Source organism: Puntigrus tetrazona, chromosome 9, assembly GCF_018831695.1.
Source record: "Puntigrus tetrazona isolate hp1 chromosome 9, ASM1883169v1, whole genome shotgun sequence".
Taxonomy (NCBI): domain Eukaryota; kingdom Metazoa; phylum Chordata; class Actinopteri; order Cypriniformes; family Cyprinidae; genus Puntigrus; species Puntigrus tetrazona.
In genome coordinates, this window is record NC_056707.1 from 9,936,093 (window position 1) to 10,057,988 (window position 121,896).

At 38.6% G+C, this 121,896-nt stretch overlaps 7 protein-coding genes across 10 annotated transcripts; 5 read left to right on the forward strand and 2 right to left on the reverse strand.

Annotated features, from left to right (window-relative positions):
• Nucleotides 1-54,097: 54,097 nt before the first annotated feature.
• On the reverse strand, nucleotides 54,098-57,380 carry LOC122351281. Its single transcript, XM_043248247.1, has 2 exons — nucleotides 56,722-57,380; nucleotides 54,098-55,804 (listed from the first exon to the last, which is right to left on the reverse strand). The coding sequence occupies exons 1-2, from the start codon at nucleotides 57,265-57,267 to the stop codon at nucleotides 55,478-55,480; spliced, it is 873 nt and encodes a 290-aa protein (XP_043104182.1). The 5' UTR covers nucleotides 57,268-57,380; the 3' UTR covers nucleotides 54,098-55,477.
• Nucleotides 57,381-57,784: 404 nt separating this feature from the next.
• Nucleotides 57,785-70,420, forward strand: LOC122351484 (protein mono-ADP-ribosyltransferase PARP4-like). The gene is given in 38 exon segments (XM_043248563.1): nucleotides 57,785-57,925; nucleotides 58,195-58,334; nucleotides 59,373-59,568; nucleotides 60,001-60,103; nucleotides 60,221-60,299; nucleotides 60,465-60,563; nucleotides 60,657-60,815; nucleotides 60,890-61,027; nucleotides 61,122-61,280; nucleotides 61,621-61,772; nucleotides 61,870-62,001; nucleotides 62,285-62,383; nucleotides 62,492-62,675; nucleotides 62,925-63,060; nucleotides 63,198-63,340; nucleotides 63,577-63,708; nucleotides 63,791-63,877; nucleotides 63,971-64,135; nucleotides 64,223-64,266; nucleotides 64,551-64,629; nucleotides 64,730-64,867; nucleotides 64,982-65,189; nucleotides 65,267-65,337; nucleotides 65,411-65,598; nucleotides 65,685-65,726; nucleotides 65,728-65,782; nucleotides 65,887-66,057; nucleotides 66,321-66,401; nucleotides 66,501-66,581; nucleotides 66,675-66,770; nucleotides 67,628-67,765; nucleotides 67,871-68,030; nucleotides 68,374-68,631; nucleotides 68,740-68,961; nucleotides 69,053-69,156; nucleotides 69,246-69,348; nucleotides 69,613-69,745; nucleotides 69,827-70,420. Coding segments are annotated over 37 exon segments (4,863 nt in total). The 5' UTR covers nucleotides 57,785-57,925; nucleotides 58,195-58,208; the 3' UTR covers nucleotides 70,029-70,420.
• A 1,429-nt stretch (nucleotides 70,421-71,849) lies between these two features.
• On the forward strand, nucleotides 71,850-86,138 carry LOC122351208 (protein mono-ADP-ribosyltransferase PARP4-like). 3 transcript variants are annotated; one of them, XM_043248128.1, is made up of 36 exons: nucleotides 71,850-71,967; nucleotides 72,253-72,391; nucleotides 74,098-74,293; nucleotides 74,557-74,644; nucleotides 74,833-74,911; nucleotides 76,377-76,475; nucleotides 76,565-76,723; nucleotides 76,798-76,935; nucleotides 77,030-77,188; nucleotides 77,562-77,713; nucleotides 77,807-77,938; nucleotides 78,121-78,219; nucleotides 78,328-78,511; nucleotides 78,761-78,896; nucleotides 79,034-79,176; nucleotides 79,410-79,541; nucleotides 79,630-79,716; nucleotides 79,808-79,972; nucleotides 80,060-80,103; nucleotides 80,376-80,454; nucleotides 80,555-80,692; nucleotides 80,806-81,013; nucleotides 81,095-81,165; nucleotides 81,239-81,426; nucleotides 81,514-81,613; nucleotides 81,731-81,901; nucleotides 82,165-82,245; nucleotides 82,353-82,433; nucleotides 82,527-82,622; nucleotides 83,477-83,614; nucleotides 83,720-84,482; nucleotides 84,596-84,793; nucleotides 84,897-85,000; nucleotides 85,090-85,192; nucleotides 85,457-85,589; nucleotides 85,671-86,138. In XM_043248128.1, exons 2-36 carry the CDS (start codon nucleotides 72,266-72,268, stop codon nucleotides 85,870-85,872), a joined length of 5,172 nt encoding a protein of 1,723 aa, XP_043104063.1. In that variant the 5' UTR covers nucleotides 71,850-71,967; nucleotides 72,253-72,265; the 3' UTR covers nucleotides 85,873-86,138. The 3 variants fall into 3 exon arrangements, with proteins under 3 accessions (XP_043104063.1, XP_043104062.1, XP_043104064.1); XM_043248127.1 differs by having other exon boundaries at nucleotides 71,861-72,091; XM_043248129.1 differs by having other exon boundaries at nucleotides 71,862-72,091; nucleotides 84,644-84,793.
• A 462-nt stretch (nucleotides 86,139-86,600) lies between these two features.
• Nucleotides 86,601-94,460, forward strand: LOC122351209 (MORC family CW-type zinc finger protein 3-like). The gene is given in 12 exon segments (XM_043248131.1): nucleotides 86,601-86,888; nucleotides 88,646-88,728; nucleotides 88,813-88,947; nucleotides 89,289-89,454; nucleotides 89,832-90,117; nucleotides 90,529-90,577; nucleotides 91,728-91,800; nucleotides 91,884-91,947; nucleotides 92,035-92,974; nucleotides 93,586-93,824; nucleotides 93,931-94,057; nucleotides 94,059-94,460. Coding segments are annotated over 12 exon segments (2,328 nt in total). The 5' UTR covers nucleotides 86,601-86,758; the 3' UTR covers nucleotides 94,095-94,460.
• Nucleotides 94,461-94,708: 248 nt separating this feature from the next.
• On the forward strand, nucleotides 94,709-102,270 carry chaf1b (chromatin assembly factor 1, subunit B). Of its 2 annotated transcripts, none has more exons than XM_043248133.1 (14): nucleotides 94,709-94,849; nucleotides 95,319-95,452; nucleotides 95,550-95,682; nucleotides 95,763-95,883; nucleotides 96,492-96,595; nucleotides 96,751-96,847; nucleotides 96,963-97,047; nucleotides 97,170-97,263; nucleotides 97,891-97,960; nucleotides 98,709-98,800; nucleotides 98,889-99,048; nucleotides 100,256-100,780; nucleotides 101,297-101,352; nucleotides 101,721-102,270. In XM_043248133.1, exons 2-14 carry the CDS (start codon nucleotides 95,327-95,329, stop codon nucleotides 101,858-101,860), a joined length of 1,803 nt encoding a protein of 600 aa, XP_043104068.1. In that variant the 5' UTR covers nucleotides 94,709-94,849; nucleotides 95,319-95,326; the 3' UTR covers nucleotides 101,861-102,270. The 2 variants fall into 2 exon arrangements, with proteins under 2 accessions (XP_043104068.1, XP_043104067.1); XM_043248132.1 differs by having other exon boundaries at nucleotides 94,713-94,856.
• Nucleotides 102,271-106,072: 3,802 nt separating this feature from the next.
• si:dkey-229b18.3 lies at nucleotides 106,073-115,442 on the forward strand. Its single transcript, XM_043248467.1, has 7 exons — nucleotides 106,073-106,549; nucleotides 109,639-109,712; nucleotides 109,811-110,045; nucleotides 111,430-113,642; nucleotides 113,865-114,074; nucleotides 114,314-114,416; nucleotides 114,507-115,442. Exons 1-6 carry the CDS (start codon nucleotides 106,249-106,251, stop codon nucleotides 114,413-114,415), a joined length of 3,135 nt encoding a protein of 1,044 aa, XP_043104402.1. The 5' UTR covers nucleotides 106,073-106,248; the 3' UTR covers nucleotide 114,416; nucleotides 114,507-115,442.
• Nucleotides 115,443-115,532: 90 nt separating this feature from the next.
• Nucleotides 115,533-121,668, reverse strand: acp6 (acid phosphatase 6, lysophosphatidic). The gene is made up of 11 exons (XM_043248468.1): nucleotides 121,518-121,668; nucleotides 120,674-120,842; nucleotides 120,282-120,410; nucleotides 119,032-119,162; nucleotides 118,742-118,821; nucleotides 118,558-118,645; nucleotides 118,082-118,214; nucleotides 117,895-117,995; nucleotides 117,706-117,798; nucleotides 117,107-117,272; nucleotides 115,533-116,189 (listed from the first exon to the last, which is right to left on the reverse strand). The coding sequence occupies exons 2-11, from the start codon at nucleotides 120,833-120,835 to the stop codon at nucleotides 116,055-116,057; spliced, it is 1,218 nt and encodes a 405-aa protein (XP_043104403.1). The 5' UTR covers nucleotides 120,836-120,842; nucleotides 121,518-121,668; the 3' UTR covers nucleotides 115,533-116,054.
• Between the last annotated feature and the right edge of the window lie 228 nt (nucleotides 121,669-121,896).

Consider the following 121,896-nt stretch of genomic DNA (forward strand, 5'->3'; position numbering starts at 1 on the left):
AATTTTTGCATTCCCATTTGCTTAAATAGCAAAAGGACAACTAGTGTCTTTATGACTTTCAATAAAAGGAAACTGAGAGACTGATAACGGCATCGAACAATGTCAAATTGTCCCATGGACGCTGCATTAGAAACACCCTCACACTAGCGTAAACGATTTTTTTCATAATTTAATGCAAAGGTAACATAATACAAATTTCTGCGGATTTACAATGCTGATGACCATTAAACAAGTCATCGGTCTTGTGAAAAGGGCCATAATGCCCTTTCCGCGCTATACTATTAATAACACAAAGTTCTGAGAAAAAAACTAAATCACTAAATAAATCATGGTCGATTAATACTTGTAGTTCATGGTAATACATAAAAGTTTGAAAACAAGAAGCTTTGTCATATTTATAGTAATAAATAAATTAGACTGTCTGAGGCCAGCTTTTCAGTATTGGTTTGGACAACAGAGAGCCTTGGAGTAAAAACACTGAGAAACACTGATCTTGCCTGAATTAACTCACTCGCTTACTAAACTGCAAGATAACATTATCAACAAAAGGTAGACTATGTGATTCGTAATTAGAAATAGGAAAAAGTCTGGTTAATCTTCTATGAATTTTCACTGATGTAACTTCGAATGTAAGTTTCTTTTAAGTGTTTATCTGTGACATTTTAATAAACACAGCTTAAAAATGTACCATTTGCTTAGCAAGTTATCCAGGGGTGCAGATGGCACTGGGGATGAGGGAGACACGATGCCCCCAGATTCATAGTAAGGTCGCCTTTGATTGAGTGAGAGGGACTGATCATTAATCAGATTTTACACTATGTACACTAGCAGCTCACCGCTTCTTAAACGCTTCTAAACGATTTTAGAAAAAGTACTACACTTGCAGCCAATCAGCAGTAAGAAGGCATGTCTTGTACTGAAAGAGTGAAGAGAGCACTCAATTTGAGTGCACAGGACAGACATCAGCAGATCAATAGAGAGAGATGGCAGATAAAAAAAAAAAAGAGGAAAATTTTATTTATAAACTTTATTTATATTTAAAAAAACTTTTTTCTGTGAAATTCAATAATTAAGTAAATTAGACTATTATAATCTGGATTCTCTTCCAAAGCACAACAGAAAATGTAATGGATTTAAGGGTTATAATGGGAATTGTATTGGTTTTAACGTCTACTGGTATTTGATGGGCTCTTTTGGTGTGACGTAATATGGCAGATGGCAACCAATAGAACAAAAGTCATTTCTACTGGAATAATGCCCAAAACAAACGGTTGTAATGGTTTAATGGAAGCTTTAAGAATTTCTGTGATGGTTTCTATTGTTTTTTTTCCAGCAGCATAACAATACCCATACTGTGCTGCACATTATTTACAATATTGAGCTGAAGCAAATCAAATCGCAATCACAAGAAAAAATCACAAGTAGATGTAGATATTTTCCCCCAAATTGTACAGCTCTACTAAAGTGTTTTTTCAAGTGTACTATTTCTGTAAAGGCTAAAGAGAGAAAAACAGACATTTCCATAAAATGACCCTCGTGCCTGTAGTTTTAACCACTGTGATTGTATACAATTGTCTATGACAGAGCTGGTGATTTTTCTGGACTGAAAAAATTGGACTGCTGACAGCTTGGTCTCCACTCAGTTTAAAAAAAAAATCTCATCTGCGTTCCTGAAGCATATTCATCAGCACAGCATAATTATTGAGCTAAAATAACGTGCTATGGTTTAAGGTAACAGACCTAGCAAAAGTCGGATAGGAGGCTGCAAGGGGGGTCTTGCATGACAGGGGCATGTTAGAAAAACAAAGTTAGAATAATGTCTAAAATTGCTTACAGCGCCTTTAATTTCCTCTGTATTTCTAATAAAACCAAAATCCACTCAGTGAGGCTTTATTAAGCCCAGCCTGAGTGTCAGGAAATGAGAGCATTGTTTTTTGTGAACTCCATGCAGGGAAGCTAAGCTCAGCTAATGGGCCTGAGTCAGTGGGAGGCTAATAAAGGCTTCAGACAAACACCTTGAATAATCTCTCTCTAGCACTCACTTTTTCCATTCTGTCGTTCTCTTTATGACAGCTTCCTCTACGGTGTTCAAACAGCAGCATTAAAATGGATGAAAAGTAGTTAAAATTAGCATACCATGAGGCTAGTGTGTTTCTAAAAAAGGGATAACGTTGCTTATGGGGACACTTTTTGCATAAACAAACACTGCGATCAGACAAACAAGCTAAAACATTATCTAGCACAGACACACTAGCCTTATCTCCAGACCACAATACCACAAGTGTAACGTCTTGATAAGCATGAACATTACATTAGGCTGGGCGATAAACTATATCATATAGAGATTGTGATAAAACTGGTTTATCGATGATAAGCTATTAACATTTTCACTCGAAATGGGTTCATCTAAAGAGAATTAAACAACACGAAATAAGCAAGACAACTGCAAAAGCTGTCTGTCTGTCTGTCTGTCTGTGTGTTTGACTGGTGTGGTGTCATTCTTACACAAATTGTGAAATAACTCATATTTTAATTTGATTGTGTTTTAAAAGGTTGATTAAACTGTTGGATTTATAGATAAGTTTGTATTAAACCATAAAATATAAAATCCGGAAAAAACAACAACACAGAATTGAGAGAAAAATAAAACCCTAATATATGGAGTTTAATTGTGGTCAGACAGTTCATTTTTGCCTTCATTCTCCAGGTCTAACAAACATTTTCTTCCACAATAATGGTAAATTAATATTACGATAAATCACAGCGAGACAATATTTTTGGCCATATTGCCTATATAGCCCTACACCACGCGGTCTTCTAAAATAAGTTTTTCCCAAGAGTGAGGAAAGCTAATTATGAATACAACAGTGACACTACTATAAAATAAAAAAAGCTTTTTATGGTTGTGTTTACCGGTTTGTGGGCCTATTAACTTTGTGTGAACGAAGAATGTTTTTATGGTCTCTCCTGCTGTTTTGTGAGCGGTTTTAGAGAATAACACAAAAACGGGGGATAGGGAGATGTTCACTTAGAACGAGAAACGAAATATTTTCTGTTCCATTCGTGAAAGGTTTGCTTCACTCACTCAAATACAGTTCACCTGCTTGTGTGAATATCAAAATGCTCATGCGTTTCCTCAAAAACCCTTGAGTTCCCCTGCGTTCAAACCCACAGTGTTCTGAAGATCTTCTTTATTGAAATCTGATCATTTGCATGTAATTTAATAAAACCTCAATGCTAACGGAGCAGTAGGATTCTCTATCAAAGATAACCTAGGGAACTGGTTTGATATAACACAAAAGGCCCAAAATGGTGCAAATTAGCTGTACTTCTCACACTCATTTGATCAAATCATCCTGCTGAGAGCAAACGCAAAAGCATGCAACTTTACTGACACCGTTCCTTTTTTATATCAAAAGTTATAAGCAAGACTCCGTTCTCACCCAGACCCCTCCCTGCAGAACTAACATGCCTCTTGTCCAGGATGGTACAGCCATCTGTTGTTTGTTAGGAGGTAGAGAGTTTGTGTGAATGAGTATGACGGTATTTGCTTATGAGATGAGGAAGAGAAAAGGGACAAAAGCGAACGGGGGAGGGAGGTATGAGTAGAATATGTAAATGTGCACATTAATGGTTTTTCTCGGTGACTGGCACTAGGGGAAAACTGCGAGTGAGCACTGACAGCAGCTTGAAAAGTGTTTTGCATGAGGAAAAGAGTGTCGATTAATGAAATAACAGCCTGTTCTATCCTGACTCCACTTATCTACATGGATATGGGGATACAATCTGTGGGGGGTTGGGATAATCCAACGGGAGTCCAAGCTCAATGTCATATTAACCTAGTTTATTGGCAAAACATGCTTTCTCACAACACAAACACAGCACCAGCTGTCCAGCGGTTTTTGAGTGTATAAACTAGACAACAGTTTCATCATCAACGCGAACCCTGTTGCTTGTTAACCCAATGACACACTACAGCCTCACACAGGTGAGTCTGAATCCAGGTGTGTGTGTGTGTGTGTGTGTGATGTCTGGCGTGTAAAAGAGCAAGGTGTGTTTTTCACTGTCATAAACTTGTAATGACACAGACTTGTCTTTGCCCTCAAGCAGTAGGTCAAGATTTAAAACTGTTGTTAGAAGACAAAGCTGCACTCAATACGTTTTTTTGCGTAAGCATACATTTAGCGGTTGTTCATCACGCTTTTTTTGTTATATATATTGACATTATTAGCAGCAGTAGCAGCCACAGTAAATGCACTTTTTAAATTGTCTTGAGAAGTTCATATTTATAAGCTGGGAAGTCATAATTTTACAAGGTCTTATGAGTTCAAATCACCTTGGACAGAGAAAGACTGCAGCGCAGGCTACCTTTTCTACAGACAAATACAGCAAGGGTTTTAAACTGCTGCAAAATGATAAATACAGAATGTGCACCAGGTGTGTTTTTGCTGTTTTTGTTTATATTTAATTTATAAAGGTGCTATAAACTGAATTTATATATATATATATATATATATTGTGACGAGTCGGCTGCCCCTCCTCTTTATTGTCACCATCACCCCGTCCTTTGTTCGCCGCCTTCACCAGGCTCCCGGGACGGAGTGGGTGTGTTCGAGAGGAGGGGCGTGGTATTGGCCAGGTCTGGCGGCGTGTGACGAGGCACACCTGAAGGGATTTAGCCTTGTCACCGCCGCCGTTAAATGCCCTGCGCGCCTCTCCTCGGAGACCGGTCTCTTCCCCGTGCATGCACGCTGGTGTCCTCGTGGGTCCAGGAAGGGTGCGTGAAGGAGCTCGTCCCGCCGCTAGACAAGCGCGTCGTGGGACCCCGTACAGTCCAGGCGACGACTGCACCCGGATACGGCTGACGGGCCAGGATGCCGAGCCGTTAAATCCCCTAAATCTCTGACGACCGGAGGAAAGAAGCGACGGAGATGCCGCGGAAGAAGCCGCCGCCTCGCGCCCCGAACAGGAGAGGGGCGCGCGTCGACCGCCGGACTCCGCCCCTTACCTGGACCCTGCCCCCCTGGAACACTACCTGACCTTCCACAATCCCAGAAGCACAACGAGGGCACCAGTTTCCCCTTTTATTTGGACACTTTTCCCATGGACACTTTATTTTGTATTATTATTTTGTCAATAAAAGCCTCTCCGAGGCCTGACGCCACGCCCACTGTGTCTGTCGTTGGCTCCTCCCGTCACAGTGGTGGAGAATGCGGCAAGGCGGAGCTTAGACGGCACAGTGGGGCGACATCTGATGACGTCATCGTCCGGCAGCGGCCCTACCGGATCCCTGAGGCTCGTCGGCGAGCTATTGAGGAGGAGGTAAACCAAATGCTGAAGTTGGGGGTGATTGAACCATCGACGAGCCCGTGGTCCAGCCCCATCGTCCTGGTTCCAAAACCGGACGGCACCCTCCGCTTCTGCAATGACTACCGGCGACTCAACCAGGTCTCCGAGTTCGACGGATATCCCATGCCCCGTGTAGACGAACTGCTGGAACGTCTTGGAAGGGCCGGTATATCTCCACCCTCGATCTCACCAAAGGATACTGGCAGGTTCCGCTGTCAGAGGAAGCCAAGCCAAAAACGGCTTTCTCCACCCCCGGCGGCCACTGGCAATACCGGTCCCTTCCCTTCGGTCTACACGGGGCACCAGCCACCTTCCAGAGACTAATGGACATCTTACTCCGACCCCACCAACAGTACGCCGCAGCCTATCTCGACGACCTTGTGATTCACTCGGAGACCTGGGAAGACCATCTGAGCGCCTGCGGAGGGTGCCGGGATCTTCGACGGGCTGGACTCACCGCCAACCCCAAGAAATGTCACCTGGCGCTCTTCGGAGCGAAGTACCTGGGTTACCGAGTTGGGCGAGGACTGATCCGGCCACAGGAGAGTAAAGTCACCGCGGTCCAGGAGACCCCGAGGCCCACCAACAAAACCCAGGTACGCCTTCTTGGGGTTGGCAGGGTACTATCGTTGTTTCATCCCGACTTCTCCTCCATAGCCGCCCCTCTGACAGACCTGACCAGGAAGGGGCAGCCTGAACGGGTTCTGTGGAACCCCGACGCGGAGGAAGCTGCCCAGAGGATTAAGGCCGCACTCACCTCAGACCCTGTCCTGAGAGCCCCGGACTTCGGCTGCCCCTTCCTGCTACAGACGGATGCTTCTGATGTGGGTCTGGGAGCCGTGCTGTCCCAGATCCAGGAGGGTGAGGAGCATCCGGTCTTATATATCAGTAGGAAGCTGACCCCCGCCGAGAAGAACTACGCGCGGTGTGGAGAAGGAGGCCCTAGCCGTCAAGTGGGCAGTCCTGGAACTGCGGTACTACCTCCTGGGCCGGCGGTTCACCCTACTTACCGACCACGCACCCCTCCAGTGGATGGCCAGGGCCAAGGACACGAACGCCAGGGTGACCCGCTGGTTCCTCGCGCTCCAGGACTTCCACTTTGACGCAACACCGCGCCGGGACAGCCAACGCCAACGCCGACGGCCTATCGCGGATGTGGTCGGCTTTTGCAGGTCTGTCAGGGGTCACCCCACCCACCCCAAATTTCCCGTTATTACGCTCTGCTTTATCCACCAGGACCAGGACAGCGCTTGGGGGGGGGAGTGTGACGAGCGTCCCGAGGATCGATCAGCGTTGCCCTGGGAACAAACACGGAACACCTACACCAGCCACTCAACGACGGATTCGCCACACCTGGAGCTCATCAGCCGCGGGCCAGATAAGCCCGGCCAGGCGACGGCTTCAGTGAGCCACGAGACTCCGGAAACGCAAGCTAACCTGTTGTCTCTTTCTTTGTCTCCCAGAAGCTACAACGTGACGGGCCTGCCTGAGCTACTTCCCCTACTACCTCACAGTGGACTCCCTCACGTTACTAAGCACGGGAAACACCGAGACGACTCACCGCTGCACTCACCGGATTCACCGCTACACCACCCCCCGGACTCACCGCCGCACTCCTCGCACGGACTCACCGCTCACCTTCTGTGTATTGTCTAATAAATACACCCTCCGGGGGTTTTCACTGCACCTGTTTCTCTTGTGCTTCCTCTGCCTCGCCACAAGTGGTGGAGAATGCGGGCAAGGCGGAGCTTAGACGGCACAGTGGGGCGACATCTGATGACGTCATCCCCTCTCGCTGGTACCCATGCCGGGACGGAGGAACAACGGAGACTCGCTCCCAGCCACCAGGAAGGGTAAGTGACGCTTGCTTATTGTCATTTACCCGGTGGCTGGTTGAGCATTCCGACTAATTCCCGGTTTCTCTGTCCCGGTGCGAGAGGGGAGTTGCCCGGAGAGGAATCCCTGCCCCGCCCACTCCGACTGCTGGAGCCTGGTTGAGGAAGGTAGCACTCCTGCGTGGGCGGCGACCGCCTGACGGGGTTGACGCTTGGGGAGGGGAATGTGACGAGTCGGCTGCCCCTCCTCTTTATTGTCACCATCACCCCGTCCTTTGTTCGCCGCCCTTCACCAGGCTCCCGACGGGAGTGGGTGTGTTCGAGAGGAGGGGCGTGGTATTGGCCAGGTCTGGCGGCGTGTGACGAGGCACACCTGAAGGGGATTTAGCCTTGTCACCGCCGCCGTTAAATGCCCTGCGCGCCTCTCCTCGGGAGACCGGTCCTTCCCCCGTGCATGCACGCTGGTGTCCTCGTGGGTCCAGGAAGGGTGCGTGAAGGAGCTCGTCCCGCCGCTAGACAAGCGCGTCGTGGGACCCGCACAGTCCAGGCGGCGACTGCACCCGGATACGGCTGACGGGCCAGGATGCCGAGCCGTTAAATCCCTAAATCTCTGACGACCGGAGAAAGAAGCGACGGAGATGCCGCGGAAGAAGCCGCCGCCCTCGCGCCCCGAACAGGAGAGGGGAGCGCGGCGACCGCCGGACTCCGCCCCTTACCTGGACCCTGCCCCTGGAACACTACCTGACCTTCCACAATCCCAGAAGCACAACGAGGGCACCAGTTTCCCCTTTATTTGGACACTTTTCCCTTGGACACTTTATTTTGTACTATTTTTGTTAATAAAAAGCCTCTCCGAGGCCTGACGCCACGCCCACTGTGTCTGTCGTTGGCTCCTCCCGTCACAATATATATATATATATATATATATATATATATATATATATATAACAATTTTTGCTGTTCATCTCATAAATGCAATCTTTCCAAACTATATCAAAAGAAATTTCACAACACAGCTGCTCATATGATGTCAACATAATGGCACCCATAAGAGGGCAACCCGCTCCAAAAAAAAAACAAAAAACGGATTTTTCCAGAAGACGGAGAAGCCTCAGGTCTTCACATCATGAGAGTAAACATCACCAATGGCATTTCCTGGAAGTATTGTTAGTATCTTTGCATTTAAACACTAAAAAAAGAGAAACAAGAATACTGGGTGCATCTTTAAGAGTGAAATTGTTCTCAAATCAATCAATGTGCTGCAGTGTTTACTTGATTTAATGTCCCCCTTAAAGGAACATTAATCTCCTGCTGGGCTTTCCAAACCAACATTAACCCCAAACCAAACCCCACTCATTTGACCAGAGCTGTTGAGACCCAGCTGCCTCCTGTTTGTCAAAGTGTGAAGAAAAACCAAAGATAACAACTCAGAGCACGCCGCTGGGTCAATCAACTCAGCCACCATTACATTCATGTTAAACAAGCAAACAGATTTCTAAGCAATTGACATCTCACATTCAATCCGTGTTCACACAGAGTCTACATCTTTTCATTGCAACAGGGTGTAAACGCACCCCATCATCCACACAAGTGTACACAGCAATCGTGAACATTTGGCTACGCGGTATGTAGCCAAAATGACACTTTAAAAGGATTTAAGGGACACACGGAATCGTTCTCTACGTCTAGCATAACACACAATGAGATAACTTAAAATATCAATTTACTATCACTGTCAAGTGTTTAAGTGCTGACAACTTAGTCGCTGGACCGCATCAAAGACTACTTAATATTCCAGTATGCACTACGCATACTTCCATAGAATTATGACTTGGGTCAAATTCGTCCACAAGTCGTGGAAACATCTCGACGTGGACGAGAAGAAAAACGAGCATCGCCAGATTATTAATGTGCAGCCTACGCGTCAATGTATCTCAAATAACAGGACCATTAATCAAAAACGACACAAAACTGCAACAAGTTCATGTAATGAATTAAAAGGGCGTCTTATCAATCAGCTCTGGGGGTAATTAAACGGGGAGGTCGCAAAATGATGAAATGTGTAGTAAAAACATAACTTACCCAAAACAGCAAAGGCTATAATAAGCCATTTGATATCCATAGTTCTCCTCTTTCAGCACTGCCGATTAAGTCCAGAAATTGCAGGGGAAATGCAAATGTGGTTATAAATTCCTAATCGCCACTCAGACCTTCAGAAATGAGTCGGGATGGAGTTATGAACGCGTGCACCTGTTCGGACCGCGCGAAAGTGCGTATACCGACTCCACGGCGATTCAATCTCTCCCGAGTCAAACGCGTCTTGCGCGGCTAAAACACGGATATCCAGCCCCGAGCAACGGCCGCGTTCGCCGAGAGACGCTTGTGCGATTGATTAAAGCCTTTTCGGGGTTTCCTTCGATAAATTACATCCGCCGTTCGCGAATGAATCCGGTACAGCGAGTTGAACGCTGGGATGGATCTGAGCTCTCTCGTGCCGCTCTCCAGTTCCCAGCGCGAGCAGCCCACGCGCGGAGGAGGAGGAGGAGGGAGGAGAAGGAGGAGGAGGAGGAGTGAGACCAGCTCGTCCAATTCGCGTCAAATAACCAGCTTACTGGGGTCGTTGGTAAACTTGCGGTAGCTTTTTCAGACGGATTTGAGCAGACGTGGTGCCCTGTCCCTTCTCCGTGAAGAGCAATACGGTGGTGATGCTGCCGCTCCCGCGATCACCTTCAGCTCTTCTCTATTGTCACAAAGAGGCGGCCCAGCCCATCTCTTACTTTCAATCATGGGTGCGCGAGGATAACAGATGGGGAATCCTACCAGAGACCACTATAGTTGTGTCCGGTCCAAAAAAATGCTTTACTCAGTTTCGGAAGGCTAAATCGCTTTTGTCACGAGTAGTATGTTGCCTAGATTCAGTTGTCACTAGCGACGGCGCAGTTTATCCGCGCAAACGCCGTTTACTTTGATAGAATTCGAGACAGCGCTCATCTTTAAGCGCGCGGTTTCGTTTTAACTATAACCTAATCAAGTTCATTTACAGTCTGTTTGACAACACCCCAGAATAACCTTTTAAACAGCGCACGCTAAACACGTGCTAAGTAGCGTGTTGTACGAAACGACACGCTTCATTAATCGCCTCTGGTTTTAAAGTCAGAGAGCGCCAGCGCTGTTGCTGTTATTACGATGTTTACGTACGCCGCCGCAGGTGGAAGGTTTAAATATGGGAATTAGATTTTTTTGTTTCCTGCTGTCCTGCGTTTGCACTTTCAAACTATAACTCCTCCCACCTACCGGTACGTAACCCCGCCCTCTTGGCGTAATGCCACACTAAACCACCAGGTAACATCTGCCCCTAGTTTTGAAATCAGTCCCTAAAGAATAGAAAGTGTTATGGGGACGTGTACGTTCTGTTTCAGATTTCTATTACAAATAAATGCTGTTCTTATTAATTAAAATTCACAAAATTAAAAGGGTGGGAGGGGGGCATATGACCAAATATATTAAAATGAATTATTTTAGCTTCCAATAATGTCGCAATTATACTGTATTTCGATTAAAGAAACATAACCTTGGTGAGCAAAATGCACTTATTTAAAAAAACAATAGCATTTTCAAAACATTCTCACCCCTAACTTTTTAACCATAGCGTGTATCTGCTACAAATTCATTTGAAAAACCTAATATGACTAAAGTGTGTAAAATACTTACAATATATCAATATTTATGTAAAAACATTTAACTACCCTAACACCAGACTGAACTGTAAACATGATCAAACAGCTGAAAACATGGGCATATTCAGATTTGTGCATAATTTTAGTGTATAACCCAGCCTCCTCCATTTCATTTTAAGTAAAATTGTAAAAGCAAGTTAAATTGAAAACGGCATTACTATGGATGCACATTGAAAAATCATAACCCTCTTCGTATGATAAACCATAATATAATGAATGAATGAGTTTTATATTAAATGACCTCAGATGATATCAGCTGTGTCGTTTAACGGTCACAAATCAAATCAGAAGCCAGATGTGAAATGAAATTAAATGTACAATTTCACCCCTGCTCATGTATGAATTGTTAAACTGATGGTTTTACAACTCACACCAGTGTCTCGTGTAAAAAATATTTTCTTGATATGTAGGCTAAGTCAGAGAACAGCCAGAGACGGATCTTGTGTATGATAAAGTTTGGGGTCTGATCATCAGTCAGGGATAGTGGATGTGGAGGGATAGTGTTCTCTGGCCCATGAGGACAATCACTCTATTGATATCGCTGCATGTACAGTACGAGACTGGCCTGTTTTTAATTGGGAATTGTTATACCGTCACAGCGCATGGAGCAGAAAACATATTGGAGTTAATCTAAAGGAAGACGATCTAATGAGGAAACAAGTCACGTGCAATATCATCACACTGTTCACTGTAATGAAGCACTCAGTTATTCTGCGTGGGTTTTGTTAGTGAAAACTGTGGGTATAACATCTTTGCTCTGACATTTAGACCCATTATTAAAAATAGTTTTAGTCGCACTTTATTATTTTTCCACTTTTTGGAACAGAACATTGGTTCAGAAGCGCAAAAAACCAGGACGTTTGAGCATCTTAATTCCATCACTGTGAGTGAAGCGGTTCCCAGCGGATTTCACTAGTCCTGCTCCAGGCGCCACCATCATGCCCCCAAGGAAGGCACTTAACGTCTACATCCGCAAAGATGAGGCTTTACAAAATCAATTCAAACCCAATCCTACTTAAAGGTCAGAGATAAGATTCCTGTCAGTCATTTGTTATACAAAGAGAAGGCTAAGTGTTTTATAATAGAGTAAGTGATAAAAAAATGATAAACTTGCCAATGTTTCATTACAATTATCTGACAGATTCATTATGAACAGCTTGTCCAGAACTTTTTTAATATACGTAGAAGTCTTTGTGTGTAAATGTTAATGTTGTTTATATGGCAGTGCAGCTTAAAGAAAATAAAAGAAGCAATAAGCATTGTGTCTCTGAAAAGGTGATTGGTGCCTTTTAACTGCAAGGTGGAGAGATTATATTAAAAATAAAGGTTCTTTTTTTGGCATTGATGGTTGTCCATAAACAAAAATATTAGACCAAAAAAAATCTGTTTCTTTGAGGAACCAAAAATTATTCATAAAATGGCATCCTTACAATAAAACTCTTTTAGTACCAGCCAAAATTCCCGTTAATACATCCTATTTACGTACAGCAGGGCCATTTCCATTTATACGGTAGTATTTGGCAGGTCATGTGATCTCGACCCACATGCGGCAGTTCTCGCATGGAAACTAAAACTGCTTTTCGCTGGAGTTGTAATGATATTTTTTATATTTTGATATTCATTCATGTGTAAAACTGAGCGTGCCCTTAAGTAGTATCTGAAATTTTTGGGTGGTTTTCTGAATGTTCAACAGCTGTTTATATATTTGTTAAATTCTGTTTTTGGTTGTATCCGTTACACAAAGCCTCACCATTGACAGGCCTGTTAAACCAGAAACATACAGAACATTTTCAATGACAGATTGCAACTTGAGGCACTTTCAGATACCTTATATTACCTTACTTATGAAAGCAGTTCATCTACTTAAATCCATTTCCAAACCTCATATGTAAAATGCACAAGTGAGGCATCTGTTTAATAGTTTCGAGTCCCATAATGAGGAAAGGAAAAATGGTTTCATGGTCAGTTTTTAAAGCTTTATGACGACTTCAAGGAGCAACTTAACACTGTGTTGTTGCCTCGGGGAGATAGATTTGCTTAGGCTTTTCATCTGACGTTTGCATATTTTGCAGCGCATTCAAAAAGTAAATAAATCATTCATTTCCTCCATTTGCCGTGTCTCTGGGGCTCTTTTGGGAGCTCATAAGGGATACTGAGCTAAAATGTGAGAGCAGTTTTTCTCTTTCCCTTCATCTCTTCCAGTGTGAACAATCACAAACACAAACACACACACACATATGCAAAGAAAAACACGCACACGCATAACAAGTGTTAAACAAAACACACACACATACACATATGAATATAAAATTGCTTATATCTGTAGTCACTACAACCGGGTAAAATAAGTTCACGAATTATAAAAGATGTCTGCAAAGTTTAATCCACTTCTCAACTAGGGCGCACTTTTACGTTAGACATCAACTACTAAAATAACCAGTAGATCAAACATTGGAATGCATTAAAGGAAAATTTCACACTCATAATAAAAACAATATGCTAAAAAAATGACATGCCGTTCGAGATGAAGATGAAATGTTTCTTCATCACATTTAGAGAAATTTTGCATTACATCACTTACTCACCAATGTATCCTCTGCAGTGAATGGGTGCCGTCAGCCAGTAAAAACATCATAATAATGATTCCAGTTCATCTATCAATATCTTTGTAAAAAATAAATGCATAAATAAAAATCCATAATTTGTGTGTATTATTGTATATATTGTGTCAGTACAAACCACCCTGATCCTTGCTGCAAATGAATTTTGTTTTTACGTTTAATATAGTTTACCCTTAATTTGGCATGCATATTTGTTTTTATGTTTATTGTTTTTTTATTGTAATCATACTATTAGATTAATTATCTACCTTTCTACAAATATGGATTTGATAGTGTGGAAAAAAAGGTAAAAAATTCATGAAAATTGTGCAAATTCAATATTCCTTTGAGCTGATGTTCAGCACAGGCTCCTCTTGCAAATAGAAAGGCTTGTATTTTGAAGCATCCGTAATGAAGTGCCTGATGCATACCCAAAATAACACTGGGGAGTAGCATTGAGAGCCCAACTGAAACACTAAACCATCATCATCATCACAGTAATTAAAGTGCAAGGGGATGTAATGTGCCGCATTGGTTGAATGCTCTCTTTAGCAGATTGTATCAAAACAAATTTGGGACAATAATTACGCCTCTGAAGCAATTTTGTTTTCACAGTTCACAGTTGGGGTTGATAAATACCCCAAGTCACCCAAAGTGGCTTTGCTTTATTATTGCTGCTAATGACAGTAATTATTTTGCTATTTTAAATAGGAAACAATCAAATATGTTCACACTTTTGCATGCAATACCAACCACCGTGTGTCGTTTTCATTCTCTCGTACAGTATATACCTTATATGACAAAAAGCTATGAGCAGCAAAACATGCGGTCTGGCTGAAAGTACTAATTCCAGACCAACTGAGAGACGTTAAGAAGCCAGACATGTAGAGTCTATCGGAAAGAGGAAGCGATGGAAAACAAAAGAATTATTGAATATTTCATTATATTGTGTTAACTTTACTCATGTCTTATGCGGAGCCTATTTGAATAAAACATGACATCCAGTGCAAAAAGGGCTTTGGTGAGGGAATAACTCTTCAGAGATGAAAAGCTCGTATTAATGAGCTGTAAGAATGAGAAAACGTGCTTTTTGTTATTTTTTCCCTCTCCTCTGCCTTCTTTTTTCTAATATGAGCAGCTCCGACAACAGAACGGCAAGGTCAATAGGACCTGACAGTGTAATATCTCTTATAACCAAAATCAGAGTTTAATGAAACAGGATATGAGAACATTCTGACATGACAATGTGATTGTCATTGGAGAGCCAATTCTTCCTCATCTTCCACAGACTGTCCAGGCTGTGTGATGGGTGAATATACGACCTGGAGAGCGAGAAATCCCTCTTTGTTACAACTCCTGAAGGAGCTGATGTGTAAATGGATGTAACAAAGAGGAGTATGACAGCTTGTGAGGACCCAGGGAGATTCTGACAGGATAAACCAGACACACCGCCTCAGATGTCCAACAAAACTGTCTTCATTTCGATAATGTTGCCAGGACCTGTAGTGAATTATTATAGGAACCAAAGAGAGATAAATGAGAAAAACTAGATGTCATTTTTCACAGAGACTTGGTTTTCGTCACAAACACGATTATGACAAATGGTAGATATTCCTGTCAGACTAAAAATGATGTACTTTCCATGAACAAGTGTACACTAGAATGGGTTTGCCTGCAAACTTGTGTACTCACGTGCCCTGTAAATGTCAGAGATGTTTGATTATGTTAGAAACTCGTGACTTCATTTGTTGTTTAAAAATACTTGACTAAATGTATGAACGCGCATTCAAAGTCACAAGCAGTAAAGGTGCTCCTTTGAAATGTTTAAAGGTAGGGGTTTGTTAAAAAAGATGCACTCTTGAAGAGTAACAGGTCACATGTCGTGCGCGGGACCGTTGCATTATGGGTTGAACCAACATGAAGGCAGAGAAAAGCAGATGGTATACAGCCTGACGAGAGTTACTTTATATGCATGGCCTTAATTCGTGTTAAAGTCTGTTGCGTTTTATGTATAATGTTGTCTTATATCAGTTTATGTGAAGGATGTTTATGTGTGAATGATTTGACGCATCTTTACTTGCATATCAGCGTACATGTGAAGGAGAGACTGTGAAAATGGACTCATATTTGAATATGCTTATATGAGTTTTCACGGTGTCTGCTGAAAAAAGAGATGCGGAGACAAAAATAAACAGCAAAAAGACAACTGTATGAAGCGTGGCTATCATAAAAGAGTGCAGCTACATACTCTGACTAAAGGGTATAACAAGACAAAGATAATACACCGATTCATTAGTACACAGGAATGTCAAACTGCTACATTTTTCTTTGAATCAATTATTCATTAGAGAGACTTTTAATGTAAAGTATTAATATAAAATGAGTCTTTTCTACTCTTCTTTTCTCTCATAAAAGACGTTCACACGAGCTACAGATTTTACCATCCTGAACACAGCTATTTTATGAGGTGGCTATTTAGTATTAATTTGTATGATGTGAATTTGAAAATATCATTATGTTATGGTCCACCCATAAAAAAAGTAAACAGGTTGCATACCGGTTGTATAAAGTACTATTTAGAGTATACATATGAATTAGAATCATCCCCCATAAATATGACATGTGATAACTTGATGCTTATTTCTGAATGATGATTTCTGAGTGAAAACAATCAAACAAAAAGGAAAATGTTCTGTGCTTTAAAGTGCTTTGTGAATGGTGAATGTAAATTGGTCCAGGGTAAGTGCAATCCATGAAGATTCATTCCCAGTAAGTCTTTTCTAATGCAGGCTTTTATTCTCATGACAGCAGGGTCATCAGACACGGTCTTTGTTCTTTCCATTTATTAAATCTTGGTAATCTGTGACTCGCTCTATAATAAAGGTGATCATTGTGATGAGCTGCTTTGCAACTTCATAATCATTACATTAATGGTAAAGGTTGGCAGATTTGTGCATGCTTTTCTGTGCAAAAAAGAACTGTACAGATCCAATTCGATCAAAGTGAGGATAGCACGAATTTCTTTTTTGGTAACACTTTCTATGAAGTCCATATTTATAACACAAGTGTATCCTTAAGACTTTATATTGAACGCATAATGCATCATACAAAACCTTATGTGTTATAACATCTCATGAATAAAAATAAAAACAATTATGATACATTATAACATTTACATATTTGGGATTATAACTTTATTATTTAAACACACAATGGACACCATAGAAAATCTACTTCGTTTATAACGGACTATATCATATTTTCACATTATTTAAGTGCTGCACAGTGCATATATATAAAAAGTGTTTAAAACAAATGTGCCATATTACATATTCTGTAACGGAAGGAACAGAGGAAGCGTTTGGATCCATTTGCAGGCTTTTCTTGCAAAACATGGTCAAAATCATGGCAAACACGTATTTAAGAGGAAACCAGTGAGAAGTCAGAGAAACAAGCGAGTCAGTCAGGCGTGTGTGTCGTCAGTGCAATGGATGATGGGAATTGCAGTCCAGTGCAACAGTTATTGTGCTCAGTTACTTCATCCGATCTGATATGAGATCTTATGACTGATTAAAAAAGATAGTATTGTAATCGTTATTACTTATAAGAGGTATACAAGTCATGTTTGTCCACTTTAAGTAAAATGGCAAGATATGGGACTTATAATGCATTATAACCATGCAAAATATAATCCATTGTAACTTAAGTGGATGAATCGTGTTATAAATGATCATAATCTTAAAGGCTGTAATCACAAATAAGTAAATGTTATAAATGTTCTTATTAATATTCATGAGATGATACAACGTATTATAAAGTTTTTTAAAGCTATTTGTAACGCATAGACCTTTACCTCAATTCCTAGCGCAGTGAAAACAAATAGGAGAATCATCTCTAAATGAAATGTACTGAAATGAGAGGGAAAATTCGAACCACTGTCTATACTCTCCACCACTACAGTTTGGTGTAATGTGTTATTTAATCTGTCTCGAGCAGAAAATGGTGGGCGGAGTTAGTGTAATAGCCAATAAGATGTCTATTTTCACTGTAAATAGATACTCTGCAAAAAATGGGCGTTTAATTCTTTAAAGTATTCCACCCGACAGCATTTTTATACTTAAACAGTATAATTTTATACTTATACTCAACAGTATCTGCTACACAGGATTGTGTGATGTAATAGACAGGAAAGGAAACGTCAGTGTTTTGGATTTGGATGTGCCTTAATGCCTCCCTACCTCTATGTTTCCTGTGAAGGCAGGTTTCAGAAACAGCCTCCGACTTCTAAAGAGGATGCTCATCACCACACAAGTGGGCTGTAGAAAGAGAGCGGAGAGATAACTCACTCTACATTTCTAAACTATCCTTCAGCAAACAAAACACACTGCAGCTCAAAGCTTAAATGAATTTGTGACTCATTGTAGTTGACACATTCAGCGTTTTTGTCCACATCCCAGCTGTAGCCACATGCATTTTCAACATTGTCATTATCATCATCATCATTAACAGTTCAGCTGCTACCATCTCTTTTTTTTTTTCCTGCTGGGTTCGCGTTGTCCTCCAGAAGTCGCTGCCATGAATTGTTTGCTCTCATCAAGCGGGGTTTGATGACGAGGGGTCCAGCTGCACACCGAGCCCACCTGTTCTGAGCACAACGCCAATCACTCGTCACCCGACGATCCCGGGCAGCTGCCGGAGCGGCCACAGGCTGGCACAGACACAGCCTCGGAGCTGATGAACACGCTGAAGTTTAATCACTCCCGCTGCATGCCCGGTGCTGTACGTTTCACAGCAGTGGCATCAGCTCTATTGAGCAACAGTGAGTTATGTAATTGTTTTTTCGAGCTTGAGAGGGTGTGAAAACAGTGGGCTGGTTTGGGACACGCAGTGGAGGTGAAGTGGTGGAGGAGGAAACAGAGAAGGATGAAAAGCAGAGTGCTGAGCGGGGAGAAAGGAAGGGTTGAGTGCTGATGATTAATGTGTTAAAGTGAGCAAAATTCACTTGAAAGAATAATTCCTTTATTTTTTACTCACCCTCATTTTGTTACAAACCCGTGTGCAGTTAGTTTTTTTTTCAATGGAACTTGAAAGGATATATTTAGATATTTTTGGGATCCACAAAAAAGGTGAAAAGATTTCTAATGGACATGAGGCATTTACACAGCGCAGTTGTCAACTAAACCTGAGCCCGAAAATGCAAACTTTAAAAACAGTTTTGAAAACCAAAACATTATTGTCTTTATGTACACTACAAAAATGCAAATTTGTGATGTCATAGGTATGTGCATTGTGCATTAAGGCAAGCGAGTTTATTTATAGAGCACATGTCATACATAATGGTAATTCAAAGTGCTTTACATAAAAGGAAATTAAATAAAAAAATAAAACAAAAAGAATTATTATTTTTTTAATTAAATAAATGAAATTAAAAATACATGTTTATACATGAACATCATATACTGCACATACTTCTTCTGAGGTAAACTCTCTTCCAAGCTTTGTAATGGCAGTGAATGGGGTTTAAGATGAAGATGAATAAAAAAATGTGTTTAAATCCAGAATAAAAACTGTTCCACATTGCTCTAGGGGTAATAGTGAATCAATGTGGTTTTGTTTGTTTGTGTTTCGTAAGAAGAATGTCTATATTGAAAACTTAAATTAAACTAAATTTCTATCTTCCACTAACTGTCAACAGGGATCAACAACCATATTTCTTTTTACAGTCTCGAAATGTCTCGTTCACACAGCTCACAGTTGAGTTTAGAATACTGTCTGTATGAATGTGTAGACATATATATATATATACATATATATATATATATATATATATATATATATATATATATATATATATATATATATACAACTCATTAGTGGCTGTTTTCATGGGCTGCTTTACGCAAATCGTCCGCCATATTGTAGCGGTCTGAGTTGACGTCATTCGCCATATCAATGAATATTCGAAAGATGCCACAATCCTGCAGACAACTGGTTAACGACTCTGTGTGAATCTATAGTATGATAAATGACATCAAGTTCACCGTTTCAACATGGCGGCCTTATCTACATGCCTGGGTAGAGTTGCACCAACCATTCGTGAGTTCTGCCCCACTTTATTTAAATACTGAAATACTGAATTGCTTCATTATATTATCCTGCAATGACAGGATAAAATTGTGAAGAGAGACGCACATACACGCAACCTCTCTCTCTCTCCCTCGGAATATTTCAGAAAAGGGAATGTGAATGTCTATGGATGTAATCGTCCCCTGAAAAAAACATGAAGATATGTTGTTCCACTATATCATGCAGTCAGTAATGTTAATGGTTTAATGTTGGCAAACCTTAGAAATTTTTTGCAGATATTTATTTGAATAACACGACCGCAGTTTGAACACAATAGAATAAAACATAACAAATGATTACTTTTCATTCAAATCTTTATTAATGTCAATAATGCTTACATTTATGCATTTATGCAGCCATGTTGCTGCTGTAGCCGGGTTATGCTAAGGAAAAATCATACCCTTTCGTTTGTAGTGTGCTCCTGAAAAATCTTTATTTGAAGGGGTTTCTGGCACTTCCCCTTACCCCTACATCTTTTCCAACGAAAAGAAAATCTAAACATCCTTACCCCTTCACGTGAACACACAAAACAGAGGGCTAGGGAAAAGGGGAAAGGCTAATGGGTTGAAATGGGGTTTGTTTTTAGGAAAAAACATTATAAATTCTCTGCCATTTTTCTTTACAAAGCCTTGTTTAGTGACCAGTGTTTTGTTTTTGCTCTGTCCAGTTTTTTATGTATTACTTTTGGATTTGCCCCAGCATCCTACGTCTTCCCCTGGAACACCACTCTCTCATGAATGCATATGCGACAGTTAGCGAGACAGTTTATAAAGTTTTTAAAGAAGGACATTTTTCTTGCAAAAATGCATGGATTCACTTCAGAAGGGCTTTATTAACACCCCGGAGCTGTGTGGAGCAATTTTTATGATACATTTCTGCACTTTTATTAGACTTTATCTGAAACCCCATTCACTGCCAATATAAAGCTGGGAAGAGGCAAGACATTTTTTTTTATACAACGCCCAATGTATTTATCTGAATGAAGAGTTATATACACCTAGGATGGCTTGAGGGTGGGTAATTCGTGGGATAATTAATATTTTTGGATGAACTATCCTTTTAATGGGGTAAAATGTCAAAATGTAATCGTCCTCATATCATTCCGAAACCTGCATGAACTTTATTTGAACGTTTAGTTACACAAGGTTTGTACAAAGTCACAAAAGACTGTAATGACACGAGGGTGAGTAAATGATGTCAAAATGACTGAACGGAAACTAAATTGTAAATCATCAGCAAACACACAGAGCAAAACCAAGTGGAAATTTAACAGCAAATGGCTGTAAAAATGCTAAGTTAAAAACATGGTTAGATGGTACGTCCCTTACTATATCGATGAAAAACTTAAATAAATAATGGGACATTTAATTGATTGTTACAGTAAAAAAAGACTTTTTTTAAAATTTTTTAAAGTGAAAAAGAAGAAAGTGTTTAAAGTTGTAAAATGTATACTTATATCCAGTTTAAAGTGCCACTGCATGTGGTTTTAAGATGTGCTACATCTGTTCTTAAGATGTTTATCATGTGTTTGTACTTTTTAATTAAAGTGTTAAGACGCTCTTCAATTCGCTGTCTTCCGTATGCATGTGGGCTTACTGGGTACTAAAATAAAGTTCTACAAAGGCAAGCACAAACAACATGCTGTAATCAAACACTCAAGCGTTTGGGTTTTAGAAAGAGACATAATTTCAAACTAAAGATCTCATCAAAGCGCACCAGAAAAAAAAAGTATACTGATTTTCTATAAACAGAAATACTTCTGACGTCTCTTGCCACCGAATCAATGTGTTCCGGCTAGCACGTATCATAAGCTATATGATATAAGAAACTACACAGAGGACAAAAAAAGGCATAATAACTCAGGGAGACAGACTGTGTTCTGGCCAGGTGGACTAGTAATGACTTTCATTGACTTTCTCAGGTGCTTGGCAATTTCACAGGCCGGATTTATTTGGTAGAGATTTCGGTTCACACTGAGCTAGTGTTCTCACTAGCGGTGTGTTTGTGCATGTGTGTGAGAGCTCGTCACAAGGGATGACACAGTGTGCCCCTCTCTCCTTCTTTCTTTTCTCTCTCTCTCTCTCTCTTTCTCTCTTTTCAAAGTTCTGGCTCTCTCCCACTCACTGCAGTCACATTCCCATCTTCTTTCTGTTCCTCACTCTCGACAATTGTATAATGCACTTAGCAACTCACAGAGGAAAGAGAGGAAGAAGAACGAGAGACAGACAGGAAGAGGTTGCTCAGGGAGAAATAAGTGGCTGTTTCTCATCCATAATGCAGTGTCCTGGTCAACAATCATGTCACTTTGGGCAGAACTGTCCAAAATTCCATCCGCACGCCAAATGCAAAACTCCAAAATCCTTTTAGACAAACAACATGGTGATACACAAAGCAAAACTGTTGTTGAAGATGAAACAGGTAAATAAATAAATCATAATCTTGTCTAATGCAGGTACAATACATATGCTGTTTTGTGTCGTCTAATACATATTACATCACAAACATTCATGAGAGCCACATGCCAGCTGGGGTCTGTCTTTCATTTTTTTCAATCGTTGATTATGAAATAGATGTCATTCAAAATCATTCCCATATTACATGTCCGGGTCTCAGGAGATACATCAAAGTCAAAGATAAATGAGCCAATTTGAGTCAAAGATGTGCGTAGCGCATACACGTGGGGAGGTGAACAGCTTTATAGAAAAATAAATAACTTCTTAATGTCACGTATAAGCTACTGTGTTGAATGAACATGCACAAAGATGAAGTCTTTAATTAATCCACGTAAGTAATCCACACAGGGAAGGCTGGAAAAACACATACGTTGAAGAAACCTGACAAACCAAGACTGAATAATGGTTCGAAATGGCATACTTGCTTACTGCCCAGAATACAGTGTATACTGCCAACTATGTTTTAAGGAATAGTAGTGTGAAACAGTATACAATATGCAACTAATGTTTCAGAGAAATATGCTTAATTGTCAAATGAGAACACAAACATTTATTCAGCACAGCTGTTGAGGCTGTTTCCCCTACCAACGAATGTGCTCATTGAGTGTAAATTATCATGTACATTTTATTAGATGAATGCCAAATTGTTGGGGCCAAAACCTACATCTAAGCATTATTAATCACTGTATTATAAAGGAGGCTTTTTATTTCCTCTTTTCAAATATTGACAATTTTTTGATCTTGTATGTGATGGGGAAAAGAAATAGCATGATTTTGACAAAAGGCAGATTGAACACTGGTCGATCACTTCATTAATATTAACAGTATTATTGTAATTTCTATATTTTATTTCTTTGTTATAATACTGCAATCTTAGGATTATCATTAATTAATATGTTTGAAATAATCAATACTGTATAAAGCGTTGTACAGATAAAGGTGACATCATTTGACTTGATCGAAACGTGCTAAAGTACAATTTTATGTAGAATTATGTGCAATTTATTGTAGTTGAATGGCAGTATGGCATTTCGAACACAGCTTCTGTACTGATTTCAGTGGACTTGAGTTACATTTAGCAGATTCTGGGAAATAAATTAGGCCATCCAGGTATTTCATGCATACAGAAGATTTGCATGCTATGCACAGCTTACATACTGGATACTGCAGAAATAGTAAGCTTAGACGAAAAAGGCCAATGAAAATTAGCAAATGGAATTTCCATGCCAAGCCACTCCCTTATAAATATGGATATATAAGATGGCTGTGTTCAACCACTCATTCTGGTTTAAGCTGAGGAGTCACACCCAACAATTCAGTGCAGTTCAAGTGTCAAAAGGGACGTAATGTCTCCGTTCCCTCCTTCAGGGAAAGAGGGTAACACAACTGAGATGTTCCCTTTCAGTCAGTCACTATGATGTTACATCAGCCTGCAGCTCTACATATATCTGCTAGCGAAACACCATGTTTCTGTGCCCAGGAGGAGGCAACAATCCAAGTGGAATGAGCCCTCACTCCTAGGGGGCACAACTCACCTTGGGACTGGTACGCCAATGTAATGGCATCCACCACCCATGAGCCAACCTCTGTTTGGAGACAACATTCCCCTTCTGCTGTCCCCCAAAGAAGACAAAGAGCTGCTCTGAGTTCCTGTAACTCTGGGTGCGATCCACGTAAAAGCGCAATGTGCGAATGGGACACAACGATGCAAGGGCCGCAATGCTGCTTTCTCCAGGGGCAGCGCTTGCAAGTTCACCACCTGATCCTGAAAAGGAGTGGTGGAAACCTTGGACACATAACCAGGTTGGGGTCTCAAGTTAGCTGGACCTGGAATGATCGGGAGAATGCAGGGAATGTACCTCCAGCCCGATGCTCTTGGCGGCCTGAAGCTGCGTTGTTATCAACTCTCTGACTCCAACTGAGCAGCTGCCGCTGGGTGGAGCTGTGCAGCATCCTCGTCAGCTGAAGAAGATGACAGCCTCTACTCTGAGGCAGCAATATACATCTTATCCTCTTCTGGAGCCCCACAAAAAAACACTTGGTCTGCATGGACGGTCTGGCATCAGCTCTCAGGGGAGTTCCACAGGGCAATGTTTGGAGAAGTTGGAAGTCCGTGGGGGATGACCCAGCAAAATATTCCTGATTTTGATTCTCAGGTCTCACTTGCTGCTAGACTACACAGCCATGGAGTCTCTATGACCCAGATTAAATCAGATTGAATTTATGCTTTCACATATAAACATATATAAGTACACACATCAGATATGGTAAACAAAATAATTTAAAAAATAAGATTTATTTTTGTGTTATACATTGAGTTTGAGCTTCCACAAAAACACTGAAGTTTGTTCTCATGTGTCAAGCAAGTATGATTGATATTCAATTGTTCAATGTTTATATGTGAATAAAAGACTAAGTTCAGTTTTTTCATCATATAAAGTGATTGAGTCTCTTCAGAAAAGTTGAAGAGTAAGCTGCTCTGTTCAAATGGATTAGTTGTACTATTTTTATGAATTTTAAAGCATCAAAGTGGCAGCTGTGAGGACAGTGAGTGGAGGAACGGAAATCTGACAGATTTCATTCAAAAGATCTTTATGTGTTTTGGAAAGAAAGTAAAGTCTTATGGATTTGGCAGGACATGAAGGTGAGTAAACAATGACATTCAATGACTTTTCGTCTTTTTTTTACTGAACATCTTACATTTTACCTTACAATAGCCCTAGCTCTATATTGGACATATAGCTCCATAGTGCACGAGAGAAGCCTGTTCATCATGGGCATGCTCGAATAACTATGGTCGTGTAAAATACTTAAATACTGTGGAAATTGTTATTTTATACAATCACAAACAAGAATTACCAATAATTATAATGAACTCTTCTTTTCTTCAGTTATTCCAGTTAACTGGCCCAATGCATGCTTTAACTAACTGATTCAAGGTGTTTCTAGGATTCCTTAAGGGAAAGTTCACCGGTCTGTACCCTTAAAAAGTACTGCCCCAGGTTTGTACCTCCTTTGGTTCAAATTTGTACCTTTTTTTCTGAGTTCATGCATGCAATCGGCTCTGAAGCAGAAAATCTGAATAAGTGACCCGTATGTACGGGGGAGTGGCTTGGCATGCTAATTCCGTCACCAATTTTTATTCAGTTCAGAGGTGATTGGGTTTCCAGATGGGACCCCTTGATGTCAGTCAAATGACGTAACGCCATAGTGACTGACTGAGAGGAACCAACTCTATAGCGGATTCTAAGTGATAAGGGTTTAGGATGTTCCAGTTCAGCCTATGCAAAGGATTCTGCCAGTAGCGTTCACTCATGCAATGTAATCGATGATGTACATCTGAATAGGCCTAAATGAGACGGAGAAGTTAGTAAGTGAAGGGCATGAAAAATGGACAGGAACACAGCCAGGGAAACACACACACACAAAAAAACACACACAATGTTCACCTTGTGACACTTAATATCAAAAAGAAAAAAGGTTTGTAGGCTAGGATCTGAATGTGCATTTACAAATACAAAAACTTTATATATCTAAATACATTTTATAAAATAAATAAATCAAATCAACCATTTTAAATGTGATTTTATCCATCAATATCATTGTCATTAATATTATAATATCAAAATATTATTAATTACCGTATGGTAATATTCAATTCGATAGGCTGAAGTTATTAAACTGCTGTGCTTTTAAAGATTAACAAAGTGAGCATTAGATGATGGGAGATGGGAGATGATGTGTAATCGAAGTATAAAAAAAAAGAGTTTTACAATTATATGGTGCATTCTTAAAAGGAAAAGAAAGAAAAACAAAGTATCATTAGCTCAGTTTAAATTTAATAGAAGTCAATGCAAATCAGAAAACCATGGAAAAACAATTGTCTTTGTGGACATTCTTAGTTATAAACTGACATACTGTACATAGAAAATCTGAGTCAGATCCTCAGAATGTGAATATTGTATTATGCGCAACATGTCTGCTGGCATCTGTATCATTTGGCTGCTTTTACCAAGTGACAGAAAAGCTTGTGCCAAAAAACAGTGGAATTTGATGTCAATGACAAACGATATGGGAAATATTTTCTCCTATGTTGAAAAAGTGTTGTGTAATAAAAGTTAGTGAAAATAAGTGTTAATATGAGGCAATTTTCTTTACTGATTTATTTTTACAGGTGTTTTACCTGTATTTTGAATTATTCATAACATAGCGTTGTGTTAACTTGTGTAAACAAGCAGGTACTGGCAATATTCTGCCAAGACGTTACTCATTTCTCTACTAAATTATTTCTCACAGTTATTTATATATTGGCTACATAATGGGCCATACAGCATGTGGTCAGATTATATAACACACATAATATAACCTATTTTATATAAACTCAGAACTCTTAGAATTTATTCCTGATGAACACAATGAGCTTTATATTGAAGATGACATACACCTCTGACATTTAGGTAAGTGTATAAATGTGTGTAATTAGCAAAGATATTCATATGTATTTTTGGTAACGCACGTCATGCAAATGAAGTAAGGCAAAATGAATGTGTTTGGTGATAATTAGTTAGACAAGTGACAGTTATGACAGAGGCTTATGCTTAAAGCATATTTATGATGCTCAGAGATGAGAGGGAGGGCCGGTGTCAGTCACCTCTGAGCATTAATACACACAGCATACATCTCTTCAGAGCTGCTCAAGAGCTGGAGCATTAATAGCTTACAGTATATTGTGTGTGTGTGTGTGTGTGTGTGTGTGTGTGGCAGGTCAGCCCTCCCTCATTCTCTCTCTCTCTCTCTCTCTCTCTCTCTCTCTCTCTCTCTCTCTCTCTCTCTCTCTCTCTCTCTCTCTCTCTCTCTCTCTCTTCTCAATGCTTAAGTCGTCTCAGGTGTAGAGCACACAGAGGAGTCAGTCACCATGACAGCAGCTCAGCCTGAAAGAGGCATCGGGAGGAGAGCTGTCACTCCTTCCTTCCCCAACGTTAACCACACACTCCAGCCTTGAAAGTTCACAACCTGGTTACAATAGATCATATATCTCCTGCTCAAACATTCATCTGTGGTGGTTTTTTTTTTCACATGTTGTCTTTTTGCATACAACCTTGTAGAAAATGCAATATGTGAATACCACGCTTATACACTCTAAAGAAAAGGTTTTATATACCACCAAATGAGGTTTTTTGGTCCGTAATCACCTTTGTCAAATATTGATATGTAGAACCTTAATTATAGGTACATCTTGTTATTATAGGAAACCTCTTTTGGTACGGTACAGCACATATTTTTAAAATAGGAAAGAATATTAACATATTTGTCAATGTGTGTTACACAGAACCATTAGTTGTGTAATAATTTAATACCATCGATAAACCAGCTGGAAGGAAAAGGAGGAAAGATGTGTTAAAATACAGTCATAACTCTAATAATCAATAAAATGAAATAAGAAGGCAATTAACATACTGCTGTATGCATTTTGGACAGTAATAATAAACAGAAATTCATATAAAGTCTGCTCATTGCTATATTTAGACATTTACTATAGCATTTTATGCCATCCTTCCGTTGAGGCTTTCCAGGTTTGGACTAATGTTCCTTCTTCCTTCATTACACAGATGTTCCCTGATGCTTTTGTTATTCTCTCTAGCATTAACCTATTGGAGTAGTTAAATGTAAAAAATGTGGGCCAATAAAATGTAAAAAAATAAATAAATGAATATAGTCGAGGGCAGCCCTACTAGAAAGAGTACACAGACTTCTAAATTATTATTAGGCAAATAACAAATATTAACATTCAAAAAGTTACGCATGACAATCAGTAATCTTAAATATGGAAATGTCTGTTATGTGTCATAAAATGTTAACAAGAGCTCTTTTCATCGGTCTTGACAATGCGCTGATTGTTTAATACTCAAACACGTTTCCTTTTGATTTTTCAGTGATTCCAGAAGCATCTGTAACAACAATAGGAATAATTTACTCAAAAATGTAATTACAAACTCCCAAAACATATTCCTTAAAAAAGCACCCACATAAACTTAAAAGTAGCCTTACACGTGTCATATCTTGTGAGGTGACAAAAATGCACTCTCTCAGTATAGAAAGTTTGAATATACTGTAAAGAGTTTCAAATGAATATTAAATAGCATTCAAACCCAGTAAATCGAAGCATCAAAATAACTTAATGTACAAGCTTCATTATAGAAAATGATGACTGCGAGAAAAGTTACGGCCCATTTAGGCGTGCAAAGTATTGAAGTATACTTGAAGGTTCCGGGTATAACTTCTTCTTCTTGTTTATTTTGTGTTCATTAAATAAAAAAAGATTGCATATTGTTCTGCAATAATGAAATTTGAAGTATAATGAAGTGAGGTATAACCAAGTACACTAACCCATATTTGGGATTTGTGTTTTGCATTAATCCCATCCAAGTGCAAACATAGTTAAAAATGTAATGGCTGGCTTTATGGCTTCTTTATATGGCAAGTGGTGCTGTATAGCACATTTACCACCCCCAAAGAACCGCTGAAGAACCATGCAGGCGCTCTACCGGTTCTTTATACTGTAACAATGCTACATAGCACCTTAACCTCTCCAAAGAGCCACTGAAAAACCAATGAAAAACCGTTTTGAGTATACTCTCCGAACATTGAGGCACAAAACCATAGAAGCTAACAATTTATCAATGATTAATTTATACTTTATATTTTAATTTATCAGTAATTTACATGTACACTGAAAACAATATTTCAGTGTGTTTCGTAAGATGCAAATTACAACTGAATTAACCTTTAGTGTGTTATGAATTCAGAATAAATGTATTCAAGTAAATCATTGCTTTTAATCAGTTTAATTAAACACTGCCATGAATTAAAGTTGTACAATGTTTATCTAAATGTTTCACTACGTTCCATTTTAACTGTCATTTTATTGTGCTTTGACATTTTTATTTCCTTAAAATAATTTGCTACTATATCTATGCAATCGTTTCTAATATAACATTTTTAACTATGCAGTTTTTATCAATTACAGTTTGAGTACATCAATTTAAGCTAAATAAAATCTGAAATGTTGCTTTGCAACTAATTTAGTACATGCATCTTTGGCCCTGGTCTCTCATTATGTAAAATGCACAAGTTTATGATCTCATACATCAATAATGATTACTATGCACCGCAGTGTACGTAAACACACCAATTCAATCCTATGCACAAAGTATTTTAGGAAGGTTAAAAAGGCAAAGCACTCTTGTAACAGGTCCCTGCTCCGTCCTGTTCCTAAAAAAAAGCTTAAAAACGTCATTATATAAATGCAGGCATATATAACTCACGCTTAATATATTTGTTTAACTTGCCTGTCTCTTCCAAACCTATGCTATATCACAGAACATTAGAATAAACAGATGATTCACTCCACAGGAAAAGTGTGTGTTTAGAGATGTGGGAAGAAGGAGGCAGAGCGGTGTATTGTGCCCCCATGCAGGTCCTGCAGAGCGCTTGATGGGTGAGGTGTGTAGATCACAGTGTGGGGAGAAAGACATGTCGGTGTACTCAAAGGCCAGTGAGGGAGGACTGAGTTGTGACTCAGTTGTGACTCAGACTTTGGCACACACTATTTTAGATCCACAGCAGAGCTCTCACAGTGGCCGCCAGTTAAGCTCGGCAAGCTCAATGCTAACAGTTACCATGGAGATCTCCACAGGGGCACATACTAACATCTATCAGATTTTACTAAGTGTGAAAAGAACTGCCTTTATCCCCTGTAGTCTGTGTCTGCTGGCTGCCACTGTATACACACCCTTAGAGCAGCGACGCTAGCTCAGGTCATGTGGATGTTAGCTTTAATATCTGCAACAAAAGGATGACAATAACCTGGTAACCACACGGACACTCTCAGGCTGATTACAGAGGTTACGACCTTTTTCTCTTTGTCCCACATTCCTTGCTTGTTATTTGTAAAAATATGATTGTTATAAATAGGTTTTATTGGAGGCACACACGAGAACAGTTCATCCCAGCTTAAAATGTGCATCGTTGGTTGAGCCAAAGTTGCTGTTTTGGCACAGGGGAGTCAGGTTTAGCTAATTAGCATGTTTGGACTTGCTAAAAACACATTTCACAACAATAATACGCATTCAAAATTAGCAGTGTTTTCTTATTAATGTCAGTGTTCAAAACAGAAGTTCAAAAGAATAACTTTTCTTTTAAAATAGAAATGGTAACGTTATTAACCACGTAAAACAAAATAAAATGATAAAAGAGAGAAACATAATATAAATGAAGCTAAACTTCAACTGTTTAACTTAACTCTACATGTCCCATTTTAATCATAACCTTGCCATTTTTAGTCAGTTTGTAGTTTTTCATTTAATTCTATTTTTTTAATTAATATTGTTTAAACTAGTATTATTTCTTAACATAATTGTTGCATCTATACAATTTTATTTATTATAATATTTTCATTGTAATTTCATTAATTGCACCTAGCTAATTATTGTACTTTATTTTACATTTGTTTTTGGTTTTAGTTTAAGGTTAATAAAACTGGTCCCTCATTATGTAAAATGCACAAGTTTATTACAGTAACATGTCTTTACTGATACATTTATCGTGCCCTAGAATATGTTTAAATAGAAATCTGTTTTTTTTCTTTAATTGCAATAACATTTAACAAAAATATTTTTTACTGTATTTTGATCACATAAATGTAGCCTAAATAGGCATAAGATACATATTTTAGACAAATGTTAATCATAAAAACACTCTCAAAATAACTTTTTTATAATAGTGTAAAGTGCTGTATTTTAACATTAAATTAAATAACACACTTGCGTTTCAAAATGCTATGTGTGCATTTGTTAATGTGTAGAGCAAAAGTGTAAAACACTGTATCAGATACCTTCACACAGTTGACATAAAAGCTCCTGCAAATCTGAAACAGAAACAGAAGCCTAGCACCTCCCTCAGGAAGCAGTTTTTTTCTTTCTGGTGTTGCAAACTGAAATCTTTCACCTGAGCAGTGACAGATCATGCGTAAACTCTCTCACTGTAGGTCACAGAGAGAATCAATAAACAGCTTCACAGATGACAGTTCAATTGCTGGCAATAAGACAATACTGCAGCGGAGTGTTGTATTCCCATGACTGAAAAAGTCAGTCTTGTGTAAATAACGTCAAACAGCGGTGATGCCACAAAGAAGTGATGGATGAGATGTAAATAATCTACATAACTCATTATTTATTTTTTGCGAACACGTGTAAGCAGCTGCACAAAACTGAACATGCTTGATGTGTGTGTCGTTTTAAATATTATGTTTTAATTGATGGAAATGGATGCATCTCCACAGATGCTCCTCGAGGATTCAATGTTTTTACTAAGATGCAGTAAAATAAAGGTCGATGTTTCTCTTGGCACTGAATGCAACAAAAAATGTAGAGTCAGAGTCAGATTTGTTAGAGAGAATTCAAATTCTAAATGTTTCTTTAGAGCTCTGTTTGTCGATTGATTGTGTGTCTCTTTGGTGATATTTGTGATGATATCTCTATAAAGAATATTGATCTCTTTTCAGCAGCTAAAAGTACAGGTTAATGACGTTTATATCCCAATAAGATGTTGTTAGGATACATCATTCTGGGATAAATGATCATTTCTAACCCGGTGATCCTGTCCTTTTACAACTTTATAGCCTATGAAAGGATGGACAGACAGTTCACTCTAATTAAAATTCTATAAATCATTTACATGTTGTTTCCAAACATGTATGATTTTCTTCATTCTGTAGAACAACATGGTTTACCAAACTACTATTTTGCTGCAATTATGAATATGGAATGCACATGCTGATTCAGACGATATTAGGAGGTTATCAAAAAGGCTGAGGAAAAACAAAGAGATGTTCTGTAAAATAAAAATGAACCTAACCTCCTCTGAGAAAATGAGACCCATCCAAACAGGGCTAAAGTCAGAGGGCTGTAACAGTGGAGAACAGGCATCTATGGTGATTACTGCAAGGAAATGTTTCAAATCTATAACAAGAGACTGGCCAGGATACATTTAGAGTGACTAAGCCCACCCATTGGTCTGTGACTAAGTCCATTATACAAAATGAAATGCACAGAAACGGAACATGCTGTAATGAGGTGGATGACAAATCACTGAAACATTCTTGAGTTTTTCCATTTGCTTCCATTTTATTCTTTACCATTTGCATACACAGATTTGTCACAACTATGAGTGGATTAGTAGTCTTGTAGTTTAGCCAGGAGAAATACAAAACCTAATGTCAGAGGTTGCCAATTACAAATATCTCAAAACGGCATTTCCGAATGAGTGAAAATAATTTTTCCATAAACTACATTTTAAAAAGTCAGCTTTTAGCGTTTTAAAGTGCAATATCCCAGTGCAGTGGCTCAGATCCACCAGATCTCCTTTTTGGCACATCACACCTGAACACCAGAAGCCAGCTCAAGGAGACTGTAACCAGGAATAATGAACCACATCGTGTTGTCATGCTCAGTATTTCTCAACATTGATTATGACTTAATAAAACTAACAGTGTTTGACTGGCCGAACAAGCTGTTTTCAAAGCTTCCAATGAAACTAGAATTCAGGGATGATTTAAGCTCTCATCTAAAAATAAGTTTATCTGCAAAGTGAATCCACAGAGATATAAGTTTGAGGTGTGCTGATCACTGCATATTCAGATTGCAGATTGTAAATTGCAACTACCAAGCAAAACTAGCAATAACCCCAAAAGCCCCAGGAACCCTGAAGCAGCCAATAGTGACGTCAGCGTATATATACAGGGCTTGGGCAATGAAACCGAAACACTGACCAATATAGTGTTGGAGGAATCATGGCACAGTACATAAAATATTGCAATGGACACAACATAATGTGAGACAAAGTTCAAAAAAGGACAAATTGTTGGTGTGTGTCTCACTGGTGCACCTGTGACCAGGACAGCAAGTGTTGTATCGATAGCCACGGTATCCAGGGTAATGTCAGCATACCACCATGAAGGATAAACCACATCCAATAGGAGTAACTGTAGACACAAGAGGAAGCTGTCTAAAAGGGGTGTTCGGATGATAACATAGATATTAAAAAAAATAAAACACATAACAGAGCTGCCTAACTCACTGCAGAACTAAATGTGCACCAAAACTGTTAGTCAGGAGCTCGATATACATGGCCAGGCTGCAATAGCCAAACCTTTGGTGATTCGTGCCAATACTGAATGTCGGTTTCAGTGGTGCTAGCAAGAGAAATCTTGGGCTGTGGACAATGAGAAACTTGTACTGTTCTCTGATGAGTCCAACTTTACTGTCTATTCCTGGGAGAGTTACAGAAGCTTATCGCCCGGACTGTTGAGTGAAGCACGGGGTGATGGTTTGGGCTGCAATATCATGGCATTCTCTAGGCCCCAATGACTACCGAACCATTCTGGAGGATCATGTGCTCCCAATAGTTCAAACATTGGACCCAGAAGGTGGTGCTGTGTTTCAGGAAGATAGTGCACCAATACACACAGCAAGACTAGTGACAGTGTTTTGATGGACATGAAAATGAAGTTTAACATCTCCCATGACCTTCACAGTCACCGGATTTCAACATCATTGAGCCACTTTGGGTTGATTTGGAAGAGTGAGTCAAAAAAATACTTTCTTATACCAGCATCATGTTGTGATCTCACTACTGTCCTGCAAAAGTAATGACTCAAAATCCCTTTGGTCACTGTGCAGGACTTGTATCTGTCATTTCCAAGACAAATTATTGCTGTACTGGCCATAAAAGGAGGTCCCATACCATAATAATAAATTATTGTTGTCTTAAGCCAGGTCTTTCAGTTTTATGGTCCAACCCTGTTTACACATACGGTATATAAAAAAGCCATGAATAAAGACATCACTGTCGGCTGTTTCAGAGGTCCTGCTGCTGGTGTGAATGCAACCAGGAAAACTGTCTGAGGGGAAAATTGGTTACTAAACCACCCTGTCGGCTACTGGGTTCTTAAAACGGTGCAAAAGCCTTTTCTGATGTAGGTGCTAATTTAAGGGTTTTTCTCACCAGATGAACCTTTTCTTTGACTACAGACAGACGTTCCCACTTTTTGCACCAAAAACTATATAGATATAAGCTATATATAGCTTATTTGTTCTGTTTAAAAATCATCAGAGAGCAGAATTCCTTCAGCGAACGCACATACTGAACAAAGCATTTTCATGTTTCCTACTCATCTGGTCATTGTATTCATAAGCTCATCGGAATCGTGTGTGAATTGTTAAAATGTGCAGCTGTAAAAACACGACTGAACGCAGATTTGAATTTAAAGCTGATGATGTGCAACACTGCACATTTTAATAATGTCTGTGTGATTGTTTGAAACGTAAAAAATATGAGCCTTTTTTTTTTTTTTTTGGAAACTGCATTCAAAATCCAATTGGAGCAAAATTTTTTGAGTGGGCATGACGGCTCTGGCAAAGAGTACCAGAACACACTGAGATTTGTTGATGATGGCCATATAGTGGAGTTTATCTTCTTCATTTGGACTGTAGTATAAGGATTTAGTATGCTGCTTTATGACTGAGCGTCAGGTTGGCTGGAGTGAGTGTGCAGGTCTGGCCCCCTGAGGAGGGTTCCCTAGAAACCTGCCATATAAAACAATTTCAGAGTGCATTCTGAAATGGTCTTTGAAAACAGTTTCCAACGCTGATCCTGTGAACTCTGTATCTCGCTCCGAGGATGTACAGTATGAAGCACTTGGCTGTCTTTGTTCTTGCATGTCACACGCTGTCAGTGTCCACGGGCCTTTGATGGTGTGTGACAGCAAGCTGTGCCGGTCTGAATGTCAGCCAGATGTGGGTGAGAGGATGAACATGAGAAGCAGATGTCTCCTCTCATCACTCATCAGCCACGGATTGATGATAGCCACCTCAGGTCTCATCAGTCGTGACCACAACTGCACTGAGATTGAGCTTGATATTCAGACTCCACATCAGCCAGGCCAATCCATAAATGAACAAGTCAATATATATATATTTTTTTTCTTCAGCCAAAATATATAATTAAAACAACTTACTTTGGCTTTTTTTCAATCTTAAATATATTTATTTTGAATATTCTATATATTTTTTTGTATATATACTTTTAATTCAGCACAATACAATTTGGCAATATTTGTGATTTATAACATAATGATAACAATTTGAGAAGGCACTTAAAATGCAATTATAATAATTATAATAATTAGTATAAGATATATTGTATGAATATATATTTTTACTATTAGTCTTATTATGTTGTTTTCAAGTTTTAACAGAAAAATCTGACAAAATTAAACATTTACTTAGTGGTTAAGAAAGTTATTTTTTCTGTCAAAGAGCTGAGCTTTTTATTTGAATTAATATTGCACACTATAAAAAAATGCTACAAAAGCTGTAACTGGGGGATAGTAACTTATTAGTAGGTACAGTACATATTAGTACATAAAGTTTAAACTGTGTCATTGTATTTATTCAATAATTATCATTCAAGCAGCTGACCAAGGTTCAGATGTTGTTGAAGAAAGAGGTGCAATCTGGTCTTGAGACCCAACGATTATAAATCTTAGGAGGAGCAATCCATAAAAGGTTTATCTTTTCACCATTGCGTTTTTAACTAGCCGCTTCAGCTCAGGGTGGTTGCATATACAGTATGTTTCAGTTATGATAATTGAATAATTTGTTGTAATCACAGATTGCAGCAAGTCTAATATCCGCCCACACAAAGCTCTCACTGAGCCACAAACTAAGAGCTTGATGCTGTCTTGAAGCTGCAAGATCTTGTTTGTTTGGTCGCTAATTGTGGAGCAGCACTGTGGCAAACGGGAGACGTGTGCTCAAAAAACAAGAGAGAGAAACTAATTGGTGCAGCGAGCGCGTGGATGGCAATGAAGCGACCCAGTGACGGGTTTAATTGATTTAATGAAGTCATCAGCTCAGTGGATCCGTTGCTAGCACCTGTCACTGTCGAACATGTCGGAGCGTTAACAACGAATCGAGGCATGGGATGAATTAAAGAAGCTGTTTTTCAGAGATAGGAAAACAAGCCGAGACGATCGCGTGCCTCTAGAAATGCTTGTCTTGCAATGTCATTAAAAAAGAGAGACTTAAAGAAACACTCTGAGGTGAAAATGTCAAGCTGACAGAGATAAACAGGACAAAACCAAATTTTGCCACACTGGTACAAATGTTTTGTCATTAGCTGTGTGATAAGTGCAGACGGCTTGTCTTGTGCTGGGTTTTGCTCTCACGTAAAAAACTTCGCCTAGGAGCATTAAGGGAAAATGTCATATTGACTGTGGCATTTCTTCCCTGCGATTCCATTATTAATACTGAGCAGTGCAGGTGAATGTGTGAGCTGTCTTCAGATAAGAGCATTGGGTGTTAAGACTTTTTAGATTGAGTGGTTGATATATTTATCTTGTCTATGACTGATACAATGTGCCGTTTAAAAAAAAAAAAAAAGTTAAGCTTTCTTAGCGATACTGGATGCAATATTGTTTAAACTAGCCTAATGCTTTCCAGTAATACCCAAAGATTGCTCTTGCTCTGTGCTAAATGACATTTTCACTTTTGTGTTTGGTGGTACACACAAAACATTTCCACTATAATGTGACATATTTATTGTAATATGACATGTTTTGTGGAAAGCTAACTCTATTAAGTTATGTAGCCTAGTATTGTGTAGTACAAATGTCAACAAAAATGAATTTTGTCTGTCCTTCACAAAAAATGCGAGTAACTCTTATGTGCAAATTTGTTCGCGATGCCATTGCTTCAACAATATTTGTGCCAGCCATCCCAAGCGTCTGCCGTCAAAGTGGCTCCCTCGCCGGGTGCCGCATAAAATTATATGCTTGAAAATCCCAGAGCATTTGTACCGTATGTCTCCTCATTACTAATTCATCCGCTCTCTGTGTATCTGTCACTGTTATTTGTCTGACAGGGATGCAAAATGATTTATTGAAGACATATTTGAGTAATTCCACAATGAAGTATGACAATAATGATACCAGATACCAAAACAACATAACTTGGGAGAAGCTAAATGTCCCCACTGATGGAGATTGTTGAACATACAGGCCTGCAAACTGATGAAAAAATGAAACGTGTCCATTATGTTGCCGGTTGCCCAGTGTCTTGACTTATAGTTGCTAAGCAATGCTTCTCGCTGCTGTCCTGTTTTGTGTTGTACTCCATCATGAAACATCTACAATCTGCTAATTGGCTGCTGTTTGGGCAGAATGGTCGTGCTGTTACACAAGCCCGCAAAGCTCATATTACCAGCTACACCTGCCTAGGAGAGTAAGAATTTGAAAAGCTTATAGCGCAACTTTGGAGCTGTATGGAGAAGATTTCACTTTATATACAGTGACAGTGACAATTTTTTTTTACGTTTTAGGTTCCAGTAATTATATATCCATCCTGAACAGGGCAGACATATCCTCATATGTTCAACTGAATGCCCTGGAAATATTATACTGTATTTTATATACTGTAAATATTATACTCGTTTTAATAGTTTTCCAGAGTTTTAAAATGTTTTGGTCTATTTCTCTAGGTCTTGAATTACAGCAGTTGTTGATATTGAAATGCACTGGCTGAATAAGCAAATAAACAAAAAAAAAATTTAATTGTTAAATTAATTTATTAAATTAATTTAGATGAATATGTATAAATGAAATGAAATCAGTGAGCAAAGGTATATATATATATACACACACATACAAATTATATTAAATTATCCATCAGTGATCAAGCAGTATATATATAAATGAAATTAAATTAAAGATTTACAGCCCATCACTGAGTATGAGAAAATGAAATGAATATATAGAGAAATTAAATTAAATAAAATTTAACTAAACTGAATTAAATAATGATTATACTGCTGTCAAATGATTAATCACGATTAATTACATCCAACACACATAATGTATGAGTGTGCACTGTGTAAATTTATTATGTATATATAAATACGCTTAGATTTTTGCCTGTTCAAACTGCATTTATAGTTATAGCAACATGAAAACTAGAGAGCTGTCTATGAGTGAAAAACAAGCAATTGTGAAGCTGAGAGAAGAAGGAAAATCAATCAGAGCCATTGCACACATTGGCCATAGCAATTCTAACCATTTGGAGTGTCCTGAAGAAGACATAAGCTACTGGTGTACTAAGTAACAGACATCGAATAGGCAGACCAAGGAAAACAACTGCAGTTGATGACAGAAACACTGTGAGAGCTGTCAGGAAAACCCCTTAAACAACTGTAAGTGAGATCAGACACAAGCTCCAGAGGGCAGGAGTAAAGGTATCGCAACCTACTGTTCATGATCACAAGTACAGAGACTACACCAGAAGATGCAAACCACTCATTAGCAAGAAGAACAGGAAGGCCAGGCTGGGATTTTCCAGAAAAGTACAAAGATGAGCCTTTAAAAAATTCCGGGACAAAGTTTTATAGACTGATGAGACAAAGATTAACCTTTACCAAAGTTACGGAAAGTTTGGATCAGCTCATGATCTCAAGCATACGAGCTCATTTAGGCACACTTGAGGTAACGTCATTGTTTGGGCTCGCATGGCTTCTTGTGGGACGGTCTCATTAATCTTCACTGATGATGTAACACAGTTGGCAGTAGGAAAATGAACTCAGAAGTCTAAAGATTTTGGCAGCCAATTTAAAGAAAGATGCAACTAAACTTATTGGAAGATTCTTCATCATGCAGCAAGATAATGACCCAAAACAACAAAGGATTTCATCGGGAGCAAGAAGTGGGAGGTTTTAGACTGGCCAAGTCAATCTCCAGACTTAAACCCTATAGACAATAGAAACAAACAACAACTGAAAGAGCTGAAAGCCTGGAAAAGCATCACAAAAGAAGAATGCAAAAGTTTGGTGATGTCAGTGGGTCACAGGCTTCATGCAGTTATTAAAAGCAAAGGATTTACAACTAACATTTTAATTCAGTTACAATACTTTTGCTTACATGAAAAATGGGTGAGTTCAAACAAAATGTGATATCTTCTAAGTTAAATTAAATAAAAGCTGGCATGTAAATCTCTTGTATGATATTCATCAAACACAAATATTTTCGGTCAAAAATAAAGGAATTGGCCTCACTGTCCCAATACTTTTGGAGTGGAGTCTATATAAATGTATATACATGTACATATTTTCAAAATATACAATATATGTTTGTGTATTTATATGCATAAAAATGATTTGTTTGAATGAGTAACTTGTTAACAATAAGTATATTGAACGATTCACGGGCAAAGTGATCGTCCTTTTCCCCTTGTTAAACGAATAGGTATAAAAAATAATAAATGTATAAAATATAAATATAAAAAATATTTTTTTTATGCAGGTGCCCCTTAGTGAATCTGCTGACTGCGTTGTCATGGGAACATACCAGCTGAAGATTGTGTGGAAATTACATCGTTCCTTTTGACAAGTGCATTCCTAACCACTAAAAATTGACACACACTCTAAAGTGTCCACTAACGAGGGGAAAAGGATGATCACTTTGATTTGGGAAATGCCTGTGAACCCTTCAATACACGGTACGTGTGTCGTTACACTTAATATATATACCCTGAGACCATAGCAAGATTATTAATTGTAATATTAATTTTTCACAGAATAGTCAGTAGGACGACACACACAGCAGAGAGGCTGACAATGATTCATGATGACCTTATAATAGAATGTCCTTGCCGCATTTGAAAAAGGTTGGGAACCGTTTTGTCAGCAAAGAAATTCTTCTATGGTCTGTATTCAAATTAAACCAGCCGGTCTGTGCTTAAAAGCACAAATAAAGATCAAACATAATTACATTCACATGCATTAATCAATATTCCCATTATGAAGCTGTCAGGAAGGACAAGTGCTGAAGTTTGGATTTTTCATAAAAATCTATAGTTTATTTTTACAGGCAAACACTGTTTAAAAGCAAGTACATACACTAATACCACTGCCAGTGGAAAGCACAGCAATACCGTCCTGTCAGAGTGAATAACACTGCAGGAAGTGATGGCCGCACTATTTTTAAATTGCTAACAACTCTTGCAGGTCGGAATGAGAATTATTAATTTGTGTCTGACACTTTAATACTGTATGTTGCACTTGGCCACAAAACAGCATTAATTTTACTCCTACTAATTTATTGCACAGCAACTACCGTGAGATAACAAAGTGACCAAAGATGCTAGGAACTCGCATTCATTAGCAGAAACGCATTAGTGTGCTCACGTTCGATGGCTGAGAGAAGCTCGGACATGTTCTGTGAATTCAACCAGTGAATGCACATTATTCAGTGTTAAGTGCCAGTTGGAAAAAAAAAATAGGCCAAATCTGCAAGTGCAAGCTATTAGTTAACACACTGTTCTCCCACCTAATACATCGTCAGACTGTGAATAAAAACTTGACTAGTTCATACAAATCATTATTTAAAACTTTTCCCGCTAAGGTTTCGCATAGTTACTGTACAGCATGACCCAAGATGCGAGACCGCAACAGGGAACTGTAATTAAGATTTGAACTTTTCTTCAAAATTGCGTGTTTAAGTCAATGTGTTTACCTATTAATTTACTACCAACTGAGTAAATTAGTGAAAATCCAACAAAAGGGTTTTTTAATGCTTAAAAAAAGCAAGCAATAAAGGCTACAAAAAATGTTTACGGATCTTGCCCTGCAAACAGTTTGAATCAACTGCTATAAAAAGGTTTACAAGGCTAGTGATTCACGCACATGCATTCATTTACACATACAGGAAGTGGCACATTTACAGGAAAAAGAGGGGGATTGAAAAAGAAAGAGGAAGAATAAGAGTTTACATGAGCATAGATATGAGTGTAATGCAAATGTCTTTTGGAAAGGCCCGCTAGCTCCTTGAAGTAGCTTGTCACGGTAACGCCCCTGGATGTTCCTGGAGCTCCGTAGCTGATTAGTATCTTATCCTTCCCATCATCCCCTGAGAGGAACATCCCTAAAAGCTTCCATTCTTCTGGGAAGACTTTCCGATAGACATTGCGGGAAAGAAATACATGATTCTTTGTCTGAACTTAATTCGATTGTGGTTCCATGGTAAATGCAATTTTCTTTTTACAAGCAGCAAGAAACAAGGATAGTATGTGATATGTCGGCAAGAAGCACAAAGATAACAAGACTTTTCGCTGTATTGGCAAATTTCTCTTTGAGTGAACCAACAAACAGACCAATCTTCAATTATTTCAGTCCAAGATCCACAATGGTAACCCTCAAAACTGCAACATTCTCTTTCAGAACTGTACAAAGCATGTTAGGAACTGGAAATGAGCTTTCCATCTCAAAAATGCTACATTAGCACATATTTTCAGTTATTACTTTAACAGTAATATTTTATGCCCCCTTTTTCAAGGCAAAGATATCGTGACCCCAAAATGTGTCTAAAATGCTTCAGCTCATACTCCACAGATCATTTATTATGTAATTTGATATTTTAATATATTATATGAAAAGGCCTATTTTAGATGGAACAAGAAACACACTGTTTTCTTGCATGTCTCTTTAAATGCAAATGAGCTGCGGCTCCTACCCTCTTTTCCAGAATAGAGCCGTGCCTTTACAAATTTATCTTACATATATGCATATTTTTAGTTTTAATCATCAAGTCTATCGTGCTAAAATGTTAATTTTCTACCATGCGTTTTCTGATCACACATATCCGAAGCATGCTCACAGAAAGCAGCTGTCACATGGCATGTGAGTACTAAACTTTTTTCTGTCTTATTATGCTTAAACTATCAAATGCATGCAAGATACAAGATTATGTTAAAAACAATCAGTGAAGGTAAAAATTTTATGTTTATATTAGATCTGTCAGCAGCCAAATATACCCAGCAGGGACACAACATCAACGTGATATTTTATATTTTGGTTGCAATGTTGGGTGACCAAAATCCACCGTAAATTCAACGCCTAATATCAATGTTAAATTGATGACCAATACAGATGTCAGTTGACATTGATTTTAGGTTGAAAATCCCTCACTGCTCTGGACTGAATATCATCTTTAGCATCAGAAGACATTTCTTACCTGAACGCATGAAGATAAACTGTATGTGGCTCTCTCTAGGCAGGCTCTCTGTTAATATACCAGTGTCTGTCAACAGTTGTGGGCGGGGCCTGAAAAAAGTGATGTCACATTTTACAGATTCTGCTTATTATCTGTGGGGATTTTAAAAAGGGAGGGGTTTTATCATTACAGGGTGGTTGTGTGCACTCACTGCCAACACACGTGTAAATATGAAATTTGCATGATTAAATGGATGGATGGGCGCCAGATGTCATGAAAGCAGAGGAAAAAGAAAGAAAATACATTCCTTACACCATCAAATAAGTTCCTGCAAGTTTAATTGAGAGAGTTTTGTTACTGAGCATAGAAATATTTCCCTCAGAGTTTGGATCACGCCAGGTAGATAGAACAAGGGCATGTCGACGAACTAACACTATGTATACTTGACTGAAACTTACAAACTACTTTCTGATGTTGCTGCACGCAGAGTTTTTGTTTTTCTGTGATTTTATTTTTTCACTTTACCAGCAAGCTGTGTCTCAGGGGATGCTAGACTGTCTTTGCAAAAGATTTAAGAAATTGGTGAGCGAAACAGGACGCATGAGTGTTTGGTGGCAAAATGAAGGAAATGCTTTCAAAATGTAGCTGGAAATAAAAAGCAAGATTTTTACTGGCAGAGAGGAAAATGCAAGAGGAAACAGAGAAGAAAGATAAGTGATAATGACCTGTGTTAATGTGTAGATGCAGGTGTGAAGAGGAGTGTGTGAAAGAGAGAAAGAGAGCTTTTTTTAGACTTTCTGTAAATATACTGTGAAGACAGCAGAACATTATGCAATAGGCCGGATTTTGCAAATGCTTTTGCATATATTACTGCTTTGTGCTCAGTTACAACTCACAAAGATGTCCAATCAGTCACAAGGTTTTTAGATGTATATTTAAACAAAGAATATATTAATGCATCAAATGCTGTGATAAAATGTGACCGATTTAGCGAATTATCTGCAAATTCTGTTGCGGATATTCCTAGAGGAAATAAAGCAAATATGACAGAGAGGAGCGACGTGATTTGGAGGGAAAAGAGAATAGAAAGAAATATATGGGTGAAATCATAGGCAGAGAGAGAAAATAAAGGAAGCGAGGCAGTATGTGAGTGAAAAACTGAAAAAGGATCAAGGCCTTGAGAAAAGATGAGAGAGAATGAGCTTTGATTTCATGCTTGTGTGCATGTGTCGTCTTTGGAGATAGAGAAGAACAGAGTACAGTGCCAAGAGAGATAGGTGACTTTTTCTGAATACTGCCTCCCTGTACCTCTGTATATCTGCATTTCTGTGTCTTTTTAAGTTGTGAATTTTCTTTAATTAAGCTGAAAAGAGAATGTTTGCTTGTCAACTGGTTCATAAGCTTTTTGAGGACTTGGCTGGTTATACTTTATAATATGCCTGCTATACAAGGAGAGATGTCAATTAGCATTCCCATCATCTCAATGGCAGCGGACACCCTGTTGCATGACCTGTGAAAAGAAAGAAAACTGTAAGAATAACATGCCAACGTATGAATAGTCGTCAGTGGATAAAGATGCTTATTTGCTATCAGAGGCTAACTGGACTAAAATAACCAGCCTTGTTTATGACTGAAAATATATGGACACGAAGTTTCTCACAGAATTGAACACACAAAAAAGATAAGATAAAATAAGAAAAGGAAGTCTTTAGGAAGGGCAAAAAATAAAGAACTACGAATGATGAAAGCCGACTTAGAAAAATTGTGGAATCAAATTTAATTAAAGTCACATTGTGATATTAAAAAGTCATACTGTCACAAGAAATAATGGCAAATGCCAAATGTCACACTAAGAGTTATAGTCACCATGACATTAAATTTGTCATTTGTAAACTATGAAATTACAAAGCAAGACACAATTGTGATATTTATACACATAATGCTGGGTGGTATGACAAAAAATGTATCACAGTATTTTTGAAAATTACACCATTTTCACGGTATAAAGTATTTTTTTCCCATGCATGACTGGGTGTTAAACACATTTTCTACTGACTGAGAGAGAAAGTGCTGTAGTAGATTGACTAGAATGCCATATTTTACTGTCATGATGAGTGAATATTGTGGAAAATGTTCACACTAAATAGTGACTAAACACGCCACTCTCATTTATAATCATGACATCGTTTGATAAAATCAGCATGCATCTACACTAAAGAGCGGCTTTGTGGTTGTTTTGGCTATAACCATACTTTCTTGTCTCATGCTTCTGTGTGCATCGGAGTAACTAAAAAAAACGCAAACAAAAAAGTGCAAAATATTCACAGACGAACTATGCTCGTGTGTCCATAGTTTCAAACAGTCAGTAAGCGTAAGTTGCTTGTTTGTAAGTTACTCATTAATTAAGCTCTCGCTCGCAGGGCATTACTGGAGACATATGTAAATAATAATGTATATTCTAAGAAAAAGCGCTAAAAAGGTCTGAAAGTTGAATCTAATGCTGAAATGGCGCTCGTGTGTGTGAAACGCGGGAGTTGATAAAGGTTTGGAACTGTAGTAACACATACAGCTGTTCCTAACCACAGTGCAACAGTGAAAAGAGACCTCCTTTTAAACTGATTCACGTTTAGAACATTGTTTAAATGACATACACCTGTATTGCAGTATTTTAAAAATTCATATCATAAGAAAAATAAACACCAGTATTCGGTATGAACCGGTAAACCCAGCACAACTAAAAAAAAGATACAGCCTCATTGTAGCAAACTTGCAATTTCAGACGCACAAAACATTAAACCTCCCCGTAGAAGCTGGGGAGGATCGAGGGTTTCTGAAGCGTGCTGCAACTACAGCATGCACGAGTAGAGTATTTGAATGTTGAGTTACAAGCTCATAGGTTGCTGATATGAAAACAAACCAATTAGCTGCGTCATATGAATAATGATCTGATAATGTCAGATTCAGCCTGCACCAGTTTCATTACAGAGCATTGGATTTATATTTGTTAGCAATAGTCACATTGTGATATATGAAGACACATTGTCAAATATGTTGCAAAATGAGAAAGTGTTGCAGTTGAAGAAAATACAGTCACAGAAAATTTTGTGCAAGATATAAAGTTGGAAGCATATATTCCATAACCATTCAACCAGTTTACTCAAACTACAGTGAAGCAGAATTTACATAAGTTCAGTTAAAAATCACCCCATACCTAAAAATCAAGCAATGACTGTAATGACAGTGTTTGTCAAGAAAACCAGACCTTTTAATCTGCTCAAGCCCATAATATATGATAAAGTTGAGTCATTTTTCCCCACAAGAAAAGCAAGAACACAGCCTAAGAGGACAGTGTGACTGATGTGTGACTGAGACTCTGTTGCAGTGTGAGTAAAGGATGAAAAATCCTGCCCGATGCCAAGCCGCAGGAGTCCTGATGGGCACTTTTTGATGGTTTCAGTAGAGCATGTTTGATCTCTCCAACTGAGCCCATGAAAGCAGATAGAGTAAAAGGATATTTTGAATTGCACTGGTTAAATGAAAGAAAGAAAGACATTCAGTTGGCTGGCTGAAGTGTCCTCAGATTTCCAGCCATTATTGGTCTGTGCGCAAACACTACCATTATTGATGAAAATCGGGGACACAGATAAATTCTTTAAGGATTCTCTAAATTACCACCACCATGGGATGCAAAACTCTTACACAGGGAGGCTATACTGAAAGATTCATCTCTGTTCTTTGCAGAAATGTATTTATGCTAAGTAGAGAAGGATGAATCCATCCACACCCTGAAATCGGCACACACCTCAACTTGCTTCAAGGCTTCATGCTTTTGCAGCCATAAAGCTTTATTCAAGCTTATGACCCATGGTGAGATGTTGTTTAGTCCTGTTCACAATCTTCCATTAACTCGATACAGCTCATTAGACTTCCTGGTGCTTTGACTGGAGATCGCATTAGAATGATAAAGCCTAATTGGACATAAGATGTGAATCTGATAGGGCTTGGCAGTCTAGTTTAAGGTTATAAAGACATAACAAGAACATTCTAGTTGCAGTGGTTCAACTCAGGGTCTCCTTTTATCCAAGACGATAGTTGAGGGCCCTCCTATCATCTGAAAGTGATCCAAACATTTTCACCCTACCAAGCTTTTGGTGGGTCTCAAACTTAATTGTACTTCTCTAGATGGGTCCTTGCGTGAAAAAGTTAAGGAACCCTTGCCCTTCTTCTGCCAATTCAAATTTAAATGATCATGGACCACATCCCTTAAAGTATAAAGACAGGCCCTAACAGATGCCACTAGCCTTACTACAATATGGCCTAATGCACAGGAGCCCCATAACCTAATGCTCCTATAATAGCCCAGAGTCTTTCCTGAATTATAGCCAGAATCCCATGGCTCTGTTTCCCTGTCCAATCTCCACAGACAATCTCTACAGCCTTTAACCTCACAAATTATTCACTAGCATGCACTCTTCCATTCAAAGGCCTCAAAGAAAGACATAGGGTTTACATTAGCCCACCACTTAGAGACACCAAAAAGAAGTTATTAAAAATTCCAGAGTGCTGACCTCCTGAAAATGACAGTACAGAACAAAAATAACAGACCTTGCAACCTCTCCATGACATTGCTGTATATTAAAATACTGTTTCTGGAAGCAACAGAGTGCTGACGTGCGACGTAGTGAATGACACATCGTAAAATCTGAGACACTTCCCTTGATACATCCGATTGCAGGCAGCCACACAAGTTGGGTAAAAAGTGTTTTGAAAAAGTATAAAATATTTATAGCTACAAGGCCATTTAAAAAGTGACAGTTATGATTTATTATCTTTGCTAAATGTAATGCTGTTCAGTTGCTGGCAGGATCCAACAATATGTCCAAACTGACAATGGTGTGGTTAATATCTAAGAGTAAGCCTCATACTGTGTCCTTCTGTATGTACAGGTGAAGTTTGATGAGATTGACTGTTGAGTTGCTAGTATATTTTTAATAAACACATCAATTAATACTGCTACATATTATCTTAACCCACACCTACTCATACAATATGAAACCTCATACTACAGAAAAATATACATATCTTACAACCATATGTAAGAAAAACAAGCTAACATTGACAGGCATCACTTTATTAAACTTATTAATCTTTCTAGATCATGAATATTTTATGATAGGTTAATGATCATCATAACAATACACAGGGACATTTTATTGAGGTTCACTCTTCAGAGCCTTTACATTCAGTCCCATTGCTTTATTTGTTGGTGTGGTTAAGCCCCATCCTCACCTTCTCTGGCCTTTAATATCTATGGCCATAATAGCATGGGACTATAGAGGCAGACTGGAGTAAAAGCATGGTACTGAATTCTCTTTGAGGATGAAGCGCTAGTTCTTTGTTCTCAGAGCACAGTGAATATCTGACACACAATCTGGGGTAGACTGAATGGCTCTCATATGGGCTGTGAATTTGTCTATGTAAGCTCAAAATTAAATATATATACATCTACGCCATGTATACTATTTTATCCGACACTGCAAAGCTGCAAAGATTCAAAAAGAGACTCTTTAAGATGAATATCTGCCTCGCTAGCGTCACCAAACAGAATCGTTAAAATTATGACTATTTTCAAAGGGACCGTTTAGCCCCGCCCCACACTTATGCCATTGGTTGAGCCAGTGCTGTGACACTTTTCAAAAATGCTATATATTTTTGGACATTTAAAATGGTACTCGCATGATATTACAGATATTACAAACAATATCCTTTAAGTAAAGTGTAAAAACATATACACAATGACACATACACCGTGATATAAAGCACCAAAGTATCATCTTTTTCTAAAGGTCTCAAATAGACAGCAATTCTGTTTGGTGTCAATAGTGGTGCAGAAATTACACACTTCACGTTTAAATCTGAAGCGTGTAATAAAGTGCAACAGTTCATTTTTTTCCACTGGGGAATTGATTTCTATATCTAAAATAAACTGTTAAAAACAGACCTACTGTGAGATACAAGTTTGTTAATCGATGGTATACGCTTTCAGTGAAGCAATCAAGTGTGCATTATTTCAACTTTGTCAAACAATGGTGTTTAACAGTGAAATTCCTGGTGGACAACTACAATACCCGAGATATTTTTACAATCCACAAAAACAGTTTTGCTGAAAACTTAGCAGGTCAAACTAACAAATAGTTTTTCCGCAGTATAATAGCACTGATTGAGTCATTATTACTGTGTTGAGATGGAATCAGAGAAGTGAATCTTTTCTGCATTTTAAGATGGCATAGTTTTATTATTATTATTAGCAACAAAATGACATCCCTCCTCGTTAAATATTACATAAACATAATTTACCCTTCATCGCTTCTGTATTGTGAATTCAAATAACGTACATCTGTATCATGATATGCACTCTAAGTTCACAGACAGACTGTTTATTAAGACAGCAGGAAGAGCAAACAGAAACAGGTCTTTATCCTTTCAGCCTGTGTTGCACCCAGACCCAGATGAGCTTTCATTTATTTATGCCAGAGTCAGTTTCAATTTTATTCATCTCAATCCCTTCTGTCTTCAACAAAGGTGGATTAAAAGAGTTGTTCCCTGTGGTAAACGACAGACACAAAAGAAAAGCAACATTTCCCTGGGCATACACATTTCATTCCCTCTTAAGCTTGCCAAGAAAATAATGGATATTTCACAAGGACAAAGAAAAAACATTAAACCAAATGCCTCACTTAAACGGCATACAAAGGCAGTGTTTTCATTCATTGCACAAATACAAGCATTGTGATATTTTTACACACACACACTAAAGCTAATTTGCTCGCTCTAAATGTATATAGTGATGTGTAAACAGCTGTGCAGGCCATTAGGCTAACAGTCTCTCCTGTTAAGGGTGATGCTAATGAGGTTTGTAGAAAGGTTATGTTTAATGTAAGGTGCTGAAAGGTCACCTGGCACTTCATCAACACTCCATCAGGAGCTTCAGTGATCAAAGACAAGATACCACATTTTTTTATATGAAATGCTCGCCCACGTGGAACTGTACTGAGCCTGTATGTTTGTTAATACCCTTGATAATGGATAAAAACACAAAACATACAAACATCATTCGTCTATAGCCATTCTATAGCTAACTGTTTCCGAACCATCTTTTCTTTATTGTATTGATCTGTGTTCCGTTCTATCACACTACAGAGGTGTATGAATTGTTCTTCTACAGCACCCTGAAGCCATATATTAGGGTCTTCTTAGCTTTGACTACATCGTGCATCTTCTTTTCTCATGCTTACTGGCAAAATCAATGCATATGCTCAGGAGCTTGTTTAGAGTTTTCTGGGCCCTAAGCAAGCGGTCTTAGGGGGTTGGGTCAAAAATAGTATATGATTTAAAATAACATGTATGCTGCTGATTGCTTTGAATCTGTTCTACTGAAATACTCTTAATTGAAAAAATATACTCAAATTAGGAGTATTTTTCTCCAGAAGTTGCTCCAAAGTGTCTGTGCAGCAACTTTCAGCCTTAAAATCTTATTTCAACGCTATGAATTTTGGCCCTGATTCTGAAGTACTGCTATAAACAAATAAAGATCACAAATAAATGAACAAAAATTACATTCAGATTGTTGACATTGATTCTAGTTAATGATTTGTAAATGACACTTAATAGATTTCACTTTCATAAAAATAACGGTGAAAAATAAAATAAATGGTGTCTTAATTAACATTAATGTTGCAGCTACAGTTTTTATGACTTGTTTTCAGAAATCTGTGAAGAAGAAAAATCACTACTCGCATCATCTATATAGAAAACTGTGATGAATACTGTCTTCATCTCATGTGATTGTACACCATTTTGATAACTCATAAACCTTTTAAATTAACACCAAACTGCTGAAAGCACTTTTAAGTAGACTACAAAAAAGGAGAAATCATTCACTCCCCTTTGCCTCTATGCCTTTCTTTGTATCTCTGTTTCTCTCCATAAATATGAAGCACATGGCTCTTAAATCAGATTCAAGCCATCAGAAAGGCCATTAGGAGGATATGGACATTAGCCATGTGAAAATGCATCTGGGGCTTTCTCACAACACAAATACATACAGTTTATGGATGACTGAATGTCCATTTTCAATCTATGAAAGTGCAATTTCAGCTGAGAGAGAAGAAGAACTTATCAAAATGTCAGTGGAGATGTATTTAGAGTTGTGGGAGGTGATATAGAAAATTCAGGAAAGAGCTCTGAGGGAATAGGCCTAAACAAAGAAGAGGCAGATGATTGAGGAAAACTCATGATCATTTACTGGTTGTGAAGATGGGAACAATTATTCTTGTTGCAGTTTACTGGCAAGTCACAAACTGAGGAAAATGTGTGGGCTTCTGGATGCAAAGACCACCAGTTGTCGACACTTGTTTACTACTTGTAAAGCCGTAATGTGTTTTAATCTCTTTTAATTTTCTGAAAAGCCAAAAACGCATATTTTAGATGCTTTGACTTCTTTCATTTTGTGTGTATAGGTAAAACTTTAGAGTTAATGTTACTGCTGAAAGTGTGAGAGAACCTAAAGTTGAGGGTGTTTCTGAGAAGAGCCAAGGCAGGGCAACAGTATTATCGAGAAAATAAATATATAATCAAAACTGCACTGGTTTAATCTGTTTTGGTTATAGACGGTCAGTCTATTAGTGGCAGGGATTTTTGAGTGGTCACAAGTCAGTCTCTTTATGTGTGAGTCATTTGAATCATTTATTCAAATTTCTCATGTGATTGTACACCATTTTGATAACTCATAAACCTTTTAAATGAACACTAAACTGCTGAACACACATTTAAGTAGACTATAAAAAAAGGAGAAATCATTCACTCCCCTTTGCCTTTATGCCTTTCTTTGTATCTCATATAAAAACAGTCATTCAAATGACTGTTTTTATGAGTAAATCATTGAATTATTCACTCAACCTCATTTAGTCAAAAACCAAATCAGCTAAAAACTATGTGTTGATCATCAGAGTTGCGACAATTGATACTCCCTTGGCTTTGTATTGAACCTAAAAGTATTTAGCAGTACTGCATGTAAAATATATTTTTAAATATTTTTAATATAATTTAATACTTATTTTAACAATGACGATAATTTCATATAGACATACATATTGGCTACAAAATATTTTGACAGTTGAACTGTATATATTACATAAGATGTATTAAATGTTTAATTTATTTTCCTGAAAAAAACTGACATCAAATTACGACCACTGCTGTTTCCATAGAAATTTTGTGTAAGTGATCTTATGCTATATTTCTTTGGGAATGCAACATTGCTTGGTCATGCTATCATAATTTAGTGACATTATGGTATGGATTAAGGGGAAAAAATGAATTATTTTGCATAGAAAAGAAAAAATGTAACTAGAAGCTTCAAGATAAATTACTGGAAGTTGGAATGTGAATAAAAAGGTTTGCTGCGTTACAAAGGGATGCTGAGGGAATTGACCGTGTTGGCAGGAGCTCTGGCCTGGGGAAAGAAGCTGTGCAGGTGTCGATTTGTCCTAGTTTTCAGGGCAAAACTCTTCTCTGTTGTGAGGGGAGACAGTGAAAAAGAAAATGGCTATGGTAGGATGGGTTGACTATGATTTTTCCCACCTTCATTTTCGTCCTACTGTAAATGCTTATGTCTGTGAGTGAGGAGAGCTGGCAACCAATTATTTCCTCTTAGAGTGCGATGATGCAGAGCCAAACCAGACGAACACAGAGGTTAAGAGGACAGATTCAATCACAGCTGTGTAGAGCTGGACCAGCAGCCCACATTTCCTATGCTATCTCAGAAAATAGCACATTTCCGATGTGTGCCTGTAAAAAGAAACCTTTCAAGATGACTTCAGTCTTATCAAAAGTTCAAGACGGCCTTGAAAATGTAACTGAAGGAAAAACAGCAAATAACATAATTTTATACAAGAACGTGGCATTAATTCTACATTATTGTAGAAATACAAGTTAAAGTAGGCAATACATGAAACCTTTCTCCTTGTAGGACAACTGCTTGCCACTGACAGTATCCCTCAAAGACATAAAATAAAGTCTTTGAACGTTATTTACGTTGAGGCAGTATATTTTCAAGGGATAATAGTATGTACACTTATACTAATACTAATGTACTGTACCTTTAAGGTAGTCTACTAATATGTAACCTTTAGGTTTGTACTTTTTTTCTGAGAGTGGTAAAAGGTACATAAGTACACAAATCCAAATCAAAACAAACAAACTCTATAAGGCAAAAACCAACATAAAAGCAACATAAATACAGCACCAACATAAAAGAGTTTAAAAGCTTTGTTTATGTCATTCTGGTCATATTCTGTGTGTGAAAGTGTATAATAGTAGTGTTACTGAGATAGACTGATAGTACAAATGAAGGGTTAAATACAGTCCAGAGCTGGGTAAGATATGGACAGAACCAGCAACTGGGTCTCCAAACACGGTCCTGGAGGGCGGTCAAGGTCCACGTCTTACTAAGTATACTTGAAACTTACAGACAGGGGAGTTGAGGCAGGTTGGAGCAAAAATCTGCAAGATACCAGCTGCTATAAACATTTAATCTAACTCCTGGGCCAAAACAACCCAGTTGCTGGTTCTGTCCTTATTTAACCCAGCATCATTGTGATACTGCCATGGAGGCCCCTCTGAGGCATCCCCTCCACATAAAATAAAATGGCTTTTATTAACCTAATACATAACTACAGTCCCATGCACTTGATTTTAAACATACATTATTTCTCAACATTAACATTTATCCTTTAACGATAAAACTGTTGCTAGTTTTATCGTTAAAGGATTGTTGCTAGTGTTGCTAGTCCCCATTGACTTCCATTATTTGGGCAAAATACTATGGAAGTTGTAGGGAATGAGAAACCGACTACTTACCCACATTCTTGAAAATATCTTATTTTGTGTTTAGCAGGAAGAAAGAAACTGATACAGGTTTGGAACAACTTAAGAATGAATAAATGATGACAGAATTGACATTTTTGGAAGAACTATCTCTTTAAGAGGACACATGCCTCCCCCTAGTGTGCAAAAAGGAAGAATCAGAGAATCACAATTTCAGAAACAGGTTGAAACTGGATGACACATTACTAAAAGAATCTGTATCAGCAATGAATCGGAAAAAGCTGTATGACGTGAAACATAGTATGAAGAGATCACAGAAACTGAATTAACAGAAGAGCCTTCCTTTAAAGTACAGATTCACGCTGACATTCTTCCAGGCGCAATTGTTGAATTTTGAAAGGGCTAAAACTGAGCGTGAAACCATTCTTTGTCCTCTTACGTATAGTATGGGGATAAAGTCTCTTGCTCTTCTTTGACTCTAATCTCCTCATCACACTGAAAAGATTAAATATTTATATCTGTATACATAAAAAGCATAATCCAACCCATGTTTGGTATCAAATTAATATTAATGTCAACAAAATAAAACTACAGATCAAAGCAATCAATCAGTCCCTTTGGAGCAACATGGGGTCAAAGGCACAATGTCCCATAGCTCATACTTTGCAGGACTCATCATGGCCTTGAGCTTTAGCTAGAGCCATCTATCAAAACAGACAAAGTCTACAAATCAGTCGGTCAATAGCTACAGCAACTGAACAGCTGTGGCTTCTCAAGGCACACGGATAACTGCTTACGGTAAGCGTGCTTGATGAAACAAAAGAGAACGTGTTGGTTACCAGGTGTGTGCAACTAACAGGTGAAGAGCAACCTCATGTGGTGGGATGGAAGAACTGAAGCCTCAGAGCATGCAACCCTATTGTCATCTGTTTTTATTTTAACTGACCTTTTCTGAAAAATCTTTGACATCCACCGAGATACACATGACGAATACTTCAATATTCATGAACTGGGATACCAAATGTCCAATGTGTTTATTTGTATAAAAGCAAATATATGGTTCATAAAAAAATAATGCAGTACATGTACTTGGTCCCACAATAAAGCCCACAATAATGTTTTGTCAACCTATATTTTAACAGACTTACTTACACTTCAACAAACCTCACCTATATTCAAGGTGACTGACCTGACTGAACCCAAACAGTTGTGTATCGGCAGACGCAAATCATGCATAACAGTAATGTGCCAGTAAATAAGTATGCATCCGGTAAATAGATTTTAAGATATCACAAGAAAAATGTGAAGAGAGTAGCTATAGGTATAGCATTATATTTAATATATTCATATATACAATTATAGAACATTGTAAATTATATCAAATCATATTATATCAAAGTATATATCAATTTCTTCAAAGGGGTAATAGGAGTAATACAACAGTTACCCCATTGAGTGTTCAACTTGCTATACTTCGCTCAGTATAGGCTTATCCAAAAGAGTTAATAGAATCTATTTCAGTGGTCTTTAATAGTGTAAAAAAGTGTTTTTTTTACAAAACTTTTACAAAAAAAGAAAACTCAAAGCTTGTATATTGTGCCAACAATAACAAAATGAGTGCATAGTCATTATTTTTTGAAACAGATGTAAACTGTAAAGTTTTTTATATAAAGAATGTATTATTTCTTCTTGTCGTGCACTGAATCTGAAGACCTTATTGTAACAATAAGCGCACACACGCTAGCTATCAAAAGTCAGGAACTGGTATGATTTATAGGAAGTCTCTTGCACTCACCAAGACTGCATTTATTTGATCAATAATATAGCATAGTAGAAATAATAGAATTTAAAATAACCGTTTCCTAATTCAATGTTTTTAAACACTTTTTCCTGTGATGGCAAAGCCTTTAGTGTTGCCTGATCTTTCGAAGTTATTCTGTGCTGTACAGGAAGCATAGATTATTATTACCGATGTAAAAAACAGCTTGGCTGCTTAATATTTTCATGAAGTTGATGAATACCGAGTTCAAAACTGAATTAATTTGAAATAGAAATATTGTAACTTTATAAATGTATTTCTCATTTTGTAAAATTAATTTAATGCATTCACACTTCATAAAAAGTATTATTTTTTACAAGAAAATAAATCACACAGACCAAAACTTTTGAACAGTTTTGTATCCTCACGTATTAAACTCCTTAGCACCTTAGTGTTTCAGTTCTATTGAACCCCATTTTTTTTAATACTGAATGCAATATTGGAAGAGTTTTCTTGTACCTCAGTATTAAACAGAAAATAAAATACTGAACAAAATTGCAGCAGAATATGCAAGTAAATGTGAAAAATACTATTTCTTTGGCAAGATGCAGGTAGTAGGCATAAAGTTTACATTGCCTATGACAACTCCATTAAATGTAGGGCTGGGTCTGATATTTTGTGCCACACGTCTTCTTCGGTGCTCCCTAACGGTTGATACTGAACTTGATGAGCATCACCCGGCGTGTCGATGTGTGCATTTTGAAAGTTTCTCAGTGAATGCTCACTGACATCTTTGGCTCTCTCCACAGCTTTCTCATGTAGCTTTTCCTCCAGAATAGCTGAAGTCTCCCGCTCCACATAAACCTCATAGAGAGATTTATAATACGGCTTCCATCGGGTCATGAGAGACGAACTTATTGTCAACAAAAATGAAAGGCCAAGAATAAGAATTAAGCCAATTACCTAGAAGAAAAATAAAACAGACAAATGAAAATAGGAGAAAAAGCATAGGTCAGTGCAGAAGATAATATAAAAACGGCAAAGAATAAATACAATACACCATTTTCACAATTATAATTTCAGCGAAAGCTTTTCATTACATTTACAGAGGTAATGTTTATTTGAAAAAAAAATATGATTTAAAAAGCTGGAAAATATGCTCACTGAATTGGTAAAAATGTATATTAATGGTAACTGCAATCTAAATATTATTCTAAAAATTTATGATGGCAATTCTGCATCATGTTTCAGACCAGCGTTAGTACTGTTAACTAAAACTAATAAATAAATAAAAGTAATCATTAAAAGTTACTAAAATTAATATTATAAAAACTAAAACAATTAATTTAGCTATCTTAAATAAAATAAAATATTTAAAACAAATTCTTTAACAAATTCTTTCCCATTTCTAAAATTATTAGAAATGGGGAAAAAAAAAAAAACTAAAAGTTACTAAAGGAAGGCTAAATAGAAAATTTAAAGCTAATTTATAAATAACACAAAGTAACAAAATTACAAAGTTAAACTAAAAACTAAATATACAAATAAAAAACAAATATTGTTTCATACTAAATACATAATATAAAAATAAAGCTTAATAAAATTTTCATATTTTAAATATCATACAAACGAGTTAATAGAGTAACCACTGTTTATTGCTGGTAACTACATAGTGTTAATGGGAGGCCTATTTCGGCTAGTGATTATAGTAAGGGTTAGACTACAGTAAGAATCTGCATGAGGAGTTCTATTCATTAATTTATTACAATCTGTAGCTTTTGTTTTTCCTTTGCATCTTGGGCAAATCTGATTTACCATTAAGGGACAGCATTTAATTGTATACACGAACCGCTGAAATGGGGTACAGAAAGTATATTTACCCGTGATTCGCTATCATATTTTCTTAGAGTCTCCGCTTCACGCGGAGTCGGTAGATCCTTGCACGCAATTTGCTCCCCGGTACCGTTCACGTTCACCGTCCGCACGCAAACGTACCAATCCCCGTCTACAAAGGCAACGATTATCCACAGCGACGCCGCGTAAAAGACATTGAGGATGTGTTTCAACACGACACCGCAGTAATACCGGCCTTCGGGTGCACAAGCCTCCGGGTGATAACAGTACCCCCCGGAACAGCAGCAGCATTCAAAAGCATCGCAGCACCCGCTCTTACAACATCTGCCCTGGCTGCTCGCGCAACATCTGCACATCTTCAGGAGCCGAGCGTCCATGAGGATGAGGATGAAGAACAGGATGCCCACCGGCAGGCACAGGTAGAGCCAGCAGTGCAGGAGAGTTTCCTCGGGAGTGGTGCACGGGCAGGTGAACACGTACTTGAAGAAGAGGAGCATGGCCACGACTGTGACAGCTGTCCTGGTGGGCACGTTTCTGAGCACGTAAGTGGAAAAGACCGTGTGCCGAGGCATATCCGCGAGTGCGCTTAACGCAACGGCGCCGCTGTGTATCACCGCGCGTTGGGGGGAAATCTCAGCTGTTTGGCGAGCGTTATGACACCACCTTCCTGATATCCGCTGCTTCGTCTTCTCAGTGGATGGAGCAGGGAAGAGGGCGGGATCGCTGGGGTTATCCCACAACAGCGGCCTCTGGTTGGAGGAACCCCTCTGCGCGTGTTTAGTCACGTGTTCGGGTTTTTTGGCGTTCAAGTCTTAAACAGAACGAACATGGTGTATAAATAAGACAGTTAACTATCAAATATATATATAAAAAAATAATAATAAAAAAAAAAAAAAATATATATATATATATATATATATATATATATATATATATATATATATATATATATATATATATATATATATATATATATTAATTATTATTTATTTATTTATTTATTTATTTTTATTGAGGAGATCGACTGCTAATTGTAAAAAGTTTGCGGTGGAAACTGTTTTTTAGACCACTGGATGGAGCCCGTCCAATGTTTTTATCTCAGGGAGGCGTGTCTTTACTGAATGCATGAGTCAGGAAGCGCTTTTCCTGAACTTTACACTTCATGTTATTTACGTCTTCGTGTAGTTTCTTAAAACCTAAACGTGTCGCTCGACTCTGACTCTGTCCACGGTAAGAGGCCTCACGTCTGTCTGAAATGACAACACTAGCAAGAGATACTGCAGGGCAGATGTGTACTGTATCCGAGTGTTTCATTCGTTTATATCAAAAGAAAGATGATTTGTTTCGTTTATATATCAGTATTATGTGGTACGATGGTTTTATTGAGTAGTCGAGATGTTTCCTTGTATGTTGTGTTTGTGGAAATAGATTGACAGGCTGTTTTTGCAGCGTTCAGGTTTCGCTGCCGTGTTTCTTAGTCTTTCTGTGTGTGTTTTTAGACACCGGTGGCACCATGACAGTGTTTGAAAACTGCACAGTGGTGTTAGATGTGAAAAATTTACCTTTTAAAGAGAAGAATAAACTGAGATTAGCTCTTCTGGAGAATGGAGGAACCATCACTTATATCATCAACAAAGAGGTATGTATTGTGCTCTTTTTTTCTAATAACTACCTTTCAGTCTCTTCTAAATTATTATTAGTAGTAGTATTATTTATTAAATTTATTTCAATGGGTTGCGTAAAGTGCAGACATTTTCTTCTTGGGGTCTGTACCATGAAGCCGGTTTAGCCGGCTAGCCAGGTACGTTTCTATTTAGTTTGCGCCAACTCTGTGTTTTAGGTACCATGATATTGGTTTAGCAGTGTTCATAGTAACTTAAACTCCTCAGCTAACCTCCGCCGGGGCCTGCTCTGGTTTAGATAGCTCAAGCCGAATCAGCTTCACGCAAAGTGACACATCTCTCATGCAATAATGCCACTCATCCAGATTCTGAAGTAAAGTATTTTTAAAGATGAAATCATCAGATAACGTTTTTATCATTATTTTATGTTGTTTATTAAATTATTATCTCCTTAATCCATTACAAAAGCCAGCTTAGTTTAATAGTACTTATTAAGCATTTATTTTAAATTAATAGAAATATACAGATAATATGCAATATAAATAAGTTTTAGAATCAACAACTGACATGACTAAACATGACTACATATAGAGTATAGATAGTTGAAGTGTTTTACCTATAGTGTTTAAGTGTTAGACATGTTATCAGCTCTATAAAGTACCTTTGCAGTTTACTCACACTTATATGGTAAGATGTTTTCTTTAAGTTTTCCTCTTTTGATAGATGATATGACATTGACAGATTGTTTCATCTTGCTGTGAAAATTCTTCATATTGTTCAATCTTTAAATATTTGATAGTGAATCGCTCTGACTTTCTCACGAGAAGTAAAGGCTCAAGGCCTGTGATTGGCTGCTCATTACTGATGTCACGCGCTCCAATAACTCAAACCTAAGTTGATGGAGAAAGTTAATGATCAGCTTCATGGTACCAACAAACCCGGGTTGGATTGGTTTGCTTTTGGTACCAGTAATGCTTGAAAAAGCAATAAAAGTGACACCAAAATGTCACTAAAGAGCTGCAGTGTCTCTTCTGACCACCGTTTCTCTCCTCCAGTGCTCTTTTGTGGTCACTAGCAGTGTGAATGATCTGAGCAGTAACCGGCAGCGCAGCATCCAGAAGCTGCAGATCCCAGTGGTCGGGACACAGTATGTGTGGAGCTGTCTGGACCAAGGACATCTCCTGCCTTTGAAGGAGCATACTTTGACCCCACAGCTGCCATTTCCTGCCTCTGAATTCCTCCCTCCTTCAGGTAAGAGTTCATGAAGCCTGCATGTTTTCTGTGGTTGTATTAGCACACTGTGGTGTAGAAATCTGGTTTAGTTTTGTATTCAGACCACTTTCTTGGTTGCCAAACCAGCACTGTCTTGTAAATTAATTCGATCACTGTTTTTCTCCAGTAAAACAGATGTCAGCTGTTTGTCTAAAGTGATACTGTGAGGTTTACTTGCAACGATTGTGAAAAGAGGTCAAAGGGACAGAACAGATGGGAGTGTCACGGCCAGATTAGTTTTATTTGTAGACATTGGGTGTGTTTGGTTCTGTGTTTGCATATGGTTGGCTTTGTGTTGCAGTACATTTTTGTTGAGAAATGTATTTGACGTTATATTTGAGTTATGAGAGTATTAAGATTAAACCAGGTATTTTTGTGTCATGGTTGACTTTCTTGTTTTTCACCATACAGAGACACACAAACTACAAAAAGAGACATTCAAAGGTCTCCCTGAACTCCCAAAGACTGAGGTTGAGATTCTTGAGAAGGGTGGACCCCGTCCTGGCAGGTTCAGGTGCGCTCTTGTTTGAGTTTGTTCAACAGTTTTTGATTTTTAATCAGTTTCTGCAGCACTTGTCCTGTTTACATTTGCTTATTTACCTTACTACCCCCTTTTCTTTACTCAACACAGAGTTTACAAGGAAGGCGACAAGGACCAGCCTGTATTTCCTTCATATTTTCAAGTGGCCAAGTATTCAGTTTTTAAGAAGGTGAGAAAGTTTTTTTTTTTTTTTTTTTTTTTTTTTTTATATTTTATCTTATTGTTGAATACTTAAAAAATAAATACATTTTAACAATTTTAGTGACCATTGATGGCCATTTTAAAACACTCTTTACCACAGCCTCTGTTTGTAAGTGTTTGTTTTTTATTTCAGGTCAAACCCAAGACCTTGTCTGTTCTGGAGCTGCAGAGTGCCAAAGGCCGAGAAGGCCAGCAGTATCGTGTGTTGTGTTCAGGCTTGGGTGAAGCTGAGGTTTGATCTCAGGAATCATACAGTAGATGGTGACGGAGATGCTGAATTTGTCTTGTGGGGATGTTGATGGACTCTCTCTCTCTCTCTCTGTAGACCGCAGTGTTTCAGGACAAGATTGTGTTCTGCGTGACGTCTGAAGATGCCGTGGAAGCATATCTGCAGCTGATGAAGGAGATGGAGGCCGAGGGATTCACAAAGACACACACACTTCTCCCTGAGCTTGAGTGTCTGGCATCCTACAGTCTGAAGCAGGTTAGATAAATACAACATTGATATATCATGTGACTAATGGATGTGAAATAATTGCTCCCTCTTGTGATTGGCAGCTGCTGTTGGAAGAGAAGCTGAACTGCAGCACGTTGTCAAAGGAAGTCGGTGTCTTTGTGGAGCTGGTTTGGACCGAAGCTCTCGGTTCTCTTAACAACATCCTGACGGTCCCTGTCTCCAGAATCAGCCTCAATGATGTGAGAACCAGCTTAGATCATCACACACTGAGCAGGAAAGGAGTTTGCTGTGTTTAACGGTTCTGGTGTGTTAATTGGCTCTGTGCTGCTGCAGGTGAGCAGGGTGGAGGGATTGTTACTGCAGGCACAAAAGACTGAGAAAGAGGAGGAAGTCAAAGCCCTGCTGGAGGAAGTCAACACTCTTCTGCCCCTCAGAAAGATCGACCCTCCATCTAAACACAAGCTTGTGTCTCAGAAACTAGACCTTTGTCAGGTATCACGTACGCTAATTATGGTTTAAAAATTATTCTAATGCTGTAGCACCATTAAGATTATCACATTATAATATAATTTTCATGATAATTAAGCCTTTTTTTAAATAATTTTGGTACTGGTTGGTTTAAATTTTTTTGTAGTTTTCATTACTCTTAAAAACGATTGTCAGTTGATAATCATTAGAAATTTGATTAGATTAAAAACTAGAATAGATTAATCAAAATTAATACAATGCGAAAGTCCAATAAATTCTGAATTAAGTTCTTTTACATTTGAGGAACGTATTTGGCTTTTTAATTCTGACTTTTTCACTCTTGTAACTCTACTGTCGTCTCCAGCTGATCAGAGATATAGTAAATGTGAGCGAGACCACTCTGGGAAGCCCCTCACCCTCGTCTCTGGGAAAGTATCGAGCTCTGAGGTGCAGCATTGAGGTTGTTCCACCACAAAACCCTGAGTTTCATGTTGTATCTCAGCTGCTTCGGGACAGGTAAACGTGATCGTGCTGAGTGCGCTTTGAAGTTCAAACATAAACACTTTTCAGAGTATGTCTTTAAATAATTATGTTAATCTTTTATCCGCTGCAGGCCTGTTCAGATTCAGCAGATACTGCGTGTCAGCAGAGGGGTGGAGCTTCAGTTGTTTATGGAGGATTTGGGCAACATTAAACCCCTCCTTCACTCCACTAGTCCCAGCAGTTTTGTTGGAATACTGTCACGGTAACCGTTATTAATAAATCTTTTATTTAAAATTTACCGTAGACAATCCTAATGTAACAGTCCAGGAAATAAAGAATACAAAATCAATATCTGACTGTACACTGATACAACTTTTGTTTTTGTAATTTCTGTTCAGTAACTTTTCTCCAATAGTCATGTCTTCATTTTTCTAGTTTTTCTAAATGAAGAATGTATATGAATGTATATGATTGTCATTAGTCTGATTGAAGAATCGGCATATCATGCAAATAACTGAATATACATTTTTACACACTCTTTATAGAGGTCTGCTGCTGCCCAGGGTTGGAGTCGAACAGCATGGGATTGAGAGAACGGATATTGGGAATCTCGGAGGAGGAATCTACTTCAGTGACTCTCTGAAGTCAGTTACTCAGTCCTCTCTTTATTAATTTATTAATAATGTGAAACCACGATCATGATGACAACTGGAGACTTTAGTCAGTCAGTAAGTTTCTTCTCTGTGTTAAAGGACTAGTGTGAAATACTCCAAGCCCAGTGTGACTGACGGCTCTCGGCTGCTGCTGGTGTGTGAAGTGGCGTTGGGTCGGTGTAAGGACCTGCTGAAGAAAGACACCACATTGACTCGTGCTCCTGACGGCTTCCACAGTGTTCATGGAGTCCAGCGCTCTCCCAACAGACTCTCTGAATTTGAGGTGCTTTTCTTACTCAGTTTCTGTGTACTAGGGCTGCACGATATATTGCATGTGATAGTCAGCCACATCTCCTCAGTAAAGCCTTTGATTAGTAATACATTTTTTTAGATGGAGAGGCATTTAATACACAGAGCCATAGTTTGACTAGCTGACGTGACTATTGTATGCAATATATCGTGCAGCCCTATTATGTATTTAAATATTCTGCTTTTGTTACATGGTTCTGATTGCGTGTTTATATTTAAACAGGATGATGAGTTTGTGGTCTATAACACAGAGCAGATTAGACTGAAGTATGTGGTGCAGTACAGTCTGGAGGGAGACGAGTTAAAAGATTTCCAGCCTCAAATCAACACTGAGCTCACGGACACAACGCCTGATATCTGTGAGTAAAGTTTAGTGAACAGGACAAGCTTTTATATGTGGAGTTAACTAGTGCTGTGGAATCTATTACATTTTTTATAAATTAAATCTGAAAAATATGTTAATATTTGGTGGTTTTGTGTGAATGGGTTTCTTTAGTGTCCAGTGATGACTGCGAGGCTTTGGAGTCCACTAAGAATCCTCTGGAGGAGATGAACGCAGGTTTGCTGGACAGCAGTGGTCAGAAACTTCCTCTAAAGGCTGTCAATGTGAGATGCAAGCTGATGGACCTGCTGTGTCAGGTACGATACTACAGCAGCGGACTGCAGTTTTCAAAGCAGAAGGAATGAGCATGATGATGTCTTAAATAAACCAAAGATTTACACAATGATCAAAACTAATAAAATAAAGCTAGAACAAAGCAGTGACGGACACAATCAAGACCACATGAACAAAGAAAGAGAACGCAACAGCGTTAACAAACTAAAAGACAGAAACAGAATTCCAAACCACAACATTAATTTTATCTCTGTCTCAGGTCGTCTTATTTCAGACCTACACAAACCAGAGTGCTGTTCCTATTGAAGCCAAGTATGTTTTTCCACTGGAGGAGACGGCAGCAGTGTGCGGATTTGAAGCCTTTATCAACGGAAAACACGTCGTGGGAAAGGTGCGAGTCCTTCAGAATTTGTCAGACTGTACTATTTAAACATCTTTTTCATCAATGTACCATGTCTGTTTTTGTCCTGTAGGTAAAGGAAAAGGAGCAGGCTCGTAAGGAGTACAAACAAGCCATAGAGAAAGGTCATGGAGCATACCTGATGGACCAGGATGCACCTGTGAGTTACTGTGACTGATCTGGGGCTCGTGTGTGATAATATGTGATAATGTATCAGAAGATCTCTTTAAGCTCATGTGTTTATGTGAGGCAGGATGTGTTTACTATCAGCGTGGGGAATCTTCCTCCTGGAGCCACAGTTTTGATCAAGGTGACGTTCATCACTGAGCTGGTGGTCAGATCAGGATCCGTAGTCTTCTCACTGTCTGGCAGCGTGGCACCATGGCAACAGAGAGCCGCCATTAATCAGACCACTCAGGTACGACTCTCATTTGTTACTGTATTTAAAATCCAGTTTGTCCTTCTGATTGTTAGTGTTTTAACTGACAGCTGTGTTTCATTTCAGGCCACTGTTGAAAAGATTGGTGTGACGGAGCTTCAGTCAGAGGGGTGAGAATCTCAAATACAGGACATTTCACAGCCAAATCCTCTACAGATTCACAAACATTCATCTGTTGATGAGTAACATAAACATAAATATATATATATATATATATACAGTATACCTTACTGTTATATAAAGTAGCACCTGGTCTAGTGTCCACTGTCAGGCCAAGCTACTAATGGGTGGTTACAAGAATGTTGTTTTTAGTGTATAGTTAAGATCAAAATATTCAAGATCTTTTCAATATCCTCCATATTTTCTCTTTGATTTGTTCCCTCTTTTTCTTCAGGGAGTTTTCTCTGTCTATGTCCATTGAAATGCCTTATGAGATCATCAACTTGACCTCTTCACACCGCATCAAAACCAAGGTTGTTTTACTGTGCATTATCTTACGAAACGCTTAAAAAGAAAAAAAGAAACTAATTCAGTTATGAAGCGTATTAACATAATAGTTTTTTCTCTGTTCAGAGGACAGACTGTAAGGCAGTGATCAGCACGTTACCGGGACAGACTCTGGGGTCTGAAGGGTTACAGGTGTCCTTCAGTCTTTCTAATATCCACATGCCCAGGATGTGGGTCGAGAAGCATCCGGATAAAGATAGTCAGGTGAAGAAATGATCTGTTTCCCAGTCTGTCATGGTTTTTGCACACGAAGATGAACACTTTTTATCTTACGCTCCCAGAGAAAAGTGAACGTTGATGTGAATCTGCTTCCTGCAGGCCTGCATGCTGGTGTTTTATCCAGACTTTAAGTCCAGCGAGGTGTCCGGCTCTGGAGGTCCGTCTAGTGTGAGTGATGTGGTCATTCTTCTGGACACCTCCAAGTCCATGCAGGGAGACGCCATGCTGAACGCCCGCAGGATTGCCCTTCAAGTCCTCAAATCTCTGGACCCCTCACTGAAGATCAACATAATCTCTTTCAGCACTGGTTAGAGCTCACTGAAGCTATCTGATATTGTTTAATTCATCATCATTTGGACAATTTCATAAAATGTGTTTTTACAGATTACAAAGAAGCTTTTCCTGCCCCAGTGCCTTTAGATGAGGCATCTGAAGCAGCCAGAAAATTCATTATGGTGAGTAAAGTGTACAGATCTTTCTGAATCTGATAGCTTAGCAGGCATATCATTTAATTTCTCCTCTCTTCAGTCGTGTGGCGGCTCTGGTGGCAGCACTGATCTGTGGAGGCCTCTCCGGAGCCTGAGTCTGCTGCGTCCCGGCCGGGGCGTGAGGAACATCCTGCTGCTCTCTGATGGACATGTTCAGAATCAGCCTCTCACTCTGCAGCTGGTCCGAGAAAACTCCTGCCACACGCGCCTCTTCACCTGCGGACTCAGGTCTGCCTGAGACAGATCTCTTTGTGTTTCCTTCATTTGCACTGAATTTCTGAATGTAGAGTTTGATTGCGTTTGTGTTTTTTTAGCTTGACAGCTAATCGTCATATGCTCAGAGCTTTGGCTCAGGCGGGGAGGAACATATGAATTTTTTGACACAAAGATGAAACACACTTGGACACAGAAGGTGAATCACACACATTATTGTATTGTTTTTACCAACTTTAAACAAAGCATCATCTTTGCAAAATGGGCCAGGCTTGAGTTGAAGTGATTTGTGGGTAATTTCAGGTGCGAGCTCAGGTTCAGCGTATGGAGGCTCCAGGCTGCAGATCAGTGGCAGTGAAGTGGCAGCAGTTTAATCCCACAGCGCCGCGTCCAGTTCAAGCCCCCTCACAGCTTCACGCTCTCTTCAGTGACTGTCACACTCTTGTCTACGGATTTGTGCCACACTGCACTCAGGTACGCAGGCGTTACTTAAAGCTGCTTATAATTATCAGAATGGGTCAATCAAACATTAGGCAACATCATGAATATAGTGGTCATTTTACATGCCTTAATCATTTTAAACGGCAAAGATAACTGTCAACTATCAAGATAAAAAATAAGTATGTAAAATTAATCAAGGCTGTCAAATATTAAGATATACTATACTATATAACTGAAATGCCCACTTAGTTGTGTTTATGTTATTGTTTTGAATTGTGTATTATTTCCTCATTTAGGCCACACTGTTTGGTGATTTGAGTGGACAAGAGATCCAAACGATGGTTTCCACCACAGAACTACAAAAGACAAAGGGGACTGTGAGTGAACATCTTAAATACTTCACATAATCTGAAACATCATGAACTGTTTATCAGGCATTTAAAGAGGTGTGTGTGTGTGTGTTTATTTATGTACAGCTCCTTCACAAGTTAACAGCAAGAGCGATCATCAGAGACTATGAAGATGGCATTCTAGCTAACAGTGAGGCAGAACATGAGGTACAATATGTGGCTGCATGATGATATTTTTTATATAACTGGCAGATTTGATAACAGAAAAACCTGACTTTCCATCATTTAACTCTTAATCAGGGGAAGAAAGCAGAGCTGAAGTCCTACATCATTGAGCTCAGTAAAGAGTTCTCCATCTTGTCCCATTTCACAAGCTTTGTCGCCATTGAAGAGAGGGTATGACTGCTGCTAATTTAATGATTGCCTGTTTAGGTCACTGATGCTAAATGTAAAAAAAAGATCAAGTTTCAGAATTAATGGGAAATCTTTATTTAGTAGCTTGTCATCCTCAGAAATGCAACATTTGTAGCTCATGTAGTGGTTTACTGACTGGCTATTAATCACCCATGTATATAATTAAACCTTAACAAATATTGTGTGGTAGCTAGGTAGTCATGCCATTTCTAATAGTTCACACGTAAATAAATTATTTAACATTGATAAAAGGAAAAAATAAACATCTGTACTCATCAAATCACATTTTTTAGTAGCTAAAAGGCAGAATCAAAGCAATTATAAGTGGAATATGCCATGATGATTTTTTTTGTGTGTCATGCATCTGTAAATGGGTAAATAGGGTATGCACTGACATCGCTTTCACTGACATTGAGTGACAAAAGAGCCTGCTGCCAGACTGTATTTACTAGAGAAGATGTGAAAACACAATTAAAACAAATGATAATCAATTTAAACTAAAGGTTGTCTTGACATTTTTATATGCCTGATTTTGACAACAGGGAAAAACAAAAAGCAAATTTTCCTTAGAAGACATTTGGTTGGTCTAAATCAAATATGAATTTGATCGTATATCATAATCATATTGTCCAGCCCAAAACATGTCAAATCTGTTTGGACAGTAAATCACAAACCTTTTTTTTTTTTTTTTTTAGATGTTTTATGTGTTATGTATTTATGTTTATGTGTTATATTTCTGTCACAACATTTACACAGTCTTTTGCCACATAGTTAATTCTAGCTGACGGTGATGTTACCTGCATAAACTGAGCTCACTAACTAACATGTGCTCTTTGCAGGAGCAGAATGAGCTTGACACTGGGTTCACAGATATTCCTAAAATCATATCAGAGGAGGAGGTGGATATTTTGCCATATATAGGCTGGACTGAAGAGAAGCTGGATGCTCTGCATAGTAGCAGTGATGAAGATGATGATGTATGGGTAACAACAAAAGATTCAGTGAAAGCTGTTATGTCATGTAATGAGAAATGTTGACAACTCTCACAACGATTTTTTTTGTTTCATTTTTTTTTTATTCAGGTGGGCCACATTATCTCCTCATCTCCAGATCTCCTGTATTCTGCTTGTGTACAAGCTGATTTTTATGATGATTTTATGGATGTTTATTCTGATTCTGATTATGAATTCATTGGCCAAGAATCTGAATGTCCCCCTTCTACTCCTAGCTCAAGAACCCTCGGTATCCTCAAGTGGCTATCTGCCAACTACATTTGTTTTAAAGAGTGCACCACTTCACTTTAATGCACCAGTAGCTGCTCCCAAAGTTTCTCTTCCTAGAGGCTTTTGATGATTTAATGATTGGCAGTCCTGTCCTTGACCCTCCCTGTAACATTGAGGCAGTGGAATCTCTCCCCTTAAATTACAGCCTTGATTCCCAGTCAAGCATGACTCCTGTAGGTGCCTCAATGGATGCTCTTCATGTCTCCTCCATCGTTTTCGCCAACAATATACTTCCACCCAGTTTTCCTATGACAGAGAGTTTGCCGCCAAGCTTTCTGCCTCAACTCCTCCTGTCTATGCAGATTGTCCTCCTCTTTCATCTCAGAAATTCATGTCTTCAAGACCTGAATTTTTTCCCGGAGAAACATGGCTGTTATCCCCACTGTCTTTGATCAACCTGCATTGTCTGCTCCTCCTTCTCTCCCTCTATCTGGTGATTTTATGTTTCCTTCAGAGTCAAAATGAGTCTTTGAGTTTTGGATCCTCAGCCACTGGACTCTTTGGAGCATCACCGGGACAGCAGCAACAGACACAACAAGCCGCTTTGACTTCTAAAGCTGGTAAGTTGACATTGATATCTGTGATCAGCGCTGAGATAAAGCAAAGCAGCTTCTCTTTGTCTTATTTTTATGTCATTTTCTCCTCTTTCTATCCTTTCTCTGATCAAGCTACACAGAGTGTCACTTCCTCCATGGCTCCCCTTCTTCCTGTTACATCAGCTATCTTTGGTCAACCTGCAGGTCCTAAATTCGTCTTTGGAACTTCAAATAATGCATTTGGTGGCAGTACTGGTCTTTTCAAAAAGGCGGCTGAGCCCGAACAGTCTGGTTTCTCCGCTTTTACCATTGGAGTATCTCAGCAACGAAAACATCCTGTGTTTTCTGCACCTGGTAACTTGACTCACTTTGAGTTTCTATGCCTGATCAGTGTTCAGGTAGATTAAAATGTATGTCTCATTTCTTTATTATGTTGGAACTAAAGGCTTTCCTAAGGGGAGAGGAAACATAGGTCTGTCGCTTCCAGGAAGACCAATAAGCAGACCAGACACAGTGGCCTGGAATGAGCTGTTTGAACTTCAGCATGAGGTGTTCACACATGATTCAATACACTTGATTTATATGCAGTGTGTAAATGTGCGATTGAATATGATCATGTGTAATGTGTTTGGATATAGGATGGATACTGGGAGTGCACTGACAGGCTGAGCAGCTTCCTCAACCTGGACATAGACTTTTTTGCCAATGTCTTCCTTCAAGAGAAAGGCATCCGTTCATTTGGTAAGGAGAGGGTTTTTTTTTAAAATGCCTGTTGTTGGTCTGGTCCATATGCAGCTTATTCTTCAGCAAGAACTGACCATTTAGACTATTTGTTCATATGTGCTATTTAGGTGCTTTACTCTGTAATACCAGCCAATCATAGTAGATCTTGTTAGAATTAGAAAGTGCTTTTCAACATGCATCAGGCTAAATCTGAATATATTTTAAAATAATCTTTATTTGTGTGAGTCAGAATCAATTACTGTGTCATGTTTCGTGTGTCAGGTGTGAAGGCTCATGCTGAAGTTCTGAGGCTGGTGGCGACTCTGCTGGTGCTGCAGCTGATCCGGGTGAAGAAGCTGGAAGTGGGACGGCTGCTGGAGTCTCTCCTTCGACTAAAAGATCCCCAGGAGCCCAGGTACCAGCACACGTCATCCCGCGGTGTACCCACTGACTCTACTCTTTTTGTATCCGTGACCTTCTGCTCTTCTCCATTCAGACCGCTGTACTGGGAGGCAGTGAAGAGGGCCGTGGACTGGGCCTGTCGGACGGACAGACAGTATCCGTGTGTGTGCAGCAGGCTGGAGATGGGCTGGGATTGGGAATCATCTACACGTCAACTACTGGGCTGTGATTCTCCACACCCTTATTCCCCGCTCAAACCTGTTCTGGAGAGACGTGTGGACGTGTCAGTCATGTAGAAACTAGAGTTACTGCTTAATTGTTTAATATTTTAAAAAATATCAGAGTGCCATCAGAACTGTATTAAAATAATTGAATTTTATTAAATTAGAAAATATTGAAACAAGTGCCCTTTTTTCTAGACTTTTTCTCCCCAAATTAGGTCAAACTTTTAATCTAATATCACTCTGATTTTTAGTAAATGTATAACAAGTCATTTCTTCTCAGGTTTACATACATTAGAAGAGCAACAAACAGCTGTACATTAAATATGGTTATGATGCAGTATGTTGTTTTATCATTTAAAACATAAAATTACATTTGCGAAATGTTTTGTGTGTATCTGGTGTCTTTTTTAAAAGAAATTAAATACATTCAAATAAAAGAAACATTAGCACCTCAAAGACAAACATTCACTGTCTCTTGTTGTGTGTAATCACAAGAATCAGTATATATGTTCCTTAAATGAAGCACAGCTGTGTAAATGCAATATTTATTACCAGAACGTGTCACAAACATGATTACATATTAACATAACGCTTGTGTTCCTCATCCATGCGCACAATGAGGGAATTAAAGTAATTTACTGATTTCTGGACCAACTTGTAAATGGCATGATAATTCAAGAGTAATTAACTCAAGGTAGTACTTACCAAACCTTAAAAGGAAGAAATAACAGTAGAGATGTGTATTGTGGAAAAAAACACTCTTTATTCAAAAATATTTTTACATATTTTCAATTGGTTGCGTAATAATTTCTATAAAATTTGCTAATTGCTATAATATAATAATGTATATAGGGCTGTGGCGAACTGGGACCGGTACTTTGATGATGAGGCTCTTAGTCTGTGGATCATTTATTGCGGTCGTTAAAATAACCACATCTTAAAAGTCATTTGCTTGTGAATCAGGCACATCTTGTGCTGTATATGGTGTAATGTACTGTGAATTATTGAAGATATCAGACTCTAAACTGTTAACTCTTAGGTTCAAGAGTTCAACTTATTTCTATGAAATTACTGCAAGACAATATAAAGACACATTTTGTTCGCCGTTGCTTCATAGCTCAGTGCAACATTAGGAAACATTAATTCGGTTTAAACCGAAAGCATCTGTGTATTTATAGGATAACGTTACTACCCTTGATTAGTACAGATTAGAATCCATGCAGGAGCTCTCTAAAATCTTTTTTTGGAAGTAACACATACCATACAGAGAAATGTGTTAAGCAGAGACCAGAAAGGGACAAATAAAGGTCCTATGACTCAGTAAGAAAAGCGAATGCTGTGACAAAAGCCCCATAAATTGTGGTTCTAATGATTTAGTTTTTTCTTCTTTTTTTAATTCAACGTGAAAAAGATACCCATAATTTGTGGTAAATTGTGTAAGGACTGTTTCGACCACTGGATGGAGCCTGTCTAATGTTTATCCGAGAGATTAAAGGAGGCGTGTCTTTACTGTATGTGCGAGTCATAGTGGTGCGAAGTTTGGCTCTTTTCAAAGATTCGGCTCTTTCGGCTCGGCTCCCTTAGAACTTTTTTTTTTCATTAAACGCTATATATATATATATATATATATATATATATATATATATATATATATATATATATATATATATATATATATATATATATATATATATATAAATCATTTGTCATTATTTGTGGTGTTTTTGACAGTGCAGTGCAGATTCTTCCTGCCATTACCTTAACCAGGTGTGAGTAGACCGAAGCCTTGCCCTCCCTCCAGATCGGCTGTTCCCATTCAAAACAATATTCGGCTCTTCTAGCGAACTAGAAGAGTCGGCTCTTTTGGTTCGCTACAAAGAATCGGCTCTTCGCGAACGACACATCACTAGTGAGTCAGGAAGCACTTGTACCTAGCTTTACAAGGCTGGTTATTTGTCTTCAGTATTTTCTCAAAACCAAAACGTGTCACTCGATTCTGACTTTGTCCGCGGTAAGATACTCTTCTGTTTGTTAATGACATGACAACATTAGCGAGAGCGATACTGCAGCAGGATTTGGATCATTTTCTGACTGTCTAACTACTTCCCGTCAAGAGTGACTGCAACCTGATAAACGTAATTCGTGCATGCGTCAATATAAGTATTTATAAATAAAGTCTGATTAATTTAATGAAAAGTTGAAGTGTTATGTTGACACGGCAATATTGTTTTAATGTGCTTGCTGTTTACTGTAGAATTCATCGCAGTTTTTCTTTGTTCTTTCTCTACGTGTTTAGACACACTGACAGCATGACAGTGTTTGAAAACTGCACGGTGGTGTTAGATGTGAAGAACCTGCCTTTTAAATGCAAGAATAAACTGAGATTAGCTCTTCTGGAGAATGGAGGAACCATCTCATATGTCATCAACAAAGAGGTTCCTGTCCTCTTACTCATGATCTTTTTCTTTTGTGTTATTAAATGCATTTACACTGAAAGTTCATTTATGCATGAATAAAGAGTTGGGTTTTGAAACCTGGATACAATTGACAGATATTTGATACGGATAACTCTGATACTGTTCATTTAAAGTAGTTAAAACGAGCGCAGGGACATTTAGGTTATAATCCAACGATTAGTCACATGATGTGTTTTTATGTCATTATCCATAATCTAATTCAAACATAATTTAATGAATATATATATATATATATATATATATATATATATATATATATATATATATATATATATATATATATATATTAGTACAAAAATTCTGTAAACAAAGAGGAAAGTGGAAGTGTTAAACATTTATTTTTTATTAATGAACAAAATGCAGTGAATGAACAAAACTAAATCAAATCAATCAAATCACCCTTTGCCTTCAAAACAGCAGCGATTCTTCTAGGTACACCTGCACACAGTTTTTGAACGACCTCGGCTGTTCCCAACATCTTGGAGAACTAACCACAGATCTTCTGTGGATGTAGGCTTCTCGCATCCGTCTGTCTCTTCATGCAATCCCAGACACGTGATGTTGAGATCAGGGCTCTGTGGGGGCCATGCCATCACTTCCAGTATTTCTTGTTCTTCATTACGCTGAACATAGTTCTTAGTGACTTTGGCTGTATGTTTGGGGTTGTTGTAAATTTGGGGCCAATCATATGCCTCCCTGGTATTGCATGATGGATAAGTATCTGCCTGTATTTCTCAGCATTGAGAACACCATTAATCCTGACCAAATCTCCAACTCTATTTGCAGAAATGCAGCCCCAAACATTTATCCATCATATTCCATCATGCTTCACTGTTTCCTGCAGACACTCATTATTGTACCGCTCTCCAGCCCTTCGACGAATAAACTGCCTTCTGCTATACAGCCCAATATTTCAGATTTTGATTCATCAGTCAGTCAGGACCTGCTGCCATTTTTCTGCACCCCAGTTCCTGTGTTTTCGTGCACACTTGGCCTTGTTTTCACATTGGAGGAATGTCTTTTTGGCTGCAAATCTTCCATGAAGACCACTAAGTTTCCTGGCCCGACCACTGTGTCTACGATCCTCAACGTTGCCTGTTTCTTTAGTGCTTCTTCGAAAGAGCTTGAACAGCACATCTTGAAACCCCACTCTTTGAAATCTTTGTCTGGGAGAGACCTTGTTGATGCAGTATAACTACATTTTGTCTTGATATTGTGCTCAATCTTGCCATGACACGAAACGGTCTTTCACAACCTCACCTTGGGAGCAGGTTTGGCTGTTCCTCACCTAGTTTTAAACCTCCTACACAGCTGTTTCAGCTCATGACTGGGTTTCAACCTACGTGTGACATTGATGATCATTACCACTTGTTTGGTATAACTGGTTGATCGTACACCTGACTATAATGCTACAAAATCCCTGACTTTGTGCAAGTGTACTTTTTAAGAGTTGGTAGTAACACCAAATATTGATTTGATATAGATTTTTCTTTTGTTCACTCACTTTGCATTTTGTAAATTGACAAAAATAAACGGATTATTTACATTTCTGCATTCTTTGTTTAAACTATATATGTATGTATGAAGTGGTTTATCCATTTGGTACAGCTTAAATTGTCATTGGAGCTGCAGTGTCTCTTCTGACCACCGTTTCTCTCCTCCAGTGCTCTTTTGTGGTCACTAGCAGTGTGAATGATCTGAGCAGTAACCGGCAGCGCAGCATCCAGAAGCTGCAGATCCCAGTGGTCGGGGCACAGTATGTGTGGAGCTGTCTGGACCAAGGACATCTCCTGCCTTTGAAGGAGCATACTTTGACCCCACAGCTGCCATTTCCCGCCTCTGAATTCCTCCCTCCTTCAGGTACGAGTTAAATTTTCAAACTTAAATACTATAAATTGACTCACATCAGATGTGAAAGGAGGTGGAGTGACAGAATAAATGGGAGTGTCAAAGCCACATTAGTTTTATTTGGAGTTGGAGTGTTATTTCTGTGTTTGCGTATGCTTGTGCTTGTGTTGCAATGTATTTTTGTTGATAAATATTTTTTGTGACACTGTTGACATAATGTTGTTTTTCACCACAAAGATTTAAGTGATTGATTAAAGTGTTGACACGCATTCTAGGGAAAGAGACATTCAAAGGTCTCCCTGAACTCCCAAAGACTGAGGTTGAGGTTCTTGAGAAGGGTGGACCCCGTCCTGGCAGGTTCAGGTGCGCTCTTGTTTTGTTTTGTTTTGTTTTTGGTTTTGGTTTTTTTGGTTTTTGGGGGGGGGGTTTTATCACTGTCGGTTTTTAAATTGTTCATTAGTTTTAATTTTATAGTTTTAATCAGCCTCTACAGCGCTTGACCTGTTAAGATGTGCTTGTTTACAAGATTGCATCTTTTCCTTTACTCACAGAGTTTACAAAGAAGGCGGCCATGACCTGCCTAAATTTCCTTCATATTTTCAAGTGGCCAAGTATTCAGTTTTTGAGAGAGTGAGTGACTTCATGCACCAATCACATTAACACTACTACTGGACATCAGGGGGTGAAATAAAATAAATAGAGAAAAATGTACGATGACCCTTACAAAAAAGTTCAAATGTGCTAAAATAGGAAAGTATACTTTTAGTCTACTTTTTATGTTCTTCTCAATAATGGCCTTTTGTACTTCTAAGAAATACACTTAAAGCATGTGTGGACCGGGGAAGTGGCTTGTTTTTCTACTTTTGTTTTAAATGAACACTAACAGTAGAAAGGGCGTGATTAAGGATGTCACTCTCATGCCCAAGTCGTCAAACTGATGTCATCAGAAAAGGCCCGTCGTTTTAGAGGGGAGGAGCGTTTTCAGTTTTGGATTAAAGATTACAAAGGCAAACTTGCACAAGTGAACTGTTCACCACAAAAAATAGCAATATGAGCTAAATGTGATTTAAAGCACCACTTGATTATTATTCTGAATAAATAGGAGCATATTTGATCTGAGAATATCATATTACTTGACTCACTATGTCTGTCTTAATGAATCGTGACATGAGATTGTAACTGCTGCAAGATTAATCATCTGGATCAGTTGTATTCACAGATGAATCATTCAGTGGTAGCCTGTTTGTGAACCTGCTGACTGAAAAGAATCGTCTCAAAAGATTCTGAGCATGTTGCGTTCGTGACTATAGCAACAGATTCCTGGTAAATTCTTCCATAATCTTCCATGTTCCTTGTTATATGGTAGGGGCGCTAGTACACGTCATCTCTACAGAATTGAAGAAGAAACTGAAATAACAGATTAATACTATGAAATAAAATGTCACCAATGAGGAGGTAATAATGACTGTCAAGATTTGGGGTGTTAGTCGACTTCATCTACATGTTGATTATCATTCTGAATATTCTTGTTTCAGCTTTTTGTTTAAAATGTTGTTCATTTCTTTATTTTTTGTTTATGAAAACTACCCCCCACCAGGCTATCCTACGAACTATAAATTAGTATCTAAATAGTGACATAGTAGTATGCTTTCAAAAAATTACTAGCATACTTGCAGTATAAAACTACTGAACTGAGACTTTACTTCAAAGTGTACTAAAAATGCTACTACAAGTATTTCATTTCTAAAATATCAGTATACCTATTAGTGTAGTTGCAGTACAAGCAAAAACATTGATGTAAATTAGTTGTGTTAAGCTTAACAGTATACTTTTATAAACTAGAAAATGGGCGATTTAAATCTCAAGGAGTATTGAAAAAGTATATTACTAGTATGATATTTGTATACTTACTACATAAAGTATACTTAAGTAATGTTCAAGTATATTTTTAAGTAGACTAAATTAAATAAACAAAATAAACTACGTTTAGGTAAGGGGACCCCTTTTAACATTTTTGAGTTGATTCTAGTAGAGTGAACCACAGTTTGAAAGAATTTTCATGTCTACAATTGTTTTTTTTTTTGTTTTTTTTCAGGTCAAACCCAAGACCTTGTCTGTTCTGGAGCTGCAGAGTGCCAAAGGCCGAGAAGGCCAGCAGTATCGTGTGTTGTGTTCAGGCTTGGGTGAAGCTCAGGTTTGATCTCAGGAATCATACAGTAGATGGTGACGGAGATGCTGAATTTGTCTTGTGGTGATGTTGATGAACTCTCTCTCTCTCTGTAGACCGCAGTGGTTCAGGACAAGATTGTGTTCTGCGTGACGTCTGAAGATGCCGTGGAAGCATATCTGCAGCTGATGAAGGAGATGGAGGCCGAGGGATTCACAAAGACACACACACTTCTCCCTGAGCTTGAGCGCCTGGCATCCTACAGTCTGAAGCAGGTTAGATAAACACAACATTGATATAACATGTGACTAATGGATGTGAAATAATTGCTCCCTCTTGTGATTGGCAGCTGCTGTTGGAGGAGAAGCTAAACTGCAGCACGTTGTCAAAGGAAGTCGGTGTCTTTGTGGAGCTGGTTTGGACCGAAGCTCTCGGTTCTCTTAACAACATCCTGACGGTTCCTGTCTCCAGAATCAGCCTCAATGATGTGAGAACCAGCTTAGATCATCACACACTGAGCAGGAAAGGAGTTTGCTGTATTTAACGGTTCTGGTGTGTTAATTGGCTCTGTGCTGCTGCAGGTGAGCAGGGTGGAGGGATTGTTACTGCAGGCACAAAAGACTGAGAAAGAGGAGGAAGTCAAAGCCCTGCTGGACGAAGTCAACACTCTTCTGCCCCTCAGAAAGATCGACCCTCCATCTAAACACAAGCTTGTGTCTCAGAAACTAGACCTTTGTCAGGTATCACGTACGCTAATTATGGTATAAAAATTATTCTAATGCTGTAGAACCATTAAGATTATCACATTATAGTGTTTTTTTCCATGATAATTAAGTCTTTTTTTTTTTTAATTTCGGTACTGGTTGGTTTGAATTTTTTTGTAGTTTTCATTATTCTTAAAAACGATTGTCAGTTATATAGATAATCTTTAGAAACTTGATTAGATTTAAAAACTAGAATAGATTAAACAAAATTAATACAATGCTTAGTCCATACAATGAAATTACAATGAAAGTCCAATAAATTCTGAATTAAGTTCTTTTACATTTGAGGAACGTATTTGGCTTTTTAATTCTGACTTTTTCACTCTTGTAACTCTACTGTCGTCTCCAGCTGATCAGAGATATAGTAAATGTGAGCGAGACCACTCTGGGAAGCCCCTCACCCTCGTCTCTGGGAAAGTATCGAGCTCTGAGGTGCAGCATTGAGGTTGTTCCACCACAAAACCCTGAGTTTCATGTTGTATCTCAGCTGCTTCGGGACAGGTAAACGTGATCGTGCTGAGTGCGCTTTGAAGTTCAAACATAAACACTTTTCAGAGTCTTTAAATAATTATGTTAATCTTTTATCCGCTGCAGGCCTGTTCAGATTCAGCAGATACTGCGTGTCAGCAGAGGGGTGGAGCTTCAGTTGTTTATGGAGGACTTGGGCAACATTAAACCCCTCCTTCACTCCACTAGTCCCAGCAGTTTTGTTGGAATACTGTCACGGTAACCGTTATTAATAAATCTTTTATTTAAAATTTAACGTAGACAATCCAGGAAATGAAGAATACTAAAACAATATACAGACCAATTGTGAAATACAAAATACAAAAAACAATATCTGACTATAAATTGATACAACTTTATTTTTGTCATTTCTATTCAGTAATTTTACACACTCTTTATAGAGGTCTGCTGCTGCCCAGGGTTGGAGTCGAACAGCATGGGATTGAGAGAACGGATATCGGGAATCTCGGAGGAGGAATCTACTTCAGTGACTCTCTAAAGTCAGTTACTCAGTCCTCTCTTTATTAATTTATTAATAATGTGAAACCACGATCATGATGACAACTGGAGACTTTAGTCAGTCAGTAAGTTTCTTCTCTGTGTTAAAGGACTAGTGTGAAATACTCCAAGCCCAGTGTGACTGACGGCTCTCGGCTGCTGCTGGTGTGTGAAGTGGCGTTGGGTCGGTGTAAGGACCTGCTGAAGAAAGACACCACATTGACTCGTGCTCCTGACGGCTTCCACAGTGTTCATGGAGTCCAGCGCTCTCCCAACAGACTCTCTGAATTTGAGGTGCTTTTCTTACTCAGTTTCTGTGTACTAGGGCTGCACGATATATTGCATGTGATAGTCAGCCGCATCTCGTCAGTAAAGCCTTTGATTAGTAATACATTTTTTTAGATGGAGAGGCATTTAATACACAGAGCCATAGTTTGACTAGCTGACGTGACTATTGTATGCAATATATCGTGCAGCCCTATTATGTATTTAAATATTCTGCTTTTGTTACATGGTTCTGATTGTGTGTTTATATTTAAACAGGATGATGAGTTTGTGGTCTATAACACAGAGCAGATTAGACTGAAGTATGTGGTGCAGTACAGTCTGGAGGGAGACGAGTTAAAAGATTTCCAGCCTCAAATCAACACTGAGCTCACGGACACAACGCCTGATATCTGTGAGTAAAGTTTAGTGAACAGGACAAGCTTTTATATGTGGAGTTAACTGGTGCTGTGGAATCTATTACATTTTTTATAAATTAAATCTGAAAAATATGTTAAAATTTGGTGGTTTTGTGTGAATGGGTTTCTTTAGTGTCCAGTGATGACTGCGAGGCTTTGGAGTCCACTAAGAATCCTCTGGAGGAGATGAACGCAGGTTTGCTGGACAGCAGTGGTCAGAAACTTCCTCTAAAGGCTGTCAATGTGAGATGCAAGCTGATGGACCTGCTGTGTCAGGTACGATACTACAGCAGCGGACTGCAGTTTTCAAAGCAAAAGAAATGAGCATGATGTCCTAAATAAAGCAAAGATTTACACAATGATCAAAACTAATAAAATAAAGCTACAACAAAGCAGCGATGGACACAATCAAGACCACATGAACAAAGAAAGAGAACGCAACAGCGTTAACAAACTAAAAGACAGAAACAGAATTTCAAACCACAACATTAATTTTATCTCTGTCTCAGGTCGTCTTATTTCAGACCTACACAAACCAGAGTGCTGTTCCTATTGAAGCCAAGTATGTTTTTCCACTGGAGGAGACGGCAGCAGTGTGCGGATTTGAAGCCTTTATCAACGGAAAACACATCGTGGGAAAGGTGCGAGTCATTCAGAATTTGTCAAATGCAGCCTATACTCTTTAAACATCTTTTTCATCAATGTACCATGTCTGTTTTTGTCCTGTAGGTAAAGGAAAAGGAGCAGGCTCGTAAGGAGTACAAACAAGCCATAGAGAAAGGTCATGGAGCATACCTGATGGACCAGGATGCACCTGTGAGTTACTGTGACTGATCTGGGGCTCGTGTGTGTATGTTTGATAATGTATCAGAAGATCTCTTTAAGCTCATGTGTTTATGTGAGGCAGGATGTGTTTACTATCAGCGTGGGGAATCTTCCTCCTGGAGCCACAGTTTTGATCAAGGTGACGTTCATCACTGAGCTGGTGGTCAGATCAGGATCCGTAGTCTTCTCACTGTCTGGCAGCGTGGCACCATGGCAACAGAGAGCCGCCATTAATCAGACCACTCAGGTACGACTCTCATTTGTTACTGTATTTAAAATCCTGTTTGTCCTTCTGATTGTTAATGTTTTAACTGACAGCTGTGTTTTATTTCAGGCCACTGTTGAAAAGATTGGTGTGACGGAGCTTCAGTCAGAGGGGTGAGAATCTCAGATACGGGACATTTCACAGCCAAATCCTCTACAGATTCACAAACATTCATCTGTTGATGAGTAACATAAACATAAATATATATACAGTATACCTTACTGTTATATACAGTAGCACCTGGTCTAGTGTCCACTGTCAGGCCAAGCAGCTAATGGGTGGTTACAAGATTGTTGTTTTTAGTGTATAGTTAAGATCAAAATATTCAAGATCTTTTCAATATCCTCCATATTTTCTCTTTGATTTGTTCCCTCTTTTTCTTCAGGGAGTTTTCTCTGTCTATGTCCATTGAAATGCCTTATGAGATCATCAACTTGAGCTCTTCACACCGCATCAAAACCAAGGTTATTTTACTGTGCATTATCTTACGAAACGCTTAAAAAGAAAAAAAGAAACTAATTCAGTTGTGAACCGTATTAACATAATAGTTTTTTCTCTGTTCAGAGGACAGACTGTAAGGCAGTGATCAGCACGTTACCGGGACAGACTCTGGGGTCTGAAGGGTTACAGGTGTCCTTCAGTCTTTCTAATATCCACATGCCCAGGATGTGGGTCGAGAAGCATCCGGATAAAGATAGTCAGGTGAAGAAATGATCTGTTTCCCAGTCTGTCATGGTTTTTGCACACGAAGATGAACACTTTTTATCTTACGCTCCAAGAGAAAAGTGAACGTTGTTTGAATCTGCTTCCTGCAGGCCTGCATGCTGGTGTTTTATCCAGACTTTAAGTCCAGCGAGGTGTCCGGCTCTGGAGGTCCGTCCAGTGTGAGTGATGTGGTCATTCTTCTGGACTCCTCCAAGTCCATGCAGGGAGACGCCATGCTTAACGCCCGCAGGATTGCTCTTCAAGTCCTCAAATCTCTGGACCCCTCACTGAAGATCAACATAATCTCTTTCAGCACTGGTTAGAGCTCACTGAAGCTATCTGATATTGTTTAATTCATCATCATCTTGGACAATTTACAGTGAAAATGTGTTTTTACAGATTACAAAGAAGCTTTTCCTGCCCCAGTGCCTTTAGATGAGGCATCTGAAGCAGCCAGAAAATTCATTATGGTGAGTAAAGTGTACAGATCTTTCTGAATCTGATAGCTTAGCAGGCATATCATTTAATTTCTCCTCTCTTCAGTCGTGTGGCGGCTCTGGTGGCAGCACTGATCTGTGGAGGCCTCTCCGGAGCCTGAGTCTGCTGCGTCCCGGCCGGGGCGTGAGGAACATCCTGCTGCTCTCTGATGGACATGTTCAGAATCAGCCTCTCACTCTGCAGCTGGTCCGAGAAAACTCCTGCCACACGCGCCTCTTCACCTGCGGACTCAGGTCTGCCTGAGACAGATCTCTTTGTGTTTCCTTCATTTGCACTGAATTTCTGAATGTAGAGTTTGATTGGGTTTGTGTTTTTTTTAGCTTGACAGCTAATCGTCATATGCTCAGAGCTTTGGCTCAGGCGGGGGGAGGAACATATGAATTTTTTGACACAAAGATGAAACACACTTGGACACAGAAGGTGAATCACACACATTATTGTATTGTTTTTACCAACTTTAAACAAAGCATCATCTTTGCAAAATGGGCCAGGCTTGAGTCTGAGGCTTGAGTTGAAGTGATTTGTGGGTAATTTCAGGTGCGAGCTCAGGTTCAGCGTATGGAGGCTCCAGGCTGCAGATCAGTGGCAGTGAAGTGGCAGCAGTTTAATCCCACAGCGCCGCGTCCTGTTCAAGCCCCCTCACAGCTTCACGCTCTCTTCAGTGACTGTCACACTCTCGTCTACGGATTTGTGCCACACTGCACTCAGGTACGCAGGCGTTACTTAAAGCTGCTTATAATTATCAGAATGGGTCAATCAAACATTAGGCAACATCATGAATTTAGTGGTCATTTTACATGCCTTAATTATTTTAAACGGCAAAGATAACTGTCAACTATCAAGATAAAAAATAAGTATGTAAAATTAATCAAGGCTGTCAAATATTAAGATATACTATACTATATAACTGAAATGCCCAGTTAGTTGTGTTCATGTTATTGTTTTGAATTGTGTATTATTTCCTCATTTAGGCCACACTGTTTGGTGATTTGAGTGGACAAGAGATCAAAACGATGGTTTCCACCACAGAACTACAAAAGACAAAGGGGACTGTGAGTGAACATCTTAAATACTTAAATCACATAACCTGAAACATCATGAACTGTTTATCAGGCATTTATAAAGGTGTGTCTGTGTGTGTGTGTTTATTTATGTACAGCTCCTTCACAAGTTAACAGCAAGAGCGATCATCAGAGACTATGAAGATGGCATTCTAGCTAACAGTGAGGCAGAACACGAGGTACAATATGTGGCTGCATGATGATATTTTTTATATAACTGGCAGATTTGATAACAGAAAAACCTGACTTTCCATCATTTAACTCTTAATCAGGGGAAGAAAGCAGAGCTGAAGTCCTACATCATTGAGCTCAGTAAAGAGTTCTCCATCTTGTCCCAGTTCACAAGCTTTGTCGCCATTGAAGAGAGGGTATGACTGCTGCTAATTTAATGATTGCCTGTTTAGGTCACTGATGCTAAATGTAAAAAAAAGATCAAGTTTCAGAATTAATGGGAAATCTTTATTGAGTAGCTTGTCATCCTCAGAAATGCAACATTTGTAGCTCATGTAGTGGTTTACTGACTGGCTATTAATCACCCATGTATATAATTAAACCTTAACAAATATTGTGTGGTAGCTAGGTAGTCATGCCATTTCTAATAGTTCACATGTAAATAAATTATTTAACATTGATAAAAAGGAAAAAATAAACATCTGTACTCATCAAATCACTTTTTCACGACAAGGCAGAATCAAAGCAATTATAAGTGGAATATGCCATGATGATTTTTTTTTTGTGTGTCATGCATCTGTAAATGGGTAAATAGGGTATGCACTGACATTGCTTTCACTGACATTGAGTGGCAAAAGAGCCTGCTGCCAGACTGTATTTACTAGAGAAGATGTGAAAACACAATTAAAACAAATGATAATCAATTTAAACTAAAGGTTGTCTTGACATTTTTATATGCCTGATTTTGACAACAGGGAAAAACAAAAAGCAAATTTTCCTTAGAAGACATTTGGTTGATCTAAATCAAATATGAATTTGATCGTATATCATAATCATATTGTCCAGCCCAAAACATGTCAAATCTGTTTGGACAGTAAATCACAAACCTTTTTTTTTTTTTTTTTAGATGTTTTATGTGTTATGTATTTATGTTTATGTGTTATATTTCTGTCACAACATTTACGCAGTCTTTTTGCCACATAGTCGCTTCAGCTGACGGTGATGTTACCTGCATAAACTGAGCTCACCAACTAACATGTGCTCTTTGCAGGAGCAGAATGAGCTTGACACTGGGTTCACAGATATTCCTAAAATCATATCAGAGGAGGAGGTGGACATTTTGCCATATATAGGCTGGACTGAAGAGAAGCTGGATGCTCTGCATAGTAGCAGTGATGAAGATGATGATGTATGGGTAACAACAAACGATTCAGTGAAAGCTCTTATGTCATGTAATGAGAAATGTTGACAACTCTCACAACGATTTTTTTTGTTTCATTTTTTTTTTATTCAGGTGGGCCACATTATCTCCTCATCTCCAGATCTCCTGTATTCTGCTTGTGTACAAGCTGATTTTTATGATGATTTTATGGATGTTTATTCTGATTCTGATTATGAATTCATTGGCCAAGAATCTGAATGTCCCCCTTCTACTCCTAGCTCAAGAACCCTCGGGTATCGTTCAAGTGGCTATCTGCCAACTACATTTGTTTTAAAGAGTGCACCACTTCACTTTAATGCACCAGTAGCTGCTCCCAAAGTTTCTCTTCCTCCTCTTTTTGATGATTTAATGATTGGCAGTCCTGTCCTTGACCCTCCCTGTAACATTGAGGCAGTGGAATCTCTCCCCTTAAATTACAGCCTTGATTCCCAGTCAAGCATGACTCCTGTAGGTGCCTCAATGGATGCTCTTCATAGTGTCCGTCATCGACGCCAACGATATACTTCCACCCAGTTTTCCTATGACAGAGAGTTTGCCACCAAGCTTTCTGCCTCAACTCCTCCTGTCTATGCAGATTGTCCTCCTCTCGCATCTCAGAAATTCATGTCTTCAAGACCTGAATTTTTTTCCCGGAGAAACATGGCTGTTGGCCCCACTGTCTTTGATCAACCTGCATTGTCTGCGCCGCCCTCTCTCCCTCTATCTGGTGGCTTTGGCGGTTTCCTTCAGAGTCAAAATGAGTCTTTGAGTTTTGGTTCCTCAGCCACTGGACTCTTTGGAGCATCACCGGGACAGCAGCAACAGACACAACAAGCCGCTTTGACTTCTAAAGCTGGTAAGTTGACATTGATATCTGTGATCAGCGCTGAGATAAAGCAAAAGCAGCTTTCTTCTCTTTGTCTTATTTTTATGTCATTTTCTCCTCTTTCTATCCTTTCTCTGATCAAGCTACACAGAGTGTCACTTCCTCCATGGCTCCCCTTCTTCAGCCTGCAGGTCCTAAATTCGTCTTTGGAACTTCAAATAATGCATTTGGTGGCAGTACTGGTCTTTTCAAAAAGGCGGCTGAGCCCGAACAGTCTGGTTTCTCCGCTTTTACCATTGGAGTATCTCAGCAACGAAAACATCCTGTGTTTTCTGCACCTGGTAACTTGACTCACTTTGAGTTTCTATGCCTGATCAGTGTTCAGGTAGATTAAAAATATTCATAAAATGTATGTCTCATTTCTTTATTATGTTGGAACTAAAGGCTTTCCTAAGGGGAGAGGAAACATAGGTCTGTCGCTTCCAGGAAGACCAATAAGCAGACCAGACACAGTGGCCTGGAATGAGCTGTTTGAACTTCAGCATGAGGTGTTCACACATGATTCAATACACTTGATTTATATGCAGTGTGTAAATGTGCGATTGAATATGATCATGTGTAATGTGTTTGGATATAGGATGGATACTGGGAGTGCACTGACAGGCTGAGCAGCTTCCTCAACCTGGACATAGACTTTTTTGCCAATGTCTTCCTTCAAGAGAAAGGCATCCGTTCATTTGGTAAGGAGAGGGTTTTTTTTTAAAATGCCTGTTGTTGGTCTGGTCCATATGCAGCTTATTCTTCAGCAAGAACTGACCATTTAGACTATTTGTTCATATGTGCTATTTAGGTGCTTTACTCTGTAATACCAGCCAATCATAGTAGATCTTGTTAGAATTAGAAAGTGCTTTTCAACATGCATCAGGCTAAATCTGAATATATTTTAAAATAATCTTTATTTGTGTGAGTCAGAATCAATTACTGTGTCATGTTTCGTGTGTCAGGTGTGAAGGCTCATGCTGAAGTTCTGAGGCTGGTGGCGACTCTGCTGGTGCTGCAGCTGATCCGGGTGAAGAAGCTGGAAGTGGGACGGCTGTTGGAGTCTCTCCTTCGACTAAAAGATCCCCAGGAGCCCAGGTACCAGCACACGTCATCCCGCGGTGTACCCACTGACTCTACTCTTTTTGTATCCGTGACCTTCTGCTCTTCTCCATTCAGACCGCTGTACTGGGAGGCAGTGAAGAGGGCCGTGGACTGGGCCTGTCGGACGGACAGACAGTATCCGTGTGTGTGCAGCAGGCTGGAGATGGGCTGGGATTGGGAATCATCTACACGTCAACTACTGGGCTGTGATTCTCCACACCCTTATTCCCCGCTCAAACCTGTTCTGGAGAGACGTGTGGACGTGTCAGTCATGTAGAAACTGGGCAAATACTGCACTTACAGCACCTCTTCATTGACAAGCTTGCTGTTTGTTTGCTAACATTTTTTCCCCATAACTACACATTTTAAAGTCACTATGATTTATTTTTTAGTACATTCTCCTTAAATTCACATGGATGCAGATGCTAGAAACAGCTAAAAAGATTCACTTCTGCAGTTTAAGTTAGATATCAGAAAGATCATTTAACATAAAGACAGTGGGACAAAGACATCGAAACATTTAATAAAATCAGTTCATAATTACATTGTTGCCATGGTTACGGATTAGATTAGTTATTTAGTTCAGCTGTGTCTCCTTAATAAGCCTTACTGGTATGGGTAGGCTATTTAAGTTTTTACTTTTCCTGTTTTCTTGGTCTTGTTTTGGCTTTTATTTGTTTATGTATTGTGATGAATCTCTGGTCTGTTATTTCAGTTAAGGTCTTGTGTGGATTACCGTTTTAGATTCTCTGTCTGGCTGGGAACTAAATATTTGGCTAAATGCAGCCTATCATTGACTTGGTAGGTGTTGTGTCCTAGCTGTGTGGGCAGAGATAACATTAAAGGTTCACTGAAGTGCCTTGAAATGCATATAGTATATAGTATATATATAGTATATAAATGCATGTGTTCGTGACAAGTTCCTGTATTTAACCAATCTTGATACTGAATGTCCGATATTCAAACAAAACACACAAAGTTTCATATAGCTACAAACGGTGTAAATAATAAACCCAACGTGGTATTATTTAAACGTGAATAACCTACCAGTACACTAAACTAACACACAATATTTAAAGATATGAGGAATAAAAATTCGTCTGCTGTCATCGTCTGTATGAAAGGGTACAATATAAAGTATAGCATCGCGTGATGCGCCGTGGATGACGCTGGTTCAGCGCACTACGGAAAGCACGAAGTGTCTCTCTCGGGATCGCCGCCCGTTACCGGGAGATCTCGTCGTCTTCGGCTCAGTTCGCGCGGTTCACGTGACGCGCGCGCGTCTACGAACAGGTAAGTGAGGGCAGCCGCGTTTGTGTAGCGAGGTCACGCAGCGTTAACGGTATTGTTTCAAACCCCGTGTTTCTGCGCCGCGTTACTTGAGATCGCGGTAACATTTAGATTTAGTGTTAGCTAACGTTTTTAGCTTAAGTGGTAACGTTAGTCTGCGGGACCCCCAGGGCTCACTGATGTGGAGTAATCGGTGCGCATGGACTCCTAAACAGGGTTTATTCCCAAATTGCGGACAGGTTTACTACTAATCGTGCCTGCGATAAAGGCACGTTTATGCATGTGCCATCAATGTCATTTGCAACTTGGGGCCGCTGTGGTATCCCTGTTATCGGTGTAGATACGTGTTGCCAGTGGGTCTGGACCCCAAGAAACCTCAGACGACTCGAAGTCACTGTTTCGGATCATACGGCTACATACTTGCTATGCAGGCCGATCTGAGATCTGCAAGAGTAGAATTGGTGTAATTCATGCGTGATACGTTTAGTGTTGAATTAGGCTTCTATTCCCGGGATATTTCATTATATATATATATATATATATATATATATATATATATATATATATATATATATATATATATAGAGAGAGAGAGAGAGAGAGAGAGAGAGAGAGAGAGAGAGAGAGAGAGAGAGAGAGAGATATGATAGATGATATATTTCTAATAACATTTCTAATATGATCAGGAATTTTTTTTATTGAAAAGTCGGTAGACAATCTGTTTTGCAGAAAAACAGACAAGAAAACATGCAATTGCTAGGGTGCCAGGGTGGTTTTTAGGGTGTTTCAGGGGTTGCCTGGGGTGAGATTGCTAAGGTTTTTGCTGTGGTTGCTAGGGTACATTGTTAGATGCTAGGGTGCTGAACCTTCCTTTGGTTAACAGTACTGTACAAATACATGCAAGCTACGTTAAAGAGAGAAGGGAGAAGTAGTAAGCCAACATTTCCAAAGTATTACATAGTGATAATTCAATGAGTGCACATATTACTTTAATGTAGTTCTATAATAATGCTAATAACTGCAAATTTTTACCAAAACTACCAACATTAAATCATTAAATTCTATATTAATATTACAAAACATTATTAGAATTGTTAAATAATACTATTACCATAAAATAAGTTATTACCCTATAATGTGTGCTACACATATTTACTGTGATATCACACACTTGTATACCTTTTTCAATATCATTGACATGTATTTATAGTTTTCAGTCATGTGACCGGCTCGAAGACCTGGAGGGCGAAACATCCATAGCACTGCAGGACATGCCCATTATGTTTTCATCTGTTTCACAGCCACAAATATTTCGATCACCTCTCAAAACAATAAATCAAAGGTAGCCTGTGAACAAATGTTTTGGCAGTTTTCAATCCATATTAAGCCCCTGCGGCAAACGGTACAACACGTTGTAAAAGCACAAATAGACATCATCAATAAGGTGTTTACTGAATTTAGCTTTTTCTTTTAATATCTGCGTTTTACAGCATTGTTACTTGATCTGCATAAAAATAACTGGCGGTCAGTAGAGCAAAGCTTTCTTTTGCCTGCCAGGTGGGCATTACTATAAGAATGTGACGTCACACGAAAACTCAGTTGGATTGCATGTCACCCATCCCTAGGTTCAACACACTTTTGAACGGTTAACAATAAAGTACATTTTAGGATAGGCTTACATCAAGTCCTTCTGTAGAATTAAATATATTGTTGCATATCGTGTCGATAATTATAATACATTTTTTATTTTTTGATTGTAGTAAAAATGCCAGGTGGATCAACCCTTCGGCAGTGCACCCATTGCCTGGAAAAGATCAATTGTGCCAATCGAAGATGCCCCAAGGTAAATAATGTTGTCTATTGTACTGCCTAACTGCTCCATTTTCATGCATTTAAGCCCGAGTCTCTCTCTCTCTTTCTTACTCAGTGCGGTAAGCTGCTGGGCATGAAGTCCAGGCAGACGGCTCGTATGAAAGCCTTCCGGACCAGAGCCAAGGAATGGGCACGGAACGTCAAAAAGTCACACAATCAGGCAAAAATCTTCGACAACAGTGCCCTGCTGGTAATAAACATTTTGTCTTTCTCATTTGGTTATGCATCGCAGGTTCATTTTTACATTGTGCAGGGAAGCAACATCATGTAGCCGTGTCATGATACCATCTGCGTGTCATGATATTAAATTTAGCCCTACCTACAACTTAGTTTGATTTCTTACTTCTTATTTGCAAATTCTTGGAATTGCTCTGGTAGTTATGTTTATAAACACATACTAAGGACAGTGGACTGACCATTCTCCTTTTTTTAAAAGACAGCTTGTATGTGTATGATAAAAACAATGCCTTTCTCGCCTTTGTAACCTTGCTTTGGAAGTCTCTGTGTTTGCTTACATACGTTACTGTGTAGGTGGAAAAACTAAAGGCCCTTGGGTACTTTCCCCTCCTGCTGTGGGGAAAGTACAGACCGCAAAATAAAAAGTGGATTGTCCAGTTGCAGTGCCCATTTGAGCTACCAGTGGTAGTACATGAGGTTCTGGAGAAGATAGTGTGGTTATTTGAAGGTTTATTAGAAGGTAGGTCACATCACAGCATCAGTACATTCTTGACTCTCTAGTAAAGAGCATGTTTCTGGTTACTGCTTAAAACTCGCATATTGAATTGTAAGTAGCAGGTTCTTTTAATAAGAAAACGTAACTCACTTAAAGGTTGTGAGTCAGAAGCGCCAGACTGTCCTTGCAGAGTTGGTATTGCCCCATACCCCTCTGTGCACAGCCAGCATAGCCTGCTCTGTCAGGATCAAGAATCAGTTTTCTGTAATTGCTCTGAACACGCTCTAATATTTGTGTTGAAATGTCCTGTAACAGTGTTGTAAATACAACTTGACCACTGATTTCTAGTTGTGTCCTCTGTACTGCATCTTAAATGTCTTCTTTTTTTTTTTTTATCAAAGCATGTGATCCTGAAAGAGTGGAGATGGGGCAGCAAGAGAGGACAGGAGACGATGAGGCTGAAGGAGACCAGAGCGGACGGGGGGAGCACCGTGAAATAGGACAGACTGAGAGGAGGGAAATGCTGGATGCATGGATAGACAGAGGAGAGATGGAGGGACAGAAAGACTTCGAAGAGCTGATACTGATGGATATAGAGGAGATGGAAGCAGACAAGAAAAGACAACACACAGAGGAAGTGGGGAAAAAAGAGACTGAGGCAAAGAAGAAAGTAGTAGCAGCAAACAGGTAAGTGCCAATACAGAACTGAAGATTAAAAGCTTTCATACTGTCTTCATAAAGAGATATATATTATGCGTGAAAAATTACTTGGTCATCATAATTATCCACATTTATTGAACTACTTACAAGGCCTTTTAAATATAGACTAAATAATAAGTTGCTGTTGCATATCTAATGTATTATGTTTTGTGCAGGGGTGTCCAAACTCGGTTCTGGAGGACCAATGTCCTGAAGAGTTTAGCTACAACTTGCATTAATTGTGATTAAAGCTAAACCCTGCAGGACAGTTGGGAGCAGAATTGAACACCCATTGTCTTGAGTGTTTAAAATAACTAGATGCATTATCATCTCTGAACAGAAAAACACAGAAATTAAATTCCATGTCTTTGCTCAAACAGCTGTTCTTTCTACATCCAGGCGATGTGAAGAACCAGAAGAAGCTGAAGATTCTGAAGATAAAACTTCAGTAAGCTGTTTTTTTTTTCCCTTTTAAACCAAAGCTTAGTTAAAGGGGTCATATGATGAAGTTGACCTTTCTCTTTTGTGGAGTGTTACAAGCTATTTGAGCATAGATGAGATTCCTAAAGAAGCAAAGACTAATGTCTCAAATCCAAAGAGATGTTCTTTTAAAGTTGTGACTTGTCCACACACCCCTAAAATGGCTTATTTAAACATACCCCCACGTCTCGACGTCTCTGTGTGGGCTAAACACCACCAAAATGTTTACGTAAAGAAAGAAAGCAGGACTATTATTGCTGCTGTAGTGTTGCTGCTGGCGCCATGTGCTGGAGACACTGTGTTTCATTGTAAAACTACTTTGTTTCTGCTTTCGGTTTCGAGAGAAATTTGTGAAAATCAGCATTTATGCATGTTTATGACAACTGTCATTAAGTGTCATTCACTCAGTTATGTGAATTTGCAATGCAAAGATTTCCTTATTTAAGATGTCTTTATTATGGGCTAGGTTAAAGGGTAAATGTAGGCAGAAGTTTATGTAAGGGGTAAGGGTCAAATAATGTCATCTTTGCATTAAAAATGACATAACTGACTGAACACTTGTAATAAACATGCTTAAAACCTCCTTCATATTAGCAAATCATAGAGCAAATACTATCATATCTTATGCACACCCCTTTAAGTAAAATGTTACCCCGCATTTTACAGGGAACTTAATCTTGACCCTTTAGAGCAGCCTATGCTGGCTGTGCACAGAGGCTGTAAAGTGGGGCAATTGTAACTTTGCAAGGACAGTCTAATGCTCGAATGCAGACATGGTTATGTTTACATGGCACAGTGTGTAAAAAGACAGTATAAGTCATAATCGGTAATTATGTCCTCGCTGGATTCAACAAATACGTAAGTAAAATACCAGTTTAAAAATGGCTTTTATTGTTTTTGTGTCTATGTCATTATGATAAGAGGTTTAACATTTTAGAGGAGAAACGATAATGTACAATATGTGGAAAATAATGGAATTTTTTCTAACCTTAAACAGCATAAACACATTGAATTACACCAAAAACCCCAAATAGTGTTCTTTTTAGCAACATCATATGACCCCTTTAAGCAATTATATGTTCCTGGAACAGACCGGAACAGTCTTTTTGTTTCCATAGGGTCCTTCCTCACCCAGATCAGCTTCTTTGACAGCAATGAGCCCTTTCAATTTAATCACCATTTTACAATCTGGTGAGGCCAAATTGTTTGTGCAGTTGTTTTTGATACAGAACCTGAATGACCTTTTTAATATTAATTCTTACTTATTTAAACAGCTTCTAGCCCCTCGGACAGCATTCCAGTCATTTCAAAGGTGACATCAGACCCCACTCCTAAAAGGTACATCATTCTCATCCTTTTTCCCTTTTCATTTTCTCTTAGTTCTGTTTTTTTCACACAAAATGATTTCAAATCTGTCTTCTTTAGAACAAAGAGAAGTCCAGGTTTATCCCAGAGCAAACCTGTACAACGGGCAAGACCGTTATACGAGTACTGTAGCAACATACCGGGTAGTCCATCAATATCTGCAGCTACATCAGATGTCATAACCTCACTTTTGACAGTTGCAGACATTGATGGCATTAAAGTTATTGAAGAAACCAACAGCACGCCAATTACCAAACCCTTTGACCTTTCTAAGGTGAAGATGGAAGAAAAGACCAGCGACGATGCACCAAGTTTATATATTGAGTCCAGTGATCATGGTTCCATAAAACCTGAAACTGAAAACACCAGAAAGGAAAGGATGGAAACCTCAACATTCAATGGCCAAACAAGCATAAAAACTCAAACAGAATGTTTGATTGTAAAGGTGGAGAAAGACGAGCAGATAAGAAAGGAAGAAGTTGAGATCAAGGAGGAGGAGACTGAGAGTGATGTGTGGATGGAACAGAGCACTAATGAGGCCGAAAGTAGGATAAAAAACAATACAGAAATAATCAAAGGCCCCATGGAAGTTGAGAGGTGTAGTGGCATAGAAGTTTCAGGACTAAATCTTAAAAGACTAGAGGAGATACCTAAGGAGACTAAGATCAGTTTTGAACAACATGAAAAGTCAAATGTAGAAAACCAGGAAGATATGACGTATATAACACACTTTAACACGTTCTCTGTACAATCCACACACTGCATCAAAGAGATTATGAAAGAGAGGGATGAGTTAAAAATTAAACACGAGGTGTTGTTGCAAATCAAAGTTGAGAAAGAAGCACAGGACAAGGTATTTTGTGACCGGTTCAAAGCTGAGGGGCAGGAACACTCGTCAACAACAAATGAAAATGTAGATGACAAATTGGCTCTTCAAATGGACTTGCTTCAAAGGGAGCTGGAGAAGTGCAATGATGAATGCAATGAACTAAGAAGAAAGGTGAGCACCTGATATTTTTAACTTTATACGTTTTTATAAATAATAAGAAATTAAAAGACAGCAGTCCTTCCAGAAAATGCATGGATTTCCAGCCTGTCCCCAAAGCATTGAACTCTATTGTTAACAATGGAACTTGCGACAGTGGTTGCTTTTGGGAAACGCAAAATGCTTCCAATTTTTTTTTATTTTAATCAAATGTGATCAACAGAAGCTGAACTGCACTTTTCGGGCATTGACCAAGCAAATACGAGCTGATTTGATTCATGTGCAATGATCAGTGTTTCTATCTGAATAAAAAGAATAACCAAATTTACAAATTCTAGTTCTAAAACCATCGGATCATCAAAGATTTGATTGCATGGACATTTTGGAGGGACAGAGATCTCTAAAAAAATATCTTCAATTGTGTTGATGAGCCAAAGTCTTAAGGGTTTGTAATTAAATAAGGGTTAGTAAAGAACAGAATTTAAATTTGAGTAAACTAACTCTTAACTGGAAAAAACTTATGTAAGCCATGCTGGTTAAGATGGCTAAGAAAAATAATGGGGATGTTACAGTATCCTCTTTTCTTTCATTCATCAATATCCACAAACTCGATTGTATTCTCAAAGCTGGAGAGCTTGGAGCAGGAGAACGTCTGTGAGCTGTTGCAGAAGGAAGTAGAAGAGCTGAGGAAACAAAGAGAGGAGTGGATCAATGCAAGAGAACCAGAGACCATGAAGGACAATAACACTAGTTCAGGACAAACATGCAGAGCAAGCACGGCTGCAAACCTTGACAATGGGTTCAAAAAGGAAGAAAAGAGCAGTGAAAGACCTGAGGAGGGAGAGAACAGCGTCACATTGGCCAAGTAAGAGCCTTGCTGACTTTAAGTGGGATGTGGCCTTTCTGTACATGCTCATTAGGAGTCATGTTTTGATGCAAATATATAATTCTGCTCTCTTATCTGTCATCAGGTTGAGGGAGCTGAGGTGCAGCATCGCCCGTTTATTGGTCACTTTTGTTCCTGCCCTGGACCTCGACCTTGACCAAGTGAACTATGACTGTGAGGTCATAGATGAGATTTTGAAACAGGTCATACAAGGAGATTTACCCTGCTGAGACCGCCTTCAACTGTTAGTCTAGGTCTAGGTTATTGTTTTGTGCATGGAGAGCAAATACTATTAAATTAATTTTCATTTATTTACAAGTTTTCCTGATTAACACTTGCAATACTTTGGGCAAGTTTTGCATTATAAATTATAGAATTATGTGAATAACATTTGACCTTTTTGTCACAAGGCTTATAAATGTTGAGCCATTTCATGCCACTTTGATGTACTTCTTTTGATATGCAGTTGTTTATTTACCACGTATAAATGTTTGTATACACAATTGTGAGTTGAAGTGTTACAGACAGTTTTGTGTATAATATTGTACATAGTGCCTTTTTTTGGGGAAAAAAAAAGGTTATATATTAAATACGTTTCATAGTTGTTTGATTTAATATAGTTATGTCTGTCTTTCTTACTTTCTCACATGAGATCATTAACGTGGGAAATTGTTACAATACAAATAATCTTATTGAAATTGTTTACGTAACTCTTCCAAACAAATATAAAGGTTTAAGTTAACATAATGGCGTTTAATTTATTGCTGGATCAGCTTAAACCGCCAAGCGATCATTTGCACGTTGTTTCTAATCGCAAATAAAAAGATACAAATAAAAAAAAGTCCAACAGCGCATTTTTGGTGTGAGATCTGGCAACCCTCGAAACCGGAAGTGCTCGTTCTCGGAAAGCTGCGCGGGAAAGGCGTCTGTTTGGGTGAAAGCGGGAGAGATACACAAGAGCAACTTGTGCTGAACAACTGTTAAGAATTTTGCAACTTATCGAGGTAACTGGTAAGTTTTGTTTAAACGTATTGTGACATCTTCATCTGTTAGTGATTAACATTATCGATAACCTGCTAAAATCAAATAGGTTCTCCAAGAACTGGTTTGTATCGCTGTAACATTCTTTTATAATCTGACGTTATAGTTTTTTGTTTCACATTAATGTTTACGAGAACCTTTTATTAATACGTTAGTTTTCAGTAGTTTGCATGTCAATGAACTGTGTACTTTTAAGCCTAAAATGTGCTTGGTGTTGTTTACTATAGAATCATAGCAATGCTTTCAGATCCACTGTTTGAGTAACATGACAAAAGTCTTTCAGTTTTGTAAAGTTGTTAATTTTTTTAATTACTATTATTGATTTTATTTTGCCAATGTCAGATTCCCCCCCTCATCTTTCCCCTAGTATCCCTGCCTTCATCTTAATGCATGAGCACAACTTCTGTATTTCTTTATATCCTGGTCCATCAGGTGTCAGGATGAAGGTGGTAACCTGTGAGATCGCCTGGCACAATAAGGAGCCGGTGTACAGTCTAGATTTCCAGCAGAGCGGTGAGGGAAAGATACAGCGGCTCGCTACAGCTGGGGTGGACACCACAGTGCGGGTGAGAGAGATCCCCTGCCTTCACGTAATACAGCATACGTGTACTGTAACACTAATGACACGTTACAGATCATAAGAGGTAAACTGCTCTCTTTCAGATGTGGCGTGTGGATAAAGGGCCCGATGGGAAGGCAGTAGTTGAGTTTTTGTCTAACCTGGCCCGACACACTAAAGCAGTGAACGTAGTGCGGTTCTCACCCACGGCTGAAGTCTTGGCTTCTGGAGCAGATGGTGAGATTAAAGTTAGATCTTTAACTCGGTTAAAGTTGGTAGAAATTGCTCATAGTGCCATTGAATGTCTGTTTCTCAAGATGCTGCGATCTTGCTTTGGAAACTGAATGACAATAAGGAGCCTGAGCTAACCCCGACCTTTCAGGAGAATGAAGATGATCAGCTCAATAAAGAGAGCTGGAGTGTGGTCAAAACACTGAGGTCTGATTTTATTTACTTTCTTTTTTTATGCTTCCTTTGTCTTTTTAAATTAAAAATGGCATGAAATGAAAATGCACATGATCTGTTTTAACAACTCCCCTAGAGTAAAACAGTTGGGTTTTACTGTTTTCAAATCCATTCGGCTGTTCTCTAGATCTGGCGGTAGCACTTTTAGCTAAAGCTTAGCATAGATTATGGAATCTGATTGGACCATTATCATTACACTCAAAAATTACCAAAGAGTTTTAATATTTTTCCTATTTCAAACTTAGTTACATTGACATAAAATAAAATGTTTTCTATGTATGCTGGAATTTTTAAATATTAACCATTTAAATCCTACGCTCACATTTAGATGGTCTGCCTCCATCCAATCAACAACCAATGCATAAACCATGTTTTCTTTTTTTTATATATATATATATATATATATATATATATATATATATATATATATATATATATATATATATATATATATATATATATTAGAGAGAGATGAGTATCAGAGTATTAAAGACAATATCTGCCACTAATTGCATTTCATCGCAACAAGTTGTTTACAATGTATAATCTTAAATGCTCCTGTTGTTGCCTGTGTTTGTTAGGGGGCACATTGAGGATGTGTATGACATCTCCTGGACCAGCGATGGGAATTTCATGGTTTCAGGCTCAGTGGACAACACTGCCATCATGTGGGATGTCAAAAAGGGTATTAAACCTCAAGCAGGACTAAGCAATTGCATATGTATTTGTTTTTACAGAAGTCATATGTGTCAGGATAAATGATGCCAGTGAATGTTTCTTTAGTCAGCAGAACTACAGGTGTTTTGTGGTTATTGAATTCAGTGCCCGTTTTGTTTGCAGGACAAAAGATGTGCATTTTTAATGATCATAAGAGTTATGTGCAAGGAGTAACATGGGACCCTCTTGGACAGTACATCAGCACATTGAGCTGTGACAGGTTAGTGCAGATATAATTGGCTTACTTCAAGCCATTACTGACGAATCTTATATTGAGGATTTTTCCCATGGTTTTGCGTACTGATAGCATGTAAAATCTGTCCTAAAATCCTCAGGGTGATGCGCGTGTACAGTGCTCACAGCAGGAAAAAATCTTACTGTGTGAGTAAAATGACTTCAGCTGCCGCTCCAGACGGAGAGGTAAGTGTCACTGGGATCATCGGATGGAACTGCTTTTCATTAAAAGATTATCTACATCTGTCAATAAATGTTGTTGTTTTTACTTTTTAATAAGATTGTGAATTATAATTGTTGTTGTACAGGTGAAGAACTACAGAATGTTCCACGATGACAGCATGAGATCGTTCTTCAGACGCCTCACATTCACACCAGATGGGTCATTCCTCCTCGCACCAGGTACACTTTTTTTTTTATATATATATATATATATATATATATATATATATATATATATATATATATATATATATATATATATATATATATATATATATATATATATCTCTGACCGATAAAATGTACTGTTGGCATATACACATACACACATATACATACATACATATATAACAGTACATTTTATCAGTCGAAGTGATTGATTTCTGTTATGCCAAAAATTATTTAGGATAATAAGTAAAGATCATCTTCCATGAAATTTCTTACTGTTGACTAATAGATCAAAACATAAATTTTGAATGGTATTATGAATTGCTGAGATGGTGATTTTTTTTTTTTTTTTTGTTTGTTTGTTTTTGCAATCTCTGATTCCTGGTTTTCAAATAGTTGTATTTTGGCCAAATGTTGTCCTATTCTGAAACATTAATAAAAAAGTAATTTTTTTCAGCTTTTGAATAATGTATAATGTATCTCCGTTTCAAAATATGGTTTTGTGGACTAGGGTCACACATACGTTTTAAGAAAAGGATGTGTTATTCAACACGTTCACCGTGTATTTTACTTGTATGATAGTCTGGTGTCCATTTTAAGGAGTACTTTTTAAAATTATTTACTCATTGTATTTTTTAGCTGGGTGTGTCGAGGCTGGAGAGAATGTTACAAACACAACATATGTATTCTCCAGAAAAAGCTTTAAGAGGTTAGTGTTTTGTTTGTTGGCTTTTATTTTAAAGCTTAATCTTTATACATGTGTGTGTGTGTGTGTGTGTGTGTGTGTGTGTGTGTGTGTTAAGTTGAAAAGCTTTGCGTTAATCACATACACACTGCCATCGAAATGATTACTGCGTAGCATTTGTAAGCTTTATTTGTTTTTGTTTTTTTCCCCACACGTATTCATCAAAATGTACCATGGTTTCCACAATACATTAATCAGCACAAGCGTTTTTTTAACATTGACCACCAAATCAGTATTACTGAGCATTAAATTCCAGCGCCGTCTGCCGGTGTTTTATTTCACGTTTGCAATTCTGACTGAAATAACATGTTTCAGCAACATTGCATGGCCAAAACATACATAAGATGGCTGTCAGAAATGATTACAAATGAGTGGTGGTTTGAAGTGAGTTTTCATTAAAAGTCGTCGAACATCTAGTGCTGCATGCTTTTTTGCTTTATGGACATTGACAAAATTAACCCCTTAGGTATTGAAATTTGGTTCCAAGTAATTGTTAATTAGGATTTTTGTCATAATCGTGTAGCCCTAGTACCGAGGCAGATTAGGGCCTAAGAAGTAGTGAACTCTATACAAAGCCTGACACGCCTGAAGACTGAAGTGGGCTAAGCACTCCTGGTTTTTTTGTATTTAAACAGATTTAACACTCAGCCCAACTGCAAACATCTTGATTTGTGTAACCATGCTTAGTGAATGACATGTGTTTGTCTGTCAGGCCCATTGCTCATTTGCCCTGTCCATCTAAAGCCACGCTGGCAGTGCGCTGCAGTCCAGTGTACTATGAGCTGAGGACAAAAAGAGCTGAAGGTACACACAATACCCTTCTCAAACTATTGTTCTTCTCATGTCACATGTGTGCAGTGTAAAGACAGCACTGTTCTTTTATGTCCCACAGATGGTTCACTGAAGCCAGTGTCAAACACGTTTAATTTACCGTATCGGCTGGTGTTTGCGGTTGCATCAGAAGACTCTGTCTTCTTTTATGACACACAACAGACACTGCCGTTTGGATACGTGTCCAACATTCATTATCACACGCTGAGTGATCTCAGCTGGTAGGTTTCACAGACACTTGTTAATGTCTGGTTTATACCTGAATTAAGTTGTGGTTTGTTCTTCATGATTATAGAAGGAAATATCTTCTGTCCACAAAATGCGTCCCAATGTTGCTTGCCGTTTATGGCGGCCTGAAATAACCAAGTGTATTTGGTCACATAAAAATATGAATATATATAGAAAGTCTTTGTTCGTTAACCTGTAGTAGTAATAAAATAGTAATTTTATTAAATACTAGATATTTTTTCATTTATAAATTGTTCCTTTTAAAATCTCATTTCATTAATTATTAATGTACACTGGCCACAATTAATAGCACCATTTTATTCAGGACTTCTGCAACCTCATTTTTAGAAGATTTAGAAGACTTCTATTATAATATCTGATGAGTTTGGAGATCAGAGACCACCTCTTCATGCAGAATCTATCTAGATCCTTGTCCACTTTGATACACTCCTCTTAAGTTTTCTTAGAATTGTAAGGTTCTATGTGCTTTCTGAGCAGTTTTGAGCTATTGGGCTTTAAACTTTTTGCATTCCATAGACTTGTTGTGTAGGTAGAATCCTTAATGTTTTCTTAAAAAAAAAAAAAAATGACAAAAATGTACACGTCTTACACAAGAAACATCAAATAATGTAAATAAGATGTCACAGAATAAGAATATTTTCACTAATGTCAGACAAAACCTTAAAATTCCAAGACAACATCATGTTGCGATTTGAAATGGCTTTAGTAGAACCAAAAAGGCAATCTTTTAAGTTGGGATTTGGTTATTGGGATGTACTAAAATAGATTTTCGTACTTGAATGTTGAAGTTTAATTTCTTGAACCCACCCCCACCCTCCAAAAAACTTGTGCTGTTTAATTAAAAAAAAAAAAAAAAAAAAAAAAAAAGACTTCTCTGCTTATCAGTTCTATATTTTTTTGTTTTACTTAAATCATCATGGGCATTGTTGTTGCTTTACTAGGAAGTTCACAATTTATGTATAACCCCTCCAGCCAAATCCTGACTTTTCTCATGATTTACAAATGCATACAGAAGAGTTTAGCCTGAGACAGTCTTTATCTGTAATGAAATCCTTGCCTATTGACCAACCAGTCTTAATTGTTCAAGTTCTAGAAAATGCAAAGATCAAGAGTAAAGAATCATTTTGGGAATAATAATTACTGACTAACACGTTTGCTGTTATGGACGTTGTTCCACAGGTCTCGTGACGGCTCCTTCTTGACCGTCTCGTCCACGGACGGCTACTGTTCCTTCGTGTCGTTTGAGGAAGGGGAGCTGGGCACTCCACTGAAGGAGCGACCCCCGCTGGAGATGGTGACCCCATCCTCTACTAATGAGAAGAAAGGCAAGAGACTCTCAGCCAATGGCAGAACTGCTTCCCCGGTCCCTCGCCAGGCCAGCACACCTGCACAGGAAAAGGAGAAAGAGGGATCTGCTGGCCTTGCGACCTCCAAGACTCCCAGCGTATCTGGTCCAGAAGAGAAACGCACACCTCAAGCTCAGCAAAGCAAACCTCAGCCCAGAAGAATCACGCTCAATACTCTAGAGGGCTGGGGCAAACCCAGCACCCCCAAATCACCAGCAACTGCTCCCAACACACCCAAATCTGCTCCTTCCACCCCTGGATCCAGCAGAGGACCCCTGACTCCTCTTACAGCCCCCAGCACTCCCCTAGGACTCCTCAACTCCAAAAATACCACAACTCCCAAAGGACCAACTCCTAGGTAGGGCAACACATCTGTGGTGTGTTACTAATTATTTTATTTTATTTAATTTTATTAATAATTTTTTTTGGGGATGTTATTGTTTAAACAAATGAATACATCTATATAGTAAGGATGCAAGTTTCAAAAGAAATTCTAGTCTATTTATTCTAGTCTATTCTTTTTATTTTCTGTTAAAAAAGAAAATCCTGAAATGATATATACCAGCGATACAATACTAAACTGTAAAACTACCATTTATGAGACTAAATGTTTCTTGAGCACCAAATGTTCACATCTGAATGATTTCTGAGTCATGTGACAATGGAGTAATGCTTAAAAAATAAAGGAATAAATTACATTTTCAAATACATTAAGTGTTTAAATGTAAATATTTCACAGTATTACAGTAAAGAAATTAGCATAAAACCATTGAGAGCATTGAACAGTAATGTTTGTGACGCAACAAAATGTAATTTATATATGCAGTAAAAAAGAGAGTGCACTATATAAATCAAATTTGTCCTTTTCTTTCAGACGTATTTCACTGACTCCAATTGTCACCCCATCTTCCACTGAGAAAGCCAAACACGGTTTGTAGACCAATTTATATATTACTCCCACTCTGTTATACAATTTGATACTGTTCAGTGATTTGAACAGCCTTGTATGAATAAAAGATCATTTGATTTTGTTTCTATTTAGTTTTTGCATTTTGCATTTTTTTTTTTTATTAATACTTTTAATTAATTAATTTTTTATTTTTTTATTATGCATTCCCTCCCCTTCATTATAGAAGCTTTTTGAGTATTCTCATACTCACCGTATTTGTGCATATTTAGCTGTTTCATTACTTGGGAAGATTGTGAATTGTTTATTTGAGCACGGTGTCTTCCTGGGGAAAATAAATATATAAAAATATATATATTTTTTTTGACATTAATAAATATGTTTATTACAGAGAGACCATCTCCCCCCAGTGACCCAGCGTGCAAACCTCCTGAATCTAAGAGGTCCAAGACTGATGCTCCCAATGGTTCTGCCCAGAACAATGAACAAAAAGTGGACACAGAACCCAGCATCAAACCCCAGGAGCCATAAACATTGACTGTGCTTCTTTGTGCCTCTTTCTTAGCACTCACATCCTCAGAGATGAAGTACACTCATAAACCAGTACATTAAACACCTGATCCCATGGACATATGGAGTTATGAACTTGCATGATATGTTTCTAAAACCCATCTTCGCTTTCATTTTCAGTGTCTGTTTTCTATTTGAAGAGGGGAAAATACATGTAATTATTCTCCACAACAACCTACTCCCTCATGACTTAAATTCCTTTTTTTATCTTATGAACAGAAATGTTTTACTTTTGTACCATCTGTTAGAATTTTCTGCATGAATATTCTTTTTTGAAGTTTAAAAATTGATGTGATTGCAATGTTTTGTAAAGATTTGCTTTAACATTTTGTGATTCTTAAAAAAAAAACTAAAAGTGTTAAATGACTTGCCTGGATTGGATGGTTTTTCCTGCATTTAGACTCATTGAAACCCATTGAGTTTGATGAACTGATTTGAAAAATATCCACCAAAATATTGTAAGAACTTATATAAATCCTTTTTTTCCTTTTCTGTTTAACAGATTTTGAAGTTGTACTAATCAAGCTTCTTAAAGGAATGTATCCTGTATTAACTGATTTATTAACATTAGGTTAAATTAACAGGTCAGTTTGAACAGAAAAACTCAGTAACTTCTTTTACCCTTAATTTTTCATCCCTGTCCGGGGTTCATTTCAGTACTGTCTTTAATATAAATGGCTCTTAGTGCATTTAAATCATTTTTTTTTAAAGTTTGAATTAAGATCTCAAACGTGTGAAGATGATCACAGGCATCTAACATTAGACTTCTGTGTTCCATATGCCTTTCCCTGGCATGTTCAAACTAATCAGGGATCCATCTTCTGGTGTTTTTCAGTCGATAGGAAGGTCTAATTACTATAACTGTAATCTTCTGCCACCTGTAAAGCCATAATTAGACTTTTTTTTATTTTTAAAATACAGCATCCTGAAAAACCGAGATCCCTGAATGTGTCCCATGGTAAGAGACATTAGCAGCAGATACTTTTAAGTTCTGCAAGTTGCAATGTTGAGCGTGCATGAATAGGATTCAATAGATCCTCAACTGGATTGAGATCTGAGGAATTTGAAGGCCAAGGCAAGACCCTGAACGCATTGTCATGTTCCTCAAACCTTTCCTGAACAACTTTTGCAGTATGACACGGTGCATTATCCTGCTGAAAGAGGCCATTGCCATGAAGAGGTGTATGATCTGAAACAATCTTTTTTAGGTAGGTGGTATGTGTCAGAGTAACATCTACAGGAACGTCAGGACCCAAGGTTTCCCAGCACAACACTGCCTCTGCCTGCCTGCTTTCTTCACATAGTGCATCTTACTGATCTTCTCCAGGTAAACAATGCACACACACCCAACCATCTACCTGATCTAAAAGAAAACTTGATTCATCAGACAAGGCAACCATTTACCTTTGCTAAATGCTCTAGTTTTGACACTCGCATACCCATTGTAGGCACTTTAAGCAGTTGAAACTATGGACTATGGTACTGTTTTCTTAGAATGACCCGTGTGTTTAATCTCACAGATTTTCTGTAGGTCAAATTAATAAAACTACTTTGTCGATGCACGACTAATAGACAGATATAGCACAAGAGTACTGTTAAAGCAGCTATTTTTACAATAGTTGAGGAATGAATGTCCCATTATGTGGCCAGTGCCTCTAAAGTGAGCCCCCCTTAAATACTACTCGTAGCTAATGTTATTGGTGTCATCAATACTGAGACATGATGTCTAGGTAGCGTAGACTAACTGTGCACTCTTATTTAACTTTGGTTGGACTAGTTAAGCAACCAAATCATGGAAGATCTAGTATGTGGAAACTTCCTGTATGGCAGAGCCAACAAACGGGGCCGTGTCATGTGGTTGGTAGGTTTCATTCTACATCATTATCAACAAACGGAGGAGTGTACATGTAACATAATCGTGACAAAGCACATTAACAGGCTGGAATGTTCTTCCATGCAGTTGCAGATTTATGTGGCACTTTCATGGCGCCCTGCGTTGTGGCTCGGGTGGAACAATATTTTATTGTTTCCCTTTTATGTCGCTTATGATCAGAAGAAGGACAATAAATGATTTTGACAAGCCAAAGCTGATGATGCTTCAGCATATAACAGCAATGTTCCTGTAAAAATGACAGGCTATTCTGTAATGACACAGCGTGACTTCATGAAAGCTATTGTTGTTTGGATTATGACTCTTCTTTACCAGTAATCCTGCGCTGATTCTTGACAGTCGATTACCATTACAATGCATAAGATGCCGGTTCCTTCTCTTTCAATATCTCCAAGTACTGTTTCGATGTTTGTGAGGGTTGCTATTGAAGACATAATAGAATGTCAGGTTGGATTTGTTTTTAAGATGTTTCACCACAGTAACTGAGTTTATTTTCTTGTTCCTTGTTACCTACGACAGTTTACCACAGTTTATACTTCACTAAACAACACCATTTCCCAAAAATGTAACTTACACTTGCCAATATTTAGGGGAAATAGGAAGTTTCAGCACATCATGTGGGGAAATTAATTGAATAATGCTATAGAGTTTTGTGTAAGGGAAGGATCAATGACTGCATTGGCATGCCTCATTGAATCATGTAAAATGTAATATGGACCTGTTTCTTCACTTACCAGTGCCAATTATATAAATGGAGCACTGAAGATCATTAAAATACCTAGCATATACCTAGCATAACCATCAGACAAACACAGCCCGCAATGCAATAATTAAGTCAAGTGTGCTGTTTCCACTGCCCATTAAATAACATAAATATGACATATTGTTTAAAGTGAAGATTATGGTTGCATTCATACAATAAAACTACATTTGCTTCCACTAATTGTGTTGTTTTTATATTAGTTTAATAATAAAAAGCACAAAGTTGAGCACTGCGTTGAAAATATACGTGTATCTGAGCATTTTCCTCTTCGTTCAGCTGGCGAAATATACCCATAATGACAATAGATTTGAGCAACCATGCATTGCACAACGCATTAATAAGTAATAACCCTAACTGTGAAAAAATCTATAGACACAACAGTCGTGCAGACAAACACGAGAACGTGTACAATTTATATGTATATGAGGGGCTAAAATGAAAACCAGTCGAGGCCAAACAATATTTTCGCACCGTTGTCCTTTTTCATATTGATAAACTTGACACTAAGTAAGGTAACGCTGACGTCAACAACCTATCTTCATGTAGGGAAAAAGTAGGGAAAACAGCCCGCTGAGTGACAGCTTCGAGGACCAATGGCGTCGTCTGCAGTCGCTGTTCTTTAAAGATCCAACCAATAGGCGTCGAGGAAGGGAGGGGGTGAGGCAACTGGGCGTCGAGGCGAAGTTAGGTTGACGAATGGCAACCAGCAGAGGACTACGAGTTAAAAATTGGATTATTTGATCATCTGACTGGCTTTAACGTTACATGAACGGACGCGGAGCACGTTAAGGGGAACCCGCGGATGATACTGCCGATTTCGGAGGCCGCCGTTCCGTCTCGATGTGTTTCGGGGGAGACCCCCGCGTATCGCTCGTAGGTCGCGCGACAGATTAGCCGCGGCGTGCTGCGAACGAGTTCAAGAAATCACAAGTTGCACGCGCGAGAGGAAGACCCTTCCGCGCGATCGTCGCCGCCGCCCGCCGAGACGTTTGGGCGCTCGGATCTCCGATTATGACGTAGTTGGCGTTTCGTGACACGTTGTTGACTCAAGTGCAGTTACATCTGATGAAAGAGGCCCTAAAGTACCTGGATTAATCGTAATAATTTCATATTGACGGATGCCAGCCGCCGCATGTTTGACAGAGTGAGGAGATTCGAGATATTTGTCACTCGTTTGATTTCTGTGCGATTGCGTCTAGTTCGGTTTCCCAGGACAACCAGGCTATTGAGAAACTTGCCGTCCAAAATTTATTTTTATTATTAATATCAGCGGTCGGTGTTGACTTATGGCTTTTGATAGTGGAAGTCGCACCTCTGAGTTGAATTCGGTGTCTCGTGGAGTTGCTGTCTTTTACGTTTGATAGGATGTGATAAAAATGCCCGGTACACCTTAGGCACCAAAGATGATGGACTTCACTGTAAAACGCTTCAGCTACTAGTCTAAATAATCTTCAAAACGACAGCCTGGATGTTTGAGACCTTTTACTAGAGACCGTCTCATAATATTATTAATCGCGTTTGCCGCGAGTCTTCGACCGATGGTAAAAACTTCGTAGACGCACCTCAGAGCATCTCTGATTGCAGAAACGTCTCGATGTCGGTGGATGAAGCGCGGTTCAAAAGTTCTGCTTTTCACACCGTTATAAGCAAGCTGCACCCAAAGTAGAGGCGCCTTGAGAACGAGGTCCGGTCGAAATGGCAAGTGAATGCACCTACAGCGCTCAGTACGACGCGGACGACACCTTTCGCGGCTCTGAACGCGCGGGTTATGTGAACGGCGGCCGCGCGGGCGTCGCGTCTTCTGCCTTCTTCGAGGTCATCGGCGGCTCTCTGTACCGCAGAAAGTTGGAGAAGGGTTTCGTCCAGTACCGGGAGGTGCTGGCCGAGGATAAGCGACTAAAGTCCATAGCCACCTTCCACGAGAAAGGACCAGGCAAGTCGCACCACACCCTGGAGGACACATACAGACTGGTGGCAGAGCACTATTGGTGGGAAGGTTTGTCATATTTTTTTTACTTACAGTATTATTATTTTTAAAACATGAAATCGATGCGTTATGTTCAAGTGTCCGATTTGGAGTAGTTTTATATATGGAGTTAAATCGTCATAAAATTGGATGAATGTTTACATTAGTTTATAAAACAGGGATGTGGTATTAATAATTGTTTCTAAAATGTATATTTAAGCATTTATGTGTTTTTGAGATTTTCTGTGAGATGTGCAACTTGTTGGGGATGCAACAAAGTTAATGCAAATGAGCAGTGCAACTACCAAACAGTGGGCTACCACCTGACACAGTTAAAATCTGGCAGCGGACAGACCTTCAGTGAATGTTGTCTGTGGGAACGAGGCTTTGAGCTTAAACTTGTATTTTGAACAGGCAGGGGACTCCTCATAGTCATTGCTTGCTTGTTAAACCTGTAGATAACCTGGATGTTTTATTGATTTTTTTTTTTTTTATCCTGCAGCCTGATAATAATTTGCAACATTTCAACCATATCTAGCTATAGCTGTCTTTATACTTGTAAAGCGGCACGGAGACGTCATACAGTTTTACATGGCACAAGAAACAATGTTTCCAGCACTCAGAATGTCACAAGAACCCTCGTCCTCCACAGACCCTCTGATTTAAGGGTTTGAGGTGCGTTAGAGTTTGCTTGTTTTATGGATGAGTGTCACGCTGCATTGCTTTCTTATGGAGGATTTTACAGTGGCACAAATCTCCCTCGGGGCCGCCTTATCTGCAGACTTCTCAGGATGTTTAGAATATTTAAACTGCGTCTGGAGTGTTGGATATACATTTATATAATTAGCTTTCTGATGGAGCATCTAGCTTTGTTGGTTTAATTTGAAGATGAGGCTATTGATCACTTAAGACACTTAACCTTGGGTTATTCCAGGAGCACTGAACCTGTACTAAATGCTTTGGCTAAACGCATACTTAGTGAATTACGTAGAGGACATCATTGATAAAACACACTGGTTCAGATCATTTTTTTTAACTCCACATTTACAGCCAAATGCTAATTAACTTGTAGATTGCTGACCTTAATGATTCATGACCGTTGCTTTTTGTTTCAATGTACAATGCATTTATTTTAGGGATCGTCACTTTGGAATAATTTAAGGTTATGTGTCTTACGATCTGTCACCTGACCAGTCATAAAAGTTCATGCATTATTCCTTCTGCGTTTCAAACTTTAATTTAGATCTTTAATCTCTGATTTTAACCACTCCACGCTTTTTGAGAACAGTTTGCAGGATGCGTATCTTGCTACGCTCTTACATGGGTAAATCAGGACTTGTTTTGATGGGAGTATAAAAGTAATAATATGAGCTGTTGGGGTATTATGTCTGTTCCACAAAAAAAAAAAGAATTTACTAAGAGAACTAGACAAACTAGAAGTACTTCTAATGAGGATAAAATACTTAAGGTCAAATTTATGGATTAAAAATGCTGATGACTGGTGTATTTTGAGGTCATTAGCAACATTGATTTATTAAACTAAGATTTAAATTGGCTATCTTAGTCTAATAATCAGTTTTAGCTATATATGATGATCATATTTGAAGAAGAAAACAGAATTAAAGCAATGCCAGTTTTCCATCCATTCAGTATTATGTTTATTTGCCCTTTCCCTCTATTACAGTTGGAACATAAAATGCTGAAAAAACTTTTGAGTCAAGTTTCTATATAAAATTGAGCAAAAAATGTGCATTACAACGCTTGACCTATATTTCCTTTAGCATAGGGTTAGGTAAAATAGAGATGTATTAGGGAGCCGGTGATAGACACCTGTTTCAAATGCCCCTGTGTGAAGAGCTGAAGAGCATTAAAGATCAGGGCCACTGCTGGCCAAATAGGTGCCTTAAGCAGAATAATATTGTTGTGCCCCATCCTTTAAAAAAAACAAACAAACAAAAACAACACATGGCATACTATAAGGGGTCAAAAAAAACTTTAATAAAATACAAATGTAAATAACTGATTTGTAATTAAATTTTATTATCTATAAATTACAGTTATGAGTTTATTAATACAGTGTGAAGGAATTAAATAGACTGTAGCATTTCTATTGCAAAAAAGGTGGCCACATTTAAAAAAAAAAAAAATGTATTGAATTTGTTGTTCTGTAGGTTTAATAACACCAATTATCAGCAAAATAGTTTTTGTATTACATTGTGAATTTTAAGTGTTATTCAATAAATCCATAATTAAACCATATATTGCCTCGCTGTTTTTATATAATACATTTTAAGTCATGGAAACTGGAATATTAGAACATATTATGAACATATTACCTTAAATTGATGCGCTGTCTCTGGCTTTTTTATTTTCCCTTTTTCTGCAGCGGGTTGAGCTGATGTGCTTTCCCTGATATAGCTTAGTTGTGCATAAATTATGATAATTTGCATTCAGCCGCAAACATAAGGTGAGAGCAAGCGTGGGCGCCGGCGCAGATGCGGTAATGCGTGCCACGTGTACTTATACTGCATTGCGTTCATCATACATATTAACTATAATCATATAATTATACTTGGCCTATATAAAATGTATGTTCATGTTTAGATAATTAATTATGTGTATGAAAATATTATTAATATAGAACAATGTTTTTGAAGAAATTATCACTGTAGCCAATCACAGACAGCGTTGAGCACAAGAACATGGCCAGTCTGATGCGTTTAAGAATCCGCTCAACAGTGGCTAAAATGCTAAGCGGGAATGCTGGTACTGTCACATTTGTAAAATATCAGTACAGATTTTGGTAACAACGTCTGTGCTTTTGACATCCCTACTTGGACCCGTTTCTCATTCAGCTGGAGGTTTGACTAGTTGTACTATGAGATGGTTATGACAGAGCTCACAAAATTCACCTGCTGCGAAATGAGTTAGCTGTCAGCTGCATAGTTAAGTCCAAATCAATGTAGTTTGTAATGTGAAAGTGAAAGAGAACTGGTGATGCCCACACAGAAGTTACACACAGAACTGATCTACATGTGGAATTAGGAGTGGTCTGAGAGCGCTGACTTTCTGTTTTGCATAGATCCTTTTCTGTAGTAATTTTGTTCTATTCTTTTTAGGAATGTATTTTCAAGTCCGAGACTATGTCTTTGGCTGTGAGCAGTGTCAACGCAGTCAGTCGGAGAGATCAGTGGTGAGATTGGCTTTTCAAACATATTTATCCACATCTCAGTCAGGATTGCTTGTTTGTTTTGCATTTATCTCTTACTTTCACTTTGTCTCTGTCTCCAGTGTTCTGATGTGGGACTTATCTCCAGGATTGTGGAAACACACAGTCATCAAGTCTTAAGTAAGCTCAATAGCCAACGGGAAGCAGGGCTCTTCTGCGATGTCACACTGAAAACTGGTGGTGGCCAGTCTTTCGTTGCCCACAAAGCAGTCCTTGCAGCGGTGAGCGAGTACTTCCAGGAGTTATTTACTGAAATGGAATCAGCCACTGATCCCCAGTCACATGTTGATCTCACAGGTATGGTTCAGTATATATTCAAAATAAACCAGTTTCAAAATCAGTGTTTGTTTATACTTGTATAGAGGGCAGTGGCGTAACTTAGTTATGCCGGGCCCCGGGGCCAGGCTATTATGACGAGCCCCCCTGGGCTGCACCAGGGTTGAGAAGCACATACAGCAACACACAGAGCTTGTGTCTAGAAAGAGAACCCATATAGGCAAATTTGCCTCTAACCTACTTAATTTCCACCAAATAAAACCAATATCTTGTCAGTTTCTCATATTAAACTGAACCGTTATCTTTGCATGTGTAATATAAATGCACACACTTGAATTCATGGCAACCGCATTTCTCTCCACGACTCAAGAGAGCACGCGTGGTCAGATGTACCTAAAAGAAAGAACATTTTTCCATTTGATGATAAATTTGTTGGGTATTAAGACTTGTGTGGCTTAATATAACAGAAATTGTGTCCATTACTGAAATTCACATAGTTTTAGACTTTTGCCCCACAAGAAGTCTACATGCCTTGGATATTAAAGAAAATCCATGCTAAGAAACTCTTTCAGGGCTGTGGCAAAGAAACAGGTCTTTAGGAAGTTTTTTTTCATCCCATTCATTTTCCCATTATATTGTCAGAAGGAAAGTAATACATTGCTTATATTTTTGCCCTTCGACTGAGAATTACAACCAAAAACCACACAATATGGTGTCTTGTCAGTATTTTATTTTCTAAACTGTGTATTTTCAGATTTGCTTAAATAAAAAGTGCCAGTATCTCACAGAGAGCAACCATTTGATGTTACTGATGCGGAATGTACTGATGCAGAATGTACATAAAATAGTGGTGCCCCCTATAGTACAAAAACAGTTGTTGATTTTTCAAACAACATGCATCTTTCATGAGGTTCTATTAAATATTAAAGAGACATAATTTACATTATATTAAGCTATACATGTCTTAACACCTGGAGATGGAGCACTTTAATGATTAACACTCCTTTAATGAACCCGCAGCCTCAGAAATTCTTTACAAAAGTTGTACCACTAGACCACTAAAGCGCACAAATAATCACTGCTGTAAAAAGTGTCTGCATTAATTACAGTATATTATTAATATTTCTGTATATATAATAATATAGTAACTGTTGCCACGGGCCCACTTGCAATGTGCAGCTTCACAGCTGGCACTGTCTGTAGTTATGCCACTGATAGAGGGCATTATTGAAATTGTTGAGCATGTTTTCAAATTATTTACTTTACTTGTTACATGGTTTCCATGCTCATAGTTAAAATTTCAGGTCATCCTCAACCTTTAGACAATCATTATCCTATGACATTTATATCTTGCATTTTATCTTTAAGGGCATTAATCACATATAATTTATGGTTTCTAATATAGGTTTCAGTGAGAAGAGCTTGCTTGCTTTACTTGAGTTCTCATACACTTCCACCCTCAATCTGAATTTGGACATCTTGACAGAGGTTTGTGCCATGGCCCGCCATTTACGCATGTGGCCTGCCCTTGAGGCGTGCTCTGCTTTAAAAAGGGAGCGAGAGACTTGTCAGTTACGTTCCAGAATGCACAGTTCTCCTGGGGAACCAAATAATTCAATGCCTGGACCTTTCAGGAGGGACCACTCCTCAACTTCAGGAGGGAAAGTGGGACTCAAGAGGCGAAGAGAGGATGAGGAAGGAGAAGGCTCTGGGTTTTCCTGGAACATTCAAGCACAGCACAGAGAGCACATTGTTGATACGGTCACAGATGAATTTGAAACCTCAAACACTCAGTTTCAATGCCAAGTCCCTTCTGGTTTTCAGGTGGAGGAAAATGGCTTTCCATGCAGCCCAAATCGCAGAATGAAGCTCATGGACTTTAAATCTCCTTCCTGCAAAAAAAAACTGTCCTCCCACCCCTCTTCTTCAATCATCTCAACATCACCTTGTACCTCTACTCGTTCTTCCTCTCCATCACGCCGTCTGCTTCGTTCCTCACCTGGTGCTGCACTTGCTTTGCGCAGACTCCTGCCTAAAATTGACCTTTCCACCAAGAGAAAGAGGAAATCTTCTTCCTACAGGTCGTACAAGCCCCAGTGTGAATTCTCAGTGACTCCATCCCAATCTCAGGCAAATTCTTTGACCCATGTTACCTCAGTAAAGGTAAAAGACGAAGATGTGGAGGAGGAGGTTTGTAACACCGTCCCACAGGATGAGGTGCATAGCCCACGTGCTCAGGAGAAATACCGTCTTCTTAGCTTCCTTGGCTTGCAGAGGAAATCCTTGGTGCCTGGTCCAGAGGAGCTGTCCGGCTGGGGGCAGAAAAAACGACTTAGGAAGTTAAAAGTCAATGATTATTCACTCACAGCCCGACGTAAACCTCGTGCACAGGGCGTCCCGTTGAGTTTCGGAACTAGTTTAGGGGTGCTTGCTGCTGTGAATCCTACTCTGTCCCTCTGTGACATGAGCAGAATGGACTTGCTAAACAGACCTGTGAAAGTAGAACCTTGGAACCAAGAAAGGTCTAAAAGGAAAAGACATGATCCTGCAGGGCAAGATGAGCAGCCGATTGCGAGAGCTACTCGTAGTAGGTCATTGCTGCAGACAGAGTCCAGTGCAACGAATCGACCGCTCAGACGCCACCACAGAAATGAAGATAAAGCACCTTCCCACCCTGCACGAAGAGGCAGAGTACCAGCACACAATGCCTCTTCTCCTTCAAAAACCACTACGCTCAGGATAAAACAGGAATCTTCTGAAAGTGCCATCCTGCAACCTATTCACCGTCGCAATACTGCCTATGATCCCCAGAGAACTTCTCCTAAAGCAACGGGACGTAGGGGTCGCCCACCAGCAGATCGCACAGTAAGAGTAGCCACAACAAAGTTGCAGCACACAAAGCGGCACAAACCTGGGCGTCCCCCAATAGACAAACCTAAGAGCTCAAAACAAATAGAAAGCAAAACGAAATGCAACCATGCAACAGGAATCCCACATGCAAAGCACAGCAGAACTGAGAGAGGAACACAGGTCAAGGAGAATAGAAAAATTAAGGAACATGGCAACAGAAAAGAAAGTCCTGAAGTTCCCTATGCCATTGTGAACTGGGATACTTCCAACAATCAGCAACTTCACAGCCATCCCCTTTACAAAACTATAAAGGAAGAGCCAGCTGACCCCTTGCCCCTAACCCCGCCATTCCCAACCAGTGACTCCTCAGACCTGGGGAAGCGTCAGAGCAAACCACCCATCAAGCTGTTGGATCAAGGCTTCCTTTTCGGCTTTTGTCGGTCACCAAGTGGCATTAAACGGGAGGAGGAGAGTGTGGACATCTACCTAACTCATGGAAATAGTTCCCATTGCGATTCATCACCTGGCATGGTGAGAAGAGATCGGGTGAGGGCCAGGATTATGCCAGACCGGACAGGTCTCAATGGGCCTCACTGGGCTGGACTTGGCAACAGGCACTCACCCTTTTCCCAAAGGACTTCTCTTCGAGTGAAGACAGAGAAGGATGAAACGGGAGTTTCCCAAGGGCCACAGGTTAGCCGAGTTTCTAGACACCCCCAGGTCAGCAAGAGGAGCTGTAAAGTCAAGAAAGAACCTACAAAGACAAAGGTGCAAATTTTTTTTCTCATGTTAGCAGATGCTGATATTCTTATGACAAATGCATGCTACATAACTGTTGCTTTGTATACTTTATAGAGTCTGGTTTAGGGAAGTAGTACTCGATTGTCAATCATTGGAAAGAATGATATTAAACTAAAAATAAGCAGAAAGTAAAACTTGAAAAAGATCAAATATTTATCTCTCTTTATTTTTATATTTTGTCATTTGTAGAATGTAAATAAGCTGCTTCCTCTGAGCAGTCGGCGTTCCGTCCTACTGGAATCCATCCGACGGGCACGTCTGAAACAACAGAAGGGTCCTCAAGGTCAGGTCTCCAGTGGACCACATGCTTGCCTGCAGTGCAGAGCCTCCTATAGGGACTGTGATGCTCTTATTATGCACCAAATCAGGCATATTGAAGGCAAACACTGGCCCTGCCCGGTATGTATAATGTCTCCTGAGGTCCTGGAGGTGCCTTCACTGCAAAGGGCCTGTATACTTAAAGTTTATTGTCTTTATTGTAACAAAGTATGCGCATGTATCCACAGAATTTCTCAATTCCATTTCTCCTTGCTCACGCCATGATTTCAGTCTAGTCTCTGCTTTTTTTATAAGTTCTTTTCCAAAACAGAAATTGTACTTCTATATCCGGTTGTCTTATTGAATTCTTTCTCTTGCAGTTGTGCAGCAAAACTTTCTTCAGACAGAGAAATGTGAGGAATCACATAAGGACACATAATCCCAAAATCTACAAATGCCGCCAGTGCATCGCTGCTCAGTGAGGTCAGTCTTTAATCCACAGATGTCTTGATATTTTCATTTGTGTTTGAATTTATTCTCTTGATAATTTAAATGTATTGTCTTAATTGTTAGGTAAAAGCCACAGGATTAAATGAAGAGGAGCAAAGCTTTGTTTCTTTAAATATTAACGCTGTAAATACAAAGGATCTGTGATGTATGACAATGAGGTTCAATTTATTAATGTAAATAATGTTATGATGGTTTAAATTGTCTTTTTCCTCATAATAATTGTTGTTGTTATTTAAGTAACTAAGCTGAAGTTGCTTTGCATTTGAAACAGATGTTAAACCATAACTTGAACCCATGGTGTATTTCTCAGGGGGCGGAGCCTGATGGTTTAAGGTGATATATGTATAATGAGAATCGTGTAGAATGCTTTAAATTTGTTACTACTAATGTAATTACTGCAGTTGTTATTACTATTGTTATTATGATTATTTTTATAAATGACATAATCTTGAGTGCACTTAATATTCGCTTTGTTTTGAAACCTAAGAAAGATGCGATGGACTGGGATGTACTTGAATGATTGTAGGAGTTGAGCTGGTGGACTGCCCTTAATGTATGGTTGTCTGGCAATGTTTTAGAAAACTATTACAGAAATTAGTCAGGTATTTTAAAATGAAGGTTTGTTAATGGGGGCAGAGTTATTCTAACAATCACAAAATGGTTAACCTGCACTGGTGAAATACCATGATTTTTGGTATATACCGTTTTGTGAAAACATTTGACTACAGCTTTTCAAAACGAGACAGTGACAGTGTCTTTCAAATAAGGGAATCCCAAAACGTCTAATGTGATTTTTATTTTTATTTCCCCCCCTCCTCCTTTGATAATTCCTTCTCTGAATTTTTATGCATATCCTTCTTTAACATAAAATGCAATGGACTTATGAAGAGTTTTAAATGTTGAGGTGTTTCGTCTGAAAACACGAGTTGAAAATGTAGAAAGACCAAATAGCCATATAAATAAATTTTGCATTTTAAAGTTTAAAATTTGCTTAATGTCTATCTGTGTACTGTGGTGTTTTGGCTTGTTACATTACTGACTGCTCAAAAATAAACTGTAAAATGTAGAACACAATTAAAACACTTCAGGTATTTTTATCGTAATAATTTAATATGCATATCAGTAGTGAATGCGTAAGAAAAAATTCACAATTTCTGTTTGCATATTCCATTTAACAGCACTTAATTTGATGTTAAAACATCAAATATTGGTGAAATCATGAGGTTTCTGCAAAATCTGTAGCCGTTTCAGATGACTTGATACTCTGAAATGAAGGCACCTAATCAAGACATTCCACACTAACTTCCATAGTTGTGCACAAATTCACACACATATTCAAGTTTGCTTGCGTAATATGATAATCTGTGAAAAAAGCTGTCTACTGGCATAAATAAGAAAATGTTCATCTGCTGTGTACTTCGAGTCATAAACCAGTTTTCTTGAACGATAGGAAAGGACCTCACAATTTAAACATAAGACTTCTGATATTGCTCTTGTTAATATGAACTCTTGAATCTATGTTGTAGGACAGTCCTGAGCTCTAGTGACCAGGTTGGTGTAAAACATCTGTGCGTTTTCTGGAGCAAGGTTGAGTTGAAAGCTAATGAGAGGTCAGTGTTTGGGATGGTCTTCAACACTGTCACAGAGGGCATAGTAACGTTCATCAGGTAGAGAGTAAACGCCCAGTGCCTCCTTAAACTCCTGCAGCGGGCAGTAAACATCACTGCAGCCAGGGATTTTTTGGTCCTGTAGGTATAAACAATAACAGCTTTAAATATGGGCAGAAAAAGATTATAGTAATTAAGAAGGAAATTAAGGGCACTTAATGATAAGCAAGTTACTGCTAAAGTTCAATGAAGTAGATGAGCCTCAATGTTTTTTTTGCTCCTAAATGAACACTAATTAGTGCTAATATTCAGAAAGGATCCATTCAGTTGTAAATATCTTTACTGTCACTTTTAAAGGACGTTATAAAAGATTTACATTTAAAATAAAGGCTGCTCTTTTGAGCTTGCTTTTTATTTAAGCTGAAAGTCTTAAGTTTTAAGTTTTGTCTCTTTGTCGCCGTCCATGTTTTAAAACCAGAATTATATCCCATGCGTGAGTTGTGCTCCGGCGCGGATGAATCTAATGTTTTGAGGTGAATGTGTAATCACAGATTATAAACTACATTTTAGAATATGTCCCTAATAAGAATTTTGACCGGATATTGTCATCTGAACAAGTAATAGGTCTGCCACACTTAGATCTGACCAACTGAGGGAAAAAGCATTATAATAAATTGTGCTACTAATGGTGATATAGGTGTATTCACACCAGGAATGTCTAGTTTTCCTGCTTTGAGCCGAACCAATTACAATGCTTACAATATTTTTTTGGGGGTTGGTGCGGTTCGCCTTCACTCTGTCCTTTTTCTTAAGTGAATTGTTCTTAAGCAAATGAAATGCAAATGAAAGTAAACTTGGAAGAAAAAATGTTTCTGCAAAAAAATATTACTAATAAATAAAAATATTAACACCGGCAATAACGAAATATGCACCAAATCAGCCTATTAGAATGATTTCTGGATGATCATGTGACAAGGCTGGAATAATGGCTTCTGAAAATTCAGCTTTGCGTCACAGAATGGACAATTTTTTTTTATACATTTAAAAAAAAGTTACCTGGCCAATGTAGGACACTTTAACGTAATGCTGCTTGGTTTGATGATGCTGGTATAGCTCCAGTGTGATGTCAGCTGCATACGGTGGCCATTTCATGTCAAAAACCCCCAAAGCCATGAGACATGGCATCAGTGTGGTGTCATGCACAGAGTACAGGAACAGCTTTCTATATCAATAAACACACAAACAGCAACCCTCAAGATCTTGTTTTCTAACTATTTATTTCCTTATCATGTACTTATCCTCAAGTAGTTCCAAACCTGTTTCGGGTCACCGTCCATAGTAAGGGGAAAAATACTATGGAAGTTAAATGTGACCCAAAACAGCCTGATTACAATTTTCTTTAAAATATCTTCCTGTGTGTTCGTCAAAACAAAGAAATTCATACAGGTTTGAAACTACTCCAGGGTGAGTAAATGATGACAGAATTCATTTTTGGGTGAACTACTGAAAATGAAATCTGATTCTGACCACTGTGGGGCAGCACCTCTCAAGTTTAGCAACTGACTTTTACTGTTTGGAGAAAAAATAAAAATAAAGGTGCAAAGTGGCCTTAAGAATTCAGTTTTTGAATGATCGTATAAATGTTGTTAAGACACCTGTCAGGTTTAGAGGTTGCGCCTTGGATTTTGTCCTCTATGTTGTTTAGGAGTATGTGGAAAAGCGGCCCCACGCACATCTGCAAATTCTGCCTGAGGTCAAACAAAAGCACATGAACACATTTACAGAGGCCTTAAAACGTAAGCTTCAACCGTAAGTTCTTTTTGCAGCATTCACTGGCTCCTCACCTCTTACTGGGCTCATAGATGTGATAAATCATATCTACTGCTCTCTGCTCTACAGTACTCCTCCAGTTTTTCAGAGCTGTAGGAAGCGGCAGGCCGTGGGTCTAGGATCGATAATATAACGATACTGTATTTGACAAACAAAGCCAACTTTGATGTATACATGTATACATTGTATCTGGCACGTTACCTCTCTGGCCACCATGTCATCTCTAATGAGGATGAAGTCGAGACGTTGAAGAGGATCGATCCCTAAGGCTCTCTGGATGCTCTGTAGGTCTGCAGCGATGTCAGGTACTGTGGATGATTCTGACCAACGATGACTACATTTGATAAAAGACAAAGACATGGTGTCAAATTACTGGGCATTCACGCTATTGTTTAAAAGTATGGGACTGATAGGATATCATCGTTTGGTTTAAAAAAAAAAAAGCTTTTCTGCTGCAAGGATGCTATTGAGCAAAAGTGACCGAAAAGGCATTTATAACATAAGAAATAGATTATTTGTATTCATCAAAACATTGGATTATCTGAATAATTTTTAATTTTATAAATTACTACTAATATAAATATAATATTTTCCTAACTTTACATTGGTTCTCTGTACATGTTTGTTATCATCATCGTTATTATTAAAGTAGCAAGTTGTTTTAAAGTAGGTTTTACCCAATGAGCCGCTTGAGCAGCTTGCATCCATAATAGTTGGGATAAAGGATTTCCTTCTCTGCCGTTTCGGTGAGGATGGACACAACTCCTTAAACACGGAAAGGCAAACACAGAGTGTGTAATGCTCGCTCATCCATTACTCAACCAAACCACACAAAGAGGTGTAACTGAGCTGCCACCTTACCTGCTTGCTCCTGTTGGAACAGTCCTGCCACCAAACACTTAGCCGACTCAATGGTGCGGACAATGTTGGTAGAGCGAATGCTGTAAATCAATTGCAGAGTATTCCATCTTACTCTTTTAGTGTAATGATGCAATTCAGAGCTAAAATCATATTCATGTTTTTTTTGTATAATATCAGTAAGACGTTTTTGTCGTTAGTTCATGTTAATATGGTAGTTACCTACCATAGTAAAGTGTTACTGATTCTTGCAGAACAATATATTTCAATAAAGAATCATCAACTGCACTCACTAAACTTCTTTAGGGTTGAAAGAAGGTGTGAGGAAGGGCTCTTCTTGTATGTATTTTTTTCGTAACCTCACTCCAAGATCGTACAGCTGTTGCATGCCCAAAGTGGTCAGCTGACCTGGATAAGTTCCACCCTATGGAAGCAGATGTCAGTCGTTCTTTTTCAAAATATGACAGCCTGGCACAATTTTCATCTAAACACACAGTTAAGTACTGTTTACATCACGTCTGGTATGAAACTGCCATTTAGTGTAGCATCGATCCACTCCATTCCAAACATCCACTCAAAACGCTACACAAACATGCCTGAAAATTACACTAGATGGTCAAAATTACGTGGACATCCAAACAACACCCCATATACAGTATACGTTCGTTGAGCGTTTGCCCTGAAAGTTATCCGTTATATGTTAGAGCATGGCTGTAGGGATTTGCTCCCATTCAGACTCAACAGCATCACTGATGTGGGTCATGGGTTTTTAGAGTCCCAAAAGCTGTTCAATGGTGTTCAGGTCTAAGCTTTGTTGCAGGTCAGTCAAGTTCTTCTACACCAGACTCAATAAACCCTTTTCTTTTTTTGACCTCGCTTTGGGCACAGGGGCATTGTCAAGCTGGCGTATTGTCAAACTGTTCTCACAAAGCTGAAAGCACACAGATCTCTAGAATGTGAACGTATGGAGTAGCATTAAAGGAATAGCTCACCTAAAAAATTTAAATGTACTCGCCCTCAAACCATGCAAGAAGCAGATGAGTTTTAGAGAAATTTAGCATTACATCACCAAAGGATCCTCAGCATTAAATGGGTGCCACCAGAATTCAAATAGCTGATAAAAACATCACAATAATCCACACAACTTCAGTCCATCAATTAAAATATTGTGAAGCGATAAGATGCATGTTTGTAAGAAACAAAACCATTATTAAGAACTTCTCGTCCTGAAGGCACCCATCAACTACAGAGGATCTATTAGTGAATTAAATTTGCTAACTTTCTCCAACACTGCTCTGATGAAGAAACAACCTAACTACATATGAGGTGGATGGGCTGAAGGCCAGGGAATTTACATTTTTGGGTTAACTATTCCTTTAATATTTCTGTGCTTTGGAACCACAGGAAACCTGTTGAGTATATGTGTTACATGGATTGGTTATGGCCCTTTTAAACCAAATTTCCCATTCAGTAGACAACCCACAGGCCTTTCCAATGCACGGTGTAAAACATACTCTACACAAATGTATAAACACAAACTCACTGCCAGTATTTTGGATCTGTAGCTGTCCTCCACAGGAGCCGGGGGTCTGGGTCCCCCCTGCAAGTCTGTAACCATGTAGTCTATTTCTGTGTGAGCAGGTGCTTCAAGTAGCTGTGGGACCCATTGTGCCTAGGGGTGCAAAAACCATGCGTCATACTAGATAAAACTGGCATCAACATGTGGACTATTACATACATATAACAGTGCCACTGTCTGGGAGGAAAAAAGCATGCTGTTAAGATTGACAAATGATTCTGAGATGTTTAAACGATTAAGGATAAATGCCACATTTGTACATTCTCTGGATTCTTACCTTAATGTTTTTAAGCCACAAAAATTGACTGAATACTGTGTAACTTTGGGCACTGAATGGACACTAGCTGCACTCTTACCTCCAAAACATCTGGTATAGATTTCAGTGGTGTTCTCGCTCCATGTCTGAATAAAACTTGAACTAATTTAAGCTCGTATGGAGAGGTTTCAGTCTTATTCTTTTGAGACCAGAACATTGACCCGAGGGCCACTGAACCCATTAATCCCACACGTGCCCACATGATGCACCTGAAAGAGACATGAACAACACTTAACTTGACATGTATTTTGGGAAGTTGACGTGTACTCCAGCTAACATTATTTAAAGACAAATTTACATTACTGTAGAACTTTGCTAATTCATTTCTAATTAACACGCACAGACTTTTTGTAACCTTAATAACTGTAGAGTATATTTGTCTTCTAATTCCTTTTGTCACAACATAGAACAATTAAACGTTAGTGAAGCCTAAAGGTTGATTAAAGCTTACAAAAGGGAAAACAATTATAATCGAATATGCATTTTAATCTCGAAACTTCGATGTTGTTTTTAAAAAAAGTCAGATACACGTCTTACATATCAACTAAATAACTGTTTCTTTTTGCTTCACAGAACGTATTATACCTACCGATATAATGACATTTTAATTTAGTATGCTGAATACGTGATTTCTAGCCTATTATGTATTTCTATACAGTTGTAGCCTGTATTTGTATTTTTGTGAAATATATATCAAAACGTTTCAGTACATTTCCATGTCACGACTCAAACACAGCAACTTCTGTCTCATTCAGTAATGCTGCCTGTCATATCCACACAAAGTCTCATACCACCGTCCAATATTACGCACTAGTTTAAATCTATAGAAGTATGGAAAAACAAAAAAACTGCTCTAGAGAAAGTTCTGTATAAATATCACCTACCTGAAGGTTTCAGACCATTAAGTCCACTGCTTTTAAATTGCACTCATTCCTTTCAGTTCAGGCAAACTGGATATTACGCTAGGGCGAGGTGCATTCTGGGAAGTGTAGTTTCAGAGGTCTACAGTCTCGTTCTAAAGTGTAGCGGGAAAGCCGTGTTATAAAACTTCATTTCCCGTACACATCCATGTATACCACGTTTGCTGGCGTAATATGCCGGACGACTATTAAATATACACGAATGTATTCACGATCTGTCAAATGTCTAAATACTCTTGGTGGCAGTGTTTGAAATGGTCCTAACTAACAAAACTAGTATGTATAAATCAAGGACGTTAAATATTACGCAGACATATTGTAGGCTATATTTTAGCTAGCGTAC

What these genes read in the sequence shown, in the direction of transcription:
- acp6 (XM_043248468.1), bottom strand. Translation starts at nt 120,835, where the DNA reads ATGTGGGCACGTGTGGGATTAATGGGTTCAGTGGCCCTCGGGTCAATG. An exon ending in CTATACCAGATGTTTTGGAG is followed by an intron (nt 120,411 to 120,673) that starts GTAAGAGTGCAG and finishes TTGCACCCCTAG; the next exon opens with GCACAATGGGTCCCACAGCT. An exon ending in ACAGATCCAAAATACTGGCA is followed by an intron (nt 119,163 to 120,281) that starts GTGAGTTTGTGT and finishes CTGCTTCCATAG; the next exon opens with GGTGGAACTTATCCAGGTCA.
- LOC122351281 (XM_043248247.1), bottom strand. Translation starts at nt 57,267, where the DNA reads ATGCCTCGGCACACGGTCTTTTCCACTTACGTGCTCAGAAACGTGCCC. An exon ending in AATATGATAGCGAATCACGG is followed by an intron (nt 55,805 to 56,721) that starts GTAAATATACTT and finishes TTTTTCTTCTAG; the next exon opens with GTAATTGGCTTAATTCTTAT.
- si:dkey-229b18.3 (XM_043248467.1), top strand. Translation starts at nt 106,249, where the DNA reads ATGGCAAGTGAATGCACCTACAGCGCTCAGTACGACGCGGACGACACC. An exon ending in AGAGCACTATTGGTGGGAAG is followed by an intron (nt 106,550 to 109,638) that starts GTTTGTCATATT and finishes TATTCTTTTTAG; the next exon opens with GAATGTATTTTCAAGTCCGA. An exon ending in GCAAACACTGGCCCTGCCCG is followed by an intron (nt 114,075 to 114,313) that starts GTATGTATAATG and finishes TTTCTCTTGCAG; the next exon opens with TTGTGCAGCAAAACTTTCTT.
- chaf1b (XM_043248133.1), top strand. Translation starts at nt 95,327, where the DNA reads ATGAAGGTGGTAACCTGTGAGATCGCCTGGCACAATAAGGAGCCGGTG. An exon ending in GGGTGGACACCACAGTGCGG is followed by an intron (nt 95,453 to 95,549) that starts GTGAGAGAGATC and finishes GCTCTCTTTCAG; the next exon opens with ATGTGGCGTGTGGATAAAGG. An exon ending in AGCACATTGAGCTGTGACAG is followed by an intron (nt 96,848 to 96,962) that starts GTTAGTGCAGAT and finishes TAAAATCCTCAG; the next exon opens with GGTGATGCGCGTGTACAGTG.
- LOC122351208 (XM_043248128.1), top strand. Translation starts at nt 72,266, where the DNA reads ATGACAGTGTTTGAAAACTGCACGGTGGTGTTAGATGTGAAGAACCTG. An exon ending in GGACACAACGCCTGATATCT is followed by an intron (nt 78,897 to 79,033) that starts GTGAGTAAAGTT and finishes GGGTTTCTTTAG; the next exon opens with TGTCCAGTGATGACTGCGAG. An exon ending in GCAGTGATGAAGATGATGAT is followed by an intron (nt 83,615 to 83,719) that starts GTATGGGTAACA and finishes TTTTTTATTCAG; the next exon opens with GTGGGCCACATTATCTCCTC.